General features: G+C 39.5%; 9 protein-coding genes and 1 pseudogene across 16 annotated transcripts in view; 5 read left to right on the top strand and 5 right to left on the bottom strand.

Moving 5' to 3' along the window:
• LOC133663308 (tigger transposable element-derived protein 1-like) overlaps positions 1-7,520 on the bottom strand; it is a 12,364-nt gene extending 4,844 nt beyond the window's left edge. The window contains exon 1 of the mRNA XM_062067689.1: positions 5,634-7,520. Within this exon, the coding sequence (XP_061923673.1) occupies positions 5,634-7,443 (1,810 nt within the window). The 5' untranslated portion in view covers positions 7,444-7,520. The remainder of the gene's footprint in view (positions 1-5,633) is intronic.
• Positions 7,521-30,714: 23,194 nt separating this feature from the next.
• Positions 30,715-43,182, top strand: LOC133663828 (involucrin-like). The gene is made up of 4 exons (XM_062068529.1): positions 30,715-30,851; positions 30,934-30,990; positions 40,151-40,462; positions 41,197-43,182. Exons 3-4 carry the CDS (start codon positions 40,186-40,188, stop codon positions 41,838-41,840), a joined length of 921 nt encoding a protein of 306 aa, XP_061924513.1. The 5' UTR covers positions 30,715-30,851; positions 30,934-30,990; positions 40,151-40,185; the 3' UTR covers positions 41,841-43,182.
• Positions 43,183-48,928: 5,746 nt separating this feature from the next.
• On the top strand, positions 48,929-52,219 carry LOC133663304 (zinc finger protein 771-like). Its single transcript, XM_062067681.1, has 2 exons — positions 48,929-49,561; positions 51,093-52,219. The coding sequence occupies exons 1-2, from the start codon at positions 49,366-49,368 to the stop codon at positions 51,926-51,928; spliced, it is 1,032 nt and encodes a 343-aa protein (XP_061923665.1). The 5' UTR covers positions 48,929-49,365; the 3' UTR covers positions 51,929-52,219.
• An 8,895-nt stretch (positions 52,220-61,114) lies between these two features.
• Positions 61,115-79,981, bottom strand: LOC133663307 (gastrula zinc finger protein XlCGF8.2DB-like). Its single transcript, XM_062067688.1, has 2 exons — positions 79,935-79,981; positions 61,115-63,248 (listed from the first exon to the last, which is right to left on the bottom strand). Exon 2 carries the CDS (start codon positions 62,998-63,000, stop codon positions 62,101-62,103), a length of 900 nt encoding a protein of 299 aa, XP_061923672.1. The 5' UTR covers positions 63,001-63,248; positions 79,935-79,981; the 3' UTR covers positions 61,115-62,100.
• On the top strand, positions 64,352-72,681 carry LOC133662996 (transcriptional activator protein Pur-alpha-like; annotated as a pseudogene).
• Positions 79,199-82,886, top strand: LOC133663303 (gastrula zinc finger protein XlCGF8.2DB-like). Its single transcript, XM_062067680.1, has 2 exons — positions 79,199-79,763; positions 81,799-82,886. Exons 1-2 carry the CDS (start codon positions 79,643-79,645, stop codon positions 82,794-82,796), a joined length of 1,119 nt encoding a protein of 372 aa, XP_061923664.1. The 5' UTR covers positions 79,199-79,642; the 3' UTR covers positions 82,797-82,886.
• Positions 82,887-84,307: 1,421 nt separating this feature from the next.
• LOC133663306 (zinc finger protein 569-like) lies at positions 84,308-93,205 on the bottom strand. 7 transcript variants are annotated; one of them, XM_062067687.1, is made up of 4 exons: positions 92,748-93,202; positions 85,917-86,117; positions 85,038-85,129; positions 84,310-84,955 (listed from the first exon to the last, which is right to left on the bottom strand). In XM_062067687.1, exons 1-3 carry the CDS (start codon positions 92,845-92,847, stop codon positions 85,074-85,076), a joined length of 357 nt encoding a protein of 118 aa, XP_061923671.1. In that variant the 5' UTR covers positions 92,848-93,202; the 3' UTR covers positions 84,310-84,955; positions 85,038-85,073. The 7 variants fall into 7 exon arrangements, 5 of the variants coding, with proteins under 5 accessions (XP_061923670.1, XP_061923671.1, XP_061923668.1 ...); XM_062067683.1 differs by having other exon boundaries at positions 84,312-84,955; positions 85,698-86,117; XM_062067686.1 differs by having other exon boundaries at positions 84,308-85,129.
• LOC133663302 (gastrula zinc finger protein XlCGF8.2DB-like) lies at positions 92,185-103,780 on the top strand. Of its 2 annotated transcripts, none has more exons than XM_062067679.1 (2): positions 92,185-92,224; positions 102,527-103,780. In XM_062067679.1, exons 1-2 carry the CDS (start codon positions 92,191-92,193, stop codon positions 103,543-103,545), a joined length of 1,053 nt encoding a protein of 350 aa, XP_061923663.1. In that variant the 5' UTR covers positions 92,185-92,190; the 3' UTR covers positions 103,546-103,780. The 2 variants fall into 2 exon arrangements, with proteins under 2 accessions (XP_061923663.1, XP_061923662.1); XM_062067678.1 differs by lacking the exon at positions 92,185-92,224 and adding an exon at positions 99,219-99,630.
• A 4,169-nt stretch (positions 103,781-107,949) lies between these two features.
• Positions 107,950-117,252, bottom strand: LOC133663301 (serotransferrin-like). The gene is made up of 17 exons (XM_062067677.1): positions 117,114-117,252; positions 116,878-117,032; positions 114,113-114,212; positions 113,840-114,031; positions 112,910-113,039; positions 112,786-112,838; positions 112,513-112,676; positions 111,056-111,209; positions 110,829-110,992; positions 110,673-110,769; positions 110,350-110,370; positions 109,996-110,157; positions 109,095-109,245; positions 108,739-108,806; positions 108,483-108,664; positions 108,196-108,385; positions 107,950-108,123 (listed from the first exon to the last, which is right to left on the bottom strand). Exons 1-17 carry the CDS (start codon positions 117,157-117,159, stop codon positions 108,080-108,082), a joined length of 2,073 nt encoding a protein of 690 aa, XP_061923661.1. The 5' UTR covers positions 117,160-117,252; the 3' UTR covers positions 107,950-108,079.
• Positions 117,253-123,722: 6,470 nt separating this feature from the next.
• LOC133663300 (serotransferrin-like) lies at positions 123,723-134,052 on the bottom strand. The gene is made up of 17 exons (XM_062067676.1): positions 133,971-134,052; positions 133,735-133,889; positions 130,462-130,564; positions 130,189-130,380; positions 129,277-129,406; positions 129,153-129,205; positions 128,802-128,965; positions 126,824-126,977; positions 126,607-126,770; positions 126,445-126,541; positions 126,112-126,132; positions 125,757-125,918; positions 124,848-124,998; positions 124,513-124,580; positions 124,254-124,435; positions 123,978-124,167; positions 123,723-123,904 (listed from the first exon to the last, which is right to left on the bottom strand). Exons 1-17 carry the CDS (start codon positions 134,035-134,037, stop codon positions 123,855-123,857), a joined length of 2,103 nt encoding a protein of 700 aa, XP_061923660.1. The 5' UTR covers positions 134,038-134,052; the 3' UTR covers positions 123,723-123,854.
• Between the last annotated feature and the right edge of the window lie 10,127 nt (positions 134,053-144,179).

Here is a 144,179-nt window from a genome sequence, read left to right as displayed (position 1 = left end):
GACTCTCAAAATAGTCTTTAGTTGCAGCCCTATTGACAACAGAAACCACTATTTAAAAGGCACACACTCACGCACTCTTCTCTCATGAAATATCTCTCAACTGCACACACCAGATATATGAAAGTTTAAAAAAGTGACGCGCCCTGCGATGAGGTGGCGACTTGTCCAGGGTGTACCCCGCCTTCCGCCGGATTGTAGCTGAGATAGGCTCCAGCGCCCCCCGCAACACCGAAGGGAATAAGTGGTAGAAAATGGATGGATGGAAAAAAAGTGACGCATTAATTTTTTTCCCAAGTAATTAGTTAAATAACTTTGGTCCCAAAAAACACAAGTAAGTAATTACTAACGGTATTTACTTACATTTTGAAGTAATTTTCTTAAAACTGGCGTTGAGTGAAGTGTAAGAAGTTAGGTTAGCCAATGTTCAGGTGGAACAAAACATTTTGTATTTTTCATTGGGGTCTTAGACGTTCTTAATTTGATTCAAGCAACCCTTTTATTGAACTTTCACGGCCTTATTAATTTTATATCAACATTAATAGAGTTGTTAGTGCCATACCCTCACAATGGGATCAAATGTATGTGCTATTTTATTGTTTTTATTTTAAGCACTTCACTTCAGAAGGAATTATTAGGGTTAATTTGTCTAAATGTTCAGACATTAAAGAAGGGGAACGACATTTTTTTTTCCGCTTATCATTCACAATCCCTATCTAAGACAAGAACACGTTTTTTATGCATTCTAAATCGTAAAATACAGCAGCTAATGGGAGTACACTATTCTGCCCATGAAGCAGTCTAAAAAAACTTTAAAAACTGCCAACAGTTTAGCAAACAGCTTCTATAACTTGTAGATCATCCTTCGGATATGCAAGTTAAAAAAAACTTGTTTTGGATTATCATATGTCCTAAAATAATCGTTGTTGGCTTTCATGAAGTCTGCATGATTAGTAGTAGTTGTTGGTGATGCGTCTGTAAAAATATGCCACTGTATGCATAAAATGACCAAAATACGTAAATATTACATATTATGAATGTGCCTGTTTCTACATTACATATATACTTACAGCATGAATATACAACTTTAATGGAGATTGTTGGAGGTTTTTTTTAGAGCGCTTCATAGGCAGAATAGAGCGACTCCAATTGGCTCCATTGTTAGCTGACTTTTGCTAACGTTTATTTACGAGCTAAAATGCATAATAAAAGAAAAACGTGTATTTGTCTCACATAAGGATTGTGAATGATAGGCATAATTTAAAAAAAAGGGCAGTTATACTTTAGACAATTGTATTAAATACATTACTGAAATAGATTAAACATGGAGTTGATATTTTTACAAAGCATTCATGTGTTTGGCTGATTATAATAGTGAATGAAAATGAAAAAAATCCACACTTTTGGTCATCTTAAATATTTCCAAAAAATGTGTATTGGTATCAGTCTTAGTATGGCCAATACTGCCCCTGTAACTACCGGTACATGGATTTGGATTGATAACCAAGTTTTTAGAATGACTCACTACTCGTTCACTTCCCAAACAGTAAAGTGATTTCATGGTCCTTTTTTTATATCATACAGTCAAAAGCTCTCCCTATAAATACATCATTATTTACATTTGATACATGTAATCATATCAGCTGATCCCACTTATGGATGCTTGGAATTGGCAGCATAAATCTAAATACCACTGTAGAAAATGAACCTTTTGAGGTGCTCTGTAAACTGAAAATTAGAAATGACTTTTCACAGTAGCACACTGTTATGGACGAGCACTTAAAAAGGCATCAAAGGTGAGTCTCCAAAATGGCAGAGGAAGTAAAAAGTCTCCTTAATTAACTTTATTTTATATCCCCAACCAACAAAACAAGCATTTAAAGTTTCTACATCAGTGATGTCAAACATGCGGGCCTTATCGGGTTCAATCCGGCCTGCAAGATGGGTTTGCCAAGTGTAAAATTGAGCTGCATTTTTAAATGAAAGAAACTGCTGTTCTAAATGTGTCCACTGGATGTTGCAATAGCAATTTTGTTAGGCAAAAAAATAGTTTATACCGGGGTGAGCAAGTATACCAAGCATGGGGTACACGGTAAAGCGGGGCTGCGACGCCTTCCCCTCGACCCAATGCTAACAAACGAGTAAAATAAACAATTAGTAACCCCACTTAAAATGCTGCATGAGACACTGCACATTGAAATAGTTCCGTTAAAGTTATTGTCTTCTGTGCAAATTTAAAGCAAGTGAACAGTGGAAATGACAAATGAGGTAGTTGATATACAGAAGAGTTTTTTTATTAATGCTTTATTTTGGGAGTTTTTAAATCCCAGATAGGCTGGGACCTAGACTTTAATTGCTTTGCAGATACACTGAAATTGAGTCTAAGTTTAGTGTTCTTCATGGTGTTTTTGAAACTGCACCAATATTTTCCTCAGAATTTTTAACTAAACTAGTGTTCTGTCAAGAGGATATTTTGTGATATGTACATTTTAAAAATGTGCTTGTTCTATTTTGGGCCAAAGTAAAACAAAGACAACAATCGGAAGTTGTCGTAGTTGTATTTTTACGGTATTATGCCATGATTTTACACATCTGGCCCACGTGGGAATAGGCACCTGAGCTAAAAGGAGTTTGAAACCCCTGCTCTACATATAAGAAAAGGGTTATTTGGGGGAGTTAGTGTGGGGGAACTATACTAAAAAACTGTCAGATACAAAAAATTATTAAAGGCCTACTGAAACCCACTACTACCGACCACGCAGTCTGATAGTTTATATATCAATGATGAAATCTTAACATTGCAACACATGCCAATACGGCCGGGTTAACTTATAAAGTGCAATTTTAAATTTCCCGCTAAACTTCCGGTTGAAAACGTCTTTGTATGATGACGTATGCGAGTGACGTCACTAGTTAAACGGAAGTATTGGTACACCTTTGAATCCAATATAAAAAAGCTCTGTTTTCATCTCAAAATTCCACAGTATTCTGGACATCATTAGCATTAACCGTGTATTTACATGTCCAGGGTTTAATAGTATTGTTGAGTTTCTGTCTATCCTTCCAGTCAGGGGTTTATTTCTTTTCTATATATCTGCATTTGAGCCCGATGCTATCACGTTAGCTCAGTAGCTAAAGTGTTTCGCCGATGTATTGTCGTGGAGATAAAAGTCACTGTGAATGTCCATTTCGCGTTCTCGACTCTCATTTTCAAGAGGATATAGTATCCGAGGTGGTTGAAAAAACAAATCCGTGATCCACAATAGAAAAAGGACAAAGTGTGGAATCCAATGAACCCTTGTACCTAAGTTACGGTCAGAGCGAAAAAATATACGTCCTGCACTGCACTATAGTCCTTCACTCTCACTTTCCTCATCCACAAATCTTTCATCCTAGCTCAAATTAATGGGGTAATCTTTGCTTTCTCGGTCCGAATCTCTCTCGCTGCTGGTGTAAACAATAGGGAAATGTGAGCAGCACTCCAGCTTGTGACGTCACGCTACTTCCGGTAGGGGCAAGGCTTTTTTATTATCAGCGACCAAAAGTTGTGAACTTTATCGTCGTTGTTCTCTACTAAATCCTTTCAGCAAAAATATGGCAATATCGCGAAATGATCAAGTATGACACATAGAATGGATCTGCTATCCCCGTTTAAATTAAAAAATGTAATTTCAGTAGGCCTTTAAATCTACAGATTAATTGAAAAAATAACCAATGAATTAATCGATTGAAGACGTAATCTTTTCATGCTGTTGTGGCTGACCACGCCATTGGCCATTTTGAACGCCCCCTGATGGTCGCCAATGTATTAAATTAAATTAAGTTAGAATAATGTTATATATTACTATATATTATGCTATAAACTATATATATATATATGTATATATATATATATATATATATATATATATATATATATATATATATATATATATATATATATATATATATATATATATATATATATATATATATATATATATATGTCTTAATTAGATTATCCAAAAAATAGTGCTCGATACCGTGGTAGAGCGTAATATGTATGTATGGGAAAAAAATCACAAGACTATTTCATCTCTACAGGCCTGTTTCATGAGGGGTTTTCCTCAATCCTCGGGGGATTTATTAAATCTCCTGAGGATTGAGGAAAACCCCTCATGAAACAGGCCTGTAGAGATGAAATAGTCTTGTGATTTTTTTCCCACACATACATATACATATATATACATATACATATACATATACATACATATATATATATATATATATATATATATATATATATATATATATATATATATATATATATATATATATATATATATATGTATATATATATATATATATACATATATATATATATATATATATTATGTCATATAAAAACCTAAATACAATTAAATATTTCCGTAAAAGGTGATTTATGTTTATTCTGAAAAGTGGTTACTTACATGTTTGTAAGTGGAAATGTTGATAGTTCATGTGCATAATAAGTTAATAGTTTGATTCATGTCACTTAAAACGTTTGTGTGGAAAATGTGATGTGTATATTTTCATATAACAAATAGGGCTGTCAAAGTTAACGCGATAACACGTTAACTATACATTTCAATAACAGCACTACTTTTTTAAATTGTCCATTTTGACCCTCAGGCTGTGCAGCAGCGGGAGAACTTGGCTGCAGTTCACTTGTTATTTATGAGCCACCAGCAAGCAGAAATGGACAAAGGAAAGTTTACTTTATGGAACTATCAGGTTTAAATCCAGGGCAAGTTGTTCTTCCGTCAAGAAAGGACTCTTTTTCGCCGTGAGAAGGGCCGACATCCAGCAGCAGCAGCAACAAACACCTGCTGCGCGCGTCGTTCAGATGGGTGGTGCTTTTCTGCCGTGTTCAGATTGGGGTTAATGTGCAGTGATAACATAACATTTAGTTTGTTACTGTGACTGATTTAATAAGTGAGATGACATAAAAGTTCAACAGAAATGAAAGACGGTCGGCAGGAAGTCGAAAGGAGACTTTTGTATTGATAACAGTCAATCCAACATCAAAACATTTCAAGGTATTTTCTCAAACCAATCACACACTTTCCTGGCTTCAAAATAAAAGCGCTACGCTATACATCCGGTGTAACTGCAATTACAAAATAAAAACGTCTTACATTACGATCATGCTTTGTCAATAGGAATTGGCAGTGGATACGGTACTTTTTTGTCACCGACCGAAACCAGTCGGTACTACCGGGCACGGATTCGCGTAAGATCCAGCGGTGCCATGTTTCGGTGTGTGAGTGCAGCCACGTTACATGTACGACTGCAACTCCTGCATTTGGCACCTTTAGCGACTCGGCTGCACGGGGGAAGAAATGGCGTCAACATTTGGTGACGATAACAGCGACATCATCATCCTCTACGTCTGCTCCAGGTTAAATAAATAAATAAAGAATCGTTAAGAGAATTGTTTCAAAAACGTGGTCCAAGGAATTGATAACACTGGGAACTAGTTTTAAACAAGAACCTGTTTTCGATTCCCATTCCTATCCACTACACCGGCAACACATGTGCACACCTTCCCGGGCCAGGAGTTAGACACATGTGCTCTATACATAATTTTAACAACATTTTAATGGGTAACTCACCGGCAAATGATGAAGACCTCTTCTGTGTGATTAACATAGTGATAGGTAGTTGTTGCTGCTGCTTCTTCATCTGAGCAAGGAGGTTTTTATAAACAGTCATGCCACCCTCGATGGTATTTGAAAACTGCAGCGAACGAAGCATGTGGGGGTCCCATTCTTGTGCCATCTGCTGCAGTTCTTTGGCCATTCTGACCATGGCTGCGAGGCGATTTAGTGTCAGACCAACCTCTTCGTCTTCATCAGTGCCTAATTCCTCTTCTTCCTGTTCTTCCCGTTCCTGTTCCTCTTCCTCGCTCGCTGACGTCAATTCCCTCAGGTCTTCATCTGACAAAGGTTGTGAGTGGGCGTCCATCAGCTCATTTACGTCATCAGCAGTCATGTCATTGAAGCCCTCTCCTCCCAGTAGTTTTGCCAGCTTCACAACCTTGTCCACTGCACAGCGATGGACTTCATCAGGAGACAATCCCTTGTCGTGCGCCACTTCCGGCCACATCTTTTTCCAGCACACGTTTAATGTTTCACTCTTGATCTCACTTACAGCTCTCTGTATATTTAGGAGACACGACGCAATAATGTAGTCACGCCAGTACGCCTTTAGTGTGAAGTTCTCGTCAGAGTCCTTTGCATCGACAAGGTTTTGCAGGATACTTTGTGTGTAAAGAGCCCTAAATGCACGAATAACACCTTGATCCATGGGCTGAATTAGCGACGTGGTGTTTGGGGGCAATAACTCAATGTGCACGCCATCAAACGACACATCGACAGTGTGGCCTTCAGCATTATCCAAGAGCAAAAGTACTTTAAATTCGAGTCCTTTCTCTGCTAGATACAATCGGACTTCCGGGATAAAACACTGGTGGAACCAATTTGAGATGAGGGAGTTTGTCATCCTGGCCTTTGGATTATGCATCCAGTACACAGGCAACACATTTTTATTCTTATTTTTCAGGGCCTTTGGGTTTTCGGATTTATAAACAAGCCCTGGCTTTATCATAAAGCCAGCAGCATTCCCACACATAACTAAAGTAAAACGATCTTTTTGAGCCTTAAATCCAGGAGCGTTGGCTTCCTCCTTCATAATAAAAGTGCGAGACGGCATTCGTTTCCAAAATAAACCAGTCTCGGCCATGTTGAAAACGTGTTCAGGTCGGTAGCTTCTTTCCTTGATTAGAGTTTTAAATGTGTTGCGGACAAATTCCTCGGCTCTGGCTTTATCCGCTTCCTCGATAAAAGTTTTAAATGTGTTGTGGACAAACTCTTCAGCCGCGGCTTTATCCGCCGAGGCAGCTTCTCCGCGTAGAGAAACGTTCTTAAAACGTTTCTGGAACTTGTCGAACCAGCCCTTGCTGGCATTAAACGGAATCTTAGACGCACTCGACGTACCTTCCTCGGCGGCGTCGTCCTGGCCTCCGTCGGGAACATAGTCACTTTTAGCAAAATCTTCATAAAGCTTCTTCGCCTTCGTGCGGATGATGTTCGTGTCGAGCCGGATATTTTTCATCTTGCATTCGCTGATCCACACAGCCAGTACGGACTCCATCTTCACAATGGTCTTATTCCGCGGCGTCACCACCCTCTTCGCGTTCTTATTAAGAGTAATGGCTGCCGTCGCCCTTATGTTTTTTTCGTCCTTCTTTATGTAGCGTACAGTTGACTCGTTGATTCCGTAATGGCGGCCTACACTCGTGTAGCTTTTACCTAACTTCAACATGTCGAGGAGTTCCACCTTTTCAACAATAGTGAGCATTTTTCTCCGGCGCTTCGGTTCGGCGGGGGGAGCCTTCGAAGACGCCAAGCGTTTGGATGCCATATTATTTAGAAATTAAAGTCCAAAAATATCACAACACCGCTGAGCACCAGATAAACAAGAAGAAGACCGGAAGTACTTCGTCCGTCTTCCTTTTTTATTATAATTTTTTTTTATGGCGGGCCGTAAATTACGTTAAATACTGCCATCTACTGTACCGGAGTGTGTATCTCAGTGGGAGGCTTTGTACCGTAGCTCCAAGCTCAGGGAAGACACTGACGTTTGTAAAGTGTGAAAAAAAAATCTAACATTTTAATATGTAATTTATTTTAAACAAAATATAGTGTAATGCAGGGGTCACCAACCTTTTTGAAACCAAGGGCTACTTCTTGGGTACTGATTAATGCGAAGGGCTACCAGTTAGATACACACTTAAAGGCCTACTGAAATGAATTTTTTTTATTTAAACGGGGATAGCAGATCTATTCTATGTGTCATACTTGATCATTTCGCGATATTGCCATATTTTTGCTGAAAGGATTTAGTATAGAACAACGACGATAAAGATTGCAACTTTTGGTATCTGATAAAAAAAAGGCTTGCACCTACCGGAAGTAGCGTGACGTAGTCAGTTGAACATATACGCAAAGTTCCCTATTGTTTACAATGATGGCCGCATGAAGTGAGAGAGATTCGGACCGAGAAAGCGACAATTTCCCCATTAATTTGAGCGAGGATGAAAGATTTGTGGATGAGTAAAGTGCAAGTGAAGGACTAGTGGGGAGTTGAAGCTATTCAGATAGGGAAGATGCTGTGAGAGCCGGGGGTGACCTGATATTCAGCTGGGAATGACTACAACAGTAAATAAACACAAGACATATATATACTCTATTAGCCACAACACAACCAGGCTTATATTTAATATGCCACAAATTAATCCTGCATAAAAACACCTGCGTGTTTGTTATGCTAGCTCCTAGCTCCTCTGCTAGCTCCTAGCTCCATAGAACACGCCAATACAATTCAAACACCTGATCAACACACACAATCACTCAGCCCAAAAGACCGTTTACCTAACCCAAGGTTCATAAAGCTTATATATTTTTAAAAAGTTACGTACGTGACGCGCACATACGGTCAAGTTATCGAATGTTTAGCAGCCAAGGCTGCATACTCACGGTACCTGATATTCAGCTGGGAATGACTACAACAGTAAATAAACACAAGACATATATATACTCTATTAGCCACAACACAACCAGGCTTATATTTAATATGCCACAAATTAATCCTGCATAATAACACCTGCGTGTTTGTTATGCTAGCTCCTAGCTCCTCTGCTAGCTCCTAGCTCCATAGAACACGCCAATACAATTCAAACACCCGATCAACACACACAATCACTCAGCCCAAAAGACCGTTCACCTAACCCAAGGTTCATAAAGCTTATATATTTTTAAAAAGTTACGTACGTGACGCGCACTTACGGTACGGTACGTGTTATGCTAGCTCCTAGCTCCTCTGCTAGCTCCTAGCTCCATAGAACACGCCAATACAATTCAAACACATGATCAACACACACAATCACTCAGCCCAAAAGACCGTTCACCTAACCCAAGGTTCATAAAGCTTATATATTTTAAAAAAGTTACGTACATACGCAAAAAAAAGCCAAAGCTGCATACTCACAGTAGCACGTCTGCGTCTTTGTCATCCAAATCAAAGTAATCCTGGTAAGAGTCTGTGTTGTCCCAGTTCTCTACAGGCGTCTGTGTATCCAAATCAAAAGTCCTCCTGGTTAGAGTCTCTGTTATCCGAGTTCTTCCATCTTGACTGCATCTTTCGGGAATGTAAACAAAGAAGCGCCGGCTGTGTACTGTTGTGGCTGACTACGTTCGAAAAATACGTCCATTTCGCACCGACAACTTTCTTCTTTGCTTGCTTGGCTTCCTTCTCCATAATGCAATGAACATGATTGAAACAGATTCACGAACACAGATGTCCAGAATACTGTGGAATTATGAAATGAATACAGAGCTTTTTCGTATCGGCTTCAATGTGGAAGGCATACCCGTGTTCGTCGGGCTACGTCACGCGCATACGTCATCCTCAGAGGCGTTTCGAACCGGAAGTTTAGCGGCAAATTTAAAATGTCACTTTATAAGTTAACCCGGCCGTATTGGCATGTGTTATAATGTTAAGATTTCATCATTGATATATAAACTATCAGACTGCGTGGTCGGTAGTAGTGGGTTTCAGTAGGCCTTTAAATAAATTGCCAGAAGTAGCCAATTTGCTCAATTTACCTTTAACTCTGTTATTATTAATAATTAATGATATTTATCTTTGTGGAAACACTGATCATCTTAATGATTTCTCACAATAAATATATATAGAAACAGATAAATATCAATATGCAACACTTTATTTTTATATTTTCTCTAAGTGCACATTTTTCAAATTGAACATTTTCAAATGATCACTTCTAAGACAGTCTTGTGAAATCACAATATCCCATTTTAACTAGCTAGTTTGTACAAATAAAAACTCATGTAAAATACAAAAGTAAACTCTCAAATTTTTAAATCATGTCACACTTTGAACTGGACACCAAATCTGTTATCTGTTTCTTTGTCAGTTAGTGGGAAGCCTGGCATTGCATGCTGTTAACTAGTGTGTTGTACTCTGGTGTGTAACTTGACACTGCAACTCTGAGTGAGTCTTGCAGATGTGCATCAGTGAGGCGTGTTCTGTGTTTGTTCTTGATGAAGTTCATGTCAGAAAAGGCTGATTCACAAAGATAAGATTTGTCCTCATTGTTTGCGGAACCTTCTTAATCTTTTGGACATATTTTCACAGCAATCTGGCCTTAAGCTTAATTATGATAAATGTAAAATGTTAAGGATCAGAAATCTAAAGGGAACGTCCTTTCGAATGGAATGCAAAGTGCCTGTTTTGTGGACAGATGGACCAGTTAACATACTTGGTGTTGTTGTCCCAGAAAATCTGGAAGATTTAGGCTCAGTAAATTATGATAATTGACTAAGAAAGCTGGACAAAATTATGCAATTATGGAAAGGGAAATCCCTAACCTTGTATTGTAAAATGTCTATTGCCAACTCGTTAATTATTCCTCAATTTATTTATTTGTTTTTGTCATTACCAGCTCCATCACAAAACTTTAAGATTTATGAGCTGAGGGTCTTCGATTTTGTCTGGAACGGCAAACCAGAAAAGATTAAAAGAAAGGTTTTGTACAAAGAGTATGAATATGGGGGCCTGAAACTTCTCAACCTTGAAGCTATGTGTCTGTCTTTAAAAGCATCAATTGTTCCAAAGATGCATTTAAACATTGAGTGGTACATAAATGTCCTGTTGGACAAAAAACATCTACTGTATCAAAAGAAATGGTATCCTTTTTTACAAGTGATCCCCTCCCAGAGAGTCTGCTGGGAAACATGGCGGGGTTCATAAAGGAAACAATCCACTCATAGTGGTGTTTTCAATTTTATGTGCCAGAAAAAAGAGACAATATTTTGCAGCAGTTAATATGGATGAACTCTAATATTGTAATAGATGGAAAGCCTTTCTTTTGGAAAAATATGTTTGAAAGAGGAATCATTTTTGTCAATGATATTATCAATGAGAATGGTAAAATTATGAAGTATGATGAATTTAGAGCTATGTATGGTGATGCTTGCTCAAGCTTTTCATTTGATCAACTAACTGGAGTAATTGGGAAAAGATGGAAACAAATAATTAATTATGGAACTACTAAATTATTAGTTTGTAAACCTCTAATAAGAAATTCTAGTTGGCAAAAAGGAACTAAAATAAATAGAAAAATATATAATTTTTATTTAATAAAGAAATCTTTGAAGGCTGCCTCATACAACACAAATGGAAAATGGGAGGACTTTTTTGACTGCCCGTTGCCATGGGATGCCATATTCAAACTAATCTATAAAACCACTATCGATGTGCAAAATCGTTATTTTCAAATTAAAATTATTTATAACTTCTTACCCACAGGGAAAATGTTAAAATTATGGAATATGACAGAGTCAGATGATTGCCAATTTTGTTGTGAGGAGCCTGAATCCACCCTGCATTTGTTTTGGTATTGTCATATTGTGTCTTTAGTTTTGGGTGGAAGTTGAAAAAATGTGTTTAAGGATTGGTTTGTTTATGAAGCTTAATGTGGCGACTCATCTGGTCCTTACGGGCGACCTGGTGCCCGAGGGCACCGCATTGGTGACCCCTGGTGTAATGTATTGGTTACTCAGGTCACGGGACAATACTGGAACCATTGTAGGGGGAACTTAAGGGCGGGGGACACAGGATATGATGTGTTATGTATTGGACACCGGGAAGTAAAGGAATTAAGAGCGGGAATACCAACAGACCCTACTTTACTGGAAATTGATGTTTAAACACAATTTCTCTCCACACAACACACCTATATGGAATAACCGTTACATTCTAGTAAATAAAAAATCCATATATATAGAAGAATGCAACTATGTAGGTATTTGGGCTGGGGTAAAACAGAATCCATCCTGTTTGGGTTCCACATCAACCTTAAAGGCCTACTGAAATGAAATGTTCTTATTTAAACGGGGATAGCAGGTCCACTCTATGTGTCATACTTGATCATTTCGCGATATTGCCATATTTTTGCTGAAAGGATTTAGTCGAGAACGTCGACGATAAAGTTCGCAACTTTTGGTCGCTGATAAAAAAGCCTTGCCTGTACTGGAAGTAGCGTGACGTCACAGGTTGTGGAGCGCCTCACATCTGCACATTGTTTACAATCATGGCCAGCAGCAGCGAGAGCGATTCGGACCGAGAAAGCAACAATTACCCCATTAATTTGAGCGAGGATGAAAGATTTGTGGATGAGGAAAGTGAGAGTGAAGGACTAGAGGGCAGTGGAAGCGATTCAGATAGGGAAGATGCTGTGAGAGGCGGGTGGGACCTGAGATTCAGCTGGGAATGACTAAAACAGTAAATAAACACAAGACATATATATACTCTATTAGCCACAACACAACCAGGCTTATATTTAATATGCGACAAAAAAATAATCCGCATAACAAACACCTCCCCCCTCCCGTCCATATAACCCACCAATACAAATCAAACACCCGCACAACACACTCAATCCCACAGCCCAAAGTACTGTTCACCTCCGTAAAGTTCATACAGCACATATATTTCCCCAAAGTTACGTACGTGACATGCACATAGCGGCACGCACGTACGGGCAATCAATCAAATGTTTGGAAGCCAAAGCTGTACTCACGGTAGCACGTCTGCTATCCAACTCAAAGTCCTCCTGGTTGTGTTGCTGTAGCCAGCCGCGAATACACCGATCCCATCTACAACTTTCTTCCTTGCTGTCTTCATTGTTCATTAAACAAATTGCAAAAGAGTCACCAACACAGATGTCCAGAATACTGTGGAATTTTGCGATGAAAACAGACGACTTAATAGCTGGCCACAATGGTGTCCCAATATGTCCGCTACAATCTGTGACGTCATGCGCAAACGTCATCATACCGAGACGTTTTCAGCAGAATATTTCGCGGGAAATTTAAAATTGCACTTTACTAATCTAACCCGGCCTTATTGGCATGTGTTGCAATGTTACAATGTTAAGATTTCATCATTGATATATAAACTATCCGACTGCGTGGTCGGTAGTAGTGGGTTCCAGTATGCCTTTAAGAAAGTCAATGACTTCACTATTAAAGTGGGTGAGATTGTTATCACCAGGAAAGATGAGGTCACCTACCTAGGTTCCATTCTAGAGGCTAATCTTTCCTGTGATAAAATTGCAACCAAGGTAATCAAAAAGGTCATCCAACGAATGAGATTTCTCTATAGAATCTCCTCTCTGGTCAACAAAAGCACCATGAAGATTCTAGCGGGAACTCTCATTCAACCCTTTTTCGATTACGCTTGCACCTCCTGGTACCCCAAATCTAGACTCCAAACATCCCAGAACAAGCTAGTCAGGTTACTTTTAGACCTCCACCCCAGATCCCACCTCACTCCTACCCACTTCTCCAAAGTGGGCTGGCTCAGGGTGGAGGACAGAGTAAAACAACTTGCACTGAGCCTAGTCTATAAAATCCGCTACACCTCCCTGATACCGAAGTACATGTCAGACCTACACTGTTTCAATATCCTTTTCTCTGTTCTCAATTGTTAATGACTGATGATAACAACCAAACCTAACCCCCACCCCCCCACCCCCCGGATTGTAAATAATGTAAATAATTCAATGTGTATACCCTGATGATTATCTTGTGTGATGACTGTATTATGATGATAGTATATATCTGATAGTATATATCTGTTTCATGAATCAATTTAAGTGGACCCCGACTTAAACAAGTTGAAAAACTTATTCGGGTGTTACCATTTAGTGGTCAATTGTACGGAATATGTACTTCACTGTGCAACCTACTAATAAAAGTCTCAATCAATCAATCAATCAATCAATCAATTGTAGGGGGAACTTATGGGCGGGGGACACAGGATATGATGACATGTGTTATGTGTTGGACACCGGGAAGTGAAGGAACCAAGAGCGGGAATACCAACAGACCCTACTTTACTGGAAATTGTGTGGTGTTCGGGTCTGTGGGACCCGTTTTCCTTTTTTATATAAAAAAAAAAAGATACAATTAATTAATTTTTCAAACTGAGACTCACTGACTTTGGCTCATATTACTTTTGCGGTTGCTAAAGAGCATGATTTTGGTCTTCTTTAAATTCAGAGACAATTTATTCGTAATAAACCAAGTTTTTAACTTTATCATCTCCTCAGTTACAGAGGCCAGAAGTTGCTTCACGTCGTCACCTGCACATGTAATGGTTGTATCGTCAGCAAAGAGGATGAACTTCAGCAGTGTTGATACTTTACATATTTCGTTGATGTACATCATAAATAGTGTGGGTCCCAGTATCGACCCCTGGGGGACTCCACAGGTTATGTTCATGAGTGTAGATTGATGTTGGTCGATCTGAACAATCTGCTGTCTCTCATTCAGGTAGCTCTCCAGCCATTTCCCTGCCAATCTCCTTATGCCATAGTTTTCCAGTTTTTTTTTAACCAAAATCTGGTGGTCAATGGTATCGAAAGCCTTTTGCAGGTCAATAAAAAATCCAATAACAAATTTGTTCTTCTCGATACCATTAGTAATGTTCTCTATTAAATCAATTAAAGCTAATGAAGTTGACCTATTTTGTCGGAACCCATATTGACAATCAGATAATAATTTGTGCTTTTCAATGAAGCCACGGAGTCTATTATCAAATAATTTCCCCAATATTCTTGACAACTGTGGTAGAAGGGAGACGGGCCGGTAATTTGGGAAGTGGTGTTTGTCTCCAGATTTGAAGATGGGGATGACTTTTGAGAGTTTCATTTGTGAAGGAAATTGTCCGAGTTGAAAAGATAAATTGCAGATGTGTGTGAATGTTTTGATGATTTCTTCCGCTACGTTCCGGACCGTCCTCATGTCGAGGTCATAAATGTCACGTGAGGTTTTGTTCTTGCTTTTCTGAATAACCTCTAAGACTTCCTTTTCGTCAGTCAGAGTAAGGAACATCGAATAAGAATTTTTTTCTATAAGATCCATGGGCTGTTCATTATTAATTGGGATTTTTTCTGCCAGCTCAGGCCCAATATTAACAAAAAACATATTGAAGCCATCATCAATCATCTTCTTGTCACTTATGATTTGGTCGTTCTCAACAAAAAACTCTGGATAACAAGGACTGTTTGAACCATGCCCAATAATTGTATTTAATACCTTCCAAATTCCCTTTATATAATTTTCTTTTGGATTAATAGTTTGGTGGTGTAGTCTTTTCTACTTGCTCTTAATATGCTGGTTAATTTATTTTTATATGTTTTGTACTTTTGTTCTGCTTCTATGGTTTGATGCCTAAAAAAAGTCCTCTATAAATAATTTTCCTTTTTGCAAGCGTTCGCAAGCCTTTTGGTTATCCATGGAGTTTTTGTGGAGTTAGATATAGTGCATTTTTTAATGGGGCAGTGTGTATCATAAAGTAAGAAAAAAATGTCATGGAATAAACTATAAGCTGCATTTATATCCAGTGTTGGGACTAACGCGTTACAAAGTACTGTAACGCCGTTAGTTTCGGCGGTAACTAGTAATCTAACGCGTTATTTTTTATATTCAGTAACTCAGTTACCGTTACTACATGATGCGTTACTGCGTTATTTTACGTTACTTTTTATGTAGTATTGGCTTGAAACAGAAGATCTGAGTGTGTTTTATGGCAGCGCTACGGTGTCGTTCTTCTGAATCTCTTGTGTCACACGGAGGAGCCGCGCTGTGTGTGTGTCTGAGTGTGGAAAGGGAGGGAGGGCGGGGAGGGGTGCGCGCAGCAGCATTCGTGAGGGAGGGGCGGAGACAGAGAGAGCGAGAGAGTTGTTAACGCGCATGCGTCGCCAGGCTCAGCTTTTTATCGATAGATTTATCAGATTTAATTTTTTATTATCTATAGCAGGGGTGTCAAAAGTGTGCCCCGGAGGCCATTTGCAGCCCACAGCTAATGTTTTAAAGGCCCACAGTACTTTCTAAAAATACTATTAAAATAAACAAAAACATAACAAAAGTGAAATAAAAAAGCTTAAAGGTGAAATGTAATTTAGAAAACGTTACAATGTTGACTAATAAAACAAAGCTGTTTTTTTTTCTTTCAAACTGTCATTGCTCAAAACATAATATTGAATCAAAATCAATGTTATTATGAATTATAGATCACACACTCTGTCAATTCTCTTATATACTCTTTATTTCTAGACTTCTAGAGTGTTTGATTATCACATCACTCTAAATGTATAAAAAATAAAGTTCACAAACATAAAGAGGGATCCTATCAATCAATCAATCAATCAATCAATCAATCAATCAATCAATCAATCAATCAATCAATCAATCAATCAATCAATCAATGTTTATTTATATAGCCCTAAATCACAAGTGTCTCAAAGGGCTGTACAAGCCACAACGACATCCTCGGTACAGAGCCCATATTTCCTTATCTCTAAACTAAAACTGGGGAAATGTGTAGAGTGTTCTGGGCTTCAGACATGATTTTATTTCAGAATTCCTTGAGAGAAAAAACGCCTGGTTAGGCTTTGGTATGTAAAAATAAAGTTAAAGTACTTATTTCGTTTACAGCTATGTTGTTATTGTGCTGTTTGTTACTTATGTATGTTATGTTGCAGCTATTTAAAATAGTTTTGTCAATTTGTTCTGGCCTGAAATAAATTGGCCCTTTGAAACATATCTTTGTCTTTGTGTGTTGTATGTAGACCACATTGCTTAGCAGAGTTCAGTGATGCAAATGCATGTCAAGTTGATCAACACATTGTATTATTCTCCAGTGCAATAACAGTACTGAAATGAAGGCTAAAAGGGCATTAATGGGAGCTTTAAAAAAAGAAGTAACTAAATAGTTACTTTTCATAGTAACGCATTACTTTTTGGTGTCAGTAACTGAGTTAGTAACTGAGTTACTTTTGAAATAAAGTAACTAGTAACTGTAACTAGTTACTGGTTTTCAGTAACTAACCCAACACTGTTTATATCTGACGTTTGAAAAACAGAATCCCAGTTTTGTTTCGCCAAATCATTCTTAAGTGCTGTTAATGATCGTTCTGTTGTGGCTCTTCGATAATATTCACTCTTTACATGTTTGGATGTTTTGCAGTTAATATTGTACACCATGAACACTGGTAAATGATCACTGACGTCACTCACTAACAAGCCTCCAGTTACAGTCTGATCTACAATGATACAGAATATGTTGTCAATAAGTGTGGTGCTATGTGTTCTGATTCTTGTGGGTCATGTGATCAGTGGGAATAAGCCCATGGAGAACATGGTGTCAATAAATTCTGCTGTGTGTTTGTGTTTATTAGGATTCAAAAGGTTGATATTAAAGTCACCACATACTATATATTTTTTGTTTCTCTTAAATAATTTTTCCATCCATTCATATTTTCAAGTCGGATCCTGGTGTCCTATAAACGCAGCTTACAATAGTGTGTTTCCTATTTGAAAATGATAATTCCACAGTGACGCATTCGAAGAGTTCCTCAACAGCTAAACACATATCATTTACAATACTACAGTTTATATTTTTGTCCACATACAGAGCCACACATCCTCCTCTCTTATTTATTACTGTTGGTGCAAAACATTTCGTACCCATTTAATTCAAACTCATTACTTGTATTCTCATTCATCCATGTCTCTGAAATACCTATAATATTAAATGGAGATATGAATTGATTCAAATAGTCCTGTATATCATCAAAATGAGAATATAAACTCCTGCTATTAAAATGTACTAGAGATATGTTATTATCTTGCATACATGTTTTATCAAATGTGACATCAGTATAATATAAACAATCATTGTTGGTGTTTTGAGGAGCATTTCTATCTGGATCCATTTCGCTCATAAATGTTTGTGATTTGTAGTTGATGTGGTCTGAGAAACTGATCAATTCCAAATTCTGGGAGTTTATCAAATCTTCATTCTCCTCTATTTCAGAGGAGAATTCACTATCAGAACTATGCATCTAGAGTTATTTTAGAAACATGAAAAAAAGAAGAGGGTGTGTGATCATGGTCAGATAAATCATTCCTTTGTTCATGAAACATGAACAAGAGAAGAGGGCATCTGGTCAAGGACTGTGGGCCACAGACACACAACACAAACATGCACACAGCAACTGGACCATTCAAGCAAACACATAAAAAAATCTCTCATCCACACACACAGAAACATACACTCACAAACTGCAGGCAATGAAATAAACATGGAGAAACAAAAAACAAAAAGCTCCCCCTAAGAACTTCTAAATATCAGATCGCAAAAGTAAAAAACTAAAGAAGTAATATTAACAAAAATATATATATATTATAAATGTATGAGGCGTGGTAAGTATCACATATTTAATACGGAACAACTTCAAAATGCAAAAATCCATCCATCCATCCATTTTCTACCGCTTATTCCCTTTGGGGTTGCGGGGGGCGCTGGAGCCTATCTCAGCTACAATCGGGCGGAAGGCAGGGTACACCCTGGACAAGTCGCCACCTCATCGCAGGGCCAATACAGATAGACAGACAACATTCACACTCACATTCACACAGTAGGGCCAATTTAGTGTTGCCAATCAACCTATCCCTTTCCTAAATAATTCCCATTCATCAAACCATTTTCGTAGTTAGGTTCGGATAACAAACAGAAAAAACAAAACAAAAAAACCCCTCTTATATATCTTCTATATGTACAAAATAATATTGCGGTTTAGTAAAAAAAGAATAACAGAAAAAAGAAAAACAGTCACGTGGCAACATGACGTGTCAACGACTCAGGAAGTTAACAGATCCATGCCTGTCTCCAGCACAAAAGCACAACAACGAAAAAGTGTCACTGAAGAAAAATCTAACGAAAATAGTCATACTTCCAAGTGTCGTATGTCCATGTCTCTGTGTGGGTACCCCAAAGTTCAGCGGAGTTTACGAGGCTACGGAGATGAACTTTTCAGCCTCTGCTGGATTGTCAAAGAAGTTGTTGGGAGTCTTTGGAGAGTTTAATTGTGGCTGGATAGATGAGAAACACTTCAAAGCAAGCTTTTCGAGCGCTGTACATAGTGAAGTGTTATTGTATGTGTATAAATAATACACTGGGTAGTTATGACTGGAACATGTTTTGATTCAGCCCGGTTGTTTACATAGCCGGCATAACAGTAATGGTGTTACATCCTAGAAGGTCCGTCGTACATCCCCCGCGTCATATCCGTTTTCAGCACATATCACTACATCCCCCCTGTTTAGTTCTGACACCTCCCCTTTAAACTTAGTTATGATACATTCTCTGCAAGATACACAAAAACATAACATTCCTCAGATAACCAATATGAGCGATATCACTTTCAAACATTAGTGCAAACATCAGTAAGTAGTACAATGTCCATCAATTCCCTTGTTCATGTTTTTTTTTTTTTCTAAACACCTAGTCTGCAAAAACAATAACGTCAATGATTCAATAAGAACCAACGTAACCTGGACTACACATAGTCCTTGTAATGAGAGGGCCTGTGTATAGCCCTACCACCTCTTGTGTGCCTCTGTCCTGGGCTGTTGGGTGCCTGTGAGCTGGTGTGTCTAGGATCTGGGCTATTGGGAGACTGTGTGTCACAGGGTGGCATTGTGGCCGTGTCCGGTGGCTCACGGTGACCCTCGTGGGTGTCCTCCTCTTGGTGCTGCGGCTCAGCAATGTGGGTCTGGTTTACGCTTCTCTGCATTTGTGGGTTGTATAGCTAACGCAGGTGGCTCCTGCACCGTTTGATCCGGTTGCCATTTGGTGTTTGTACAACATAGCTTCTAGGCTCATTGCACTTTTGCACATCAATAGCTGGATGCCATGTTCCTCTGTCCTTGTTCACCACCGTCACATGCTGTCCGGGGCAGAGTGGGAGCAGTTCTCTGCGGCATCCACGGTCGTGGTGCTCCTTCATGTCCTCTGCTCTTTGTTCCAGGTGTAGCCTATGTTCCTCCTTCCCTGGATCTGCTCTGCTTGGCAGCAGGATTGCAATAGGTCTTCCAAACATCAGCTCTGCAGATGATGGTAGTGTGCTATAAATGGGTGTTGCTCTGACTTGCAGTAATGCCATCTCAAGGTCGCCTCCATGTTCCAGGGTTTTTTGTTACAATCGATTTGATGTGTCTCACATGCCTTTCAATGAACCCGTTGCTCTTTGGGTAGTGGGGCTTGTAATGTGCTTGATCCCCCAGTCTGTTACGCATGTCTTGAAGGCCTGCCCTGTGTACTGAGGCCCGTTGTCCGTTAGGATGTCGTCCACCCGTCCGAACAGCGACATGTACAATCGCAGCTTTTGTGCGACCGCATGGCTAGACGCCGGCACAGGCATCTCATCCACTAATGGGTATTTGGAGTACCTGTCTACAGTTAGAAGGAACTGGTGACCTTTGACCTCAAATAGGTCAGAGGCCAGAGACTGCCATGGTTTTGACGGTAAGTGGTGTGGGTGAAGGGGTTGTTTTGGGATTGCATCCTGATGTTCCACACACACCCTGCGTGACCTGGACACACTCTCAATGTCATCATTTATTTTTATCCAATATACACACTCTCTTGCAAGGCGACGTGTTTTCTCGATGCCTTGGTGGCCAACATGTAGCTGTGTCAGTATGTCATCAGTCATAGAGTCTGGAATGAGTATCTGTCTGCCTTTGAAAATGACTCCTGATTCCATTGCAAGCTCATCTCTGAAGGACCAGTAGGCACGCAGATCTTTCGGCATGTCCTTGATGTTCTCTGGCCAGCCTTGGTGGATCACGTCTTTGAGTGCATTGAGTCTGTGATCCTTGGCAGTCTCAGTGCGGAGAGCGTCCTGCTTCTCAGGGGAAAAGTTTATTATTGCAACAGTGTGTTGCTGTGGGTCCTCGATCTCTGCATCAACACCACCAATGCGTTCATCCAGCTCTATGTCACCGTGGTTTTCAGGGTTTGGCAGCCGGCTCAGGGTGTCTGCCAGAATCATTTGGGGTCCTGGTCGGTATATGACATCATAGTTGTACCCCTGTGTCTTCATCAGCATGCACTGGAGTCGTGGTGGTGCAGCATGCAGTGGCTTCGCACATATGGTGACTAGTGGTTTGTGGTCTGTTACCACGATAAACGATTTCCCATAAAGGTATGTTTGGTATCGCTGCATCCCATACACTATGGCTAGCATCTCTCGCTCTATGTTGCTGTACCTCGACTGGCAGTCAGTCAGTGTCTTAGAGCCAAAAGCGATGGGTCTGTTGTTCTGCACCAGGGCCATGCCCAATCCTTTCTGTGACGCGTCAACCTCGAGGGTTAAAGGAGTGTTTGGGTCGTAGTATTTCAGGTAGACATGCTGGGTGACTGTTGACTTCGGGTCTTCGAAGCACTCCTGGTGGTCAGTGTTCCATATCCATGGTGCTTCGTTTTTTCAGCAGCCCCCTCAAGGTGTGAGCTTTAGCCACAAACTTTGGTATATATGGGGACAGGTAAGTCAGCATCCCTATGAATCTGTGCAGCTCCTCTTTGCTTTGGGGTGTTGGCATTTTCTGTATGTCCTTAATCTTGGCTGGGTCTGGCCTGATGCCTTTTGCTGTATACATGTTGCCAAAGAATGTAATGCTGTTTTGTTTTATTGTGCATTTTTCACTGGTTAACACAACACCTGCCTCAACGGCTCGTTCCATCAGGTTGATTAGGTTCCTGTCATGCTCTTCCTCAGTTTCACCACAGACCGCTATGTTGTTGGCTATGCTGACCACACCCCGGAGCCCCTCCAGGATCTGGTCCATCTTGGCCTGGAAGAGGTCCTGAGAGACACTCAGACCGAATGGCAAGCGCTTCCAGCAGTACCTGCCGAATGGAGTTCGGAATGTTGTCAGGGGTTGTGAGTCTTCATCAAGGCGTATAGACCAATACCCTGCTTTTGCATCAAGTTTGCTGCATATTTTCGCCCTTGCAAACTCTGGGTTTAGTTCCTCCACAGTTGGGATTTTGTGTGGGCACCGCCAAAGGCCGGCATTCAGTTTTTTAGGGTCCAGGCATATCCTAAGTGACCCGTCTTTTTTGGTGCTGTATGTCAGACTGGAGCACCAGTCTGTATGCTCTTCCACCTTCCGTATCACATCTTGCTCTACCATTTTATTCAGCTCTGCTTGCAACTTGTCCTTTATGTGGATACTGCATTTTCGTGGGGGGTCGATGAATGGTTCAGCATCCTTTTTTAAAAAGAGTCTGGCGGTTCCACTGAAATTGCCTATCTTGTCAAACTGGTCTGGATAAGCTGACTTAAGTTTTGCGATGGTTGTTATCCTCTTCAGTGGTCCTGTCCCTCTGTCTCTGGCACTGTCCCTCTCCTTCACTGTGTCAACATTGACAGTTACCGGGTTCAACATTTCGCTCGTCGGCAGTCCAACTACAGCCGGACCTGGTCCATCCACTACGTAGAACTTGGTGTTGACCCATTTGGACTCTTTATATTGACATGGAATGTCAATGGTACCCAGGCAGGGGATCTGATGACCACAGTATGCTGATAGCCTCCTGTAGTTTTTCTTCAGCTTTTTCTGTGCACATGCATCCTTGCCATACATCTGCTTGAAGGTGCGTAGTGGGAGTGTGTTTCCAGAAGCTTCTGTGTCTATTTTTAGGCGGAGTGTGTATCCATAACCCCGTAAGTCAGGTGGCCTCACCTTCAATGTTGTGTATGCCTCCTCTCTGGGTGCTTTGCTCTCTATGCTGTACATACATTTCTCGCTGATGGTGATTGAATGGAATTGGGATTGGTACTCACATTCTTCATCGGCCTCCGAGCCGTCTATGGTGTTGATATGAGACTCACCACGTTGCCTGTTGTGGCCCCTGGAGGCTTGTTGTCTGTCACGTCTCTGTTGTGGTGGGGGAGACTTACTTTTTTGGCCCCGCCCCCGCCCGGAGCGTTGCTGTCTCTGCTGCTTGCTTTTCCTACAGCACTTCGCCCAATGGCCTCTTACACCACAGGCAGAGCATTCGTCATTATACACGGGACATTGACAGGGTTTTTGGCTCCTACTACAATTTGTGCACATCCGCCCTCTGTCCACGGCGTGGATTTTCTCACTGTGTGACATGCCAAGTTGCTGTAACTGTTCATTACCTTCTGATAGGGCTTCGTATTTCCGCCCTTCTGTTAGTACATCCGCTAGAGAGTGGCCTTTGGGTTTGCTATACAGGTCATTTCTCAGAGCATCATGAGGTGTACTAGCAATGATGAGTTCAATTAGACGTTCGTTGAGCTCTTCATCAGTAAAGTGGCATTTTTGAGCTAACGTTCTGGCTCTGGTTACAAAGTCATCAATGCTCTCATTTGGCTTTTGCCTGTACTGCATTAGGTGGAGTCTATGGATCCTAAAATTCACATTCAGTTTCAACTGACCTTCATAGAATTCCCATAGTTTAGCAGGCTTCTTCTTGTCATCCTCACTGAGTACACTTGCATTCAGCTGTTTCAGTCCTTCATCTCCAATGCCACGGCATATTTTCCTTGCTTGCTTAGGAGCATCTGTTATTTCTTCATCCTCTAGGTAAAGAATAATTTTCTGTTTAAACAGTGATATGGCCTCACTCAGGTCTGGATCGGTCCAGTTCATGGTCGGTAGGTGTGTAGCCATGGTGCGCTCTCGTTTGGATTGCTCCCGACGTGCAGACCGCTGCTATCAGTTAGCTCGGCTCCTCACGTGTAGTGCGGGCGACGACAGAATTATCCTCGGACAACTCCCCCTCTCGTTCTGCTCCGTGGGTGATAACTTTAGTCACCGCTGCCACCATGAAGTGTTATTGTATGTGTATAAATAATACACTGGGTATTTATGACTGGAACATGTTTTAATTCAGCCCGGTTGTTTACATAGCCGGCATAACAGTAATGGTGTTACATCCTAGAAGGTCAGTCATGCATCCCCCGCGTCATACCCGTTCTCAGCACATATCACTACACATAGTGGAGTAGAAGGGTCGTCTCAGCTTGGCCGTCGCGTCACTGTAGTCAAAGCGAACGAAGTTCCTGGAGAGCTGAAGAGGAACTTTCCTAGCCTCATTCAGGACGCAGAGAGACACTTCACAATCATCGCCCTGGGACGAGGAGATTGGCGCCGGGGGCCGATGCGATGGGCCCGCATGAGCTCCGGAGGATCTGCAGCCAAGGCAGGGAACCACTTGGGGATGTTGGCGGACAGGTAAGACAGCGCGTTATTTCCTTTTTCGCCTTCTTTGATGTTGATTATTCTAATGTTATCCCTCCTGCTTCTGTCCTCGAGAGCTATAATTTTTTTCTCAATCTGCGTGAGCGTGCTGGTGAAATTGAGCATATAGCGTCTTCATTGCTCTGGACGCGTGTTTCAATAGAAGACACTTCATTGCGGACAGATTCTATATCGGCAGCGTGCTTGGATAAAGTATCTTGGATTGAGCCAAGTTGATCCTCCAATCTCTGGAATCGCTTTTGGGATCTATCCTCAGCCTCATTGAAAAATGTCCTGAGTAAAGTCTCAAGATAGGCCTCAGTGACGACATTGATTGATTGATTGAAACTTTTATTAGTAGATTGTACAGTACAGTACATATTCCGTACAATTGACCACTAAATGGTAACACCCGAACAAGTTTTTCAACTTGATTACTTTCACGTAAATCAATTCATAATACAGTCATCACACAAGTTAATCATCAGAGTATATACAGTACATTGAATTATTTACATTATTTACAATCCGGGGGGGGGGTGGGATGCGGGGGGGGGGGGGGGGTAGTGCAGGGGGATTAGGTTTGATATCAGCACTTCAGTCATCAACAATTGCATCATCTGAGAAATGGACATTGAAACAGTGTAGGTCTGACTTTGTTGGATATGTACATAGATAGTTCAGAAAGCATAAGAACAATTATACACATTTGATTATTTACATTTGATTATTTACAATCCGGGGAGGTGGGATGTGGAGGGGGGAGGGTGTTAGTCTAGGGTTGAAGTTGCCTGGAGATGTTCTTTTACTGCGGTTTTGAAGGAGGATAGAGATGCACTTTCTTTTACACCTGTTGGGAGTGCATTCCATATTGATGTGGCATAGAAAGAGAATGAGTTAAGACCTTTGTTAGATCGGAATCTGGGTTTAACATGGTTTGTGGAACTCCCCCTGGTGTTGTGGTTATGGCGGTCATTTACGTTATGGAAGTAGTTTGACATGTACTTTGGTATCAGGGAGGTGTAGCGGATTTTATTGACTAGGCTCAGTGCAAGTTGTTTTACTCTGTCCTCCACCCTGAGCCAGCCCACTTTGGAGAAGTGGGTAGGAGTGAGGTGTGATCTGGGGTGGAGGTCTAGAAGTAACCTGACTCGCTTGTTCTGGGATGTTTGGAGTCTAGATTTGAGGGTTTTGGAGGTGCTGGGGTACCAGGAGGTGCAAGCGTAATGGAAAAAGGGTTGAATGAGGGTTCTCGCTAGAATCTTCATGGTGCTTTTGTTGACCAGAGAGGAGATTCTGTAGAGAAATCTCGTTCGTTGGTTGACCTTTTTGATTACCTTGGTTGCCATTTTATCACAGGAAAGATTAGCCTCTAGAATGGAACCTAGGTAGGTGACCTCATCTTTCCTGGTGATAACAATGTCACCCACTTTAATAGTGAAGTCACTGACTTTCTTAAGGTTGATGTGGGACCCAAATAGGATGGATTCCGTCTTACCTTAGTGTATGGATATAGTTTATTGTTAGCGAGCCAGGTGCAAATTCTACAGAGTTTCGCACTGAGGATTTTTTCCACCTGTGACTTGTCCTTGCCGGATACCAGCAGGGCCGAGTCATCCGCAAACAGGAACAATTCACAGTCGCATGCTGATGACATGTCGTTTACATATATTAGGAACAGTAAAGGCCCTAATATACTGCTTTGGGGGACTCCACAGCTTACTGAGAGAGGGGGCGGGGGGACACGGTGCTGTTCAACTCTACCACCTGTTTCCTCCCCTCCAAGTAAGATTGCATCCAGCTCGATGAGGTGTTTGAGACAAGGACGATCCTGATTCAGTTGTTGCCTTTTCATTAAACTTTTGTAACAGGTGTGCAACGAATGAGGAAGGTGTTGTTCACAAAAGAAAAAGTTATGGCAGAAATCCAAGTAGCTTAGAGTTTTTTAGAGCATGCGCAGGGGAGCTTCAGTTTTGGACGTGCTCTACTCTGCCATCTTGAAGAAAAAAAAATCTAAAAAAAAAAAAGTAATATTTGGTTGCATGTCCCTTGGCAAGTTTCACTGCAATAAGGCGCTTTTGGTAGCTATCCATAAGCTTCTGGCAAGCTTCTGGTTGAATTTTTGACCACTCCTCTTGACAAAATTGGTGCAGTTCAGCTAAATATGTTGGTTTTCTGACATGGACTTGTTTCTTCAGCATTGTCCACACGTTTAAGTCAGGACTTTGGGAATAATTCTACCCTGATTTAGCCATTCCTTTACCACTTTTGACATGTGTTTGGGGTCATTGTCCTGTTGGAACAGGACAATGTTTCATCTGACATCATATAGACAAAGATACGAACTTCTGGAGGAAAGTTCTTTGGTCAGATGAAACAAAAATTTAGCTGTTTGGCCAAAATACCCAGCAATTTGTTTGTAGGAGAAAAAGTGAGGCCTTTAATCCCAGGAACACTATTCCTACCCTCAAGCATGGTGGTGGTAGTATTATGCTCTGGGCCTGTTTTGCTGCCAATGGAACTGATGCTTTAAATGGGACATTGAAAAAGAAGGATTACCTCCAAATTCTTCAGGACAACCTAAAATGACGAGTAAAACAAAAAAATTATCATAGAAATAACATGTCACTGATGCATTATACTTGTATAGCGCTTTTCTACCTTCAAGTTACTCAAAGCGCTTTGACACTATTTACACATTCACCCATTCACACACACATTCACACACTGATTTGATAAAACCTCATCGAGCTGGATGCAATCCTACTTGGAGGGGAGGAAACAGGTGGTAGAGGTGAACGGCACCGTGTCACCCCCCTCTCAGTAAGCCGTGGAGTCCCCCAAGGCAGTATATTAGGGCCTTTACTGTTCCTAATATACATAAACGACATGTCATCAGCATGCGACTGTGAATTGTTTTTGTCTGCAGATGACTCGGCCCTCCTGGTATCCGGCAAGGACAAGTCACAGGTGGAGAAAATCCTCAGTGCTGAACTCTGTAGAATTTGCACCTGGCTCGCTGACAACAAGCTATCCATACACTTAGGTAAAATGGAATCCATCCTATTTGGGTCCCACATCAACCTTAAAGGCCTACTGAAATGATTTTTTTTTATTTAAACGGGAATAGCAGATCCATTCTATGTGTCATACTTGATCATTTTGCGATATTGCCATATTTTTGCTGAAAGGATTTAGTATAGAACAACGTCGATAAAGTTCGCAACTTTTGGTCTCTGATAAAAAAAAACCTTGCCCCTACCGGAAGTAGCGTGACGTTGTCAGTTGTTCACTCCCTCATATTTTCCTATTGTTTTCAACGCAACTAGAGCTATTCGGACCATTACCCCATTAATTTGAGCGAGGATGAAAGATTCGTGGACGAGGAACGTTAGAGTGACGGACTAGAATGCAGTGAAATACTTTTTTTTTTTCGCTCTGACCGTAACTTAGGTACAAGCTGGCTCATTGGATTCCACACTCTCTCCTTTTTCTATTGTGGATCACGAATTTGTATTTTAAACCACCTCGGATACTATATCCTCTTGAAAATGAGAGTCGAGAACGCGAAATGGACATTCAGTGCCTTTTATCTCCACGACAATACATCGGCGAAACGCTTTAGCTACGAGCTAACGTGATAGCATCGTGCTTTAACTGCATATAGAAACAAAAAAAATAAACCCCTGACTGGAAGGATAGATAGAAAATCAACAATACTATTAAACCGTGGACATGTAACTACACGGTTAATGCTTTCCAGGCTGGCGAAGGTTAACAATGCTGTGCTAACGACGCCATTGAAGCTAACTTAGCAACTGGACCGCACAGAGCTATGCTAAAAAGATTAGCTCTCCACCTACGCCAGCCAGCCTTCATCTGCTCATCAACACCCGTGCTCACCTGCGTTCCAGCGATCGGCGGAAGGACGAAGGACTTCACCCGATGCGTTTGGTGGCCAGGAGACGTAGGAAGTCAAGGTGAGGTCGCCGGCTAGCGCGTCTGCTCTCCAACAAAGTCCTCCTGGTTGTGTTGCTGTAGTCCGCTGCTAATACACTGATCCCACCTAAAACTGTCTTCTTTGCAGCCTTCATTGTTCATTAAACAAATTGCAAAAGATGTCCAGAATACTGTGGAATTATGAAATGAAAACAGAGCTTTTTGTATAGGATTCTACGGGGTACCATAACTTCCGTTGAACTGACTACGTCACGCGCATACGTCATCATACCGCGACGTTTCAGCCGGACATTTCCCGGGAAAATTTAAATTGCATGTATTGGCATGTATTGGCATGTGTTGCAATGTTAAGATTTCATCATTGATATATAAACTATCAGACTGCGTGGTCGGTAGTAGTGGGTTTCAGTAGGCCTTTAAGAAAGTCAATAGCTTCACTATAAAAGTGGGTGACATTGTTATCACCAGGAAAGATGAGGTCACCTACCTAGGTTCCATTCTAGAGGCTAATCTTTCCTGTGATAAAATGGCAACCAAGGTAATCAAAAAGGTCAACCAACGAACGAGATTTCTCTATAGAATCTCCTCTCTGGTCAACAAAAGAACCATGAAGATTCTGGCGGGAACTCTCGTTCAACCCTTTTTCGATTACGCATGCACCTCCTGGTACCCCAGCACCTCCAAAACCCTCACATCTAGACTCCAAACATCCCAGAACAAGCTTGTCAGGTTACTTTTAGACCTCCACCCCAGATCACACCTCACCCCAACCCACTTCTCCAAAGTGGGCTGGCTCAGGGTGGAGGACAGAGTAAAACAACTTGCACTGAGCCGAGTCTATAAAATCCGCTACACCTCCCTGATACCGAAGTACATGTCAAACTACTTCCTTAACGTAAATGACCGCCATAACCACAACACCAGAGGGAGCTCCACTAACCACGTTAAACCCAGATTCTGATCTAACAAAGGTCTTAACTAATTCTCTTTCTATGCCACATCAATATGGAATGCACTCCCAACAGGTGTAAAAGAAAGGGCATCTCTATCCTCCTTCAAAATATAATGATAAATGATAAATGGGTTATACTTGTATAGCGCTTTTCTACCTTCAAGGTACTCAAAGCGCTTTGACAGTATTTCTACATTCACCCATTCACACACACTTTCACACACTGATGGAGGGAGCTGCCATGCAAGGCGCTACCAGCACCCATCAGGAGCAAGGGTGAAGTGTCTTGCCCAAGGATACAACGGACGTGACTACGATGGTAGAAGGTGGGGATTGAACCCCAGTAACCAGCAACCCTCCGATTGCTACCAACTTCGCCACGCCGTCCCCTAAACCGCACTAAAACAACACCTCCAGGCAACTTCAACCCTAAACTAACACCCTCCCTTCCACATCATACCTCTTCGGATTGTAAATAATCAAATGTAAATAATCAAATGTAGACACTTTTTCTTATACTTTCTGATCTCTCTCTCTGTGTCCACTACCTGCTGTACATATCCTACCAAGTCAGTCCTACACTGTTCCAATGTCCATTTCTCTGATATGATGCAATTGTTGATGACTGAAGTGTTGATACCAACCAATCCTAACCCCCCCCCCCCCCCGCGCCCTCCATATCCCACACCCTGGATTGTAAATAATGTAAATAATTCATTGTATATACTCTGATGATTATCTTGTGTGATGACTGTATTATTAAAATAGTATATATCTGTATCATGAATCAATTTAAGTGGACCCTGACTTAAACAAGTGCAAAAACTTATTCGGGTGTTACCATTTAGTGGTCAATTGTACGGAATATGTACTTCACTATGCAATCTACTAATAAAAGTTTCAATCAATCAATCAATCAATCAATGATGGCGGGAGCTGCCAGGCAAGGCCCTGGACATGGCCCAACAGGAGGAAGGGTGAAGTGCCTTGCTCAAGGACACAACGGACGTGACTAGGTTGGTAGAAGGAGGGGGTTGAACCAGGAACCCTCAGGTTGCTGGCACGGCCACTCTCCCAACAGCGCCACGCCGTTACTCTTTGATCGCACAATAGCGAGGGGAAATCTTCTTAAATCTTTAAATTTAACACTCACGCTCCTTCTTTTGCACTTATTGCTTCTTTCAAGTTTAAAAGCGAATTAAAGCAACTCCAAAATACGTCCGTCAGACAACTCGGACTAAAACAATGTGTCCGACGCTCTTGATATAACGTAACACAAACTAACAACGAACAAAATATAATATTTACCCATAAACATTAAAAAGAGAAACATGAATAATTTTGTTGCACTATTAATATTATCTACCTGCCTTCAAACAAAATTAAAAGTCAAAATGTTCCCTTTCCCTCAAAAAAAATTATAAACTTTTCTAAAATGATTAGGGCACATAAGTTGCCAGTGTAGTTTTGACATGTTTATGTTTGAACGTATTATATTTGTTGTTGTTGTGGTTTGTGTCACATTACATTATAAGCCTAGGAACCATTGTTTAGATCCGAGTTGTCCTAGGGACGTATTATAGTGTTGCTTTCATTCGCTGTTGAACTTCAAAGAAGTAAGAAGTGCAAGAAGAAGCTCCAGCTGTGTTTGTTAAACTTAAAGATTTAAAAAGACTATTTTCCCTTGCGATTGTGCTGCCAGTGAGGTATGTTGCTGTATGTTTATTGGATCATTTTGTTTGTTTTAATCTTCATTTATGTCAATGATTTTATTTGTGTTTCGTGTAGTTTGACTGTGGCTTCGATCGTGTCCTTCGTGGATCGGTGACTGTGGAGGAAAATAAGGTAAAACTATTTGTAATAATAATCTGTGACATTTTGGAGTAATAAGATCATGACAAATAATGTTTTACATGTTTTAGCGATCAGGGATGGTTTCTTTGACAACCAAACGGCTTTAAGAAATTCTTTGAAGTTGTCCGGGTTGGTGTAATGTAAAACCATTTGCAATAATAATCTTGATCATTTGGTGTATTATAAGAGCCATGACTAAAGAAAACATTGACCCGTTCTAGCAATTATGGATGTTTAATTCGCAAACTAAATATGTATTATTGAAGATAACGGCCGTGGGGACGGTTGGTCTTTGATGCGCCCCTCCCCCTCCCCCCTTTTCTACTGACTACTGATTAGATTTTACTGTAGAATCAGAATCAGTTTTATTGGCCAAGTATGTTTAACACAGTAATTTGACTTGGTAGACGACGTGCTCTGTTTGCTAAATGCAAGAAACATTTTAATTTTCATGTTTTATTTATCTCCTTCATTGATGTGCATTTTTGATCAATATACAATTAAACTTTAGCAACTACACACATATTTACACACCTATGCTTGAGAAGGAACAGGATGAAAAAAATCTTATATTTCCTGCCCCCTTCAACATAATAAGTAGTCTAACTTAACGGATAGCCAGATTCACAAGCATATAACCAAACAAATACATCCAAATATCATGAAAACAAACAAAAAACACACAAAAAAAGCAACAAGTGCAAAACTTCATGAAGTACAAACCGAACAAAAAAAGTAATATACACCTCACGGGATGATACAAAACAAATACAAAACCAGACTAAAAATAAGTAAAATAATAAATATAAAGCAAAATGTAGACATATGGTTTTATTGTTCTGTCTTTGTATATTTTTTTCAATTGGAATATATTTCTACAATCTTTTATCTCATTGTAAAGAGAATTCCATAGTTTAACCCCCACCACTGATATACACATTTGTTTTAAAGTTGTCCTTGAATACTGATGTTTGAAATGACCTTTTCTCCTATGTTCTTCATTCTCAGAAGTGATGACAAACATTTTTTTTAATTTGCTGGTAATGTTTTACTTTTAGCCTTAAACATAACACATAATGTCTGTAACTTTACTAGCTCCTGTAGTTTCAAAAAACCATAATTAATAAATAACATGTTAGTCCAGCACCCCCCGCGACCCCGAACGGGACAAGCGGTAGAAAATGGATGGATGGATGTTAGTGTGTTCTAGATAAACTGCTTTATGAATAATCCTTATAGCTCTTTTCTGTAGTTGATACAATGTTACTCTTTTATGTGTTCCCCCACACTTCCACACAGCAGCTGATATATGGCAATATAAGTGCACAGTGCAATATACGCATTGCCTTATAATGTAACACATATTTTATCTTATTTTAATATAAAAATACTTTAAGACATCTTTTACCGTACTTGTGCAATATGAGATTTCCATGTCAGACCGTCATCCAGTATCACTCCTAAAAATCTATGTTCAGAAATCCTTTCAATATCAATTCCATCTATTGACAGTTTGATCGTTTCCTCCCTTTTCCAAAAAATCATAAACTTAGTTTCTTTTTACATATAATGATAATTTATTAACATCAAACCATCTCTTAAGTTGAATAATTTCCTGTTCAATAATGTTTGATAATGCTTTTAAGTCGTGTCCCGAACTATAAAAGTTGGTGTTGTCGGCAAATAATACACATTTCAATAACTTTGATACCTCACATATATCATTAATAGATAGATAGATAGTACTTTATTGATTATATAAAATAAACAATTTTGGTCTCAAAACCGAACATGTGGAATTCCACATTCAATCCTCATTTGTTCAGTTGTATTACCCACAAAATCCACAAACTCTTGTCTATTATGTAAATAACTTCTTAGCCAGTCTAAAACTACTCCTCTCACACCAAATGAATGCAACTTCGACAATAATATAGAATGATCTATAGTGTCAAATGCTTTTTTAAGATCGAAAACCACCCGTGTAGTGTATTTCTTATTATCAGTCGCTGTTGCTATATCCTCCATTATATTCATTACAGCTGAAGCAGTGGATCTATTGGTCTGGAATCCACACTGGCTCTCACTCAACAGCATGTTCTTTTCAATAAAACGGTCTAATTTTCTACAAACATTTTTTCAACTATTTCAGAAAATTGTGACAGCAGTGACACTGGTCTTTAATTAGTAAATATATGTTTATCTCCCATTTTAAATAGTGAAACTGCCTTTGCTACCTTCATTTTGTACTTGGAAAGGTCCCTGTTTGAAAAGAAAGATTAAAAACATAACAAAGAGGTTTGATGATACAGTAAATAGTCTTTTTCACAAGTATCAAGTCTATACCATCACTGTCTGTAGATGTCTTATTTTTCAGTTTTGTTACCATCGATACAATTTCATTTTCACTAATATCTCCAAGAAACTTTGCTTCCCCCTCTCCATCCACTCTGTATATCTTTGTTTTTCAATACTCTCTGCCAATTTGGGTCCAACATTCACAAAAAAATAATTTAATCCATTCGCCACTTCACTCATGTTTTTTATCATCTTATTTTCCTCATTGATAAAATGGCTCGGCGGGTTTGTAGGCCCCGATGTTTTTCCTATTACCTTGTTTAGAATATTCCAAGTTCCTTTGATATTGTTTTTATTTTTTATGGTAAATTATTATAATATTATTTCTTAGCTTGTCTCATTATTGTTATCAATTTGTTTTTATAAACCTTATATTTCGTTTCAGCATCTTTTGTTCTTAATTTTATGAAGTGTCTATAAGGTTTGTTTTTCTTTTTACAAGCATTCTGTAGTCCCTTTATATAATCCAAGGCTTTTTATTGTAGCTGTCTCTTTGTTTCCACACATTTGGACAATGCTTTTCATACAATAATAAATATGTATTAAGAAAAGCCTCATATGCAGCATTTTCCTCTCCCACATACACCTCATTCCAGTCTGCTTCAAATAAGTCCTTCCTAAACTTATTTATTGCCTCTTCAGTCCTTTTGCTTTCTCCTCCCTCTTTCTATACATTTGACAGTCATAAGTAAAAAACACGGGTAAGTGGTCACTTATATCATTAATTACTAGTCCACTTTTTATATTATTTTCTACGAGATTTATGAACAGCACCCCCCGCAATCCCAAAAGCAGGTGTCCCCAAACTACGGCCAACGGGCCGGATCCGGCCCCCCAGCATCCAAAATACGGCCCACGGGAACTCCCAAGTAAAAAAAATAAAATGTTTTTATAATTTATTTATTTTTTTAAATTTTTTTTTTTTTTTTATCTTTCCTTTCTAATCCATTTTCTACCGCTTGTTCCTCTCAGTGTCTCCTAGCCGCTCAGGCCAATCATACTGTCTAAAAATGAATTTTCCCATCGATAACGTGACAATGTTAAATGTGGATGAACATCAATGTTAATTGATGTTAAATGACAAAACGGATTATAAAGACAATATATATATGTACATATGAATGAATGAATGAATGATCTTTATTGTCATTGTGCATGTACAGGTCCAACGAAATTTAGGTTGCTTCCCTAAGGTGCTTTGCATTTTTTTTAAAAAGAAGAAACCACACAATATACAAAAACAACACAATATACACAATATGCAATATGGCCTAAGACCACTCTAAGAGGCAATGTAGAAAAAACGAGACAGTAAAAAGTATAAAGTGACCAGTGAACTGACTAGAGGAGTAATGCTGGTTCCCAGTGTGCTGAGGGGGTGGGAGTCAGCATTTCCTACCTCCTATGCTGTGCAGGCATTTTATTTTGGATTAAATATGTAAATAAATATGATAACTATTGTCCAGTTGGCGTGTAATTGCTGATTGCACAGTCCCGGATCGTGATTGACCGGTGGCTTCCTCATGTTGCACGCGAGGGAGTTTTTATTTTGATTTAGATTTTTATTTTATTTTATTTTTTTTACATTCCAGCTGCGTTTAGTGCAGTTATGGCCCGGGGGTAGAAGCTGTTCTTGAGTCTATTTGTGCGGGTTCGCATGGTTCTGAAACGTCTGCCGGAAGGCAGCCGATCGAAGTGGCTGTTGCCGGGGTGGGATGGGTCCTTGAGTATGTTGGCTGCCTTCTTCAGGCAGCGGGAGTTGTACAGTTCTTCCAGGGAGGGGGCACCCGATGATTTTTTGGGCCGAGTTGACGACCCTCTGGAGAGCTTTCCTCTCTGCTGCTGTGCTATATATATATATATATATATATATATATATATATATATATATATATATATATATATATATATATATATATATATACACCCCGTTTCCATATGAGTTGGGAAATTGTGTTAGATGTGAATATAAACGGAATACAATGATTTGCAAATCATTTTCAACCCATATTCAATTGAATGCACTACAAAGACAACATATTTGATGTTCAAACTCATAAACTTTATTTTTTTTTTGCAAATAGTAATTAACTTAGAATTTCATGGCTGCAACATGTGACAAAGAAGTTGGGAAAGGGCATGTTCACCACTGTGTTACATCACCTTTTCTTTTAACAATACTCAATAAACGATTGGGAACTGAGGAAACTAATTGTTGAAGCTTTGAAAGTGGAATTATTTCCCATTCTTGTTTTATGTAGAGCTTCAGTCGTTCAACAGTCCGGGATCTCCGCTGTCTTATTTTACGCTTCATAATGCGCCACACATTTCGATGGGAGACAGGTCTGGACTGCAGGCGGGCCAGGAAAGTACCCGCACTCTTTTTTTTACGAAGCCGCGCTGTTGTAACACGTGCTGAATGTGGCTTGGCATTGTCTTGCTGAAATAAGCAGAGGCGTCCATGAAAAAGACGGCGCTTAGATGGCAGCATATGTTGTTCCAAAAGCTGTATGTACCTTTCGGCATTAATGGTGCCTTCACAGATGTGTAAGTTACCCATGCCTTGGGCACTAATGCACCCCCATACCATCACAGATGCTGGCTTTTCAACTTTGCGTCAATAACAGTCTGGATGGTTTGCTTCCTCTTTGGTCCGGATGACACGATGTCGAATATTTCCAAAAACAATTTGAAATGTGGACTCGTCAGACCACAGAACACTTTTCCACTTTGCATGAGTCCATCTTAGATGATCTCGGTCCCAGAGAAGCCGGCGGCGTTTCTGGATGTTGTTGATAAATGGCTTTTGCTTTGCATAGTAGAGCTTTAACTTGCACTTACAGATGTAGCGACCAACTGTATTTAGTGACAGTGGTTTTCTGAAGTGTTCCTGAGCCCATGTGGTGATATCCTTTAGAGGTTGATGTCGGTTTTTGAAACAGTGCCGTCTGAGGGATCGAAGGTCACGGTCATTCAATGTTGGTTTCCGGCCATGTCGCTTACGTGGAGTGATTTCTCCAGATTCTCTGAACCTTTTGATGATATTATGGACCGTAGATGTTGAAATCCCTAAATTTCTTGCAATTGCACTTTGAGAAACGTTGTTCTTAAACTGTTTGACTATTTGCTCACGCAGTTGTGGACAAAGGGGTGTACCTTTCTTGTGAAAGGTACCATCCTTTCTTGTGAAAGACTGAGCAATTTTTGGGAAGCTGTTTTTATACCCAATCATGGCACCCACCTGTTTCCAATTAGCCTGCACACCAGTGGGATGTTCCAAATAAGTGTTTGATGAGCATTCCTCAACTTTATCAGTATTTATTGCCACCTTTCCCAACTTATTTGTCACGTGTTGCTGGCATCAAATTCTAAAGTTAATGATTATTTGCAAAAAAAAAAATGTTTATCAGTTTGAACATCAAATATGTTGTCTTTGTAGCATATTCAACTGAATATGGGTTGAAAATGATTTGCAAATCATTGTATTCCGTTTATATTTACATCTAACACAATTTCCTTACTCATATGGAAACAGGGTTTGTATATATATATATATATATATATATATATATATATATATATATATATATATATATATATATATATATATATATATATACACAGCCCGGCCCCCGGCCAAATTTTTTTAACCCAATGCGGCCCCCGAGTCAAAAAGTTTGGGGACCCATGCCCAAAAGGGACAAGCGGTAGAAAATGGATGGATGGATGGTTGGATTTATGAAGATGTGATCGATTAAGTTTGCACAATTTGTCGTTATTCTACTGGGTTTGGTGGTCAATGGATAAAGCCCTCTACTATATACCACATCCAAGAAGTTTCTTGTTGATTTATTTCTGGGTGAGCTTAGCAGGTCTATGTTATAGTTGCCACACATGAAGAATGGTTTCTTTTCCTTTACCTTAAACAATAATTCTTCCAGACTATCATTAAATGCTTCTACCATAGACCCAGGTGTCCTATATACTCTTCTTTTCTATGTCTACCTCCACAGTTACACATTCAAATAAATCATCGATTACCACTGTCATACATTCAACTGGTCTGCATTTCAAGTCACAGTCAACAAACAGGGCCACACCCCCTCCCTTCTTGTTTCTTCTACTATTGTGATACAACTCATACCCGTCAATGGAGAAATCGATACCTCTGTGTTTATCGATCCATGTTTGAGAAAGTGCTATTATTTTGAAGTTGCCATTTAGAGTCTTCAAATATTCGTCAATCTTCGAGAAATTCGCATATAAGCTTCTGCAGTTGAAATGTATTAAAGAAAATGTATTATCTAAGCTAACACTATCATGTTATGTGGATCCACTAGGGACTGTACTTAGAGGGGGTGTTACCCACATATGCGGTCCTCTCCAAGGTTTCTCATAGTCATTCACATCGACGTCCCTTGTGTGGGCTCTGTGCCGAGGATGTCGTGGCTTGTGCAGCCCTTTGAGACTTTTGTGATTTAGGGCTATATAAATAAACATTGATTGATTGATTGATTGATTAAATTGTTCCTCGGTATAGTAGTCACAACTTAGCATTGACTGAGTTGAACAGATGGTTTTCTGGGTCAACATCATATTCAAAGTCAGATAATTTATAGTCCGTGTATTCAGCTCTTGAAAATGATTGATTCTCAGTTGTCTCACCTTTTCGCCGCGTAGCCTTCCCCGTCTCCAGTCAAGGATGAGCCATGTCAGTCATAGGCTTAACAGTTCTCATCAATATTGATTCTAGTCACAGAGCTCTCGAATCGTGACAACTTTGGCTTCTTCAGATGTTCCATTTAGCCGAATCATGCTGTCTATCTGTGTTGGCCCTGTGATGAGGTGGCGACTTGTCCAGGGTGTACCCCACCTTTCGCCCGAATGCAGCTGAGATAGGCTCCAGCACCCCCCGCAACCCCAAAAGGGACAAGCGGTAGAAAATGGATGGATGGATGATTCTGCAGTTCCGTGTCCATGTTGCTTGTATCTTGTTTTCTTTTCTGAGGATGCGTGCTTGTCTTGTAATGTCGGCATTCTTCTTTGTAAGATGTTCATTGATGTAAACCCCAGTTCCCTTAAGCTTCCTTCCCTGCCGTACTAACTCCGTTTTATGTTTTCGATTCACAAACCGGATCACAATGGCTGGTTTGGTTCTGCTGTCCTTCCTGGAGAGAGTATGGCACGCCGAAATGCTGCCACTTCTTACTTGTGAAGAAGTTAATTACTTGCCGTTTAAGTGTCTCAAGATCGTCTGCCTTGGCTTCGGCGTCCTTGTCGGCGTCCCCGCCGTGAGCCCCGGCCACTCTTGCATATCTTTGATGTTTGGTTTCCAGTCCACTTATAAGCAAATCGTCCATTCTGGTGTACTGTTCAAATTCGTCAATTCTTGTTTCTAGGTCGACAATTTTCTTGTCTTTCTCCTTGATTCTGTTTTTCAGCATTTTGATTTCGGTCAACAACTCCATGAGTGTGTCTTGCTGTTTGGCCACAGTCTTTACATCCTCCGACAGTGAGTTAAGAGATTTTCTGATCTCCTCCACGTCTTCCTCAAGTTTCTTGTGTTTCGCACACATGTTCTTAAATTCACTTAGTTTTCTTCTTAAATTAGGTTCGGTTTCTTTAGTTTTACTCAGTTTTTCTCAGAGTAGCTTGCTAAAACTCAGAAACTGAATTGCAGAGACGCTGCCGTGCTTGTGCAACAACTAACAACGTAACATTTTGCATGTAATGGGAGTTATTTATTTGGTTTTATTTTAATATTTACATTTTTGTCACAATGTTGCTCTTTGTCCACCCTTTGCAGGTTTATTCCTAAAAAAGTAGAAATACAACAATACAGTTTTCTAAACCGCTCTTTGACGACGCAGAACAGCAGTTTTTCAAATAGCCATGAATCCATTTCTACTGTATATACGTTATGAGTGTGTTTGGGGTGTGCCGAGTCAAAATATTAGGCAGGCACAATAACCAGGAAAAGGAGGTGTAGAAAAAGAGAAACTACCAACCGAACGGACAGAAAAGCAATCCAAAATAAGCTACTACTCGTTCAAAAACAAGCCGAAAAAACCACAACCTACGACTCACTAGATTATTGCAAGTGACTTTTGGAGTGAAAAAAAAGAGCCCGTAGTTTTATTAGGACTTGGCAACACTACATGCATCCTGCATGTGTGTGTGTAACCTAGCAGTCCCGCCTCCGCTCATCAAGACAAAGATTGTGGATGACTGACAAGCAGATTCACTCAATTGATTTAATTCTGCTGTTGAATAAACACAGCAATTTATCTATGACGGCAAATATATTATATAAATAAATTACAAGTTAATTTTCATTTACCATTCGATTAATTGATTTGTTTACTATCGGGAGCTAATAAGGAGCAGAGTCAAAGAACCGGCTCCATTGAGACTCCAACTTTATTATGAAAATATGTGTAAAATGAATTTCTAATAATCATATCAAATGTTTATTATTGATATGCTCAACCTGAGGCAAACATATTGCTACAAAAAACATTGTAATACTCAAAAACAATGTCTCATCTGTATTAGATACTTAATTCTCACACATAAAGTGATTGTGCACAAACACTTAGAAAGCTATATTTGTGAAAGCATTTTAGTGGCTGACATGATGTACAAAACGAATGAAAAATGGACGTAGTGACGACAATACACAGAAATTAAATCAAAACAAAAACTAGCAATTTGTGAATATGTCGAATGAAGTACAATCTTGTCTTACGCTGGCAAACTAAGTCCAACTATTGTATGCTCCTTTCTTCCACAGCTCCCAACTTGAGTCATCTTTAACTCCGGCGCAGGATGGAAGCACGGTGGCGTCATGGAGACTTAGCTGCTCAAGAGCCTCCATCAAAGAAGAAAAAGGTTGAAGTTGGCAGCGCTCCAATCGCGCTTAAACTGAAAATGTTAAAAGAGTTTGTAAAGGAGCGACTACAGATGGCAGCTGATGACATATCCAGACTGTTTGAAAGAACAATATTGTCGTCCGAGGAGGAACTTTCTCCAACAAGAGAGCAGAAGGAGCGACATCGACAACTAGAAGCTGTTGGCAAGATTCCTCTTGTATTCCACTTTGAAGGTATTTTACATGTATACTAGTCTTCTACTTCATCTGTTGACACACGTTCTATATCCTATGTACACACCACAGGAAACAAGAGAAACATGTTTTATTTATTAAATCACAATAACGGAAATATACAATCCACGATGGCGACCAATGTACACTTTTGACATGTAGCAGATAGTGGTACACACACTGCTTTTGTGTTGGATGTTACCTTCCATCCATCCATCCATCCATTTTCTACCGCTTATTCCCTTCGGGGTCGCGGGAGGCGCTGGAGCCTATCTCAGCTACGGTCGGGCGGAAGGCGGGGTACACCCTGCACAAGTCGCCAGCTCATCACAGGGCCAACACAGATAGACAGACAACATTCACACTCACATTCACACACTAGGGCCAATTTTAGTGTTGCCAATCAACATATCCCCAGGTGCATGTATTGGGAAGTGGGAGGAAGCCGGAGTACCCGGAGGGAACCCACGCAGTAACGGGGAGGACATGCAAACTCCACACAGAAAGATCATAAGCAATAAATGTAGTTAAATTGTAGACAATGAAATTCACAATCATTTTAAAAAAACAATCATCATCAACTGCGTTCTCTCCACATATCTTAGAGTATTTCTCTAATAAGTACCAACAATAATTATCAATATTTTGGTCCTTAAACAAAATAACAATGCTAAAACAAAAATAGAGTGGTAAATCAAATTCCATAATAATTACTCACTATTTGTGTCTCGCAGATGTCCAGCAGCCGAGTAGTCATGGAGAAAAATGTCACCCTCAGCTGCAGGGGTGGGGCACCACTTTGAAGCAGAAAAATGTACAGCTTCCTTACATTAAAGAGGAAGAGAAGGAGCCACTGCACCTCAAAGAAAAAGAAGAGGAGACAAAGTCCCCCCACACCATAAAGGAAGAGGAGCCACAGTCCCCCCACACTAAAGTAAAAAAGACCCTGTGTCCCCACATAAAAGAGGAAGAGGAGGAGCCACTGCCCCCTTATATTAAAGAGGAACAGGAGAAGCTATGGCTCACTCGGGAGGAAGAGTGTCTTTTAGGGCTGGAAGAGGCTGATCTCACCAAGTTTTCAACTAGTATGACTAGTTGTAATCACAGGGAGGATATGAGCGGGGCAGAGCCACCACGATACATGACATCAGAAGCTGATGGAGACCACTGTGGACAGCTTTCTTACATTAAAGAGGAAGAGAAGGAGCCACTGCACCTCATAGAAAAAGAAGAGGAGACAAAGTCCCCCCACACCATAAAGAAAGAGGAGCCACAGTCCACCCACACTGAAGTAAAAAAGACACTGTGTCCCCACATAAAAGAGGAAGAGGAGGAGCCACTGCCCCCTTATATTAAAGAGGAACAGGAGAAGCTATGACTCACTCAGGAGGAAGAGTGTCTTTTAGGGCTGGAGGAGGCTGATCTCACCAAGTTTTCAACTAGTATGACTAGTTGTAATCACAGGGAGGATATGAGCAGGGCAGAGCCACCATGACACATGACATCAGAAGCTGATGGAGACCACTGTGGAGGATCAAAAGCCGAAAACATATTAGCTCCACTATCCGATTGTGACGGCCCAACATCACACTCTTTTGAGGATGAAAACGGGGACGGCACCCAAGAAGCTTTGAGCAGCAATACAGACGGTGAAAGTGATAAGAAGACCCACACAGACAAAGAACACTCTGAATGCTCAAAAAAGACTAAAGGAACCCCCTTTAGTTGCTCAGTCTGTGGTAAAATATTTCCTTACAAAGCGCTAGTGAAAAGACACATGAGAACACATACTGGAGAAAAACCCTTTAGTTGCTCAGTTTGTTTTAAAAGTTTCTCACATAAGTTTTATATCCAATCACACATGAGGACACACACTGGAGAAAAACATTTTAGTTCCACAGTCTGCGGTCAAGACTTTACTGATAAAAAGACTGTACAAAGACACATGAAAACGCACACTGGAGAAAAACCCTTTAGGTGCTCAGTTTGTTTTAAAAGTTTCCTTCAAAAATACAATCTCCAATCACACATGAGAACACATACTGGTGAAAAACCCTTTCGTTGCTCAGTCTGCGGTGAAAGGTACTCCGACAAAAGGTTAGTGCAAGGACACATGAAAACGCACACAGGATAAAAACCCTTTTGTTTCTCAGTTTGTTGTAATAGTTTATCTTACATAAATAATATGAAATCACACATGAAAACACACACACGAGGGGAGAAAGTTTTAGTTGCTTGGTTTGTGGTACAAGATTTCCTGTGATCCTTTTTGAAAAGAAGCATGATGGTCTACTTTTTTGTTTTACCTGACTTTCATGCAGGCTGTGTGGATCACACATTAGAAAGTAAATGTTCTACTGGTGTTAAAGATGATATACTGAAGAGATATCTAAGTTATGTTGCCAACTGCTGTATTTAAATGTGGATATTGAAAGCAACACTTGTTTCTCATATGTCTGTCAAGGTGTGAATATTGTTTTCCAAATGTTGTATTTATTCATACAGTGCAAATCAGCATGTTATTATTCTTATTTAGTTTTCTATGAACAATGTAAATCTTGCTGTTAAGATTTTTCTTTATCTTGATACAGAATAAATATTTGTTGAGTGTATGTTTTGTGTTGTCATTACTTATGTAAACCTTGCAGTATTATGGGTGCTATCATGCTGGAGATTATTGTCTAGCCTGGCATAGGCACCGGTCATTTTCTGTGAAGAACATATATCAGAATACATATTTAATGACCACACACCATACACCCCCCTTACACATTTCTATTACATGGGCTAATAGAAGTGTGGAAATTGATGTTCTGTGTACCACACACACACACACACGCACACACACAGAGCAGGCCTAGACAGGAGGAGGACAGAGTGTAGGTACACAGAACATCAGAGGATCAAATGTGCGAGAAAATGAGAGCAGACAGTGTTGACAAACAATGTTGCAACCTTGTGTGGGAACCGCAGGTTCACAAACACAAAAGAAGAATCCCTGTGGGATGCAGAAACTGTACAGATGTTAAGTACAATCTACTACTACTACTACAACAGAAACTGGCAGATAAATTTTCCGTGCAACGTTCATATTGTTGTTACTCAGCCAGCGTTTGTGGGTCTGATGGACCCGTTGCATCTTGTGGCTTTTAATGCCTCACAATCAAACACTTTTATGTTAAAATACTGAACAGATGTTTACCTTATCCCAATAAACATCTGTTCAGTATTTTAACATAAAAGTGTATGATTGTGAGTCATTAAAAGCCACAAAATGAAACGGGTCCATCAGACCCACAAACGCTGGCTGAGTAACAACAATATGAGCATTACACAAGGGTTAAACACAATTTCTCTTTACACAACACACCTAGATGGAAAAACCGTTACATTCTAGTTAATAAAAAAAAATCCATATATATAGAAGAATGCAACTATGTAGGTATTTGGGCTGTCAGACATTTTATGGACAGTTGTGGCAGTTTGTTTACGTATGAAAAAATGTATGAAAAGTATCAATGTTGTTCAAAAAATCTGTTTCAAAAGATCACCAAAGCAATACCTCTATCCTTAAAATCTATGGGGACTCAAGATGTTTTATATTCAAATACTACCCCTTGTCTGAGAAACCTTAATATTGAGGATGTTCATTTCCGTGATGAAAAATGTTCCAACAAACATATGAGGGCAGTTTTAGTGAAAGAATAATTTCCGGGCACAGTTCATAGACAATATATCCTGAAGGAGTTTACAAAAGTTGAGCTAAGGAAAATAAGGACAAGATATATTACATACCCAATTCTTCCCAAAATTAAAGAAATACAATTTAAGATGATTAATGTAATATACCCTTCAAATGATTTTTTTGAAACTTAAATTTAACATGGAGGTTGATAGCTGTTATATCTGTGGAGCTGTAGAGGATGTCAATCATCTGTTTGTGGAATGTGAGAGTGTACATGTGTTTTGGAAGGAGATCGGAAATTGGCTGAGAGACAAGGGTGTGGAGATGTCCCCATTCTCTATAGAAGAGATCAAATTTGGTATTTTTATAAACGACTGTAACATAGAAATGTTTGTCAACATTATTATTCTACATAAATGTCGATTTATGAAAGGAAGGCCTACATTTTCTAATTGGCTTAATGGGTAACAATTATCAATCAAATCTTGGAGAATGATTAAGACTACAAAAGCCCTTTTTGTCTTTTTTTATTTAATTTTTTATTTTCTTATATTTCTTAGTATTATTACTCTCTGTATTTGCTTTTGTTTTCTTTCCTTGATGTTGAAAGTGCCTTGACTTTTGTGGGAATCATAAATGTATGTGTGTTGTTCAATAAAAAAAAAATTAAAAAATAAATAAATAAGAGCGAGAATAAAAGGCAGAAAAGACCATAAACTTTCTTTGTGTATTATTAATCTAAGAGTGCACTAGCTAATAAGTGACAAGTTGGGCACACAACATATAGTAAATATTATTATAAAATGAATGTAGCAGTGGAAGTTAAGTAATAAGGTTGTTGGAAACAAATTAGGAATGTCTAAATCAGGCTAAGCAAATTGAGTTTGTCTATACTTTTCATTACAGTTTTATTAAAGTGCCATTTATTATTGGTAAAAGGGTGCACCATTACATTAAACAATAGAGTTCGAAAAGGCATTGTGGATGCTGGGTGAGCCATATTTGCTGGACGTAGGTTATGTTTACGTGTACTGAACCCGCGGTAATGTGAGAGAGAACAACAAACTGGATTAAAATGTATATTGTATAAAATAAAAATAAATGTCAACGGACCGAACCGAGACAAACTGTACCCTATTCCAGAGGCTCGCTACCTCGAAAAAATACATTAAATTGGTGCAATTGATCCATATGAGCACTTATACACTACCGTTCAAAAGTTTGGGGTCACCCAAACAATTTTGTGGAATAGCCTTCATTTCTAAGAACAAGAATAGACTGTCGAGTTTCAGATGAAAGTTCTCTTTTTCTGGGCATTTTGAGCGTTTAATTGACCCCACAAATGTGATGCTCCAGAAACTCAATCTGCTCAAAGGAAGGTCAGTTTTGTAGCTTCTGTAACGAGCTAAACTGTTTTCAGATGTGTGAACATGATTGCACAAGGGTTTTCTAATCATCAATTAGCCTTCTGAGCCAATGAGCAAACACATTGTACCATTAGAACACTGGAGTGATAGTTGCTGGAAATGGGCCTCTATACACCTATGTAGATATTGCACCAAAAAGCAGACATTTGCAGCTAGAATAGTCATTTACCACATTAGCAATGTATAGAGTGTATTTCTTTAAAGTTAAGACTAGTTTAAAGTTATCTTCATTGAAAAGTACAGTGCTTTTCCTTCAAAAATAAGGACATTTCAATGTGACCCCAAACTTTTGAACGGTAGTGTATAGGGTTCAACTACCAATATTTACCTTTCAGAATAAATAACCTCACAAGTACTTTGGTACGGAGCCCCTAAAACAGACTGGGCAAATTAAGGCCCAGGCGCCACATGCGGTCCGTTAAGCTTTTCAGTCTGGCCCGCTGGACATTTTTTTAGATCTTTAAGATGGAAACTGTAGCTGCCATTATGATGTTCAGTGATGTTTTAGATGACCGTAAGTCTTGAATTATACAAAGTATTTCAATGGTTGGAATCTGCGCTTTTGCATGATATACTAGTTACTATGGTAATCTACAGACGAGGCACCAAGCAGTGTGGGTAGGGAGAGTCTCTACAGAGTCTTTCCAGGGCGGCCAGCCTGAAATGCGGGTGTCAGAGACAGGGGATTTTTACAACAAATTTCTAAAGCTCAGTGATATATCAGATATATCAGATTGTAGGTGTTTTTTTTTATTACCCTTTGCGTTCATATTTCGCTGTGTTTGTTGAGAGGGGGTGTGACGTTCTTATGTTGTCAATATTCAGTGTTTTATCGTTCATAGTTAATATTGTAAATCCCACATTCTTTATTTGCATGTACATTCTGGTTGTCTCATTCAGCAAAAAATGACGTTTTTAGCATTTAATCAGACATTATTGTGAGGTTTTGTACTAGTGTTCCTATAAACAGATATACCGGCCCCAGACCCATTGTTTTCTCTAAATTTGGCCCCCGAGTCAAAATAATTGCCCAGGCCTGCCCTAAAAGGACATGGAGGGAAAACATTTTTTTGCGATATCTCGCAATACTTTTGCGAAATCTCGCAAAAGGTTTTTTTTCCTATGTCAGTGAACCAGAAGTAGAATAGACACAGCAATGGTGAACCAGAAGTGAAACAGACAAAGCGATGGAGGAGCCTACCCATCATCTGTGGGAGAAGTTTATTGATTTCTATTTTAATATTGGCCTAACATATAAATACATCAAATCCGTTCTTGCACGTAGACATGGCTTTGACACAAATGAGAGACATCTGAAAAGAATACTCAGGGCGAGGGGGCTTTCTCGCCGTAATGGGTACTGTGATCTTGCAGTCCTCTTTTTGCGAGATCTCGCAAAAAGTATTGCGAGATCTCGCAAAACATCCATATCCCTTTAGGGGCTGTCACGCCAAATTTCTTCCCTCTACAAAAACCTTCCCTCCCCCATTTACTTCTGTGGTCATGTTTCCTCTTATGTCATTGACAGCGATCGATAGCACTTCGGCTTTGACTGCCCGTCGCTGGAAGGATACTTCGTCTTTGACAGCTGCTGGAATCTGAAGAAATCGATTATTGTTTTTTTTTTGTACAGGCACGAAACAGGACAGTCGCGTGCAGGTTAAGGACCCCCGGCAACTTTGTGATTTTATTGGACGCAGCCCCGGAAGTAAATGGGGGAGGGAAGGTTTTTGTAGAGGGAAGAAATTTGGCGTGACAGCTATGTAGTTTTGTGTCCTGTGCTTGATAACGATTTTGCCGGGCAACACATGAATAACTTTTTAATCCACAAAGATATCTTACAACACAAGCAAAACCGGTATATCCCTTAATTAATTAATACATGTATATTGTTTTAATAAATAAAGGAATAAATAAGACTATAAAAGTCGACAGGAAGTGATGTAATCTACTTGCGCATGCGTAGACTGATGCGAGTGGCCCTGACAATCATAGACAACTTATAAGTAGACGCAGCATTGGCTGCTGTGACGCGAGAAATTCGGCCGCCATCTTGAAGTGGTGACGAGGAGACGGCGAGCAGCCTAAACTGACAGTTGACAGGTAGAAAACAAAGATGCCGGGCTGGTGTTCAGCGTTTTCCTGCTCAAATGAGCGGACTGTTGAAAATAGGAATCGGGGGATTACTTTTCACAAGTAAGATTTAACATTAACGTACTATTGGTTGTATTTTGTGAAAAGAATATTACCACAGATTTGAGAATGAGCAAAGATCTTCAATAGTACTGAAATCGTAGCCGCTAGAAAACAAGAGTATGACCATAATAAAATTGCTTGTCAATGAAATTAATTACATTTAAAAATGTCATACTTGAATAACATCCATCCATCCATATTCTTCCGCTTATCCGAGGACGGGTCGCGGGGGAAGCAGCCTAAGCAGGGAAGCCCAGACTTCCCTCTCCCCAGCCACTTCGTCCAGCTCCTCCCGGGGGATCCCGAGGTGTTCCTAGGCCAGCCGGGAGACATAGTCTTCCCAACGTGTCCTGGGTCTTCCCCGTGGCCTCCTACCGGTCGGACTTGCCCGAAACACCTCCCTAGGGAGGTGTTCGGGTGGCATCCTGACCAGATGCCCGAACCACCTCATCTGGCTCCTTTCGATGTGGAGGAGCAGCGGCTTTACTTTGAGCTCCTCCTGGATGACAGAGCTTCTCACCCTATCTCTAAGGGAGAGCCCCGCCACCCGGCGGAGGAAACTCATTTCGGCCGCTTGTACCCGTTATCTTGTCCAACAGGGGTAAAAATTAGGACCACAGTCCAGATTGTGTAGGGGGGGCTGGGGGCGTAATATATGTTAGCTAACTAGACAATCAGATGGACAGTGGCTATACAGTATCATACAAGTCTAAATTTAGTCTAGCTTTCCAACCCAATTTTTATGTAGGATATACGCGTGTATACATAACCTAATCATATTGTTTCTTGAATTTAAAAATAGCTGACCGTTTTTTCCCCCTTCTCTGGGATTATATTCCCAGTTTTGATCTCGGACGTCTGGTCACTTACAGCTAAAGAATATTATATTACTGTTAAGCAAACTATGAATAATAAAACACATCAAAACATGTGTCCTTTATCATAGCTACACGTATGACAAAAAAAACGCGTGAAAATCAGTGGTATTCAGTGAAGTAAGATTAATTAAATGCGCTGACAGTTCATTGCTCCTGCCAAATGAATTGCACTGAGTGGAGCGGATCACCACTCCAAGATGGCGGCCCCGCGTCTCGTCAGCGCCAGTAGGCCAGTAGCGGTCGATGCTGTGTCTGCTTATACGATGTCTATGGGCCTAACAATAGTGGAGGGACATAAGAACGCCCATGACATGACAAGACATGCAGAGAGAGCCAAGCGGGCCATTACTGTCCTTCACTCATTGGAACGCGACTCTTCTGAATCACAACAACAACACTGACTCTAAGAGCCGGTTATTGTGCGCATGACATAAGACGTCACGAGAGCAGGATTGTCACGTCAAAGTGTGCTAGCTGCCATGAAAGCACATCGATGAAGAACGCAGCTAGCAGGACTGTACATAGCCAGTGCTATCGTGTGTTATTTATTAAGTACATCATATAAAAGACATCTTGAATTATTGATGTCACCATAGAATCGTCATCTCGCGCGATGCTTCTCAGCTTAGCTTAGCTTGTTAGCTGCTAACGAGAGACTCGGAAGTGATCAAAAACATCGTCAACCGGAGTTCCGGTGTGAGTATAAAGTGTGGGGAAATGTGTAAAGTCCATGTGCTGAGAGCGTTGGTGAATCAGCGGCTAACTGCGGTGCTGGAAGAGATTTTTGTAGTGATAGAAAAAACGTTAACAGACTACGAGGAGGAACTTTCTCGAACAAAAGAGGAGAATGAGCGACAACGTCAACTACTGGACGCTTTTTTCAAGAAACACCAAGTTGTGTCACACAGAGCAGGTTTGTGCCATTCTGTACCTTTATTTAAAGTTAAAGTACCAATTGTCACACACACACTAGGTGCGGTGAAATGTGTCCTCTGCATTTGACCCATCCCCCTGTTCACCCCCTGGGAGGTGAGGGGAGCAGTGAGCAGCCGCGGTGGCCACGCTCAGGAATCATTGTTGGTGATTTAACCCCCAATTCCAACCCTCGATGCTGAGTGCCAAGCAGGGAGGTAATGGGTCCCATTTTTATAGTCTTTGGTATGACTCGAGCAGGTTTGTCATTCGTCAGCTTAGACCAATTTCCATGTACAATCAATGTTATTTGCCGAATCCGGGGGTCAGCAACCCGCGGCTCTCGAGCCGCATGCGGCTCTTTAGTGCCGCCCTAGTGGCTCCCTGGAGCATTTTTTTTTAAATGATTGAAAATGGAAAAAGATGGGGGAAATGTTTTTGTTTTGTTTCAGGAAGGTTTTTGTTTGAGAACAAACATTCCCAATTGTTAGAAAGCCCACTGTTTAATATGTTTGTGTGTATGCTTCACTGAAGAGGGTATTTGGTGAACATCGTTTTGTCCTACTGATTTTGGCGGTTCTTGAACTCACCATAGTGTGTTGACTGTGACACAACAGTTTGTTTACATGTAATATCTTCCACTCCTTCTTTGTCTTATTTTGTCCACCAAAAGTTTCATGCTGTGCGTGAATGCACAAAGATGAGCTTTTGTTGATGTTATTGACTTGTTGGAGTGCTAATCAGGCATATTTGGTCACTGGATGACTGCAAGCTAATCAATGCTAACATGCTATTTAGGCTAGCTGTATGTACATATCGCATCATTATGGCTCATTTGTAGCTATATTTGAGCTAATTTAATATCCTCTATTATCCTCTTTGTTTATAATTTAGTTATGCAAGTCTCATGACACATTATCTGTATGCAATATTGGCTGCATTTCAGATAGTTGTTTGTGTGCCATGTTGTTCCAGACCACAGCAAACATTACCTAGCTTGCTAAAGATTGTAATAAATCTATTAAAAGAAGACATTCTGCCGTTTCCTTTAACTTGGAAACACACATCTATACTTTTGGCCATTAAAAGCCAGTAATTTCCAGGAGTTATCGCACCGTCCGAGTAGCCTCTGATTTACTAATGGTTTCTAATGTTGTAAAAATGTGTAGAATAAATATTACATTTCAACATTTCTGTCAACAAAGATTTTCTTCAGCCTGCGACACATAGTCATTTTGATAGTAGGCTAATATAGCTAATATAGACACTTGCGTCATGTGTTGCATTCATTATAAGACTATAAGACAAATTATTTTTTTGTATTTTTGGTCCAATATGGCCTAATCAATAGTCATTTGAACTCCATACTAAACTTAAGCTCTTCTAATGAAACTTTTTTAATTACAGCCCCTGTTATTTCATGTAATGTTCGGCCCAACACTGCCCCTTTCTGGGAGGAAAGAGACACACCAATGACATGGAAGCATTTTTCATTTTGTATTTTCTAATGTGTCATTGTCGTGTATCTGCAGATGAAGGTCTTCCCCCTGAGCAGGAGGAGCCACAGCCCCACCATGTTAAAGAGGAGGAGGAGTATCACAGTGTCAGTCCAGAGGTGGATGGACTAGATGATTTCCCAGTGATTCGTGTCATTGTGAAGAGCGAAGATGAGGAAGACGAAGGTCAAAGTGAGGAGAGAGGGGAGAAGCATCCAAGCGGCAGTTCAAATCAACACATGACAAGAGAAGCTGATGGAGACGACTGTGGAGGATCACATGCAGACAATCTCTCAGCTCCACTATCTGATAGTGACGATACGGATGATGAAGACTCTAAAGCTGATACGACAAGTCACACTGACAACACACACTGGACATGTTCTCAATGTGACAAAACATTTGGCAGCAAGAGAAATCTGAGAAGACACATGAGTATCCACACAGCGGAGAAACCGTTTGCGTGTTCAGTCTGTGGTAAAAGATACCCTACAAAGGAACGTCTGACAGACCACATGAGAATTCACGTGAAACGATTCATATGCACAGTATGTGGCAAAGCCTTTTCTGGAGGTCACCATTTGAAAAGCCACCTAAGAACACACACAGGAGAAAGACCTTTTGTGTGCTCGGTTTGCGGTCAGACATTCTCTCAAAAGTGCAGTTTGGAGAAACACGCCATCATGCACACTGGGGAGAAACCATTCAGTTGTACATTTTGTGGTCAAAAGTTCTGGCAGAAAGGCACTTTGACAAGACACACAAGAATACACACTGGTGTGAAACCATTCGTCTGTTCAGTGTGCGACACAGGTTTTTGTCATCGTTCCGCATTAATCAAACACATGATGAAACACATTGACGAGAAATAGATACGACATTTTGGTAATTTGTGTCCCATCTGTGACTTGTCTTTAGGAAATAGGAAAAAAGTCAAGCAAAATGGATGGGATTGCAGCACATCAGTATTATTGTGTTTGTCCTTCATTTAGTACTAATTTTATTGCTGTCATATAACACTGATAATATGGTAAATAAAGCAACACAAACACTAACTGCCTTGTTATTTGACTCTGAATCAGCTTTGAAAATGGATAAATCAGCGCAAAATATGTCCAACTTTAAATACAAATGACTACTTTCATTCTAGAGCAGTGGTTCTTAACCTGGGTTCGATCGAACCCTAGGGGTTCGGTGAGTCGGCCTCGGGTTCGGCAGAGCCTCCGCCGCAGCGGTCAAGACACACGAGACTCATGAATTGATTAACGTGGACCCCGACTTAATTAAACAAGTTGAAAAACTTAGTCTGGTTTTACCATTTAGTGGTCAATTATACGGAATATGTACTGTACTGTGCAATCTACTAATAAAAGTTTAAATCAATAAATTTTAATTCATTCATTTCATTTTTCCATTTATTTATTTATTTCAGGCAATGACATAAAAAAGTACAAAGTTGACAACACATAATAATATAAATTAATATAGTGCAAAAGGTAATGTATAGTATGTAATGTATGATTGTCCAGTTTTGCCTGAAATCTTGTAAATAAAAACTTCTCTCTATCGGCGTATCTGTACTGTAAAGTTAAAATTTGAATGACAATAAAGAAGTCTTAAGTCTAAGTATTATGGATACCCCCAGACAATGCTCCCTCTAATGTTCCATCTGATTTGCAAGTGTGTAATTTGTTGTGATTTTGATTTGATTTTTATTAAGGATCCCCATTAGGTGGTTACCACAACAACACACTAGTCTTCCTGGGGTCCACAAACTCAATACAATTACAAGTAAAAGTATATAATTATAACACAATACAGAAAAAAAAATAAAAGCATCAATAAGAAAAAAAAACAATTTACAGTTACAGAACAATAATTACCATATAAATATAACTACACAATATAAAACCAAACAAAATCCTCAACAAGCAAACTAATTTAAAGACTCAGATAAAATATTACTTTCTTTTTAAAAACCTGTTTACTTTCAATGCCGGTGAGAATTCGAGGCAGGTTATTCCAGAGCGATACAGATCTATAAATAAAAGATTTCCGCAAAGCATTCTTCCTGGGACGAGGGAGTACAAAATGCTCCTCACTAGACGCTCTGGTATTATGATTATGTATAGTGCTACTGTGAACTATTTGGGCCATGAGAAAAGCAGGAGTTTTACTACCGGTTACTGATTTGAACAATATCAGAGTATTAGCTGACAACCTGTTCTGCACTGTTAGCCAGGAAAGAGAAGCATGCATATGGTTCACATTGGTTCTTAGTGAACAACCCAGAACCAGCGTTGCTGCCCTATTCTGGACAATCTGGAGTTTACTAATCTCACCACTTGCAGCAGACGCCCAGACTGTAGAACAATAGTCAAGATGACACAAGACTAAACTCTTAACAATCTGACAAAGAAGAGGTGGATCAACAAAAGCAGCACATTTCCTGGAAATACCAACAGCCCTTCCCATCTTTGTAACTATTTTACTGATATGATTTGACCAGGATAGAGTGCAGTGCAGCATCACTCCAAGGAGCTTGGCACTTCTGACCTGTTGAACTGTTGAAATACCTAGCCTCAGATCCAACTTAGGGTCACAAGATAACCCTTGCCTAGTCCCCAATACAATACTTTTTGTTTTTGAGATGTTAAGGACAAGTCTGTTACTTACTGTCCAGTCATGCACAGCTTTTAGTTCCTCACTCAATACTACATTAAGTACACTGCATGATGGTGCAGCATGATATAAGGTTGCATCATCAGCATAAAGAACCAATTTGGCACGCCCGGTAAATCAAAGTAAATCATTGGTGAATATAGAAAAAAGTAAAGGTCCCAGGCAACTTCCCTGTGGAACACCACAATCCAAACTTCTGCTATTAAACAAGCTGCCATTAAGATACACCTGTTGTGATCTTGAGGACAAATAACTCTGTATCCACATTAAAGCCGAAGTATTAAAACCATAACATTTAAGTTTCTCAATTAAAAGAAAGTGGTCAATCCCGTCAAATGCAGCACTAAAATCTAACAGCACTGCTCCAACCAACATAGAATTATCTATAGCATTAACCCAATCGTCGGTCATTTGTATAAGAGCAGTGGACGTAGAGTGGCCTGTTCTATATGCATGTTGAGAATCAGTTGCTAGCCCATTTGATTGAAAGTAAGCTTGAATTTGTGCATACACACATTTCTCCAGTATTTTACATAAACCAGGTAGGATGCTTATTGGTCTAGAATTGCCCTCATTGAAAGCCAATTTGGTATCCTTACGTAGAGGAGTAACCTTTGCCACCTTCCATATATTTGGACACAGGTCCACTTGTAAACATCTATTAAAAATATGACAAACAGGCACTGATATGATACCAGCAGTCGTTCTCAGTAACTTACTATCCAGGTTGTCTATACCAGCTAATTTGTTGTCCGGAAGAGAGTGCAGTAACCTCTCAACCTCACTGACTTCAACCTGATGAAAATTGAATTCACACCCCTTATTATCCATTATAATATTCCTAATGAGGTCAGCTGATTTTTTGTTGTTGGATATCAATCAATCCACTTTATTTATATAGCACATTTAAACAACAAAATGTTTCCAAAGTGCTGCACAACAATATTAAAAACAATATTCAAATATTATCCTTAGCTCCACCAATGACTGAATAAAATCAAAAAATAAATACATATAAAACCAATATAAAAACAATATAAAATAAATATGATTAAAAACGATTTTAAAGGGTAAAACCAATTAAAACAGTGAATAGAAATCAACATTTTAAAAACACAGAGGACAACAGAGGACCACACAACTCACGTAGTGTTAAAAGCCAGAGAATAAAAGTGGGTCTTAGGACGAGACTTAAAACACTCCACTGTGGGAGCAGTTCGAACATGGAGGGGCAGAGTGTTCCAGAGCTTAGGGCCAACCACAGAGAAGGCCCTGTCTCCCCTGGTTTTAAGTCTGGTCTTGGGCACCACGAGCTGGAGCTGGCTCTCGGACCTCAGAGCGCGCGGAGGATTGTAAATTTGGATGAGGTCCGAGATATACTGAGGTGCAAGTCCATGCAAAGCTTTAAAAAGAAACAGCAAGGTTTTAAAATCAATTCTAAAATGAGCAGGGAGCCAGTGCAAAGTCTCAAGAATTGGGGTTATATGCTGGCGTTTCCTGGCCCATGATAAAAGTCGTGCTGCCGCGTTCTGGACTAACTGCAACTGGGAGAGAGCTTTTTGGTTAATGCCAGCATAAAGTGCATTAGTCCAGGCGACTTGAAATAAAGGCATGCACGACTTGTTCAAAAAGGTTAAAAGATAAAAACTGTTTTACCTTTGCTAAAAGACGAAGATGATAAAAACAGGATTTTAAAACGTCATTGACTTGTTTGTCAGGTTTAAAATCGCTGTCTATAGTGACGCCAAGGCTGGTGACTTTGGGACGCACATAATTTTGCAATGGTCCCAAGTCAGTAAGGGCTGGACCAAAAACTAAAATTTCCGTTTTTCCCTCATTCATTATTAAAAAATTCTGGGCTAACCAAGCCTTGACGTCGCATAGACAGTTGAGAAGATATATGCATACCATGCCTTAATTGAGATACCTTGTCAACATAATAGTTATTCAAATGATTGACAATGTCACATGGCTTAGTGAGTACATGAGTTCATGCACTGTGTTGGTTTTGTTCTTTGAACAAGGTGATGTTCATGCACGGTTCATTTTGTGCACTAGTAATAAAAAACATATAACTTTAAATGATAAATGATAAATGGGTTATACTTGTATAGCGCTTTTCTACCTTCAAGGTACTCAAAGCGCTTTGACAGTATTTCCACATTCACACACACATTCACACACTGATGGCGGGAGCTGCCATGCAAGGCGCTAACCAGCAGCCATCAGGAGCAAGGGTGAAGTGTCTTGCCCAAGGACACAACGGACGTGACTAGGATGGTAGAAGGTGGGGATTGAACCCCAGTAACCAGCAACCCTCCGATTGCTGGCACAGCCACTCTACCAACTTCGCCACGCTGTCCCTTTCAAGACTTTGTCTTGAATTTGAAAAAAAAAAAAAAATTTTTTTTTTTTTTCACACTAAAGAAGGGTTCGGTGAATGTGCATATGAAACTGGTGGGGTTCGGTACCTCCAACAAGGTTAAGAACCAATGTTCTAGAGCGGGGGTCGGCAACCCGCGGCTCTAGAGCCGCATGCGGCTCTTTAGCGCCGCCCTAGTTGCTCTCTGGAGCTTTTTCCAAAATGTATGAAAAATGGAAAAAGATGAGGGGGAAAAAATATATATATATTTTTTTAGTATGGTTTCTGTAGGAGGACAAACATGACACAAACCTCCCTAATTGTTATAAAGCACACTGTTTATATTAAACACGCTTCACTGATTCGATAATTTGGTGAGCGCCGTTTTGTCCTACTAATTTTGGCGGTCCTTGAACTCACCTTAGTTTGTTTACATGTATAACTTTCTCAGACTTTCTAGGACGTGTTTTATGCCACTTCTTTTTCTGTCTCATTTTGTCCACCAAACTTTTAACGTTGTGCATGAATGCACAAAGGTGAGTTTTGTTGATGTTATTGACTTGTGTGGAGTGCTAATCAGACATATTTGGTCACTGCATGACTGCAAGCTAATCGATGCTAAGATGCTATTTAGGCTAGCGATATGTACATATTGCATCATTATGCCTCATTTGTAGCTGTATTTTAGGTCATTTGGTTTCCTTTAAGTCCTCTTAATTCATTTTATATCTCATGACACACTATCTGTATGTAATATGGCTTTTAATTTTTTGCGGCTCCAGACACATTTTGTTTTTGTATTTTTGGTCCAATATGGCGCTTTCAACATTTTGGGTTGCCGACCCCTGTTCTAGAGGGACCACATTGCACCACACTCCAATCCGGTAGATGGCGCTACAGCACGTATGAAGTCGGCACAAAGAAGGGCCACAGTTTTCTCCTGTCAACAAACTGACTATGTGAAAGGGATTAATTCAAAGCAGAAACATAAGCATCATTACATTGTCTGCCAAAACACAAGGATATCACGCTATTAATGTGTAATAAAGAGCTAATAACGATACATTAAGATCTGCATATATATTTTAGACTTACGCTTTTTACATTTATATACAAATTGAACAATGGGTGAGGGCCGACATCCGGGCAACTGAGCTACATACGGGTTCTTCGAGCCATAGCAACCAGACTGGCGTTGAAAACAAACCGTTGCCATTACTCTTTAACCTGTCGACCTACGCTGGTTAAACCCGTCATTCTGCCTCCAAAATGCCGAAAAACTGTGTTGTTTTTGGTTGTGCTAACCACAACTGGAAACAGGGAAAACAAAGGTTGTATTTTGTTCTGCCAAAGCGTGATAAAAGCCCACAGAGACGAGACAAATGGCTCGCAGCTTTACACTGGGAAAACGAGGACGGTTCTCACTGGAGTCCCCCAAAGTCCCGGGTCGTGTGTTCGGATCACTTAGTTTCTGGTAAATATAAGGAACAAAAATCCACCTTCTTAACCACAACTTGGCTATACGTCCGTGCTAATGTTGTACTTGTTGAATTTGTACCTTATAACGTTCGACACCTGAAGTTGTTGTTGTACAAAAATAACATGCGGTATATACTATATAGTCTATAGCCTAGCTAGCTATTTTCGAAAACCGGACAACGAGAGGATACCAAAGGCAGCGTTAAGATGGACACCACCGGGAAAACGTAAGCCAGGGCGGCCAAAGAACACCTGGCGAAGAACAGTTGAAGGGGAGCTGAAAGAGATGAAGCTTACATGGGGCGAGGCACAGAGACGAGCACAGCAGCGAGATGAATGGCGTCGAGTCGTCGAAGCCTTATTTCCCATCCGGGAAGAAGAGGATTAAGTTAAGTAAGTAATATACTATATAGTCTATAGCCTAGCTAGCTATTTTCGAAAACCGGTTTCGTGTAAATTTGCACTTAACAGTTGGGTTTTTAAAAACCAATAAACCCTATAATTTTCATGTTGCCATTCAATACATGCAGCCCTCAAATCTCCCAATATTTTATACACTAACACTTGATCTTGTTGTTGATAACTTCCGCGTCTCTTTCTTAGTAGCGCTAACTAGCAAGCTAAGCTAAGCCTGAGAAGCTTTAAAGTTTACTGAGACGAGTCTGACGCAAATAATACATTTTCGTTTTTTCACACGATATGCGAATAAGTAAAAATGCGTAAATGAAGGATTTAACGCCGACTTCCAAGCCACAACGCTCGTTAAATGCTTTTTCTGTCAATGCTGTGTTCGCTGTGAGCTGGTTTGTTTTCAACGAATTCCCGGTTGCTAGGGGATTGGTAGGCGGAAGTGACGTAGGTCCGCCCTCACCCATACCTCAAGCTGTTTACAGTTTCTCGCTTTTGGCTGCTGCTATAATCATTTTAACTTGGAAATTATGTGCATTACAATTGAAGTTCATCTTTCTTACTTGACGTATTCGTTCTTTCAATTTTGACAGGAAACATGTATTGCATTCATTAGCATGTCTTTTAAACTTGGGAACAATCTGACCATGCAAAACATAAAGTCGGCCTGCAGGTCTAGTTTTGTTGGCCCGTCGCATATTGTTGGAGAAAAAAAATAACAGTAAAAATGTATCAAAAAAGTGATGTAATGCGAAAATAAGCTAAAAATGTGATACTAGTAACTCAGGCGTGTTCAAATTTCTTACACCAAGGGTCTCATACTGAAAAGTCAAAGTATGCGGGGGCCATTTTGATGGGTTTTTTTTACATTTCGTAAAAAAAGATAATAAAAGACATTATACATCCAGTATTTAAAGACAAAACTTAGGGTCAGCTTTGTCTTATAAGTGACCGTGTATTATTATTAGTTATTACTATCAACATTTTAGCTTTTTTTCATTACATTACTTTTTTTGCTCTTTTTTTATTTTTATTGTAGTTTTTTACTTGTGTTATAATTAATAATAGTACACTTTGTTACCTATGACACAAATCTGACACTAAGTTTTGTCTTTAAACATATGTAATGTATGTTGTTAGCCCCAAAACCAGTGAAGTTGGCATGTTGTGTAATTCGTAAATAAAAACAGAATACAATGATTTGCAAATCCTTTTCAACTTATATTCAATTGAATAGACTGCAAAGACTAATAAACTAATAAGACTAATAATTTAATGTTTGAACTGGGAAAGTTTTTTTTTTTTTTTTCAAATAATCATTTACTTAGAATTTAATGGCAGCGACACATTGCAAAAAAATTGGCACAGGGGCATTTTTACCACTGTGTTACATGGCCTTTCCTTTTAACAACACTCAGTAAACGTTTCGGAACTGAGGAGACCAATTTTTTAAGCTTTTCAGGTGGAATTCTTTCCCATTCTTGCTTGATGTACAGCTTAAGTTGTTCAAAAGTCTGAGGTCTCCGTTGTCGTATTTCACGGTTCATATTGCGCCACACATTTTCAATGGGAGACAGATCTGGACTACAGGCAGGCCAGTCTAGTACACGCACTCTTTTACTACGAAGCCACGCTGTTGTAACATGTGCAGAATGTGGCTTGGCATTGTCTTGCTGAAATAAGCAGGGTCGTCAATGAAAAAGACGTTGCTTGGATGGCAACATATGTTGCTCTCAAACCTGTATGTACCTTTCAGCATTGATGGCGCCTTCACAGATGTGTAAGTTACCCATGTCTTGGGCACTAATACACCCCCATACCATCACACATGCTGGCTTTTCAACTTTGCGCCTATAACAATCCGGATGGTTCTTTTCCTCTTTGGTCCGGAGGACACGACGTCCACAGTTTCCAAAAACAATTTGAGATGTGGACTCATCAGAACACTTTTCCACTTTACATCAGTCCATCTTAGATTAGCTCGGGCCCAGCGAAGCCGGCGGCGTTTCTGGGTGGTTGATAAATGGCTTTCGCTTTGCATAGGAGAGTTTTAACTTGCACTAACAGATGTAGCGATGAACTGTAGTCACTGACAGTGGTTTTCTGAAGTGTGCCTGAGCCCATGTGGTGATGTCCTTTACACACTGATGTCGGTTTTTGATGCAGTACCTCCTGAGGGATCGAAGGTCACAGGCTCCCAATGTTGGTTTTCGGCATTGCCGCATACATGCAGTGATTTCCACAGATTCTCTGAACCTTTTGATATTGCGGATCGTAGATGGGGAAATCCTTAAATTCCTTGCAATAGCTCGTTGAGAAATGTTGTTCTTAAACTGTTTGACAATTTGCTCACGCATTTGTTCACAAAGTGGTGACCCTCGCCCCATCCTTGTTTGTGACTGACTGAGCAATTCATGGAAGCTGCTTTTATACCCAATCATGGCACCCACCTGTTCCCAATTAGCCTGTTCACCTGTGGGATGTTCCAAATAAGTGTTTGATGAGCATTCCTCAACTTTCTCAGTCTGTTTTACCACTTGTGCCAGCTTTTTCGAAACATGTTGCAGGCATCAAATTCCAAATGAGATAATATTTGCAAAAAATAAAGTTTACCAGTTCGAATGTTAAGTATCTTGTCTTTGCAGTGTATTTAAGTGAATATTGGTTAAAAAGGATTTGCAAATCATTGTATTTTGTTTTTATTTACGTTTTATACAACATGCCAACTTCACAGGTTTTGTATATATATATATATATATATATATATATGTATATATATATATATATATATATATATATATATATATATATATATATATATATATATATATATATATATATATATATATATATATATATATATATATATATATATATATATAGTCGTGGTCAAAAGTTTACATACACTTGTAAAGAATATAATGTCATGGCTGTCTTGAGTTTCCAATCATTTCTACAACTCTTATTTTTTTGTGATAGAGTGATTGGAGCACATAGTTGTTTGTCACAAAAAAACCTTCATGACGTTTAGTTATTTTATGAATTCATTATGGGTCTACTGAAAATGTGACCAAATCTGCTGGGTCAAAAGTATACATACAGCAACATACATTATCAATTTTGGCGATGTCGAAAATTTACAATCAAATCAAATTAGCTTCATGGCATGGCCTCTAAACTTTATGTGAGTGATTATGATTGACGACACCTGTTGACTTGTCTGAGTCCAATTTAATAGGTCTCATGTGATGCAGTCATTAGACTCGGTTACAAACGCGACAATGGGAAAGTCAAAGGAACTCAGCACAGATCTGAAAAAACTAATAATTGACTTGTACATGTCAGGAAAGTCACTTGGAGCCATTTCAAAGCAGCTTAAGGCCCCAAGAGCAACTGTGAAGACAATTTTTTGTAAGTATAAAGTGCATGGCACAGTTTTGTCACTGCCACGATCAGGAAGAAAACGCAAGCTATCACCTGCTGCTGAGAGAAAATACAATACTGCTGTACAATACATTTTTATCAAGGCAATTATCAACAACGTCCTGCTTCACAAGACCAATAAAGATAACTTATTTATAACTATTGTTCTAAACTTTTAGGTTCAATTGTAGTTTGTGCACACCTTTATTTGCAGCTGGTGTCTGGGGCAGCTTGTTAAGCAGTGCAAGCGTCTTCTTAGGCATCGTAGCGAAGCTGGTGTTTCAGGTGGCGGATTTTTGCCCAACATGTGCTACAAATAGCACGCAAAATACCCTCATCTGGAACAGTGACACAGTCAAATGCAATCAACTACACGTTTCTTTACAGTGCACTCAGGTGAACTCAAAGCAGTAGTAGACAGAAAGCAAAGCGGACGAGAGCAGTAAAACACACCAACTGAGTAAAAAGATGCAAAATACTCACAGACTGGCTTCCTAACCAGACTAAAGGAAAAGAACTAAGTAGCTTTTTAGTCGCTCACTTAGTTCAAGTGTGTAATTTAATGAAATATAACTGAGTATTGTATTGTTTTGCATTTAAATGGTAGAAGCATATCAACAAAGTCACAAGTTATATTTGGTGATTGTGTGAGACAGTCACTTATCAAAATCAGTTTAATGTCCTGCTAGCTCATTTAGTGCTGCTGTTCTCACCAGCACACTTGTGACAGTCAAGCTGGTATTTATAAGAGAATCTTTCATCACACACAATGCAACTCAACTTTTTCTCATAAGTGTGTGTTCTCATGTGTCTTACAAGTGTTGTTCGGCTACAAAAGCTTCTGTTGCAGGATGAACACGAATAAGTTTTATCGCCAGTGTGTCTTCTCATGTGTCTGTTCAAATCATGATTTCGCTTAAAGTCTTTACTACACACCGAACACATAAAAGGTTTCTCTCCAGTGTGTATTCTTGTGTGTGTTTTTAACTCGTCATTTCTTACAAAACCTATACCACACACTGAACAGGAAAAAGGTTTCTCTCCAGTGTGTACTCGTGTGTGTATTATCAAATGCGCTTTTCGAGAGTACCTTTTACTGCATATTGTGCACACGAATGGTTTCTCTCCAGTGTGCGTTCGCATATGTATTTTCAAATATTGATTTCGGACAAAACCTAAACCACACTCTGCACAGGAAAACGGTTTCTCTCCAGTGTGTCTTCTTGTGTGTGTTGTCAAATGTGTCTTCTCATAGAATCTTTTACTGCAAACTAGGCAGCTGAACGGCTTCTCGCCTGTATGTATCCTCATGTGTCTTTTCAGTGTTGAATTGTCAGCAAACATATTCCCACATTTAGAGCATTTAAAGTCCTTGACGCCCGCATGACTTTTCATATGTCTATTCAGATTCCCCTTGTTAACAAAAGTTTGCTCACAGTGAGAGCATTTCCAGTGTGTGTTGTCAGCTTTAGAGACTTCATCATTAGTGTCAGCAGAGTGTGACGTTGTCTCGTCATTATTCGATAGTGGAGCTAAGATGTTGTCTGCTTGTGATGGTCCACAAAGATCTCCATCAGCTTCTGTTGTCATGTGTTGAGTTGAACTGCTGGTTGGAGTCTCCACCTCGCTCTTCTCCTCACTTTCACATTTGTCCTCATCATCTTCACTCTTCACAATGACACCAATCACTGGGAGCTCCAATCCTTCAAGATGCTCTCCTTCCTGGCTAATGATGTGTTCCTCCTCCTCCTCCTTAATGTGGGGGTCCTGTGGCTCCTCTAGCGCCACCCTGTAGCTCCACTTGTGCTGCTCAAGGGTAAGATGTTCTTCACTGAAGGCTGCAAGACACAAGATGGCAAAACATGCTTTAGAAAAGTCCAGCTTTTTAACAGTCACACTCACATGAGACATCATGCACCAGAAAGAATATGTTCTGACGTCGCTGAGGATCTCATCAGTCACCACAGTGACATTCAAGACATCATAATAAATACAGTAGAATAATAGAACCAATTAAATGGGTCATGAAAACACTAAAAAGAGAACATTTAGACTGCAAATTGTGTAAAAAAATATATACATATATATGGGGTAGAAACAGAATCAAAATGAACATGTACTTAAAAACAAAAAGAGGGCCAACCTACAATGTCAATGTTTCAGACTTACAGATGTATGTGTTTAAGATCTTGCACTCTTGTTTTACATAATATGGTTATATCATGAAGTTGGCGTTAGGCCAGTGGTTCTTAACCTTGTTGGAGGTACCGAACCCCACCAGTTTCATATGCGCATTCACCAAACCCTTCTTTAGTGAAAAATAAAATGTTTTTTTTTTCAAATTCAAGAAAAAGTTATGTTTTTTTACTGGTGCACAAAATGAACCGTGCATGAACATCACCTTGTTCAAAGAACACAACCAACACAGTGCATGAACTCACAACAAATTACACACCTTACACACATTACCATGAATTGATTAATGTGGACCCCGACTTAAACACGTTGAAAAACTTATCCGGGTGTTACCATTTAGTGGTCAATTGTACAGAATATGTAATGTACTGTGTAAACTGTACTGTTTCATATAATGTATTATCTTCCTTGGCAATCTCCTAGTAAAAGTTTAAATCGATCAATCAAACAACCTGCAAATCAGATGGAAAAATAGAGGGAACATTGTTTGGGGGTATCCATAATACGCCGATAGGGAGAAGTTTTTATTTACACAATAAGTCAGATGTGTCTTTACCTCCGTAGCGGAGTCTCCACCGAACCCCTGAGGCCGACTCACCGAACCCCTAGGGTTCGATCAAACCCAGGTTAAGAACCACTGTGTTAGGCAATAAATGATTTTGATTCGTTTGAGTTTGTTCTGCTCTTGCAGGAGCTTTCATAGCTTCCCCTACAATCAACCCTGCTTCCCTAACACAGCAACAACATGGCTACCGCTTTCGCTAACGAGAGCGAGAAGTACAAGATCTATAGCATCATCAGTGGTTTGGCTTTGCAGCGACACATGTGGAACAGTGTATTTGTCTAAGTTATTCCATAGAAGTTTTATTTTTAAGCCATATCACTCAGCCCGAGTTGGTGTGTTTTTAAGATTATCCCAGCTTTCATTTTCATATCACTCCTAAATGTCCTAAATGCTGGGGTACAAGAACACAAGATTTCCACCACTGTAGTCACACGGCTGACAAGCGGCTATCAGCTGTGTGCCTCATACAAAAAAGGGTGATTATGGGTGTGTCAGCTTGTTTAGCTATGCGGGAATGTAAATACGGTCAAAGAAGAGAACAGTACAGTTTAATAAGATAGAACTACTAGCTGTCAAGCTCCAGATCAAACCAAAAACTACAACTTTCTGCTATTTAGTGTTGTTGGTAAAGTTTCAATGTGTTAAAATGACCACTGTAATGATGGTTATTATGATCATCAGAGATAAAGAAAAAGATTGCTTTTGTGGTAAATTGATTTTACTATATACTGTAAATACAAACTATGCAGTGAATTAATTTGAATTGCTGGTTTATATGTAAAAGACAATGTATAAATTGTGGTATATGGACGTTGAATTCTTAGATCACAAAATACAGTATGAATAGCAATGTTGCTTATGTATTAATGAATTAACGAGGTTGAGGCAGAAATACTTTGTGATCTACCGCTATTTATTATTGATGTGTACATTGTACAGTAAACTATCGTTTTATTATGTTCATAGTTTGTATTTCTCGTTTAGCACTTAGCAATACTGCAACCCGATGCTTAGTGTTTCACTAAAGCTGGATCTGTTAAACAGAGCTTCTAAAACGTGTAGCTCATCCTCCTTATATTTAGGATCAACAATATAAGTTTATGGATCACAATTTTCCCCAAAGTAATGATTGTTGGCTCTCACAAATTCTGCTTGATTTGCATTGATGTTGGTGATGAAAGGATGTGTGGTTCCTACCTCTATGTCACGCAATGACGTGTCTGGCTAGCTCATTATCTCTCAAAATGCCTCAAGAATCTCCATGAGATTTATACTATTTTGATCATATCTATTTACTCGTAAACCTTGTTAGTCTTTTGGTGTCATACATCAGATATACTATACTGTATATAATAGCTTCAAAATAGAACTAAATTGTGTGTTAATTTAAACAGTCAAACACAATCTAAAAGTGTTTACATGCCTTTTACATAAATGTTTTTCAAATTAATGTAAATATACATTTTTTTAGAGCATTCACTGACTGACTTATTTTTTGCAGTCATTGCAATGTGACTTACAAGTTGAGTCCGACCAACAATGTTAACTCAAATTTTACATCACTTCCAACGTTAATTTCATGTATTTAAACAAACATAAACCATAACTGTTAAACCTCCTTTATCTGTTTAGCAATCATTCTAATGTTACCAACCTTTTAAAATGGGGTAAATATTAAGAAAGCAAAATAAGTATTAAGAAAGTTATGACATTTTGAAAGTCGGATTTAACAAAAAGGTCACACCTAAAATCTTGACCCCTATTATCTTAGTATTAAGAAGTTGACCAGAAATGATTGCATTAACTGGTTTTATTAATCTACAACTTTCTTAATATTCATCACAAGAAAATGACACTTGTATCACTGGAATCGTCTTTTCAAGAACTGTCTGGTGATTCTGGGTTGATGTACAGTACAGTGAATGAATGAATGAATGAATGAATGAATGAATGAATGAATGAATGAAATAAGTTTAATTCGGTCATATAATGAATCATCAGTCATTTTGTGTGACCAGTTTAACAGTACAGATTATACATATTTAACAATCATACACATTTACACACAAAAATAAAAGAAAAAGAATGACCGAAAAAGGAATAGGCTGAAGCCAAAGCTTATATTTGCCTATCCTATATATTGACTGAAAATTAGATTGCCTGGAACATCGTTAAATAAATCAAGGGATGAAAGTAATCATTGCTATATTTTATAATTTTCAATTATTTCACCTTTCAAGGTTTTCTTCAACCTTAACAAAGAACTACATGTCTTCAACTCATCACTGAGCTTGTTCCACCATTTAACTACTAAAACTGAAATACATTTGTATTTTATATTCGTTCTTACTTTACCTATTTCAAAAATCAATATCCCCGTAAATGATAGTTTTCTCCTCTCAATTTAAATAACCTAAGAATATATGCTGGAAGGCTGTTGTTCTTTACTCGAAACATAATTTCCATTGTTTTTAAAAACACAATATCTGAACATTTTAACACATTAGAACTTATAAATAATGGATTGGTATGTTCATAGTAGCACGCTTTGTGCATTATTCTAATGACCCTTTTTTTTAAGTTTAATTATTGGGTCTATGTTTGTTTTATAAACATTTCCCCAAACTTCAACACAATATGTTGAATATGGAAAATGTCCAAAAGTTTCGACACACATTCTCATTTCAATGCGTTTTCTTTATTTTCAAGACTATTTACCTTGTAGATTGTCACTGAAAGCATCAAAACTATAACACCTGTGAAGTGAAAACCATTTCAGGTGACTACCTCTTGAAGCTCTTCGAGATAATGACAAGAGTGTGCAAAGCAGTGATCGGAGCAAAGGGTGGCTATTTTGAAGAAACTAGAATACAAAACATGTTTTCAGTTATTTCACCTTTTTTTGTTAAGTACATAACTCCACATGTGTTCATTCATAGTGTTGATGCCTTCAGTGACAATCTACAATGTAAATATTCAGGAAAAGAAAAAAAATGCATTTAATGAGAAGGTGTGTCCAAACTTTTGGCCTGTACTGTGAATCAATTAATACTTGACTTTTTGCGGATCGTGCGGGACAGGAAGTAATGTACAAAATAAAACACCGGGTTAATTTTCAAAATAAAATGCACTGTGTTTACGGCGGATCACATTTCTCTCACAATAGAGTTTTAGATATAAGGTTATTGTGACTTTGCTATTACTGTGTGGGTTAACAAAATAATAATAATAATAATGATAATAACAATAATAATAATAATTATTATTATTATTATTAATAATAATAATAATAATAATTTCAGCATTCTGGGGATATAAGATGTAGGTTATCTGTTAGGAATATTGCCATCTGTATTTAAACTTGATTCATGTTGATTATGCCTGCAGCCCAATGCCAAAAAAAGAAAGGATACAGCCCTCTACTGGCCCCTGGTCCATATTTTTGGCCCTGTATTACGTTTCAGTTGTTTAGTCTGAGCATTAAGTGAGATAGACCATAAGTTACAACTTGATGGTGTTTTCATCAAGTTAAAGGCCTACTGAAACCCACTACTACCGACCACGCAGTCTGATAGTTTATATATCAATGATGAAATCTTAACATTGCAACTCATGCCAATACGGCCGGGTTAACTTATAAAGTCACATTTAAAACTTCCCGGGAAATATCCGGCTGAAACGTCGCGGTATGATGACGTATGCGCGTGACGAAGTCAGTTTAACGGAAGTTATGGTACCCCGTAGAATCCTATACAAAAATCTCTGTTTTCATTTCATAATTCCACAGTATTCTGGACATATTTTGCAATTTGTTTAATGAACAATGAAGGCTGCAAAGAAGACAGTTGTAGGTGGGATCAGTGTATTAGCAGCGGACTACAGCAACACAACCAGGAGGACTTTGTTGGAGCGCTAGCCGCGCTAGCCGCGCTAGCCGCCGACCTCACCTTGACTTCCTACGTCTCCGGGCCGCCAAACGCATCGGGTGAAGTCCTTCGTCCTTCTGCCGATCGCTGGAACGCAGGTGAGCACGGGTGTTGATGAACAAATGAGGGCTGGCTGGCGTAGGTGGAGCGCTAATGTTTTTAGCATAGCTCTGTGCAGTCCGGTTGCTAAGTTAGCTTCAATGGCGTCGTTAGCACAGCATTGTTAACCTTCGCCAGCCTGGAAAGCATTAACCGTGTATTTACAGGTCCACGGTTTAATAGTATTGTTGATTTTCTATCTATCCTTCCAGTCAGGGGTTTATTTTTTTGTTTCTATATGCAGTTAAAGCACGATGCTATCACGTTAGCTCGTAGCTAAAGCATTTCGCCGATGTATTGTCGTGGAGATAAAAGGCACTGAATGTCCATTTCGCGTTCTCGACTCTCATTTTCAAGAGGATATAGTATCCGAGGTGGTTTAAAATACAAATCTGTGATCCATAATAAAAAAAGGAGAGTGTGGAATCCAATGAGCCAGCTTGTACCTAAGTTACGGTCAGAGCGAAAAAAGATACGTCCATCACTGTCTCTCAAGTCCTTCACTGTAACGTTCCTCATCTACGAATCTTTCATCCTAGCTCAAATTAATGGGGTAATCGTCACTTTCTCGGTCCGAATCTCTCTCGCTCCATTGTAAACAATGGGGAATTGTGAGGAATACTAGCTCCCGTGACGTCACGCTACTTCCGGTACAGGCAAGGCTTTTTTTTTATCAGCGAGCAAAAGTTGCAAACTTTATCGTCGATTTTCTCTACTAAATCCTTCCAGCAAAAATATGGCAATATCGCGAAATGATCAAGTATGACACATAGAATGGATTTGCTATTCCCATCCATCCTTTTTCTACCGCTTATTCCCTTTGGGGTCACGGGGGGTGCTGGAGCCTATCTCAGCTACAATCGGGCGGAAGGCGGGGTACACCCTGGACAAGTCGCCACCTCATCACAGGGCCAACACAGATAGACAGACAACATTCACACTCACATTCACACACTAGGCCAATTTAGTGTTGCCAATCAACCTATCCCCAGGTGCATGTCTTTGGAGGTGGGAGGAAGCCGGAGTACCCGGAGGGAACCCATGCAGTCACGGGGAGAACATACAAACTCCACACAGAAAGATCCCGAGGCCGGGATTGAACTCACGACTACTCAGGACCTTCGTATTGTGAGGCAGACGCACTAACCCCTCTGCCACCGTGCTGCCCACAAGCTATAGACACTAAATAAATATAGCAAATGTAAACCAATAACACAACATCATAGGCTTGGAAGACATGAAAAGCAACAAAACACTGGTTTATTATTAGGCTATTTTTTGTTAAAGATAAGCACTTTAATATTGAACATTGAACAGTGCAACATGAACTTTGAAAAAAAATACAAAAATAAATACCCAAATGGAAAAAACTTCAATGTGAAAATCTGTCCTTCTTCCCTTAAAGGCCTAGTGAAATGATTTGTTCTTCTTCTTATTATTGTTATTATTATCATTATTATTATTATTATTATTTTGTTAACCCACACAGTAATAGCAAAGTCACAATAACCTTATATCTAAAACTCTATTGGGAGAGAAATGTGATCCGCCGTAAACACAGTGCATTTTATTTTGAAAATTAACCCGGTGTTTTATTTTGTACATTACTTCCTGTCCCGCACGATCCGCTCTGCTCTGTGCGGACTTGATGTGCCGTGCTCAATTGATGCGCCGTGGCTGGGGAGAGGGAAGTCTGGGCTTCCCTGCTTAGGCTGCTGCCCCCGCGACCCGACCTCGGATAAGCGGAAGAAGATGAATGAATGAATGAATGCTCCGACGTCCGGCAAAAACAGAAGCTGACACATTGACTAATAGAATAATACAGCGTTTTTCTGAAATATTACCCATATTAGATGCTGAATAAGTGGACGGCGACTAGACCATAACTCACAGGTTCAAGTTGCTCCACTGTCACGTCTGAGTAACCCCTGGCTGCAGCCCGCAGATCGAGGAGGGGCTAAACGTTTAAAGGAAGCGGCAGACTCAAACAACCCGGTATTACAAGAAAACGTGGAGTTTTTGTACCGCTGTTTTTTTTGTTTGTTTTTTTTACATCCCTGACAGGAATTTATTAATGTTGTTTACAGAAAAAAAAACCACACACACACAGGCAGAGGGCACTTTTTAAGACGAGGCTAAAAAGGGCAGGGGCTCAGGCACCCATAGGGCCCTATGCGTGCACGTGCCTGTTGTCTGGGATATAATATGGTTGCCCCGGGATATTTTCGGGAGGGGCACTGAAATTCGGGAGTCTCCCGGGAAAATCGGGAGGGTTGGCAAGTATGACTGGGAGACGCAACTGCTCTGTACTTCTCCCTACGTCTGTGTACCACTCCGTACAGCGGCGTTTTAAAAAGTCATAATTTTTACTTTTTGAAACCGATACCGATCATTTCCATTATTACATTTTTAAAGCATTTATCGGCAGTCCAATATTATCGGACATCTCTATTACTTACCTCTTACTTTATTGACAACGTTCCTCCAGTCCAGGGGTGGGCAATTAATTTTTACCGGGGGCCGCATGAGCTACCCGAGCACTGCTGGAGGGCCACATCGACAATATTTCAATTAAATTTTGCTCAATATTATTTTTGATATATACCGTAAGATAAATAATAATAATAATAATAATAGTAATACTTCAACATAGTGTGTGTAACAGCATTCCATGACTAATATATATAAATTAACATTAATAATAAATGACAGTAAAATAAGCACACGTATGACTGAGGAGTCATAGTGTAACTTTGTGTGGTGTTTGAGTTGTCCGACTTTTTGTGTGGCCTTAAACGCACCAGTGGTTTAGTGCTATGCGTGTTGGTGACAGATGACAAGTTGGTTTTGGCCTGGTTTGTACGGCAGAAAATGACTAGTTTTTCGAGATAGAATTGTTTTACTCATGTTTTTGGTGTGGTTATGTCCGAATATAAACAGTTTTGTTCAATAAAGTGATCGATATAATTCCTGTCCTCGAAGCATCTCGATAGACGTTACAATAATTGAACGGTGTTCAATTGAACGGTGTTGACGAACACCATTAGGGCCGCTTGTTGTCACTGTCACTCAAAGCTGCATTGCAAAATTCCATAGAATAAATATGTTTATTTTGTTTATAATTCAGATGGGATTTGATTTGGTGCGCGGCATATACTTGCTGCGCGCAGCGGACGCTTGAGCAGTGCGCAATTGCGCAGGCACGCACCTTAGGTGAGGGGACGTTGCTTTGCAGTTCATGTGTTGTTGAAAACACGGCATTCCTCATCAACTTTTCTCTTTTTGGCGTCTCGGGTGTAAACCGTGCATCACTTGTCGCTGCATGTGCACCTTCACTCGCAGGTTACACACGGACACACGCCCATAAATAATACTTTTCAAAATAAAAGCAGCACAGTTGTATTGCGCGCAGGACATAGATGTTTTTTCAACTTTATTTTGTAATTGCAGTTGTTCACATTCACTCACAATCACGCATACGTCCACACGGAAGTAATACAAATAACGATTATCAAAACAAAAGCAGCACCGTTGTATTGCACACTCGACATAGATACTTTTTAAAATGTATTTTGTAATTTATAATTGGCCTCACGTGGGCCGGACAGGGACGCACAAAGGGCCGGATGCGGCCCACGGGCCGCAGAATGCCCAGGTCTGCTCCAGTCAGTAGTTCTTACATGTGGGGAGTTTTCATGTTATGGGTGAGGGCCGACATCCGGGCAACTGGGCTACATACGGGTTCTTCGAGCCACAGCAACCAGACTGGCGTTGAAAACAAACCGTTGCCATTACTCTTTAACCTGTCGACCTACGCTGGTTAAACCCGTCATTCTGCCTCCAAAATGCCGAAAAACTGTGTTGTTTTTGGTTGTGCTAACCACAACTGGAAACAGGGAAAACAAAGGTTGTATTTTGTTCTGCCAAAGCGTGATACAAGCCCACAGAGACGAGACAAATGGCTCGCAGCTTTACACCGGGAAAACGAACGCTTCTACTTGGACGTCAAGCAGAACGCCAAAGGCCGCTTCTTGAAGATAGCCGAAGTAGGGGCCGGTGGCAACAAGAGCCGCCTCACGCTGTCTATGTCGGTGGCGGTCGAGTTCCGCGACTACTTGGGGGACTTCATCGAACACTACGCCCAGTTGGGTCCCAGCAACCCGGGCATGGTGCAGGATGAGCCGCGGCGGGCCCTGAAAAGCGAGTTCCTAGTGCGGGAGAATCGGAAGTACTACATGGACCTGAAAGAGAACCAGCGGGGACGGTTCTTGAGGATCCGGCAGACCGTGAACAGGGGGCCCGGCTTGGGGTCAGACCATCGCACTCCCGGCGCAGGGACTTATCGAGTTCCGCGACGCTTTGGCCAAACTTATTGACGATTACGGCGTGGACGAGGAGCCCGTGGAGCTGCCGGAGGGCTCGTCGATGACTGTGGACAACAAGCGCTTCTTCTTCGACGTGGGCTCCAACAAGTACGGCGTGTTCACACAAAGTTGTTGATAACTTCCGCGTCTCTTTCTTAGTAGCGCGCAGGCTAAGCTAACTAGCAAGCTAAGCTAAGCCTGAGAAGCTTTAAAGGTCACTGAGACGAGTCTGACGCAAATAATACATTTTCATTTTTTCACACGATATGCGAATAAGTAAAATGCGTAAATGAAGGATTTAACGCCGACTTCCAAGCCACAACGCTCGTTAAATGCTTTTTCTGTCAATGCAGTGTTCGCTGTGAGCTGGTTTGTTTTCAACGAATTCACGGTTGCTAGGGGATCGGTAGGCGGAAGTGACGTAGGTCCGCCCTCACCCATTGAATAAATATACAGTTAGTCAACATGTTGGAGTCAGAAGTAAACAAACCTGCTCTGCGTGGCTTTCCTGGATGTTTCTTGAAAAAAGCGTCCAGTAATTGACGTTGTCGCTCGTTCTCTTCTTTTATTCGGGAAAATTCCTCCTCGTACTCTGCTATCGTTCTTTCTACCACTACAAATATTTCTTCCATCGCTGCAGTTAGTCGCTGATTCACCAACGCTCTCAGCATTTGTACTTTATACATTTTCACACACTTTACACTCGCACTTGACCTCTGCTTGGCGAACTTTCGCGTCTTTGTTTGCAGCTAACAAGCTAAGCTAGCCTGAGAGCTTCTCGTGCACAGAGACTTGCTTAATTAAAGATGTCTTTCATATGACATAAATATGCACATAATATATATCAAACAATAGCACTGACTAATTAGCGTCTTGCTATCTTCTTTCTGCAATGTGCTTTCATGGCCGCTCACTCACTGATGCTATCTCGTAATGTGTCATGCGCAGAAGAGCGTCGTGTCCATTTTCTTCTTCTGCCTTGTTTAACTGCGGATGCGAACTGAATTAGTGCGTTACCGCCACCCTCCGGATGTGAATGATAGTGTCAGTGTCAGATCAATGATAACTTGATTGTGATCGATATTTTTCAGTTCTTAAATGTTTGTTTTTTTCCACAAATACGTACACTTTTGTTGTGTTGAGATTGAAATTGACATTTGTGATGACTTTAAAGTTTTTTTTTAATGATAGCCAATATAGTTGTTACTTGCCTTGCTCATTTTGCTTAGACAATTGTATGTAATAAATGGGAATAATTGTAACATATTGATATTGCAACATTGTTGCATTTATCTCTTGTTAAATTGTTCACTTTTTATGTTTGCCAAAGATCTTTGTCCTGTGTATTTATGTGATTCTCATGCTCAATAATTAAAATAAAGTTAAAGTACCAATGATTGTCACACACACACTAGGTGTGGCGAAATTATTCTCTGCATTTGACCCATCACCCTTGATCACCCCCTGGGAGGTGAGGGGAGCAGTGAGCAGCAGCTGTGGCCGCGCCCAGGAATCATTTTTGGTGATTTAACCCCCAATTCCAACCCTTGATGCTGAGTGCCAAGCAGGGAGGTAATGGGTCCCATTTTTAAAGGTGAAATCACAAAATCATTATTTTATCTTGACATTTTTAAAGTAAAAATAGGTTGTTTGGCAACACTAAATTGGCCCTAGTGTATGAATGTGAGTGTGAATGTTGTCTGTCTATCTGTGTTGGCCCTGCGATGAGGTGGCGACTTGTCCAGGGTGTACCCCGCCTTCCGCCCGATTGTAGCTGAGATAGGCTCCAGTGCCCCCCGCAACCCTGAAGGGAATAAGCGGTAGAAAATGGATGGATGGAAGTATTGGTGTATCCTGTATTTACAAAACCCAAAACCAGGGAACTTAGAACATTGTGTAAATTGTAAATAAAAAAAGAATACAATCATTTGCAAATCATTTTCAACTTATATTCAATTGAATACACTGCACATACAATTTAGAATTTAATGGCAGCAACACATTGCAAAAAAGTTGGCGCAAGGGCATTTTTACCACTCTGTTACATGGCCTTTCCTTTTAACAACACTCAGTAAACGTTTGAGAACTGAGGAGACCAATTTTTGAAGCTTTTCAGGTAGAAATATTTCTCATTTTTGCTTGATGTACAGCTTATGTTGTTCATCAGTCTGCGTTGTTGTATTTTACGCTTCATAATGTGCCACACATTTTCAAGATCTGGACTACAGGCAGGCCAGTCTAGTACCTGCACTCTTTTACTAAGAAGCCATGCTGTTGTAACACATGCAAAATGTGACTTGGCATTGTCTTGCTGAAATAAGCAGGAGCGTCCATGAAAAAGACGTTGCTTGGATGGCAACATATATTGCTCCAAAACCTGTATGTACCTATTAGCATTAATGGTGCCTTCACAGATTTGTAAGTTACCCATGCCTTGGGCACTAACACACCACCATACCATCACAGATGCTGGCTTTTGAACTTCGCGCCAAGAACAGTCCGGATGGTTATTTTTCTCTATGGTCCCGAGAACAAGACGTCCACAGTTTCCCAAAAATGTTTTAAATGTGGACTCGTCAGACCACAGAACACTTTTCCACTTTGCATCAGTCCATCTTAGATGAGCTCGGGCCCAGCGAAGCCAGCGGCGTTTCTGGGTGTTGTTGATAAATGGCTTTCGCTTTGCATAGTAGAGTTTTAACTTGCACTTACAGATGTAGCGATGAACTGTAGTTACTGACAGTGGTTTTCTGAAGTGTTCCTGAGCCCATGTGGTGATATCCTTTACACACTGATGTCGTTTTTTGATGCAGTACCGCCTGAGGGATCGAAGGTCACGGGCATTGCCGCTTACGTGCAGTGATTTCTCCAGATTCTCTGAACCTGTAAATATTACGGACTGTAGATGGTGAAATCCCTAAATTCCTTGCAATAGCTCGTTGCGAAATGTTGTTCTTAAACTGTTCCACAAGTTGCTCACGCATTTGGTCACAAAGTGGTGACCCTCGCCCCATCCTTATTTGTGACTGACTGAGCAATTCATGGAAGTTGCTTTTGTACCCAATCATGGCACCCACCTGTTCACAATTAGCCTGTTCACCTGTGGGATGTCCCAAATAAGTGTTTAGTGAGCATTCCTCAACTTTCTCAGTCTTTTTTGCCACTTGCGCCAGTTTATTGAAACATGTTGCAGGCATCAAATTCCAAATGAGCTAATATTTGCAAAAAATAACAAAGTTTACCAGTTTGAACGTTAAGTATCTTGTCTTTGCAGTGTATTCAATTGAATATAGGTTGAAAAGGATTTGCAAATTATTGTATTCTGTTTTTATTTACGATTTACACAACGTGCCAACTTCATTGGTTTTCGGTTTTGTACTTGGTATCAAGTGGTATCAACAAACATAACAGGCACACTAACCTGTTGTGTGTTTGCATACACTTTAAAAAGTGAGTAATTGTGCCACTGTGTGAAAGTAGATAGTAGAAGATGTAAAAAAAACAGAAACAAACTCATGCTTTTCTCATGCACTAAATACTAATTGTGCTTTTACTGACTTTAGTCCTGTTTTTGGGTATGTGGAATTTGTTTCTCATGTATATAATGTAACCCAGGTGGTTTCGGACCCTCGCCTTTATCCTATTCGACTGCATGAGAGACGAGTGTGCTGACCAGCACACTCTTGAAGTAGACAAGAAGGGAGGTTTACCAACGTACACATGGCCCAGCCAAACTGGCTCTCCTCCGTTACACTAACACAATTAAGGATTAAATATTCAACAAAAAAAAAGTAAAAGAATAAATGCACAAAATGTCGCCATTTCAGCATTTTTTGTTAAATACTGGATTTTGTTTTATTGCGTTCCAGGGTGCTCCAGGAAGTGACGCTCATAGTGCCATTTTTTGTGCCAAATTTAAGGAAGCCTAGCATGGATGTGTAATTTGTAATAATATGAAATGGGTTATCATAGCACAAACCAGCCTTTTTGTGGCCCAAATCAAGATTTTGTTTGTAGCCAAATATCAGTCTTTAATTCTATTATTTATTATTACATTCCTGAAAGCCTAAAGCTAATGTCACTACCCCATAAACAGGCGTGTTATGTTTACATGCAGTAAAAAAAACTAATTGTTGGTTGAAACTATCTTTTTAAAACACACATAGAAACCTTGTTTAGAGGCCTACTGAAACCCACTACTACTGACCACGCAGTCTGATAGTTTATATATCAATGATGAAATCTTAACATTGCAACACATGCCAATACGGCCGGGTTAACTTATAAAGTGCAATTTTAAATTTCCCGTGAAACTTCCGGTTGAAAACATCTATGTGTGATGACGTTTGCGCGTGACGTCGATAGTTGAAACGGAAGTATTCGGACACATTGTATCCCAATACAAATAGCTGTTTTCATCGCAAAATTCCACAGTATTCTGGACATCTGTGTTGGTGAATCTTTTGCAATTTGTTTAATGAACAATGGAGACTGCAAAGAAGAAAACTGTAGGTGGGATCGGTGTATTAGCGGCTGGCTGCAGCAACACAACCAGGAGGACTTTGACTTGGATAGCAGACGCGCTATCTGACGCTAGCCGCCGACCGCATCGATGATCGGGTGAAGTCCTTCGTCGCGTCGTCGATCGCTGGAACGCAGGTGAGCACGGGTGTTGATGAGCAGATGAGGGCTGGCGTAGGTGGAGCGCTAATGTTTTTATCATAGCTCTGACGAGGTCCCGTAGCTAAGTTAGCTTCAATGGCGTCGTTAGCAACAGCATTGCTAGGCTTCGACAGGCGGCACAGCATTAACCATGTAGTTACAGGTCCAGTGTTTGGTTCGGTGTCTCCTGATAGTAGTATTGTTGAATTTCTGTCTATCCTTCCAGTCAGGGGCTTATTTCTTTTGTTTCTATCTGCATTTAAGCACGATGCTATCACGTCAGCTCCGTAGCTAAAGTGCTTCACCGATGTATTGTCGTGGAGATAAAAGTCACTGTGAATGTCCATTTTGCGTTCTCAACTGTCATTTTCAAGAGGATATAGTATCCGAGGTGGTTTAAAATACAAATCCGTGATCCACAATAGAAAAAGGAGAAAGTGTGGAATCCAATGAGCCCTTTTACCTAAGTTACGGTCAGAGCGAAAAAAGATACGTCCTGCACTGCAGTTTAGTCCTTCACTCTCACGTTCCTCATCCATGAATCTTTCATCCTCGCTCAAATTAATGGGGTAATCTTCGCTTTCTCGGTCAGAATCGCTCTCGCTGCTGGTGTAAACAATGGAGAAATGTGAGGTGCTCTTCAACCTGTGGCGTCACGCTACTTCCGGTACAGGCAAGGCTTTTTTTTAATCAGCGACCAAAAGTTGCGAACTTTATCGTCGATGTTCTCTACTAAATGCTTTCAGCAAAAATATGGCAATATCGCGAAATTATCAAGTATGACACATAGAATGGATCTGCTATCCCCGTTTGAATAAAAAAAAATCATTCCAGTAAGCCTTTAAGTTTTCGACTTTTAAATATGGGATTAAAATATTTAGATGGTGTCATTGTAAACCAGTTCTCTCTCATGTATGCACTCTGCATGTGCCAGTCTTCCCAATGTGATAACACAGTAGATTAATTACATGCTTAGGTCTTTGTTTCATCAATAATGTTTTTCAAGTATTCAAACCAGTGGCGGCATCTGACCTTTTTAGGAGGCTAAAGGCTCATTAACATAGTAATAACCCCTCTAAATTATTTGGTAGTGTTTTTTAATTTTTTTACAAAAAAATATGACAAATAGCCAGAATGACATTATTCACTCAAATATGATTATAAATAAGTACAATTTCTCTTTATTTCATAGAGTAAGGTACGCATCAGTTGATACTTGTAGGATTATCATCAGTGAATGATAATAATTATTAATAACTATTATTATTAGTGTATCTACTGGGGGTAGCTTTAAAAAGTGACACCTTTGTTTCAAACTTTAATCGGGAGTCTTTCTTTGAATGCACCACAATTATGTGCTATTTGGTTTTATTTTACATTTCATGATGTCATCTTTAATCACTGACTGATTTGAATTAAATAAAAACAATATTCAAAACTTTCTAATAGCCCAGGACATGAACATGTGGGCCTTCTAGCAGTGTTTATGCCACCGCCTGCCTTGGCGTAAACCATTTGGATTTGCAAAGGTAGGCTCTATATGGTACTACAAATTAAGCAGGAGCCGGCGGGTGCCAAAAGAGCTGTCTCTCAAAAAAGAGCCGTCTCTCAAAAAAGAGCCGAATTTCAGTTGTTTAGTGTTATCTTCTTGCTGAGACTGAAGAAGCTACGACAGCCAGACTACATATTAATGCATCGTGTGGTAGCCAAAGGTCACCAGTAGATGGCAGCCTTGTACAGTCACGCAGCTCCACTGAACAAAACAGGACGTGAGGATCTGCGGTGCCAGACGTATGATAATTTTAGCATTTGTACGAGAATTTCACCCTCTGTACTATCGATCATTAACAATTTGACCCTTTAATACATTTTCTGTATCGTCTCGTGTACCTCTTATATATTAGGCTGGTGTTGGTCTACCTGTTATATATTAGGCTGGTGTTGGTCTACCTGTGGAAGCTTTATTCCGAAGTGCCGTTGGTCTATCTAAATGTATAACTACACTTTAAGCTATACTGTACACGGTCTATAGTATTTTTTTTGCTGTAACAGATGGTCCCGAGCAACGTCAAGTCGAATAATTTTTCTTAATATAGCAGAATGTAAGGTCTGGTACGATAACTTGTCATTTTGCACCTGGCAACACTGGTGAGGCACGTCAGAGAAAAAAATGTAAAAGCAAGATGGCGTTTGACGGAAAATACATTGTTGTGGTCATTATTGCTCTGTGTTCTTAACCCGTGCGTGGACTTTCACAAATAGGCTGTTTAATAGAGTCAATTGTTGTAATTGTTTGTATCGTGATACATTAATCTGAGCGATTGACGCTCCCCAGGCTAGTTTAGCTTGTTAGCTGCTAACAAGACGCGGAAGTGATCAACATATAGCTCAGCAAAGAAGTGTTGTGATTGTGTGGAAAAATGTGCGAAAAAACGATAGCCGAGCACAAGGAACAACTTTCTCGAACAAAAGAGGAGAACGAGCGACAACGTCAATTCCTGGACGCCTTTTTAAAGAAACATCCAAAATTACACGGGGCAGGTTAGTGGAAGTCTTATTTTCACATGTTTACTTCATATTTCATCATTTTGCTACGCTGTATGTTCTATCATACGTACAAATCCTGGATCTCAGCGTCTCTTAAGCGTCATCAACACGTACATTGCAATCAATGTCATTTGTACGGTAGCACAACACATAACACACACTCACCATTGTGTGAACACTGTTAAAAATATACAGGGGACCAAGATAAATATATAGGACTGGTTATTGTCAGGTGGAATGATGACGTCATCACGATATAGCTGGTAACATTAACAATAGGCCTGATAACTGATTTAAAAACGATCCACCATGAGGCCACACTGTGGTGTAAGGGGGGCTAGGATGAACAAATCAAGCGCTCCTTTTCTCCTGCGCATGCTGTAAATTTCCCCTAAGCTCACTGTCATGCCCCCCAACGTAGGGACAGAATGTTTTTCACGCCCCCCCTCTCCGAAGTTAATGTTTATTTTGTATCTGTATGTGTCAAGATAGTTATACTAAGACTAAAGATGCTATATCGCAATTGCGATATACTGTTTGATTGATTGATTGAAACTAGTAGATTGCACAGTACAGTACATATTCAGTACAATTGACCACTAAATGGTAACACCCGAATAAATTTTTCTACTAGTTTAAGTCGGGGTCCACGTTAATCAATTCATGGTACAAATATATACTATCAGCATAATACAGTCATCACACAAGTTAATCATCAGAGTATATACATTGAAATATTTACATTATTTACAATCCAGGGGGTGGGATGTGGAGAGGGTTGGGGCGGGGGGGGGGGGGGGGGTTAAGTTTGGTTTGGTTGCTATCAGCACTTCAGTTATCAATTATACAATTATATAATCTGAGAAATGGACATTGTAACAGTGTAGGTCTGACTTTGTAGGCTATGTACAGCGAGCAGTGAACATAGTGAGCTCAGAAAGCATAAGAACAAGTATATACATTTGATTATTTACATTTGATTATTTACAATCCGGGGAGGTGGGATGTGGTGGGGGGAGGGTGTTAGTCTAGGGTTGTACCAGGGAAGGGGGTGGGTGGGTGTAAGGATCGGTGTAACTCGCGTGAAGAAGCGTACAACTTTTGGTTGTGTTTTCCGCTCCATTTGCTGAATGGCGATATACGATATATATCTCGATATTAAGGTGGCCACCTTAACAACAAAGCGCTACGGGAAACCTGTATATATTTATATCTCACTGGAAGATGAGGCTGAACATATTACATACGGAGAAAGAAAATAAGGAATTACTGTAAATATTGTGTTGATATTATTCAACTGTCAATAGCACTCATGCACCAATAATATTTTAAAAAGTATAGTTAATACATGTGATTGGCATCAGTCGATGTCACTCATGGATGATCGGTGTCGGAATCGGCATCATAAAGCCATGTTCGAAACATCCTGACTGGATTAGCATTAGGGATGTTACAAACATACATACTTACAGTAAGGGCTCGACAAAAGACAAGAATGGCACATTCAACTAAATGGCAAAGACTATTTCCTGACTATGGCTAAATAGGACAAATAAAATGAATGCATACTTGCAAAATAGTCTAATAAAACATGATATAACAATTAGGGAACAAAGTTATCATTATCGTCTTAGTGTTAAATATTAAACAAATAAAATACATTGTAATATTTTACAAATCAACATTTATTACCACATCAACACACACAAAAGTACTGAAAATTGGTTCTTTTGAGTATCAATATTGATTGGCAGGGACCAGACATTGGAACTGTATGTGAAGGGGACCCATTCCTAGCTACGTTGGCATTTAAAAAGCCAGCCTAAAAAAATGTGTACACAAACCAACTCTAAATTTAAAAAATAGTAGATATTAATAAGATATCCGTCTCTAAAAGCAGAATGTTATCTGTATTGTATCGGCTTCAAAACATATATTGTGCATCCCTAAAATACTTACATTGTCTCTTAACAGTTTTAGTTACATACTGTTTTTCTAAAGCATGTGCTTGTCTTCTTGTGTCCTGCAGACGTCCGTAAAGAACATCAGAAGGAGTGTAGCTCCACGGTGGAGCAGGATGAGCCAAAGCCCGGCCACATTAAAGAGGAAGAGGAGGAGCGCAGCATCAGTCAGGAGGGAGAGCAACTCGAAGGACTGGAAGAGTTTCCAGTGATTGGTGTCATTGTGAAGAGTGAAGACAAAGAAGCTGAGGGAGACCAGTGTGGTGCATCACAAGCAGACAACCGCTTAGCTCCACTATCAGATAGTGATGACACAACGTCACACTCTGCTGACACTGATGATGAAGACTCTACAGATGATATGACTTGTCACACTGACAACACACATTGGGAATGTTCTCAGTGTGACAAAACTTTTAGTGCCAATGCTTTTTTGATAAGACACATGAGAAGGCACACTGGAGAAAAACCTTTTTCTTGCTTAGTCTGCAACAAAAGATTCTCTCGACAGGATTACCTGACAAGACACATAAGAACGCACACTGGGGAAAAACCATACTCCTGCTCAGTCTGCAACAAAGGTTTTCATGATGTCTCAGCGCTGGTTAACCACACACGAATACACACTGGTGAAAAACCTTTTATCTGCTCGGTTTGTGGGAAAAGTTTCACCTATAAGACACAGTTAACAAGTCACATGAAAACACACACTGGGCAGAAACCATTTTCCTGCTCAATCTGCAACAAAGATTTCCGTCAAAGCTCAGCGTTGGTTCGACACATGAGAGGACACACCGGAGAAAAACCCTTTAGTTGCTCGGTGTGTGGTCAAAGATTTTCTCAAAGTCAAAGTTTGAAAACACACATCCGAGCGCACACGGGTGAGAAGCCTTTTCCCTGTTCGGTCTGCGGGAAAAGATTTACTCGGAATACAAATTTGATGGCACACACAAGAAGACACACTGGGGAGAAAGTGTTAAGTTGCAGTGTGTGTGATGAGAGCTTCTCTTATAAGTATCAGGTTAACAAACACAAGTGTGCTGGTGAGAACAGCAGCAGGACTTGAAATGAACTCAAGACTTTGATTGATTTTCCAACAACATCAAACATAACGTCATGTAACATTGTAGTGTGTGTGCATTCAAAATGCAATAAAATAAGTTGTTGGTTCATGTGAAAGTATTGTGTGTTGTTCTAAACTATCCATCCATCCATTTTCTACCGCTTATTCCCTTCGGGGTCGCAGGGGGGCGCTGGAGTCTATCTCAGCTACAATCGGGCGGAAGGCGGGGTACACCCTGGACAAGTCGCCACCTCATCACATTGTGTGTTATTCTAAACTAGTTTCTGGAAAGTTAAGACTTACTAGTGGTTGTGGCGTGACAGTATCCCAATTCTTAAGAATTCATCATGTAAATGTGTGAGAATGTTGTACGTGTGTGTACATATACTTTTTACTATTCTATCAAAATGTTTAGCTCTTAATCACAAGTGTCTTAAATGGCTTTACAAAATCACAAAGACATCCCCTTAACCAAACCCACATCTGGTCAAGGAAACACTCTAAAGACCTCAGCTGGGTAAAAGAAGAAACCTTGAGAAGGGACCGCAGTTGTGGGAACCCCCTTCCAGAGTGATCGGCTGTATGGATGTGGAGTGGATCTAATTATTGAAATGTTACATTAATAGATAATGTAGGAGTCCAGTCCATCGGGAAGCCAACTTATTCATAGAGGGATTTATTTCCGGGCTCAGCCAGGACAGCTACACAGGGACGTTCACAGCTGTGCATGGAAGAGTTGTCCATCGCAGGTCAAAACTTGGGTCAGGTGGGATCGCATTAAGACTGGTACATCTCCAAAAATGATCCATGGCCACCTGTTATTCTCTCCCGGAGAAAAACGGCACAACAACAGCTGGTCTAAAAAAGGGGTCCATCTAACAGCTAGAGTTTATAAATTAGTTTTAAGGAGGGACTTAAACTCTTCTACAGAGGTAGTATCTCTAAATATTGCCGTTAGGGCATTCCAAAGTACTGGAGCCTGAAAAGAAAACGTTCCAGAGCCTGAAGACTTTTTAGGGCTTTGGGGGTCACTAATAAGCTAGCGTTTTTGGAACGCAGATTATGAACGGGACATATGAACATGTGTGAGCAGATGCGTTTGGCTTTTCTTAGCTTTTTTGTGACATAACCGCAGAATATTACAGTCACGGCAAAGAGCGTTAAGTGTGATAACCAAATATATACACAACTATTTAATTACTGTTACATGAAAGGATTTCTGCTCTCCATCTTAAAAGTGTTGGGAGCCTGGAGGTGGTCTCACTTATGATGGTACAGCGAGGAGATCGGCCTGGTTTCTCATTGCCTTTGTCCAGTGGTCCACTTTACATCAGCAAGGTGCTACAATCTGGTGGGATTGTGAACAGCTGCCATGTAGGCCATTGGCCCTTACCTGGAATTTAGTTCAAAGGTTTGGAACACAGGAATGAACCACAGGTTAGTTGTACACCCAGGAATGAATGTACGATTTTGCAGTCATTAAGAACTCGACGAAACATGAATTTTGCAGAAAGAAGTTTATTGCAGAAGTTACTTACTGTAAAAACTACATTTGGAAGCTTAAAATCTTTAAGTTCACCTTGAAGAACACTGTTGTTTTTTATAGAGTAATACTGTCTTGTCTACTTGTAGTTCCCTTATTGTGCAGAAAGTGTCCTAAAAAAGTTTCACCCTGGATTTTCACTGGATGCGGTATGGCAGCGGAACTGCGCCGACATGACGGCAGACTCTTCCCTATTTGATTCAAGTCAATGTGTCAAAGCTTCTATATTTGCCGGTCGCCGCAACACGACGGTTCAATTTGGCTAAAATCTGCTTGTGTTGGTCAGGAAGTCATGCAAAAACACAAAATATATGATCCAGTTTACTTTCAAAATAAAATACACCATTTTCAAGGCGGATCGTATTTTACACTTCAACATGTTGGGACAGACATAAAGTCAACTTGTCAAAGGTTTTCAGGCATAATTTCACCTTGTTGACACCAATGGATGAGGATATGCTGATTCTGGAGGTCCAAAATTAAAAATATTTATCGCAGGCATCTATATAGGAGCCTGTGTCAAATATAAGCTGATACAGGGGGCCAGGGAAGAGGGGAGTGGTTAGCGAGCGTTGATTGGGATCTGGGATGAATGATGTTACTGTTGTGTTGTTGTTTGCTAAAAAAAAAAGAAAAAAAGTTGTCATTCTGGTCATCTTTTCTACGGGTCAAGTTAAGTCAATGCCGTCACAGACGCCCACCTGTGGGTATTGACGGACGATCCGTGGTGTTGCCATTCAGCAGCCGTTACGTATCTCAAAAAGCAGGACTGAGTTTATTTGCTTTTGCTCCTCTGGAAAGACAGGATAAATTGTTTGTGGTCCGCTTTAGAACAACTTCCCTTATCACGTGATTAGGTGCGGATTTGCGAGATCTCGTAAAAAGTCCACGCTATTTCACGGCAGGGCGGAGCTGCAACAAAACGGCGGTAAGGGATTGGTAGACCGCGTTTTGTTGCCGTCACGCATTCAGTGGATATTCTCCAGTGTGTGTTCTTATGTGTCCAATCAAAGTTATCTTCTGAGAAAACCTTTGACCACAAACTAAGCAGGAAAAAGGCTCCTCTCCAGTGTGTGTTCGTGTGTGTCTCGTTAAACCATCTTTTTTAGTAAATCTTTTGCCACACACCGAGCAAGGAAAAGGTTTTTCTCCAGTGTGTGTTCTTGTATGTCTCTTTAAACCGTGTTTTTTAGTAAATCTTTTACCACAAACAGAGCAAGGAAAAGGTTTTTCTCCTGTGTGTATTCTTGTGTGTTCTTTTAAATGGGATTTATGAAAAAAACTTTTACCACAGACTGAGCAAGGAAAATGTTTCTCTCCAGTGTGACATATCATATGTCTTTTCAGATTACCCTTTTTACCATAGGTTTTGTCACAGTGAGAGCATTCGAAATGCGTGTTGCTAGTGTGACATGTCTTATCTGCTGAGTCGTCGTCATCATCAGTGTCAGCAGAGTGTGACGTTGTGTCGTCACTATCTGATAGTGGAGCTAAGAGGTTGTCTGCTTGTGATGCTCCAAAGTGGTCGCCATCTGCCTCGGATGCCATGTGTTGAGTTGAGCTGCTGCTTGGGTCTTTACTTTGATCTTTGTCTTCGTCAATTTCACTTTTTACAAGGTCATGAATCACTGGGAACTCCTCCAGTCCTTTCAAATGCTCCCCTTCCTGAGTGATGCTGTGATCCTCCTCTTCTTCTTTAATGTGAGGGGGCTCCGGCCACTCTTGCTCCATCCTGAAACTCCACTTCTGCTGCTCAGGGGGAACATTATCTTCGCTGGCGTCTGCAGGACACAAGAAGACAAACAATTGCTTTGGAAAACGGTAAGTAACTAAGATTGTTAAATGGGGCTGAAGTTAGCTTTGACTTCGCAACCTCCAATACTGATCATAGATACCAGACTGATCATTGAACAGTCACTAGTGCAAAATGATGACAAAGAACAACATAACATTATAAATGTTTTGTAAAGATTCATTACAACAAAGTGTATTGTTTGTGAAATATTTGAGCTACAGTATTAGAGACCACAGCAGGTCCAGAATAAAAAAACACTGTACCTGGACCTCTCAAATCTGGACTCTATTATCCCGCAGACCCTGAAGATTCAAAAAAATATTGTGTTTGTAATTTGTGAAACCTTTATTGTATTATTGTATATATATATATATATATATATATATATATTTTTTTTTACATTTAAAGGCCTACTGAAACCCACTACTACCGACCACGCAGTCTGATAGTTTATATATCAATGATGAAATCTTAACATTGCAACACATGCCAATACGGCCGGGTTAACTTATAAAGTGCAATTTTAAATTTCCCGCTAAACTTCCGGTTGAAAAACTCCTTTGGATATGACGTATGCGTGTGACGTCACGAGGGCAAGGAAAGTATTCGGAGCTATACAAAAAGCTCTGTTTTCATTTCATAATTCCACAGTATTCTGGACATCTGTGTTGGTGAATCTTTTGCAATTTGTTTAATGAACAATGGAGGCTGCAAAGAAGAACATTGTAGGTGGGATCGGTGTATTAGCGGCTGGCTGTAGCAACACAACAAGGACTACTTACTTGGATAGCAGACGCCTAGCCGATGCTAGCCGCCCACCCCACGGATGATCGGGTGAAGTCCTTCGTCGCGCCGTCGATCGCTGGAACGCAGGTGGGCACGGGTGTTGATGAGCAGATGAGGGCTGGCTGGCGTAGGTGGAGTGCTAATGTTTTTATCATAGCTCTGTGAGGTCCGGTTGCTAAGTTAGCTTCAGCGTCGTTAGCAAAAGCATTGTTAAGCTTTGCCAGGCTGAGAATTATTAACCGTGTAGATACATGTCCATGGTTTAATAGTATTGTTGATCTTCTGTCTATCCTTCCAGTCAGGGATTTATGTATTTTGTTTCTATCTGCATTTGAGAACGATGCTATCACGTTAGCTCAGCAGCTAAGTGTGTCACCGATGTATTGTCGTGGAGATAAAATTCACTGTGAATGTCCATTTCGTGTGCTCGACTCTCATTTTCAAGAGGATATAGTATCCGAGGTGGTTTAAAATACAAATCCGTGATCCACAATAGAAAAAGGAGAGAGTGTGGAATCCAATGAGTTACGGTCAGAGCGTTCTTCACTCTAACGTTCCTCATCCACTAATCTTTCATCCTCGCTCAAATTAATGGGGTAATCGTCGCTTTGTCGCTCAGAATCTCTCTCGCTCCATTGTAAACAAAGGGGAATTGTGAGGAATATTACCTCCTGTGACGTCACGCTACTTCCGGTACAGGCAAGGCTTTTTTTTAATCAGCGAGCAAAAGTTGCAAACTTTATCGTCGATTTTCTCTACTAAATCCTTTCAGCAAAAATATGGCAATATCGCGAAATGATCAAGTTTGACACATAGAATGGATCTGCTATTCCCGTTTAAATTTAAAAAATTCATTTCAGTAGGCCTTTAACTTTTTTTTCAGCATTTAGACCACATTACCCCAGGTCCAAATCCAAAACCACTATACCTGGACTTCTCAAATCTGGACTGTGTTTTTATAAATCTTAAGTGTTTATAGCACGGCTATTCTACTGGAGGACGGGGGGCCATATTTTTACATGTTCACATGTCCCAAAATTTCCGGTCCAAAATTGCTGGCTTAATAGTGACCTCCAGAGTAGGTTTTTTTCCGGGCTCTAGTACAGAATGCCCTGCTGGCAATATTTAGAGATACTACCTCAGTAGAAGCATTTAAGTTCCTCCCTAAAACTAATTTATAAACTATAGCTTTTACAGTGCATCCGGAAAGTATTCACAGGGTTTCACTTTATCCACATTGTTTTATGTTACAGCCCTTTACCAAAATGGAATGTATTTTTGTCCTCAAAATTCTACACACACTACCCCATGATGACAATAAGACAAAAGGTTTTTTTGATTTTTGCAAATGTATAAACAATTAAAAACTCAGTAATCACATGTACTTAAGTAGTCACAGCTTTTGCCATGAAGCCCAAAAGAGAGCTCAGATGCATCCTGTTTCAACAAATCATCCCTGAGATGTTCCCACGGCTTAATTGGAGTCAGCCTGTGGTCAATTTAGTTGATTGGACGTGATCCGGAAAGGCACACACATGTCCCTATGTAAGGTCCCACACTTGACAGTGGATGGCAGAGTTTGGATGGCCAAATCAAGCAGGAAATCAAAGGAATTTTCTGTAAGCCTAGGATTGTCTTGAGGCACACATCTGGGGAAGAGTACAGAAAAGCTGCCTTGAAGGTTCCAATGAGCACAGTGGCCTCCATCATTTGTAAATGAAAGAAGTTTGGAACCACCAGGACTCTTTCTAGAGCTGGCCGATCGTCGAAACTGACCGATCAGCGGAAAAGGGCCCTAGTCAGGGAGGTGACCAAAAACCTGATGGTCAGAGCTACAGCATTTTTCCGTGGAAAGAGGAGAACCTTCCAGAAGGACAACCATCTCTGCAGCAATCCACCAATAGGGCCTGAATGACAGAGTGGCCAGAAGAAAGCCATTCCTTAGTAAAAAGCACATAGCAGCCCACCTGGAGTTTGCCAAAATGCACCTAAAAGACTCTCAGACCATGAGAAACAATGTTCTCTGGAATTATGAAATAAAGATAGAACTTTTTGGCGTGAATGCCAGGTGTCATTTTAAGAGGAAACCAGGCACCGCTCATCACCAGACCAGCACCATCTTTAGCAGCAAGAACTAGGAGACTATTCAAGATAAAGGGAAAGATGAATGAAGCAATGTACAGAGACATCCTGGATGAAAACCTGCTCAAAAGCGCTCTTCAACTCTGACTGAGAATACGGTTCATCTTTAAACAGGACAACGACCCTAACCACACAGCCTATATATCAAATAAATGGCTTCAGGACAACTCTGTACATGTCCTTGAGGTATCCAGTATTTAATCCGATTGAACATATTTGGAGAGATATGAAAAGTCTCCCAGTTTCTCTCTGGCTCTCATCGAAGGCGTACACTTTCCCTTATCTTTCCTGCTTGCTTCTTTGTTTTATCTTGTCTTAACTTTCGGGTAGCCTCTTTTTGCAAGGCTCTCCAATATCTAAACAACGGAATTGATGAACTTGCCTCTCAACAAAATTGACAAGATCTTGGGTTCGGGGGAACCTGTCTGTCCTGACGGAACGGTTGTGGCTGGACACATGACGGACACTTGGGAGAAGCGGAGAGCCGCCTGCCTGGCGACACTTTCAGTCAAGGACGTTGAAGATATATTCCTATTCGAAATCATGATAACAGGACATCTGCTGATTGGAGTAAGCATTAGCCTGGTGCATCGACCAATTGGAAGATGCTAGCAGACGTTCAAAGTACCACAAATGAATGGATGATGTGGGCAGAACTCTGCTCTGTCTCCCTGTAATGTTTGTCTGCTCTTGAATGGGATTGTGCTGAAAATCCTAATTTCCCCTCGGGGATTAATAAAGTACTTCTGATTCTGATATGGAACATGCTTGTAATGTGTGTCATAACTGAACTTACTGAATCATCAATCATCTTCAATGTGCAGCCGTAGCCGAGAGACCTTGCACAACCCTTCGCCAGCAGTCGGGGTCACCCATTGCAGAGCCCAGTTCCGAAACAAGGATCCCAGTGTCCTGTACTATTACTTCGGGGTAGGTGAGGCAACCCCTGGTAGATTGTTTACAAAGGAGTAAGGCTGAAACGACGCGTCGACATAGTCGACGTCATCGGTTACGTAAATACGTCAACGCCGTTTTTGTGCGTCGACGCGTCACATATTTACGTCACACTACCGTCATGGCGAAGCGCAAAGCAGACGATCAAAGAAGACGATGCGAGCGGTGCCACCCACACAACCATCTGATTGGTACACACAAAGCATTGTCAGCCAATCAGCAGTGCGTATTCAGAGCGCATGTAGTCAGCGCTTCAGCGTGGAGCAGATAGGTGTTTAGCAGGTGAGCATCAGGCAGCGGACTCTCCCCAAATGATAATAAACACCTCCCAGTCAACTACTAGTAACATCACTATGAGCCCGTTGACCTTCTAGAAACTTAAACTGCAGCTCAGCTCACTCGCAGTCCTGGCTTGAGGTGAAGGCTACCGGTAATTAGCTCTCAGTTCCAGCCATCGACCCCTTCTGAGCGCCTATTTTCAGCTGCTGGGAATATTGTAAACGAGAAAAGAACCAAAGCATGTAGACATGCTAACCTTTCTTCATTACAACTGTTAGACACTCACTGGAATGAGTAGAATTTATTATTGTGTACTGTATTGGACTGGATGTTTATTTTGCACATTTTAAAAGCAATACTTAATGTTTACAGTGCTCCAGAATATTTAGATTGGCACTTTTTTGTATTGGATGTTTATCTTTATTTTTGCACATTTGAGCAAATAAGCAATACTTTCACTTTTGTTGAAATGTTTACAGTGTTGTTACAGAATATTTCGTTTTGCACTTTTTTGTATTGGATGTTTATCTTTATTTTTGCACATTTTAAAGCAAAATAAGCAATACTTTTACTTTTGAAATGCTTATACTATTGCAGAATATTAAGATTTGCACTGGATGTTGACTTTTATATTTGCACATTAAAAAGCAAATAAGCTACTTTTAATTTTGTTAAATGTTAAAAGTTTTAAATGTTTACATTGTTACAGAATATTTAGTCATGTTGTTGTCAATGTTGACTGAGTGGCCATACTTCTTTTTTTTGTAAATAAAAGCCATGCCTTTTGAAAAAACGGGCCTACATTTATTTTTTCATCTTCATTTTGAATAAAAAAAATAATCGATAAAAGGAAAAATAATCTATAGATTAATCGAAAAAATAATCTATAGATTAACCGATTAATCGAAAAAATAATCTATAGATTAATCGATAGAAAAATAATCGTTAGCTGCAGCCTTACAAAGGAGTAGCTGTTATATCAGTTACATCTTGGCACCGAAGCAGTGACCAGCAAACTGTGCGTGACGTTGGCTCAGACGGGTGCTTGCTCTAGGTAGGTTGCCGTATATTTGGTCAAAGGTGAGATGGGACTGCCACGACAAGCCTTGAACCCTTCGAAGCAGGTTGGTAAAGCAACCGTCAAGGCCTTTGTGAAGGCGCGCATTGAGGGTCCAGGTCTCGGAGCAGTACATGAGGATGGGTTCGATGGTAGACTTGAAGAGGTCTAGCTTAAGTGAATTGGACAGGTTGGAGTGCAATATGCTGTCCATTTTATTACATGCTTTCCAGGCTTGGGCTTTCCTTGTACAGAAGTCATTACCGGAATCCATGATCCTGGAACCGAGGTACTTAAAATCGTCAACTTGCTTAAGTGGGGATCCAGATTTGAAGGACAGTTTCGGTTGAGACAAATTCTGTCTTCAAGGAGTTGCAGTGGAGACCAACGCAGTTAGCGGCAACCTCTAGAGCAGTGTTTTTCAACCTTTTTTGAGCAAAGGCACATTTTTTTCATTGAAAAAATCCGAAGGCACACCACCAGCAGAAATCATTAAAAAATTAGAACTTGATATTGACAATAAAAAGTCGTTTGTCGCAATTGTTGAATATGAATTTAAACCATAACCAACCATGCATCACTATACTTGTCTCTAAGTACTGTCACATCACGCCGTGACTTATTTGGAGTTTTTTTGTGTCTTCCTGTGTGTGGTGTCTTATTTCTTGTCTTGCGCTCCTATTTTGGTGGCTTTTCATGTTTTCTTGGTATTTTCCTGTAGCAGTTTCATGTCTTCCTTGAGCACTATTCCCTGCACCTGTTTTGTTTTAGCAATCAAGGCTATTTAAGTTGTCGCTATCCTTCTTTGCGGGGATATTGTTGATTGTCATGTCATGTTTGGATGTACTTTGTGGACCCCGTCTGCTCCACACACTGTAAGTCTTTACTGTCGTCCAGCATTCTGTTTTTGTTTACTTTGCAACCAGTTCAGTTTTAGTTTCGTTTTGCATAGCCATCCCTAAACTTCAATGCTTTTTCTTAGCGGCACTCGCCTTTTGTTTATTTTTGGTTTAAGCATTAGATACATTTTGACCTGCAGTCTGTCGTCTGCATATTGTGATCACGACAAACCATGTTCCCGACATCTACAAAGCAATTAGCTACTTGCTGCCACCTACTGATATGGAAGAGTACTACACGGTTACTCTGCCTAGCTCTAAACAGCACCGACACATTTGCAGATTATTATTACTGGTTTGAAAAAAATATTTTAACCCAAATAGGTAAAATTACATATTCTCCCACGGCACACCAGACTGTATATCACGGCACACTAGTGTGCCGCGGCACAGTGGTTGAAAAACACTGCCCTAGAGTACACAAATAAATGGACTTCAACGAGGAAAACATACAAATGAGTAGTGTTGATGAACAAATGGAAAGCATTAAAGGACTAACCTGATCTGTTTGACTCTATTCGAGTCTTGAAAACAGCGTCCAGTAGTCGCTCGTTCTCCTCTTTTATTCGAGAAATCTCCTCCTCGTACTCTGCTATCATTCTTTCTAACACTACAAATATGTCTTCTACAGCGAAGTCAGTCGCTGGTTGACCAACGCTCTCAGCATTTGTACTTTACACATGTTCACACAACCACAACACTCGATCTCTGCATAGAGGATGTGTTGATAACTTCCGCGTCTCTATTGTTAGCAGCTAACAAGCTAAGCTCGCCCGAAGCTTCTGAGTAAACTGAGGCAGGTTTGTCTTAACAACAATTTGCAAAAAAATCGCAACATATGAGGCGACAATTTACAAACGATGCAATAATCACGTCGTCAGCTAACTTGATTTATTTTCGTGTCAACTGTACTGTAAGATAGTTGTCTAAAATGGCGACCAACGCATGCGCTGTATGTGTTCTTCTTCTTCTTCTTTTTTTTGTTTAATGGCGGTTGGCAAATGACCTTATGGGGTGCATTACCGCCACCTTCTGAAATGGAGTGTGGACCAAAGTGGAACCCTTCTCTATATATTTTTTATTTAACCCAGTCTTTTTTAAATATGTATATGCCATTATTTTTCTGCGGTAAGTAGTAGTCTAACGCATAATTTTTTGTATTCATTAACTCAGTTACCGTTACTACATGATGCGTTACTGCGTTATTTTACGTTATTTTGTATGTACTATCAGCTATCAACTGAGAAGATCTGAGTGTGTTTTACTGGAGAGCTACAGAAGAGGCGCGGGAGAAGAGGCACGCTGTATATGTGTGTGTGTGTGTGTGGGGGGGGGGGGGGGGGGGGGGGTCTGTGTTTACTAACAAGCAGAGGTGGGACAAAGTCATTGCTTTGCAAGTCACAAGTAAGTCTCAAGTCTTTGCCCTCAAGTCTCGAGTCAAGTCCCAAGTCAAGACAGGCAAGTCCCGAGTCAAGTCCAAAGTCAAGACTGGAAAGTCTCAAGTCAAGTCACAAGTCTTGCATTTTGAGTTTCGAGTCCTTTCAAGTCCTTTTGACCACAGACTAATATTTTTACAAACATTGTGTATGCTTTTAAACCGCTGTATTTATTTATTAAAACAAGTGCATTTGAAATAGCAGGAAAGAAAATAGTACTGACATTGCAATTCATAATAGCACCATTAACCAGTCATTTTAATAGTTTAAACAATTTTAAACATTTAACTCATTCCTTTACAGAATAAACACATTTGCAAAAACAAGTGCAACTGTACTTATTTGTACAAAAGTGTTAACATTGTATTTCCATGGCATATTGCATTGTAACTAGTTCCACAGCAGTTTCTATTCTGTTCTTACCTTATCTCATTGATCTCATCTCATACTGTATGTGTGTTGATGTGTGCATACACATAAAAAACATAACAAATACATGAACATAAGAATGAACAGAGTTGTACTTTTTAGATGTCAGGGCCCTATGCAATATGTACACATATTCTTGATATAGTATACATTTTAACTGACCTTTATTTGACAATGTTTGTCTTTTTGTAGGTGGCTAAAATACGCGGTGCTGCTGACCGCCGTCTAACGTTACGTTACTGTGTGTGATACATTGACTACCGTAGCATTATGTGTAGGTACCTCATGCAACCCTGCTTAAAAAATCACTTGACAAAAAGTATGAATAAGGTAGCAAAGTGCAGTGGACGCAACATATTGCCGTGTTTGAAATTACGTTATAACCATAAACATCTTATAAGTAGACGCAATATTGGTTGCTGTGACGCGAGCAATTTGCATCTTGAAGTGGTGATGAGAGCCGGCGAGCAGCCTAAACTGACAGTTGACAGGTAGAAAACAAAGATGCCGGGCTGGTGTTCAGCGTTTTCCTGCTCAAATGAGCGGACTGTTGAAAATAGGAATCGGGGGATTACTTTTCACAAGTAAGATTTAACATTAATGTACTATTGGTTGTATTTTATGAAAATAACATTACCACAGAGTTGAGAAGGAGCAAAGATCTTCAATATTTGTATGTGAAAATCACAAATAAATCTTCTGGGGGAGGATGACGCCCCTACAGGGGTTTGGTTTACAAACTTTCTGCCCCACCTAAAACAAAATTCACCAGCCGCCATTGATTATGATGCATTCTCATTTTAGGCAAAATATAAGACAATACTTTCTTAACAGTATAATTGTAACCAGGAATAAGTCTTCAAGGAACAATATTCAAATACTAACATTGTTGGGTAAAACAGAATTTGGTTTTATTCTGAATCCAGTGAAACAGATTGGTGGTTTTAGCTGATATAAAGACTTTCAGGTGTTTATATATGTTTAAGTATTTGGCAGACGCTTTTATCCAAAGCGACATTCATAAAAAATACATACAAAACAATCACTGTAAACATGATCATTTAAGGGAAGAATGTAATACAAAATATCAATACAAAGTGTCACGACAGAATAAACTCTCTGCTGCTGCAGCAACAGAGATACGGTCTATAAGATATATAGATATCTAATGTATTTATACATTGTTTATGTAGCATGTATATATAACGTGATCATATTGTTTCTTCAATTTAAAAATAGCTGACCGTTTTTTCCCCCCTTCTCTGGTATTATATTCCCAGTTTTAATCTCGGATGTCTGGTCATTTATAGCGTATAAGAATATTCTATTAATGTTAAGCAAACTATGAATAATAAAACATGTGTCCGTTACCATAGCTACACGTATGACAAAAAAGCGCGTGAAAATGAGTGGTATTCAGTGAGGTAAAATGAATTAAATGCGTTGACAGTTCATTGCTCCTGCCAAATGAATTGCACTGAATGGAGCGGATCACCACTCCAAGATGGCGGCCCCGCGTCTCGTCTGCGCCAGTAGGCAGTAGCGCTCGATGCTGTGTACCCTTATAAGATGTCTATGGTTATGACGTTAGCAGTGAGTTTACAGCCTCACTGATTTAACTACACAGCAAATAAAAGTCACGTTACTTAGCCAATAAACGGTATCTTACATTCAAAACTTACCCTTCTTTGTGCAACTTCAAATGTCGAACAAAGTTGGAAGTTGTTGCGTCTCCGTCTGTAATATTCCAACTGCGTGATTTGCATACGGCAATTCGTTGACCAAGTCGTAGTTTTTATACCCGAACGAAACCAACTTTGGTATAAATCTTTCTCACAGGCGCGTTGTTTGACAACTCTTGTTCATTGGTTGTCCTGCAATTTGATTGGAGCAATGCTGTGTGATGAAAACAATGTATATATATACATATATGTATATATATACATATATATATATTATATATATATATATATATATATATATATATGTATATATATACATATATATATATATATATATATATATATATATATATATATATATATATACATATATATATATATATATATATATATATATATATATATATATATATATATATATATATATATATATGAAATACTCGAGTTGGTGAATTCTAGCTGTAAATAACCACGTCCCCAACCACGCCCCCGACCACTCCCCACTCCCGACCAAGACCCCCCCCCCCCCTCACCCCCGACCCCCCATCTCCCGATATTGGAGGTCTCAAGGTTGGCAAGTATGACATCAGCCAAAGTGGAGTTTCTTAACATGGAGATATTCTCACTACTTTTCTTTTGTCGAGCACAAAGAAAATAACATTTTAGTTAAATGTAAGTTGTGTCTCGGATCAACGATCCCATCTGCTGCCCAAAACAACAATTCAAATCTGCTGAAACAGCTACAAAAGCAACATGCTTCGATGAAGCTAGTAAAGAGAGACACACTTCACCTCCACACCATCTAAGCAACAGTGGATGGATTTTAACGGAGGGACTGCTAGCCAGGACAACATTGATAGAGCCATTGCAGCGTATGTGCTAGAAGACATGCAGCCTATTTCTACAGTGGATCAGTCACCTGCTTTCAGGCAGCTAATTAGCATGATATCGGGCATCAAACAGCAAATGGCACGGAAAACATTTTCAACGTACCTGGACACAGTGGACAGTGAGCACATAAAAATGGAAAGTGATCTAAAGAAAACACTCCAAACTCTGCCTCTGCTCATCATTCAGCACTGAAGGTACACACACTCTGTCAATTCTCTTATATAATCTGTCATTCTAGACTTCTAGAGTGTTTGATTATCACATCACTTTAAACTCTCTTAACTTTAACTTTAAATGTAGAGACTATAAAGTTCACAAACATAAAGAGGGATCCTAGTGGGCCAGGTCAATCTTTCTTATCTCTAAACTAGAACTGGGGAAATGCGTGGAGTGTTCTGTGCTTCAGACATGATTTTATTTCAGAATTCCTTGAGAGAAAAAACACCTGGTTGGGCTTTGTGTATGTAGTGTGTGCCTTCCTTGGTTTACAGCTATGTTGTTATTATGCTGTTTGTTACTTATGTATGTTATGTTGCAGCTATTTAAAATAGTTTTGTCAATTTGGTCTGGTCTGAAAAAAATTGGCCCTTTGAAACATATCTTTGTCTTTGTGTTGTATGTAGACCACATTGCTTAGCAGAGTTCAGAGATGCAAATGCATGTCATGTTGATCAACAGATTGTATTATTCTCCAGTGCAATAACAGCACTGAAATGAAGGCTAAAAGGGCATTAAAGGGGGCTTTAAAAAAATAAAAAAAAATAAAAAAATAGAAGTAACTAAATAGTTACTTTCCAAAGTAACGCATTACTTTTTGGTGTAAGTAACTGAGTTAGTAACTGAGTTACTTTTGAAATAAAGTAACTAGTAACTGTAACTAGTTACTGGTTTTCAGTAACTAACCCAACACTGTATATTACTGACAATTGCAAAGTCTAGTTTTTAGCCTGCAGATATAGATTTAAGTGAATTGACTCGTTAAAAAAAATAACATTTAGATAAAAATGGACTTGCTGGATTTCAGTTATGCCTTTGATCGTCATTCAGTGCAACTCCCAGTGTAACCTATTTTTTATGGACTTGCCTCTTTGTGATGTTAAGTTCCTGTTCTAAGCTGTCATACAGTGTGTGCCTTGAGCTCTTATTTTGAAGGCGCTAAGAGCGGAAGTGGTGTGACACGTGTGGTGGAGCGGAGTTTTGGAAGCAAACGAAATAAAGTGGTAAACTGGAGCCTCCGTGTTTGTTATTTTGTAGTTTTATACCGTATGGGTGAGGGCGGACCTACGTCACTTCTGCCTACCAATCCCCTAGCAACCGGGAATTCGTTGAAAACAAACCAGCTCACAGCGAACACAGCATTGACAGAAAAAGCATTTAACGAGCGTTGTGGCTTGGAAGTCGGCGTTAAATCTTTCATTTACGCATTTTTACTTATTCGCATATCGTGTGAAAAAACGAAAATGTATTATTTGCGTCAGACTCGTCTCAGTTAACTTTAAAGCTTCTCAGGCTTAGCTTAGCTTGCTAGTTAGCTTAGCCTGCGCGCTACTAAGAAAGAGACGCGGAAGTTATCAACAACAAGATCAAGTGTTAGTGTATAAAATATTGAAAGATTTGAGGGCTACATGTATTGAATGGCAACATGAATTTGCCGGGTGGGAAATAAGGCTTCGACGACTCGACGCCATTCATCTCGCTGCTGTGCTCGTCTCTGTGCCTCGCCCCATGTAAGCTTCATCTCTTCAGCTCCCCTTCAACTGTTCTTCGCCAGGTGTTCTTTGGCCGCCCTGGCTTACGTTTTCCCGGTGGTGTCCATCTTAACGCTGCCTTTGGTATCCTCTCGTTGTCCGGTTTTCGAAAATAGCTAGCTAGGCTATAGACTATATAGTATATACCGCATGTTATTTTTGTCCAACAACAACTTCAGCTGTCGAACGTTATAAGGTACAAATTCAACAAGTACAACATTAGCACGGGCGTATAGCCAAGTTGTGGTTAAGAAGGTGGATTTGTGTTCCTTATATTTACCAGAAACGAAGTGATCCGAACACACGACCCAGGATTTTGGGGGACTCCAGTGAGAACCGTCCTCGTTTTCCCAGGTGCAAAGCTGCGAGCCATTTGTCTCGTCTCTGTAGGCTTTTATCACGCTTTGGCAGAACAAAATACAACCTTTGTTTTCCCTGTTTCCAGTTGTGGTTAGCACAACCAAAAACAACACAGTTTTTCGGCATTTTGGAGGCAGAATGACGGGTTTAACCAGCGTAGGTCGACAGGTTAAAGAGTAATGGCAACGGTTTGTTTTCAACGCCAGTCTGGTTGCTATGGCTCGAAGACCCGTATGTAGCTCAGTTGCCCGGATGTCGGCCCTCACCCATATGAACTCTCGGTTACACCAGTATAGTGAAAGTGATTAAAATGGTTCCGTTAATAATGCTTATTTGTATATACCCCTTATCAATTTTTATATTATAGTTTTTTTCCTACAATTGTTTTTTCTTTTCTACAAAACATTAGTAAAAACAAATGCGAGAGGAAGGAAGTGACGTTCATTTGCGCATGCGTGGACTGATTGTGTCGTAGTGACAGGCGTTGTTGTTGTTGTCACTTATGATTATGGATGTTTTTAAACTGTGCGTAGGCATTCATGTCGTGTGTTAGAGTAAATCATCCCTAATGATTTTTTGTATCCGGATACATTTGGACTAAGCACGCGTTGACTTAGCTTGCTAGCTGCTAACAAAGAAAGCCAGAAGTGATCAAAAAGACATCGCTACGCAGAGATCAAAGTGTGAGTGTAAAGTGTTGTGATTGTGTCAAAAAATGTGCGAAAGAACGATTGTGGAGTACGAGGGGGAACATTCTCGAACAAAAGAAGAGAACAAGCAACAACATGAATTGAACGCTGTTTTCAAGACAAATCAAGTTGTGTCACACACAGAAGGTTTGTTTCATTCTTACCCTTGCATTTTTCTTAACTTAATGTTTTATTATTACCAACATTCCTAAATATATTGTCTATAGGTATATGTAATGTGTCTTGTGAGAATATTTTCTCAATCAATACATTAATCAAAGTGTACCTATATAGCCCGTAATCAAAAATGTCTCAAAGGGCTGCACAAGCCACTACAACATCTTCAGCAAAGATCCCACATTTTCTGTTTTTTTTAAAAATATGAGACGAGCTTGTAATTTATGTTTATCGCAGCTCACACATTCACCAAATCTATTTGACATATTGTAGTCAATGTAATTTGTGGTTGATTGTGGTGGTTGATCAATCTGTATTAGCTATACCAGGTGTCTCCAATCACAAAGAGAGCTACTCATTTTTGCAACGTTTATATTAATAGCCTATTTACGTTTCATACTTTATTTGATTAAGTGAAAAAGCTTGTTTTGCAATATGTATTAATACATCAACAACGAAAAATGTTATTCAGTATTCCTTTTTTTTCTAGTTCCATTTTTTTGTATCACTATTGACAGCTACATTGACAATAGGTAAGGCTTTTGTGTTTTGTTCATATGATTTGCAAAATTTAAATTGTATTTTCACTATAGGGAAGCAGATCTCCTCTCAAACAGTGCGGCCATTGTCTATACAACTATTGTCTATTCTGTGGTCATTTCTCGTTAAATTGAGGCATATTGTCTGAATTGAAAGGGGAACTGCACTTTTTTGGAATTGTGTCTGTCTTTCACAATGCTTTTGTAAGGCAAAAACACATTTTTCTTTTTATGCATTCTAAATCATAAAAAAAACGCTAGCAAAAGTCAGCTAACAATGGAACATGGAGTTGCTCTATTTCGCCTAAAGCGCTCTAAAAAAAACATCCAAACATTTCCATTATCAAATTATATACACACTGTAATTATATATGTAATGTAGTAACACGCACATGTATAATAACTTGTAATATTACGTATTTTGGTCATTCTAAGCACAAAGCGGCGTATACATTTCTCAGGCTCATTACAATGTTCACTTTCCCCTTAAACAACAACAAACCTACTACTCGAGGCTGACTTCGAGAGAAAACAACAACTACTTTAGGACACATGGTGATTCAGAACCTTATATTTTTTAGCCTGAATATATAGGATGATCTACACATTTTAGAAGCTATGTGTTAAACAGATCAGGCATAAGTGACACACTAAGCATCATGTAGCAGTATTGCTAAGTGCTAAACAAGAAATACAAACTAAAGACAAAAAATAATCACTTAGTGTACAATGTTTGCTGTCACTTGGATGCCGACTGATGGAATGTTCATATCTTCGGGTTTGGATGAAGAATTAATCATAATTTTTGAATTTTTAACAATTTTCCTTGTGGATCATTAAAGGTTGTCTAAGTCTATAATCCTCACGGAAGGTTAAAGTACAGCAAACTAGCGTCTTTTTGTGTCTATCTCGCCATCTGCGTGTATTAGTTGAATGTCAAAGTTGACAAACTTCTCGGTTTATAGCCACATTCTTCTACTATCCTGGGGAGGGGCATGATTTATAGTCTAGAATTAGCTTTCACCAGCTCAGAGGCGATGCAGCAGCTCACTTGCTCAATATCTACGATCTGAATAAAACTGGACTCACTGGTGACGGTGGCAGAGAAGAGGACTGTGGAAAAACTAGTGAGCATCCTGGATGATGCCAGTCACCCTATGCATACTGTTATCAGTAGCCAGAGGAGCCTGTTCAGTGCTATACTGCTTCATCCCAAGTGCAGGACTAATAGACTAAAAAACTCCTTTGTCCCACACGCCATTAGACTGTACAACACCTCTCTGGGTGGGAGGGGGGGTACTAGGATGATAGGGGATGCAAAACAATAACAGTGCAATAGTTTTTCATAACATGGTCACTCCTGCCTAATTTCTCTTATTATATTCTTATTGTTCTGTTCTGTTTTTATTCTCATTGTTGCTTTTGATTTTTTAGTCTTATTGTAATATTTTTCTATTTTGTTTCCATTTATACCCCCATCATTTACTTTTTACTTTTTAAATTCGATCTCAATTCTGTACATTGCTGCTGGAATTTTAATTTTCCTGAGGTAACTCTCCTGAAGGAATCAATAAAGTACTATCTATCTATCTATCTATCTATCTATCTATCTATCTATCTATCTATCTATCTATATGTCAATATAGCAGCATAGGCTAGTTAGCTCCCTGTGATCACGGCACCACTGGAAATAGTTTGTCGCATTAGCGCTTATAATAACAATATCGCAAATACTTGGTCAATATTCAGGCCGCGAGATGTAAATAGTGTTGTTTGCGGTTTTTTGGGTGTTTTTGTAGAGGGCTTTATGTCCGGAATAGTGTATTCCCATTAGCTGAATTGTTAGCCACCTTCTACATGCCAAGTTTAAAGACATAGAATGCATTAAAAAATAGATACTCAGAGCTCATTGTCACGTTACTGTTTTAATTAATTATTGATTATAATTCCAGAAAGATACACCACTGAATGTTTTCTTATTGTTTATTGTCGTCCACAAGTTGCAAGCATTCTCTGTGTATATTTTACGCTTGAAAAATGATTGTCATTCTTAAACAATAATTTATGTTCCAACACATTTACCTGCACCTATTAAGAGCATTCATGAACTGTTGAGAGTGATCTACATAAATGCTGCCTCTTTACTAGATCAGCATTGCAAATTAAAATCTGTTCCTAATTGTTTTACCCTGTATAAATAATGAATATATAAATACATGTAAACTATGAAGTGAGGACATCGATGTGTTGCTAAATGTTTATATCCTAAATTACCCAGAAGGCTTAGTACCAAAGACATAATGTGTTTGTCTTCTTGCGCCCTGCAGACATTGGTGAAGAACATCACCCCCCTGAGCAGCAAGAACGTAGCTTCAGAGTGGAGCAGAAGGAGCCACAGCCCCCCCACATTAAAGAGGAAGTTGAGGAACTCCCTCACGTCAAAGAGGAAGAGGAGGAACACAGCATCAGTCAGGAGGGAAAGCCTCCTAAAGGACTGGAGGACGTTGATGTCACCAAGTTTTCAGTGATTGGTGTCATTGTGAAGAGTGAAGGCGATGGTGTAAATGAAGAGACGAGACAGGAGCTTCTGTTTGCAGGCTCCACTACTCAACACATGACAACAGAAGCTGATGGAGACAACATCGAAGCATCACAAGCAGCCATCGTAGCTCCACTATCAGATAATGTTGACACAATGTCACACTCTTCTGACACTGATGATGAAGACTCTAAAGCCGAAATGTTATATCACACTGACAACATGTCTTGGAAATGTTTTCAGTGTGACAAAACCTTTAGCAACAAGGGAAATCTCAACATGCACATGAAGATCCACTCAGGAGAGAAAACCTTTTCATGCTCATTTTGTGGTAAAACATTCTTTCAGAAGGCAAATTTGACAGCACACACTAGAACACACACGGGAGAGAAACTTTTTTCTTGCTCCGTGTGTGGTAAAAGATTTTCTAAAAATGATGGATTAAAAAGACACTCAGGAACACACGCTAGAGAGAAACATTTTCTCTGCTCGGTGTGTGGTAAAAAATTCTCTAAAAAAGATGGTTTAAAAAGACACACCAGAATACACAATGTTGAGCAACCTTTTTTCTGTTCAGTGTGTAACGCACATTTTGATCACAGTTCTGTTCTGGCTCAACACATGAGAGGGCACACTGGAGAGAAACCTTTCACCTGCTCAGTTTGCGGTAAAGGATTCTATCATAAGTCACATTTTAAGGAACATACCAGAATACACACCGGAGAGAAACCGTTTCCTTGTTCGTTGTGTGGTAAAAGTTTCTCTAAAAGACATGGTTTAAACAGACATACAAAAACACACACTTGAGGAAAAAAACACATTTTTTTTATTTTATGATCAGCGGTTCTCAAATAAGATTGTGTATTTTTTACATATCCGACACTAGTGTCGAATCAAACTCTACTTTAAAAAAGGTAACCATAACACAAGTTATGTTTAAAATTAAATGTATATTTTTTTTTTTTTACAAAATGTGTGAAATTCAAGTTGCCATGATTGTCATTTAAATGTTTATTTAATAAAATTTAATAATTGAATAATACATTCACAAAAAGGGTATTTTGATATGAATTTCTAATGATCTCAATTTACCCCAAAACATCTGAACTTAGCATACGATGCACCAAACGTGCACAAGTAGCAAGGCACGACATTCAGTTCATATGCTGTATGTATATGACAAAACTTACATTTAGTCGTCAACGCACTCAAGCCTGGCTGCCAAAATTGATCGTAAACGCGCTATTCTGACAAAGACATGCTTGAAGGGAAAAATGACGTCACCGTATGAATTACCAAATTAAAGGCACAGGAACATTACAGAACTAGTTAACTGCACACAATGGACTTTTGTACAGTAACCTAAATTAAACAAAACACCCAAATTAAGGAGAAAATACCTAAACTAAACTCAACAAATACCAAATATAATCCTAATGAAACAAAATTAATTCAGAATAATTAAACCTAAACACTACATACACAAATAAATAAATAGCTCCAGGAGATGCTAAAAGTTCAACTTCAACTGTTAAAGTGCCAATGATTGTAACACACGCTAGGTGCGGTGAAATTATCCTCTGCATTTGACCCATCCCCACAGGAGAGCAGTGAGCAGCAGTGGTGGCCGCGCCCGGGAATCAATTGGTGATTTAACCCCCAATTCCAACCCTTGATGCTGAGTGCCAAGCAGGGAGGTAATGGGTCCCATTTTTATAGTCTTTGGTATGACTCCACTGGGGTTCGAACTCACGACCTACCGATCTCAGGGCGGACACTCTAACCACAAGCCCACTGAGCAGGTATATTTTCTGTTCCCATTTGCAATAAAAACTAGCATATAGTTCTAACCTATGATATACTTTTAAGTATTAAGTCACAATTACGAACAAATCTCAAAAAGTTCTATTCCCTTAGACCAGAGTTCTCAAACTCAATTTACCTGGGGGCCGCTGGAGGCAGATTTGGGTGGGGCTAAACCGCATCAGGTGTTTCACAAGAAAAGCTTTGTTGAAAAAAATACCAAAGTACCAATGATTGTCACACACACACTAGGTGTGGCGAAATTATTCTCTGCATTTGAACCATCACCCTCTGTCTTTATATTTATTTTTTAACACTAAAGATGAATTTTTTTTTTTTTTATAATATATTAAAAGTAAAATACGAGTAAATACATGTTTGGGGATGTGGAATATATTGTAATTCCATTTTGTGCCACTATCGTGTTTAGCCAACGCATGGAGAACGTCATTTTGGCAATGTGCGTCATTTCTGCTTTTTCCTGTTCAGCAGCACGGCGGAGGATAATAGCCTGTTAGCAGTCTCCTTTGTTTTTGTTGATGTCTTTAATGACATGAACACCATAGCACTTTAACTTAACTATGGGACGGCGTGACTCGGGTGGTAGAGCGGCCGTGCCTGCAACTGGAGGGTTCCTGGTTCAATCCCAGTTTCCGCCATCCTAGTCACTGATTTTGTGCCTAAGCCTTTTGTTGCAGTGCCTTTTTGTTCTATTGGCACCGTAGTTTTTGTTTTTTGAATCATTAACAGTGTGGACAATAAAAGACTTGTGGCTCGCACCGCTCCTCTGCGCTTTTTGGAATCCACCACAGTAAACCACGACATATAAGTATAATGTCCCGCTGTGTAGGACATTTTAAAACGTTTTTTTGGAAATGCTGTGAACGCAGCACGCTGGGACGAATGTCCGCATGTGCCCAATAGAAACGAGGCAGCCAGCCACATCAGCAGAATCCTTGTGGAGCGGCGGCATCTGTGATAACAATTTCCCCAGGAATTAGACTTCTCCTTGGTCTTGCCTTTCTCTGTCTGTCTTGCATCATTGGTAGGTATTCAGAAATCCTTTTTTTCCAAAAGAGTTCTACCATGTATTGTATTGGCTACCCCCGTTTCCTGATGTACAGATCATTGTGATCAAACAGTCCTGACGGCATGATCAGCTTGTTCTTTAACATCAGAATATAATTATCAATGAAAGTTCACTTATATAGCCCTTAATAACAAATGTCTCAAAGGGCTGCACAAGCCACAATGACATCCTAAGCTCAGATCCCACATCAGGGTAAGAAAAACAACTCAACCCAGAGGGAACGACGAGAAACCTTGGATGACTGGTGCAATGGATACTGAGTGAATACAGTTAACGTGAGAGTCCAGGTTATAGTGAGGCCAGCAGTGGATCCTCTTGTATGTAGACACGTCAGCAACGCAGAGACGTCACCAACTGATGCATGGAGCCGTGGTCCATCCCTGGTCCCGATTTGGAACAGCTAGTGCATCCTCGGGGGAAACTGATCTGTGGGCACCTGATAACATCTCCACGGAGGAGAGGGAAACAGAGCAAAAAAGAGAGACGGCGGATCAACTGGTCTAAATAGGGGCCTATTTAAAGTCTAAGTTGTATAAATGAGTTTTAAGATGGGACTTAAATGCTTCTACTGAGGTAGCATCTCTAACTGTTACTGGCAGGGCATTCCAGAGTACTGGAGCCTGAAGAGAAAACGCTCTTAGCCTGCAGACTTTTTTGGGGCTCTGGGAATCACTAATAACATTTGACCATTCCCAAGAAAAATGTAACCTGTCATCAATTTGGAGCCTCAAATGCACCACTGCTCCATATCCAAATTGACTGGCGGCGGAGAAGTGGTGAAGTTGTGCTGTGAGGGTCTCCAAAATGTCTGGGTTTAGAACAGTGCTCTACATTGAACCACCTTAGAAAAAGGGAATGAGGTATAGTCATCCCACCCCAAGCTTCTCCTTCAAAGCTCCTGTAGCAACCGCTAGGCAGGAATGGTGAATGGAGCCATCAATCTTAAAGGGCCACAGTGAGCTGACCACTGACAAAACACTGCATCCTTCTAATTAACATTTCAAATATTGAACAAAAAGGAGCAGAAAGAAGTAAAACTTATATCTGCCCCCCTAAGGAGAGCATGTACTACCCGCTCAAATCCAAATGGGTGATGCGTATTCCATAAAAGGTTTTTGTAGGCCTTATAAATGGTAACCCTGGCCTTCAGGGCGAGATGGTCCCTTGACAGACTTAAGATTTGAATGTTTTATTTTTTGGGGGGCGGGACAAGACTTGTAACATGGCATTAAAGTGTGTTGGTAATGACTGCACACAGGGGCGCCGCTAGGGATTTTGGGCCCCATGAAAAGAATCTTTACAGGGCCCCCTGTATTATAATTTCATCATTAGGGGCCTCTCTGGGCCCCCCTCCATCATGGGCCCCTAGAATCCGTCTCCTCTACCCCCCCTTTTCGGCACCCCTGACTGCACAATTTGAGTAGGTGGGTTTTAGCTGGTTATGCATGAAAGGGTGTAACTTATCGTTTCCTGCTGTGCTTGCGTGTAAAGTAATGCACCAGTCAGATGCCCGTCCTGTTGCAAATCATTGGTAGAAATTGCATGGTGAGATGAATTGTCAAGGTGGGAGGCAGATCAATGAACATAAGAAAAAGAGCCTGTGGACACTGCCCTGTGGCATAACTGCAGATAATGGTTAGGTGTGTAAAAACTCCAGCTAAAAAAAACTTGCTGTGTAGATCTTCAGATTTAAAAAAAAAAAAAAAAAGTGGTGAGCAGTCAGTCCACAATGCCTTCTTACTAAATTCAATTGTGATTACCCTCACTTTGAGGTCAATACATTAATTCCACCCCTGCATGTAGTAGGAAAGCATGTCAATAGACTTCTCACAGAACATGTTCAGAGTGTGTAAGAGTGGTTGCTAATGCTGTCAACCTTTGATTTGCAGGAAATAAAAAAATTGAGTTAATTCTTAGTATCTTAATGAGCATCATTGAAATTTAAGTATATCAATTTAAAGTAAAAAAAAAAAAAAGCAATGTATCAGTGCCTCACTGTGTGGACTTCAGTTTAGAATTCTCTACATGCTGGGATTTAAAAAAAAAAAATACTAAAAAAAAGTTTAGTTGTGCACATCTTTACAACTCTTGCACTGATTTTCCTCCACTAGCTTTAAGATTGTTTTAATTTTTTGAATGTCTTAGTTGGCAAACTCCACCTTATTCATCCAAATTACTATTTTGCACACTGCAGTCAGAACTTTATAGTCATTTGACCAGTTTTACAGTGCTCAGTGGCCAAATTAAAGACCGAAAATTAGTAATAGACCATCATATTCAATGTGACCTTTTAGTAACTTCAAAACCAGGACTCCACAAGTCATTGAAAAGCTTTATTTGAGCAATAAAGCACATGTTAGGAAAACAATCCAGGAACAAGGAAATATGTTTTACATAGTTACGAGATAATCCAGAGTTTGAGCCAGTGAGGGACACCTGAACAAACATCTAGTTTGACTGGCAGCTATGGGAAGTGCACAGTTTCTCCAGATCTGTACAACAAATGTAAATAATAAGTCAAATACAGTTTACCATAATTCCACTTTGTGAGGAACAGTACAAACCTGAAGTGATGTCACTGCACTGCCTCAGCACGTTCATGGTGTTCATGTACCCCATTCCTAAAAACTTCTCGTAACTGGACCCAGCAGGAACTTCTTGGAGACACTTTGTGGAGTCCTCAAAGAGCAGATTCTTTCCAGACTCTGACTCAAACAATTTGAAATTGGCAGTGCTGCCCCTTCCAAACTTTGCCTGCAGGGAAAAAAAAAAGTCAAAGGATTAAAATAGATAAAATGATGTGAAGTAGAGCAACATTTGATGGAACACTAAAACTTCTTTGCATTCTGACCTGCTCATCCTGGAGAACACGAACAAGGTCATTGCGGGTCTCTGGTCGTGTCACCACAGCGTGTGCTGGGGTGGCTGCCAGGTAGCAATCTTTAAACTGTGTGACTGGAACCGAAGGCTTCCTGGGGCAGATTAGTTCATAGTCGCTGCTGGAGAGATTGCGAGCCCATGCTGGACCATTTCCTGCAAGAATGGAAGAGGCACATTTTTAAATGTTACAAAGATGGCTGAGGATAAAAGACGCATCAAGTCTTTACCATCGCTGTTTTCTTGTACAGTTGTGTGTTTAATGAAGGCAACGTCACCAGAGCCATCAACAAGGCATCTAAAATTGAGGAGCAAAATGTATTTCATGAAATGTGAAGATCTTGATATTCAAGGGGAGCCAAATTCAAATTTAAGGCAAGGGACCACATTTATAAATAACATGAATTAAAGATGCTAAAAACAATGTACAGTAGGTTATTATCACTGAACAAAATCTTGGCTTTGTGTCATTGGTGACAAATACTGAATTACATTTAAATTTTGTCAATGCAGAGGGCTAATTAAAAAAATTAAAAAACTACCAGAAAGGTCAATGTATTTGCCATAATCACTGCTACCATCCTACCTAAAGGCGCCAGCGTAGCCGTAGTATTTTTCCTCAGCACTGGCCTTGCACTTGAACTCGTCAGCCACAGTTTTGCCACTGCCGGCGCACTGAGAACAGAATGGGGAGTCGGCAGGCGCGCCGGGAGCACAACCGCTCCTGAAGAACTTGGCTGAGGAAGGTGGGGGAGATATTCTTTAACAATGTACAAAGAAGGCAGTTTTATTAGCAAAGAGATCAGGTTATGCACTGGGGAATAGTAATGTAATGGGGCAGTGCCCTCTGTTCTATATTCAGAGCAATTTGAATGTGTCAAAATAGAAAACATTGGATTATTTTTTTAGTGAGCAACTAGTGAACAATTTTGAGAACAAATTTAAACTCATTTTATGTTGGGTTAATAATTTTATTTTTTTTAAGAATGTGGCTTGAACTCAGAAAGTGTCCTTGTGGCGTATGAAGAGTCTTTTCAAATGTCAGTATTTTGTTTGAAAAGAGTAATTAAAGTGAAAAATAATTTTCCGAAGCACCACTAGAATAAGTCTGAACTACCACTGGTAATTGAAGTTATAATCTTGCCCTTGTGAAGGGGATTTTACTGTATGCAGCAGGGTGTTATTGATACTCCTTAAGGTGGTGACAACACTGGTCTTCTGACAGCAGAAGACGGCTCCTACATCACCTGTTTAAGTATCTGTTATGTGAAATAATCACAGTGAAAGGCTGATATCAATAGCATATAGGATTTATAATTTAATTAGCACTTTTGTATCTTTCTAATTGACACCATTTCTGCGTGTTTTACAGTGCTTCGAAGTATAAGCGCTGAAATGGAACAGACTCTGGAAAACCTGCCGAGCGAGCAGACCAGAAATGCTTGAAATAAATTTGATTTCCCCCCACATAAGAAAAAAGTACTTACTGAAGTCACAGTCATTAGTTTGCTTATAGATTTCCCCCATGGGAATGTTCCAACCAGCCGTTCTGCCAAAGCCTGTGTGGCAGGACCTCATCCCCCTCAGGTTGTCCCAGGTCACCCCTGAGCCCCTCTTGACCACAGCCACGGCAAAGTAAGAGGCCGATTCTACATGAAAATATCAAGAGCCGTGCTTGCCAGATATTCCAAAATAAGTGAATGATCAAATTCATGCATATGCAGGAGGTGGATATCAATGAAGGTGGTCCAATTGGTTGCCGTCTAGTCCAGCTGTCAATGTTTGTCACCCTTCTGGTCTATCTGCCTGTGATCAAGCTAAGAGAACAGACAGTTGCTTACCTTCAGGTATGCTGCACATTACTGTGGAGGGAAAACAAAGTCATAGAATTCAGTTGCTTTTACAATGTCATGTATTTGTGTAAGACAACTCTTCTACTGCACATTTGTCAACACATGCACCCCCTACTGTGTCACCGATGCAAGACAGACTTGACAGTCTTATGCTGCTCCACAAGATACCAACTATAAGCCAAATAGTTGCTCTCATCTAGACTACCACAAATACATTGTAGTCTTGTGGGGAAACACATGGCTGGCATATCTTACAAAGCATTTCTAAGAGCACCTATAGGGGGTGCTCCAAATTGCATTTCCTTATGTACCTTTGTTGTACTGCTCCACCATGGCTGGAACCAGACCACACTTCCCAGCTGAGAACACCTCTCCGCCATCAACTGCCATTGCATCCGCTTCTTTGCGCTAGAGGAAAGAATCCAAAATGTAATCTAATTAAAAAAACGAAAAAAGCAGGACTTTACCAGGATCATTTTCAAGCAAGCTTCAACTGTGGGGCCTTCCTGGCAAATAATTTTGCAGTCTCCATCCACCATAGAGTTAAAGCTCCATTTGTTACACTTGCTGGTCTCAGCAGCACCCACTGCACACCATGTGATGGCACCGCTTTTGTTAGCTGTAGTGACCTCTGGAAAAAATAAAATAAAAATAAAATGACTGCTTGCCTTATAAGTTCGTATGTCATTAATACCTTTTGTCAGGGAGCGCACAATGCCCGTGTATGTGGCACCCAAATACATGAAGGAGTTTGTGTTGTCAGGCAGCTTGACAAGTGACACAGTAGAATCTTTAAACATCAGGTTCTTGGCAGGAGCGTACGACTTCGAGCAGAACAGGTTGAAGTCCTGGTTTAAGGGGGAAAAGTTAAATCACAACTACAATACCAAGGATTGCTGAATTGTACATTTTCAAAAAGAGCATACAGCAGAAACATGTAAAGTTCAGTAATCAGGCAACATTTAGATGTTTCTTCATTAGCAAGTCTTAATCAGTTCACCCGATCTGAATTACCCAGTTATTACTTCACCTAAAAACCTACTTTTTAAAAGTAACTCAGGTGTAAAACTTATTTTGCTCAGAGGGCACATGGAGGGAAAATCTTGGCACAACTAAACTTCCGATGGTTCTTTGGCTAAAATAGAAAATGTACATTCCAAATAACCCTTTAGACAACACTTCAAGTTAGTTGAAAAAGCTGACAAATTGGTGCAAAAAAAAAAAAACCCTCAATCTACAAAGCCATTAAACTGCAAGTCACAGCCTTTGGGATTGAAAAAAAAATAGACCTTGTATCAGATGCTGTTCCCTTGCATTAATCCTGCGCTAACTCACCCATACAAACTGAGGTAGAAACTATTCAAGTGGACCAAGTCACTCCCTGCCTTGTAGGCATCACTGTATTGATGGAAATAGCTGTTCAAACAATTTCAAAAGAACAAGAGACTGACAGTATTGTAGTAAATCGCTGTTCACTTGGTTTACATTTTCACAGAACTATTAAAACGCTACATGACACTGCACATTAGTGTTACCAATTGTTTTCCCTCCTGATACAGAATCTTTGAGCTTCCACAAGTGCAATCAATATCAGGTGTCACATTTTGAGGGGAATACAATTTCAGGAGGTTATTCAAGTTCTTGTGTGTAACTTTGTTTTATTGATGCCAACCAAACTTGCAAAGATGTGGTTTCCCATTCACTTCTGTGATTAAGATATTCTCAGAACACTCTGCATTCACTTTTTTCAAAGAGACATTTTGTGGAAATAAGGGTGCCAAAGCATGATTTGTTCAGAGCAAATGACTTGATGTTTCATATAAGTGGAGGGAGGAGCCATAGCCCTGTTTTGCTAGTACTTCTTGCTCAGCCCAGTATGAACCATTTACTTGCCTAACAGAATTGCTATTGTGACATCCAGTGGACACGTTTAGAACAGCAGCTTCATTTTTACACCTGCCAGACTCATCTGTTGGGCACCATGTTTGACATCCCTGTTCAACATTAAGTCATAATTGAGATTGTAAATAGATTTAACATTTGGTAAATATATTATAAAAAATCCTAAACAAAACAATACTAAAAAAAGGTAGTCCTGGTACCAATAGATTGACACTGATTCACAAACTGCATTAGAGTCATGCATCTTACCCGCACTGTGGTGAGGCTTCTCCAGATCAATTCTGCCAGCTGTGGATCCTTGCAAGTGACGACAGCATGAGCTGGTACTCTGGCCAGGTGGCATTTTTTGTAATTGTCAATGGGCGCTCTGGTGTTGTCAAGGCACAGCAGTTCGTAGTTGGCCTTGTCGCCATCTGCAGGTGGGAAACAGCATGTTTACAAAATGCAGCATTTTCCTGCAATGCTCAGTTTTGACAATGTTTGCATTGTAATGTTTGCTCAGTAACACTCTTAGGAACTTACCAGGCACAGTCAGATGATTCACAAAAGCCACATCCCCATTTTCCACCAGGCACCTACAGGAACAGTTCTCATCAATTACCATATATCCAGACATTATACTTGGAAAAGATGGATGCAAACTGACTGGAAAGCGCCGCTGTAATCGTAGTAGGGCTCATTGTGGGACCGTGAGCAGTCTCCCTTGCAGCCATCACACAGTTTGGTCTCGTTGGCCGCTCCGGGGGCACAGCTTTTAGAGAAGAAGCTCGCCACCGCTAGGGAGAAAAAAAAAAGAATAGTCTGTCATGAGACATGCTTAGATGTCAAACAAACTTCTAAAGTATAGTATTTAAGTGCTTACACATTTTCAGTTATTTCTGTATGCTTTTTGTAACATTTAATGTAAGTGGACTGACCATCTGCCAGTAGGTGCACCCCATACTACTTAAACATTAATTCACCCAAAAAGCGACATGTTTAATAAAACTAGTCACATGGGTTGGTCTAACAGGGGTGTTTAAACTACAGCCCACAGGCCTGCTAGAAGTCACAAGTATGAAGCCTGGCCCTCAGGGTGTTTCCAGCTGAACCTTGATAAGTCAGTCCCCTTGCTGCGAAATTGTCACCATATTGTAGTTTATTTTTGGGATTCAGATCTATGATCATGAAATTCACCAAGTATTTGAGCACAGCATTGGTTTATAAGAGCCTTACTACTCAGAACGTTAACACATGTTACATAACCTGCTTGCTGAACCTTAGATACAACCACAATACATAATTTAAATTAAACCCATGTAAATCCACTACAATGCAAAACACTCCACACTTATTCTGTTTGGTGCAATTTAGCTGCGTGACATTTGATTTACAAAACTTTAAGGGAGGTCGTCACAGAAGTCAATAGGGTAGGAGTCAAACACAGTCAGGGTCTCATGTAGGGGTTAATAAGTTGTCTATCAGTTACTTTACATGCAGTCAGCTTTTGGCCCTTGGCCTAATGCGGCCCCCAAGCCAAAAAGTTTGGACATCCCTGGTCTTTAACATGCCAGATGGCTTGACAGCTGTCACTCACCCTCCTCAATTGGTTTGTCGTCAGTGCTTTTCCACTTCAGTATATCCATAGACACCAGAGTTCCAATTGGAATGTTCCAGCCAGCAGATTTCCCCAAACCGGTGTGGCAGGATTTCTTCCCCTCCAGCTCTTGAATGCCAAATCCGGTGCCCTTTTTAGCCACGGCCACCGCATAGTAACAGCTCTTGGATGCTAAGGTGAAAAATAGGTTTAAGAGTTCCATTTGAAACATTTTGATAGTCAAATGGACTTAAAATTAAATAGTTATCTTACAGGAGCCATAGCTCTCAGCAATAATGGGATGGAGTTTGTAGTTCAGTCCAGCAGTGTAAATATCTCCTCCATCCAAAGTGATTGCATCTGCCAAACCACCCTGTCAGACAACTGATATTTAGTTCAAGTTTTCAGGGACTGTTTCTGCATAAGATTTCTAAACTGAATTATGAATTCATTCAATGAGAAATGTATTAAGGTGAGGCTCCTAGGCTCAATTGGAAGTCTCACTTTTTCTCATTTTGACATCCTGCCTTTTGGGATCATTAGGCTACACATCAGTTTCCACAGATACACATTGCCAAACAGATAACTCCTCCATCCAAAGCAATAGCATCTGCCAAACCACCCAGTCAGACTACTATTTAGCTAAACTTCAGATTGTTTCTGCATCAGATTTCTAAAAAACAGGATTTATATCAGACCAGGGGTTGCTAACCTTTTTGGCCTCAGGGCCCAACGTATCCAATACAAATGGGCCCCAGGCCCATTCAAATCTGAACATTTAATTAGTAATTTTACTCTGATTTTAATCATATTCAAAATGTATATTTCAAACAATATGAAACCATGTGTTGATCAAAGATAACCCTTAGGTCAAGCTGATTAGAAAACTAAGTACCAAATATACTGCACAAGGGACTTTAAACAAAGATCCACTTGCATACAATGTTGCGATAAAATAAATTCATAATGAATATTTTAAACCAAACTGTCTAAATTAGATTGCAAACGAAAATAGTTACCACTTTGGTCTAAGGTTGTACGGTAAACCGGTACTTTTAAAGTACCGCGATAATTGAAATCAGTACTAATCTGCCTTTGAAAAACACTGGTACCCATCTTTCATCTGAATGCCGCTGTGACTACAGAGCCGAGGTGCATGATGTGTGTCAAAACAGTGCAAGGAAGCAACAACATCTTGAGTGGAAGAAGGGCAAAAATCACATAATTTTTACTGGTTAAGAGGGTGCGTGAAGCGCAACATGGAAGTATTTGGGCTTCAAAACTAACAATAAAAGGTGATGCCGTGCTGCTTTAAAACATGCCTCGCTAAACGTGGCAATTAGTACAACCACCTTTGCTTCAGACCTAGTTAAACATTTAAATAAGCATTTAGATCTGCACAATGAGTTATAGTGACTGGTAATGTAGTTACACCTGTCCTGTTCAGCTCTGGTGCAGACATAGTCGAGGAGCACAGGGCAGGTGTTCCCTTCTGGGTGGTTTTCCTTGAGGGGAACACCCTTCGCTTTACAATGGCAATGGGTCTGCTCAGCTCCGCTTACGGGTCAGAATGACAAGGCCGCCGATTCGTGACAATCTTGTTGTTGCATTTTTAGTTTTGCAGGACACAACCAGACCCGTTCATCACCTCTGCACACTCTCTTTACTCACCCACTCACTGTCATCACTCTGCCAACACGTTGACATTCTTGCAAACACAAAGATGACTCGAGTTAAACAGCTCCCCTGTTGTACACATGTAGATACGTAGACACACACACAGCTGCTTGGCTAGATGCCAAATATTAGCATCAACTAATGCAAGTGAAATGACTGCATTGTGTAACAAATAGCTACAATGTGTTTTACCTGCCACATGCCTTATTTGTGTTAGTTTTGTTTTTGTACATTATTGTATTTTTCTTAACTCAAACCTAGAGTAGCAACCATAAACCATGAAGCATTTAATAAGCCAATAAAGTTTGTTTATCCTTGATTATAGCAGACTGTCATATGGAAAATTGTAAATTGTTCATTGAGTGAAACAAGAAATGCCCAGTGTGTGTAATGCCTTTTAATTTATATTTTAACCTTGTAAAATTATTTGAGTGCAATAGGAAACGTGTATTGCATTGTAGGATTTTCTGTTAAATAATGCCAATACTGAAAAGTATCAATATACATTTTGGTACCGGTACCAAATTAATGGTATAAGGACAACCCTACTTTGGTCATCATTTTTGCACCTTTACTTTTATGCCTGTAACTCCAGACTTTGGTTTGATTTGTCATTACTGCCACAAGTGGTAACAACTGCGGCACACAACTGAAAAACATTTGGCGGGCCCCTAGCGTTCCAACAATGGCAGAGTCGTGTATAGAGAGTATGACCAACTCTGAGTTGGTCCCCAGCATGGCGCCCTGTAGTCACATGAGGCTTTTGACCAGACGATCTAAATGATTGGTTTAAAGCCCCTCATGTGACTACAGGGGACCATGTTGGAAGAAACTCTGAAAAAGAGTTGACTCTGAACAATGGTTAAGAAACACAGTCATAATCCTTTTTTGACTAGCATTAACACTGCTATGTTTGAAGCAGCATCTGTTGATTTTGCTGTTTTCGGGAAACACGTGACATTCAAATTGGTATACAGATTCAAATAACTATTATAGAAAAATAAATTAAAACAGAAACTGAATCCTTAGTGTCATTATGCAGCAGAAGTTGCATTACATAACAGTGTGCTCACAAAAGGACTCGCTTGTGTTGTGGGTCACAATTCTGGGGTTCTTGAATGTACCTCACTTGCCGTGACAGTAATTGGTGCATAATGACAAAGTGCTGTATTGTGGCTTGGGGCTGCTGTTGACAAGTTTTCAAAAATCCCCCCCAAAAAGCTCAGAGGCTTTGTACTAGCTTTCTTGCAAAATATTTTTCCATCTGCGTAATATTGTTTACTTCAGCAACAGTTCTATTGGTTTATTTGAAAAATAAAAGTGTGGTAATGTTTGAGTGTAAAACAAAGACAACAACTCACATGAATGGCAATGATACAATCCATTGAGTTGGTCCTCTTCACACAGGTGAACACAGGCGCTTTGGCTGCGAGGTCCATACATTTCTGGTACTCTTTGTCCGACTTGACACACCACCTCACCTTTTCCGTGTCAGCAGGGGCCGACCAGACAGCGGCTGCCAGTGGAGACACACATAGAAGAAAAACCCATCACATATGACCAACAAAGTGTGTGTTTGCAAGCAAATAGTTTTTACCCAGGCAGGCAAGAAGGAGGTGGACCAGGATGAGAAAGTGCTTCATGGTGGAAGGTCTCCAGGTCAGCAGGCTAAAAGGTGGCCTGTGTGGCCTTTTATAGCAAAACTCTGAAGTCAAAAACCAAAAAAAGGTGAAAGACACAGCTGGCCCACATTTCCTAATTGAGCATGTGTGCGCTCAGTACACAAAATGTCCTCATGGGGTGCAATCACGCTTTTCCAGCTGATATATGTTAAATATTTATCTCGCTTATCCCACACTTATATTCATTTTCTCACGTTTAGCTCATTTATAAATGTTGACTAAGAATGCTAAATCCAAATGCTGAATAAAAATGCTAAATCTAAATTTTGAATCCAATTGCTATATCTAAACCTAAATGTTAAATGTTAAACATGAATGTTGATTCTAAATCTAAATGTTAAATATAAATATTGGATTTCAAATAAATTGTTAAATCTAAATATAAATGTTGAATTGAAATGTAAAATCTAAATGTTAATTAAAAATGTTAAATGTAAATATACATGTTAAATTTAAATTGTATACATACATGTTTAAACTAAATAGTCAATGTGAATATAAAAGTTAAACATAAATGTAGGTGTAAATGTTGAATATAAATATAAAGGTTAAATCGAAATGTTGAATCGAAATGTTAAACTTACATATAAATATTAAGTATAAATGTTAAATATAAATATAAACATTAAATCTAAATCTAAAAATTGAATTTAAATGTTGAATACACATGTTAAATACAAATTTCAAATCTAAATGTTAAACCTAAATGGTAAAATGTAAATGTTAAATATGAATGTTACATATAAAGGTAAATACAAATGTTAAATCTAAATGGTAAATATACATGTTTAATCTAAATAGTACAACTGTTAAATCTAAATGTTAAATATAATTGCTAAATGTAAATGTATATGTGAAATATAGATGTTAAATATAAATGCTTAGTCCAAATAGTAAAGCTGAGTATAAATGTTATCTCTAAATGGTAAATCCAAACGTTAAATATAAATATTAAATATACACGTAAAATGTAAAAGTTAAATATAAATAGTAAAATGTAAATGTTAAATATAGATGTTGCATATAAACATATATGTTAAATATAAATGTTTAATCTACATAGTAAATTTGAATCTAAATGTGGAATCTAAATGTTAAATTTAATTGTGAATTATAAATCTTATATGTAAATATTAAATATAAATATATATTTTCAATAAAATATACATGGTAAATATAAATGTTAAATATGAATGATTAATCTAAATAGTAAATCTGAATATGAACATTAAATGTAAATGTGAAATCTAAATGTTAAAACTAAATATAAATGTTAACTATAAAGTTACATATAAACTATAAATATAAATGTTGAATCTAAATGTTAAAAATAAATTTTAATGTAAGTGTTAAATGTAAATGTCAAATACAAATGTTTTATTTAAATAGTACATCTTAGTATAAGTATTACATTTTAATGTAAAATCGAAATGTTACATATAAATCTCAAATCTTAATAATAAATATGAATGCTAAATATAAATTTAAATGTTAAATATAAATGTTTAATCTAAATAGTGAATCTAAATATAAATGTTAAATCTGAATGCTACATTTAATTGTACAGAATATGTTACATATAATGTCAAATGAAAAAATATTTATTCCAAATCGTAAATCTAAATGAAAATGTTAAATGTAAATGTTAATTAATATGCCATATACTACATTGAAATCAGTTTGAATCTAGAATTGGGTTGAATCCAGAATCGATTCTGAATTGAATCGTCACCCCGAGAATCATGATTTGCCTAAATATTCCTAAAATGTACATTATATATATATATATATATATATATATATATATATATATATATATATATATATATATATATATATATATATATATATATATATATATATATATATATATATATATATATAAACATACATAATAATTTTGAAACGATGTATAATAGCATACAATTTTAAATTGTAAATTATTTGTAAAAAGAAAAAGCAAGAGAGTGAGAAAGAGCAAACTGGCGCTGAACTACTGAGCTAAATTGCAGAGTTGGGGGTCTTTAATCCACACTGAAAGGGTGATGGGAGAGCACTGGCAACTCCAAGGGACTAGCAGTAGAGGGAGGAAAAAACATTTCATGCACTCAGTAAGGAACAGAGCAGTGGAGATAGGATTATGTGATTTGCAGTTGGGCCCTGTGGTGTGTTGGTCACCTGTTCCTCCTTGGATCCTGTCAGAGCCAGATGTGGATCTCTCAATATTAGAGTTAGTGAAAATAATTGATGCAGGTAATCCTGTAGAAGTAACAACAAAACATTTAAAGAACAAATGGTCAGATTACATGCAAATATACACAGACCGTTCCAAAAATGTGACTTAATTAAAAGGCAGCACTAAGGGTGAGCATCCCACAGTTGCAAATACAGCATGGCAAATAAATAAACTATCAGTGTTTAAAATGCACATGTGGAGAGGAAGAAAGCGTCACCCATATCCTCAAAGACTGCAAAAAGTACAATGAAGAGCGAGCCATAATGCACGCAAAACTGCCAGAAACTAGAAACGAGGACACTTCACTGAAAAGTATATTAAGCTGGGAACATCAAGCAGTGGCAAAAGCTGTTTTGGAATTCCTGCAAAAGACTGGACTACACAAAAGGATCTGAGGTGATGAAGGAATTCAAATAAGGACCAGTGGAGGGCAGCAATACGCCTAAGATACGTCCAGTCTGTCGGAAATTAAAAAGAAGAAGAAAAAGATTGTGTCTTCCGGAACCTGTCGTGTACTGCAGACCTGGGCATTCTGCGGCCCGCGGGCCGCATCCGGCCCTTTGTGCGTCCCTGTCCGGCCCGCGTGAGGCCAATTATAAATTACAAAATAAATTTTAAAAAGTATCTATGTCGAGTGTGCAATACAACAGTGCTGCTTTTGTTTTGAAAATCGTTATTTGTATTACTTCCGTGTGGACGTATGCGTGTGCGTGATTGTGAGTGAATGTGAACAGCTGCAATCATTAATTACAAAATAAAGTTGAAAAAACATCTATGTCGTGCGCGCAATACAACTGTGCTGCTTTTATTTTGAAAAGTATTATTTATGGGCGTGTGTCCGTGTGTAACCTGCGAGTGAAGGTGCACATGCAGCGACAAGTGATGCACGGTTTACACCCGAGACGCTAAAAAGAGAAAAGTTGATGAAGAATGGCGTGTTTCCAACAAGACATGGACTGCCATGCAACGTTCCTTCTAAGGTGCGTGCCTGCGCAATTGCGCACTGCTCAAGCGTCTGCTGCGCGCAGCAAATATATGCCCCGCACCAAATCAAATCCCATCTGAATTCTAAACAAAATAAACATATTTATTCTATGTAATTTTGCAATGCAACTTTGAGTGACAGTGACAACAAGCGGCCCTAACGGTGTTCGTCAACACCGTTCAATTGAACACCGTTCAATTATTGTAACGTCTATCCAGATGCTTCGAGGCCAGGAATTATATCGATCACTTTATTGAGCAAAACTGTTTATATTCGGACATAACCACACCAAAAACATAAGTAAAACACTTCTATCTCGAAAAACTAGTCATTTTCTGCCGTACAAACCAGGCCAAAACCAACTTGTCATCTGTCACCAACACGCATAGCACTAAACCACTGGTGCGTTTATGGCCAACAAAAAGTCGGACAACTCAAACACCACACAAAGTTACACTATGACTCCTCAGTCATACGTGTGCTTATTTTACTGTCATTTATTATTAATGTTAATTTATTTATATTAGTCATGGAATGCTGTTACACACACTATGTTGAAGTATTACTATTATTATTAGTTATTATTATTATAATTATTATGTATCTTACGGTATACATCAAAAATAATATTGAGCAAAATTTAATTGAAATATTGTCGATGTGGCCCTCCAGCAGTGCTCGGGTTGCTCATGCGGCCCCCGGTAAAAATTAATTGCCCACCCCTGGTGTACTGGCTGGCGATGTTGTTGTCACTTATGGTTATGGATGTTTGAATCTGTGTGTAGACATTCATGTTGTGTGTTAGAGTAAAACACCCTTAATGATTGTTTGTATCAGGATACATTACACTAAAAATCAAGTTGTGTCACACAAATGTTACATTTTTACTCTCGCATTTTTTTAAAGTTTATGTTTTATTATTACCAACATTCCCAATTGTCTATAGGTAGACCTCTCTTGTGAGAATTTTTTTTAGAGGAGACGAGTTTGTAATCCATGTTCATCACAGCGCACACATTCACCAAATATATTTGACAATGCAGTCAATATAATTTGTAGTTTCATGGTTGATCACTCTGTATTAGCTATACCAGGTGTCTCCAATCACACAGGGCGCTACCCATTTTTGCAATGTTTATTTTATTAGCTTATTTGCATTTCATACTTTATATGATGAAGTGAATAAGCTTGTTTTGCCATATGCGTTCCAAATAATCAACAAAAAATGTTCATTTGCATTTTTAATATCAGTATGCATTTCTTTCTAGTTCTGTTTTTGTATCACCATTGACAGCTACTTTGACAAAGGGTAAGGATTTTGTGTTTTATTTATATGATTTGCAAAATTTAAATTGTACTTTTACAAGAGGGAAGCAGATCTCTACTCAACTATTGTCTATGTTTTGGTCATTTCTCAATAAATAGAGGAATATTGTCTGAATTGATAGAGGAACTGCACTTTTTTGCAATTGTGTTTGTCATTCACAATCCTTATGAAAGATCATAAGGATTGTAAGCTGAGCATTCTAAATCATTAAACGCACAGCTAAGAGTCACTGTATTCAGCCTAAAGTGCTCTAAAAAAACTTTCAAAAGGCTCCATCATCGAATTATATACACACTGTAATGATATATGTAATGTAACATGCACAATAACATGTAATGTTTTGGTCATCAAGATTAGCAGCCAATTTAGGCCAAACCGCTTTTGCTTCACAGAGAAACTTTGGCCGATTTCTCCATCATTTCTGCCCTCGTTCCTCCTGATGCATCATCTGCCGGGTTCTCCTTTGAGCCAAAATATCTCCACTGATGAGTATCTGTTGCTTCTCTGATGATGGAGACTGTTTGCCAGAGACGTATGGAATCGACATGTTTAATTACAAATGTATTTCAGAACAGTTGTGCTATCAGTCTAAAAAAATTGGCTTGTCCAACTCAAGTTGTAGCTCCTTCTGCAACATTTGATCAACTCGAACTGTAAGAACTGCTGCTGTGGTTTCCAGTCGAAGAATTGCTGTCTGCATGAATGTAGCAACTCTGGCCTTTCCCAAGAAAAATGTAACCTAAACTGTCTCATCCTTTTGGAGCCTCAAATACACCACTGCTCCATATCCTTATCGACTGGCAGCGGAGAAGAAGTGAAGTTGTGCTGTGAGGGTCTCCAAAAGGTCTGGGTTTAGAACAGTGCTCTATGTTGAACCCTTCAACCACCTTTTAGAGAGGGAATGAGGAATAGCTTCATCCAACCACAAGCTTCTCCTTCAAAGCTCCTGTAGCATCAGCTAGGCAGGAATGGTGAATGGAGCCATCAATCTTGAGGGTCATAGTGAGCTGACCATTGACAAAACGGCTTCCTTCCTATAAACATAACATTTCAAATAAATATTTAACAAAAAGGAGCAGAAAGAAGTCAAACTTATATCTGCTCCCCCTTAGGAGAGCATGTACTACCCGCTCAAATCCAAATGGGTGATGCACATTTCATAAAGGTTTTTGTAGGCCTTGTAAGTGGTAACCCTGGCCTTGAGGGCTAGTCACTTGAAAGACTTAAGATTTTTTTTTTGGGGGGGGGGGGGCGGGGGAAAGACTCGTAACATGGCATTAAAGTGTGTTGGTAATGACTGCAAAATTTGAGTAGGTGGGTTTTAACTGGTTGTGCATGAAGGAACTTATAGTTTCCTGCTGATTTGCTTCGTTGAAAGTAATGCAAGAAAATATATAAAAGTTAAATCTCCTGGTATCTAAATTACACCATTGAAATGTATTGAAGTTTACAGATTGAAAGTAAAAAAAAACTAAAAAAAACACTGGCATCAGCGCCTCACTTGGTGTGAACTTCAAAGTTTGATTTTGGTTCTATAATTCTCTACATGCTGCTGGGATCAAAAACAAAATCAATTTCCTTGCAGTTGTGAACATTTTTTAAAACTCACTGATTTTGCGCCACTAGCTTTAAGAGTTTTATTTTGCATCGTCTTAGTTGGCAGACTCACCCTTATTTATCCAAATTTCTTATTCTGCAGACAGAACTTTAGTCATGTGACCAGTTTTAGAGTGCTTAGTGTCCAAATTAAAGACCAAAGTTTAGTAACAGACCTTAAAGCCCAGCCTTGCGCCAAAAGTCAGAGCTGCTCCATCTCTCCGCAGTTTGAAAACTTCAATACAGGCAGTCTTTGGTTGGTTTATCCACAAAGATGTATAGATTAATGTTGCATTACTTGATTTAAAAAGTCAGAATGATAATGGAAAATGCCCTATTTTTTACCATTTAGTAACACTTCAAAACCAGGACTCCACAAATCATTGAAAGGCTTTATTTGAACAATAAAGTAGGTGTTAGGAAAACATAATCCAGGAACAAGGAAATATGTTGTACATAGTTACTAGGGACAATCCAGAGTTTGAGCCAGTGAAGGACACCTGAACCACCATCTACCGGTAGTTTGACTGGCAGCTATAGGAAGTGCACAGTTTCTCCAGATCTGTAAAACAGTTGAAAGGAATAAGTCAAATAGTTATCTACCATAATTCCACTTTGTGAGGAACAGTACAAACCTGAAGTGATGTCACTGCACTGCCTCAGCACATTCATGGTGTTAATGTACCCCATTCCTAAAAACTTCTCATAACTGGACCCAGCAGGAACTTCTTGGAGACACTTTGTGGAGTCTTCGAAGAGCAGATTCTTTCCAGACTCTGACTCAAACAATTTGAAATTGGTAGTGCTGCCCCTTCCAAACTTGGCCTGTGAAGGAAAAAAAATAAGTCAAATGGATTAAATGTGAAGTACAGCAAAATAGTATTAAATGCTAAAAATGTTTGTATTCTGACCTGCTCAATCTGGAGAATACGAACAAGGTCATTGCGGGTCTCTGGTCGTGTCACCACAGCGTGTGCTGGGGTGGCTGCCAGGTAGCAATCTTTAAACTGTGTGACTGGAACCGAAGGCTTCCTGGGGCAGATTAGTTCATAGTCACTGCTGGAGAGATTGCGAGCCCATGCTGGACCATTTCCTGCAAGAAAGGAAGAGGCACATTTTTAAATGTTACAAAGATGGCTGAAGAGGATAAAAGACGCATCAAGTCTTTACCATTGCTGTTTTCTTGTACAGTTGTGTGTTTAATGAAGGCAACGTCACCAAAGCCATCAACAAGGCATCTAAAATTGAGGAGCAAAATGTATTTCATGAAATGTGAAGATCCTGAAATTCAGGGGCAGCCACATTCAAATTGAAGTCAAGGGACCACATTTTAAACATGAATTAAAGATGCTAAACACAACCACTAGGTTATTATAACTGAACAAAATCTTGGCCTTGTGTCATTGTGACAAATACTGAATTAAATCTCAAAATTTAGTCAATGCAGAGGGCCAATAAAAGCTACCAGAAAGGTCAATTTGCCACAATCACTGCTACCATCCTACCTAAAGGCGCCAGCGTAGCCGTAGTATTTTTCCTCAGCACTGGCCTTGCACTTGAACTCGTCAGCCACAGTTTTGCCACTGCCGGCGCACTGAGAACAGAATGGGGAGTCGGCCGGCGCGCCGGGAGCACAACCGCTACTGAAGAACTTGGCTGAGGAAGGTGGGGGAAATATTCTTTAACAATGTACAAAGAATGCAGTTCTATTAGCAAAAACAGATCAGGTTATGCACTGGGGAATAGTAATGCAATGGGGCATTGCCCCTCTGTTCTATATTCAGAGCAAAGTGAAAACATTCATTTTTTAGTGAGCAACTTGACAATTTACCTATATAGTGAGCAATTTTGAGAACCAATTGAATTTCCTTACGTTGGGTTAATAAAACTTTAACGTGGCTTGAACTCAGAAAATGTCCTTGTGGTGTTTGAAGAGTCATTTCATATATTATTTAGTTTAAAAAAGTAATTCTAGTGCAAAATAATGTTCCAAAGTACCACTGGTAATAGAAGTTATAATCTTGCACTTGTGAAGGGGATTTGACTGTATGCAACAGGGTGTTAGATACTCTTTAAGGTGGTGACAACACAATGGTCTTCTGACAGCAGGCTTCAAATAAAACTACAATGTTTCACTCTGCCATTAGGATTATGCACCATTTGACCCTAGAAAGTAGTTATTATACATCAACTGTTTAAGTATCTTTGTTATGTGAAATAATCAGTGAAAGGCTGATATCACTAGCATATAGGATTTATAATTTACATTAGCACTTTTGTATCTTTCTAATTGACACCATTTCTGCATGTTTTACAGTGCTTCAAAGTATAAGTTCTGAAATGGAACGGAGTCTGGAAAACCTGCAGAGCGAGCAGCCCAGAAATTTTTGAAATAAGATTTAAAAAGTACTTACTGAAGTCACAGTCATTAGTTTGCTTATAGATTTCCCCCATGGGAATGTTCCAACCAGCCGTTCTGCCAAAGCCCGTGTGGCAGGACCTCATCCCCCTCAGGTTATCCCAGGTCACCCCTGAGCCCCTCTTGACCACAGCCACGGCAAAGTAGGAGGCAGATTCTACATGAAAATATCAAGAGCAGTGCTTGCCAGATATTCAGAAATAAGTGAATGATCAAAATTCATGCATATGCAGGAGGTGGACATCAATGAAGGTGGACCAATTTGTTGCCATTTAGTCCAGCTGTCAATGTTTGTCACCCTTCTGGTCTAGCTGCCTGTGATCAAGCTAAGAGAACAGACAGTTCCTTACCTTCAGGTATGCTGCACATTACTGTAGAGGGGAAAAAAAGTCATAGAATTCAGTTGCTTTTACAATGTCATGTATTTGTGTAAGACAACTCTTCTACTGCACATTTGTCAACACATGCACCCCCTACTGTGTCACCGATGCAAGACAGACTTGACAGTCTTATGCTGCTCCACAAGATACCAACTGTAACTATAAGCCAAATAGTTGCTCTCATCTAGACTACCACAAATACATTGTAGTCTTGTGGGGAAACACATGGCTGGCATATCGTACAAAGCATTTCTAAGAGAACCTATAGGGGGCGCTACTATTAGCATTTCCTTATTAATGCACCTTCGTTGTACTGCTCCACCATGGCTGGAACCAGACCACACTTCCCAGCTGAGAACACCTCTCCTCCATCAACTGCCATCGCGTCCGCTTCTTTGCGCTAGAGGAAAGAACCCAAAATTGTATAAATAAAAATTTTTTTTTTTTTAAAAAGCAGGACTTTACCAGGATCATTTTCAAGCAGGCTTCAACTGTGGGGCCTTCCTGGCAAATAATTTTGCAGTCTCCATCCACCATAGAGTTAAAGCTCCATTTGTTACACTTGCTGGTCTCAGCAGCACCCACTGCACACCATGTGATGGCACCGCTTTTGTTAGCTGTAGTGACCTCTGGAAAAAAAATAAAATGACTGTGCTTGCCTTATAGGTTCGTATGTCAATACCTTTTGTCAGGGAGCGCACAATGCCCGTGTATGTGGCACCCAAATACATGAAGGAGTTTGTGTTGTTGGGCAGCTTGACAAGTGACACAGTAGAATCTTTAAACATCAGGTTCTTGGCAGGAGCGTACGACTTTGAGCAGAACAGATTGAAGTCCTGGTTTGAGGGGAAAAGTTAAATCACAACTTCAATACCAAGGATTGCTGAATAGTACATTCTCAGAAAGAGCATACAGCAGAAACATGTAAAGTTCAGTAATCAGGCAACATTTAGATCAGGGGTGTCAAACTCATTTTAGATCAGGGGCCACCTGGAGAAAAATCTACTCCCAAGTGGGCCGGACTGGTAAAATCACGGCACGATAACTTAAAAATAAAGACAACTTCAGATTGATTTCTTTGTTTAAAAATAGAACAAGCACATTCTGAAATTGTATAAATCATAATGTTGTTGGGTTGTTTTTTACACTTACATGTTGCGGTTAGTAGTATTCTATCTTTGTCATTATTTATATTTTCTGTCAACTCATTGGTGTTAATTTTCAATCTATCAAGATAAAAAATAATATCAAAATCAAATTACAGGATGTTATTTATGTAGTTTGCTCATATTCCTCGACTGATGCACTAACATCATGTGGTTTATTTTGAACATATGTAGCATCATCTACAAAGATACAAATAACTGCTATTGCGACATCTAGTGGACACATTTAAAAATTCCGGCTCATTTTTATACTTAGCAAACTCACCCCGCGGGCCGGATAAAACCTGTTCGCGGGCCTGATCCGGCCCCCGGGCCGTATGTTTGACACCACTGATGTAGATGTTTCTTCATTAGAAAGTCTTAATCAGTTCACCGATCTGAATTACCCTCAGAATAAATCAGTTATTGCTTCACCTAAAAACCTGCTTTTTAAAAGTAACTCAGGTGTAAAACGTATTTTGCTCAGAGGGCACATGGAGGGAAAATCTTGGCACAACTAAACTTCAGATGGTTCTTTGGCTAAAATAGAAAATGTACATTCCAAATAACCCTTTAGACAACACTTCAAGTTGGTTGAAAAAGCTGATGAAATGGTGCAAAAACCCTCAATCTACAAGTCAGCCTATGGGATTGAAAAAACTAGACCCTTGTATCAAATGCTGTTCCCTTGCATTAATCCTGCACCAACTCACCCATACAAACTGAGGTAGAAGCTATTAAAGTGGACCAAGTCACTCCCTGCCTTGTAGGCATCACTGTATTGATGGAAAAATAGCTGTTCAAACAAATTCAAATGAACAAGAGTGACGGTATTGTAGTAAATCGCTGTTCACTTAGTTTACATTTTCACAGAACTATACAACGCTACATGACACTGCACATTAGTGTTACCAATTGTTTTTCCTCCTGATACAGAATCTTTGAGCTTCCACAAGTGCAATCAATATCAGGTGTCACATTTTGAGAGAATACAATTTCAGGAGGTTATTCAAGTTCTTGTGTGTAACTTTGTTTTATTGATGCCAACCAAACTTGCAAAGATGTGGTTTCCGAATTCACTTCTGTGAATAAGATATTCTCAGAACACTCTGCATTCACTTCTTTTTCAAAGAGACATTTTGTGGAAATAAGGGTGCCAAAGTATGATTTGTTCAAAGCAAATGACTTGATGTTTCATATAAGTGGAGGGAGGAGACATAGCCCTGTTTTGCTAGTATTTCTTGCTCAGGCAAGTAAATGATTCATACTGGGCTAACAGAATTGCTATTGTGACATCCAGTGGACACATTTAGAACAGCAGTTTAATTTTTACACCTGCCAAACTCATCTGTTGGGCACCATGTTTGACAGCCCTGTTAAACATTAAGTCATAATTCAGATTGTAAATAGATTTAACATTTGGTAAATTATAAAAATTCCTAAACAAAAAAATGTGGTCCTGGTACCAATAGATTGACGCTGATTCTCAAACTGCATTAGAGTCATGCATCTTACCCGCACTGTGGTGAGGCTTCTCCAGATTAATTCAGCCAGCTGTGGGTCCTTGCAGGTGACAACAGCATGAGCTGGTACTCTGGCTAGGTGGCATTTTTTGTAATCGTCCATGGGTGCCCTGGTGTTGTCAAGGCACAGCAGTTCGTAGTTGGCCTTGTCGTCATCTGCAGGTGGGAAACAGCATGTTTACAAAATGCAGCATTTTCCTGCAATGCTCAGTTTTGACAATGTTTGCAGATGGCACAAACTTTCCATTTAAGTTGACAATTCAACCTACAGTTTAAAGCAGAAAGGAAAACTGCGAAAATGTACTTCATGTAATAAGGCTCAGTAACACTCTTGGGAACTTACCAGGCACAGTCAGATGATTAACAAAAGCTACATCCCCATTTTCCACCAGGCACCTACAGGAACAGTTCTCATCAATTACCATATATCCAGACATTATGCTTGGAAAAGATGGATGCAAACTGACTGGAATGCGCCGCTGTAATCGTAGTAGGGCTCATTGTGGGACCGTGAGCAGTCTCCCTTGCAGCCATCACACAGTTTGGTCTCGTTGGCCGCTCCGGGGGCACAGCTTTTAGAGAAGAAGCTTGCCACCGCTAGGGAGAAAAAAATAATCTGTCATGAGACTTGCTTAGATGTCAAACTTCTAAAGTATAGTATTTAAGTGGTTACACATTTTCAGTTATTTCTGTATGCTTTTTGTAACATTTAATGTAAGTGGACTGACCATCTGCCAGTAGGTGCACCCCATACTACTTAAACATTAATTCACCCAAAAAGCGACATGTTTAATAAAACTAGTCACATGGGTTGGTCTAACAGGGGTGTTTAAACTACAGCCCACAGGCCTGCTAGAAGTCACAAGTATGAAGCCTGGCCCTCAGGGTGTTTCCAGCTGAACCTTGATAAGTCAGTCCCCTTGCTGCGAAATTGTCACCATATTGTAGTTTATTTTTGGGATTCAGATCTATGATCATGAAATTCACACAAGTATTTGAGCACAGCATTGATTTATAAGAGCCTTACTACTCAGAACGTTAACACATGTTACATAACCTGCTCGCTGAACCTTAGATACAACCACAATACATAATTTAAATTAAACCCATGTAAATCCACTACAATGCAAAACACTCCACTTATTCTGTTTGGTGCAATTTAGCTGCGTGACATTTGATTTACAAAACTTTAAGGGAGGTCTTCACAGAAGTAAATAGGGTAGGAGTCAAACACAGTCAGGGTCTCATGTAGGGGTTAATAAGTTGTCTATCAGTTACTTTACATGCAGTCAGCTTTTGGCCCAATGTGGCCCCCAAGCCAAAACGTTTGGACATCCCTGGTCTTTAACATGCCAGATGGCTTGACAGCTGTCACTCACCCTCCTCAATTGGTTTGTTGTCAGTGCTTTTCCACTTCAGTATATCCATAGACACCAGAGTTCCAATTGGAATGTTCCAGCCAGCAGATTTCCCCAAACCGGTGTGGCAGGATTTCTTCCCCTCCAGCTCTTGAATGCCAAATCCGGTGCCCTTTTTAGCCACAGCCACCGCATAGTAACAGCTCTCGGACGCTAAGGTGAAAAATAGGTTTAAGAGTTCCATTTGAAACATTTTGATAGTCGAATGGACTTAAAATTAAATAGTTATCTTACAGGAGCCATAGTTCTCAGCAATAATGGGATGGAGTTTGTAGTTCTTCAGTCCAGCAGTGTAAATATCTCCTCCATCCAAAGTGATTGCATCTGCCAAACCACCCTGTCAGACAACTGATATTTAGTTCAACTTTTCAGGGGCTGTTTCTGCATAAGATTTCTAAACTGAATTATGAATTCATTCAATGAGAAATGTATTAAGGTGAGGCTCCTAGGCTCAATTGGAGGTCTCACTTTTTCCTCATTTTGACATCCTGCCTTTTGGGATCATTAGGCTACACAACATCAGTTTCCACAGATACACATTGCCAAACAGATAACTCCTCCATCCAAAGCAATAGCATCTGCCAAATCACCCAGACTACTATTTAGCTAAACTTCAGATTGTTTCTGCATCAGATTTCTAAAAAACAGGATTTATATCAGACCAGGGGTTCCTAACCTTTTTGGCCTCAGGGCCCAACTTATCCAATACAAATGGGCCTCAGGCCCAATCAAATCTGAACATTTAATTAGTAATCTTACTCTTGATTTTAATCATATGCAATATGTATATTTCAAACAATATGAAACCATGTGTTGATCAAAGATAACCCTTAGGTCAGGGGTCGGCAACCCGCGGCTCCGGAGCCGCATGCGGCTCCTTGACCACTCTGATGCGGCTCAGCTACATGCACGCCGACCCCCTCGATTTTCCCAGGAGACTTATGGATGTCAGTGTCTCTCATAGACTACTCCCAGGGAAAAATAATCCTATTAACACTCTTATTACTATATAAAGGGCGTGCCCTAATTGCACTGCAATAATTGTCCTCTATAGCATTTACTTACAGCATACCAAGGCCAGCCACATGTTGCATGTTGTTATTACTTGCTCACACAGGAGACAGCAAAGCATACTTACTCATCAGCCACACAGCTTACACTGACGGTAGCCGTATCAAACAACTTCAACATTGTTACGTTACAAATATGCGCCACACTGTGAACCCACACCAAAAAAGAATGAAAAACACATTTCTGGAGAACATCCCACTGTAACACAACATAAACACAACACAACCATTACCCAGAATCCCATGCAGTCCTAACTCTTCCGGTCTACATTATACACCCCGCTACCACCAAATCCCCCCACACATCAACCCCCCCCCCCCTCTTCGTGGTTGGTTGAGCGGAAGAGTTAGGGCTGCATGGGATTCTGGGTATTGGTACCGTCAGTGTAAGATGTGTGGCTGCTGAGTTAGTAGCCTTGCTGTCTCTTAAGTGAGCAAGCTAAAGCTGCATTCCACTTGTGGCCGAACATGTACACTGATTGGGCAGACTGTAGAGGGCGCCAAATGGAGTGTCATCACACTCTGATATTCGGGAGTCTCCCGGGAAAAATGAGAGGGTTGGCAAGTGTGACGCAAGCAACATTCATCCAAAACTCGCGGGCTGCACTAACATCAAATTCCCACATTAAAGTGCGTGCCGGCGCGTGTGTCTGAGACCCCTGGTTAACATAGCACAAAGCATGCAAGCTTTGTATGCGGTGTTTTTCATTTTAAATTTTAAAAACATTTTTGTGGCTCCCATTACTTTCTTTAATGTGTGAAACTTGCCAAAATGGCTCTTTGAGTGGTAAAGGTTGCCGACCCCTGCCTTAGGTCAAGCTGATTAGAGAACTTAGTACTAAATATACTGCACTAGGGACTTTAAACAAAGATCCACTTGCACACAATGTTGAGATAAAATAAAAATTCATAATGAATATTTAACCAAACTGCCAAAATTAGAGTGCAAATGAAGATAGTTACCACTTTGGTCTAGGGTTGTATGGTAAAGCGGTACTTTTAAAGTACCGCGATAATTGAAATCAGTACTAATTTGCCTTTGAAAAACACTGGTACCCATCTTTCATCTGAATACCGCTGTGACTACAGAGCTGAGGTGCACGATGTGTCAAAACAGTGCATGGGAGAAATAACATCTTGGAGTGGAAGAATGCCAAAAAAAAAAAATCACATCATTTCTACCGGTTAATAAAGAGGGTGCGTAAGGCACAATATGGAAGTATTTGGGCTTCAAAACTAACAATAAAAGGTGACGCCGTGCTGCAAGTGTTGCTTTAAAACATGCCTCGCTAAACGTGGCGATTAGTATTACCACCTTTGCTTCAAACTTAGGTAACCCAACATTTATATAAGCATTTAGATCTGCACAATGAGTTATAGTGACCGTTAATGTAGTTACACCTGTCCTGTTCAGCTCTGGTGCAGACCGTAGTCGAGGAGCACAGGGCAGATGTTCCCTTCTGGGTTGTTTTCCTTGAGGGGAACACCCTTCACTTTACAATGGCAATGGGTCTGCTCAGCTCCGCTTACGGGTCAGAATGACAAGGCCGCCGATTCGTGACAACGTTGTTGCATTTTTAGTTTTGCAGGACACAACCAGACCTGTTCATCACTTCTGCACAGTGCACACTCTTTACTCACCCACTCACTGTGACATCACTCAGCCAACACGTTGACATTCTTGCAAACACAAAGATGACTCGAGTTAAACCGCTCCCCTGTTGTACACATGTAGATACGTAGACGCACTCACAGCTGCTTGGCTAGATGCCAAATATTAGCATCAACTATTAGAGTGAAATGACTGAATTGTGTAACAAACAGCTACAATGTGTTTTACCTGCTACATTGTTTGTGTACATTTAGCCATAGTTTCGTTTTTGTACTTTTCTTAACACAAACCAGGATTGGCTACCATAAATCATGAAGCATTTAATAAGCCAATAAAGTTGTTTGTTTATCCTTGATTATAACAGACTGTCATATGGAAAATTGTTCTGAGTGAAACAAGAAATGCCCAATGTGTTTAATGCCTTTTAATTCATATTTTAACCGTGTGAAATTGTTATTTGAGTGCAATAGGAAACATGTGTATTGTATTATAGGATTTTCTGTTAAAATAATGCCAATATTGAAAAGTATCAATACACATTTTGCTCGCTTGTGTTGTGGGTCACAATTCTAGGGTTCTTGAATGTACCTCACTTGCCGTGACAGTAATTGGTGCATAATGACAAAGTGCTGTATTGTGGCTTGGGGCTGCTGTTGACAAGTTGTCAAAAATCCCCCCCAAAAAGCTCAGAGGCTTTGTACTAGCTTTCTTGCAAAATATTTTTCCATCTGCGTAATATTGTTTACTTCAGCAACAGTTCTATTGGTTTATTTGAAAAATAAAAGTGTGGTAATGTTTGAGTGTAAAACAAAGACAACAACTCACATGAATGGCAATGATACAATCCATTGAGTTGGTCCTCTTCACACAGGTGAACACAGGCGCTTTGGCTGCGAGGTCCATACATTTCTGGTACTCTTTGTCCGACTTGACACACCACCTCACCTTTTCCGTGTCAGCAGGGGCGGACCAGACAGCGGCTGCCAGTGGAGACACACATAGAAGAAAAACCCATCACATATGACCAACAAAGTGTGTGTTTGCAAGCAAATAGTTTTTACCCAGGCAGGCAAAAAGGAGGTGGACCAGGACGAGAAGGTGCTTCATGGTGGAAGGTCTCCAGGTCATCAGACTGAAAGGTAGCCTGTGTGGCCTTTTATAGCAAAACTCTGAAGTCAAAAACCAAAAAAAGGTGAAAGACACAGCTGGCCCACATTTCCTAATTGAGCATGTGTGCGCTCAGTACACAAAATGTCCTCATGGGGTGCAATCACGCTTTTCCAGCTGATATGTTAAATATTGATCTCGCTTATCTCACACTTATATTCATTTTCTCACATTTAACTCATTTATAAATGTTAAATATGAATGCTAAATCCAAATGTTGAATAAAAATGCTAAATCTAAATTTTGAATCTAATTGCTAAATCTAAACCTAAATGTTAAATGTTAAACATGAATGTTAAATCTAAATCTAAATGTTATATCTAAATATTATATTTCAAATATATTGTTAAATGTAAATATAAATGTTGAATTGAAATGTAAAATCTAAATGTTAAAAAAAAAAAAGTTAAATGTAAATATACATGTTAAATTTAAATTGTATACAAATGTTTGAACTAAATAGTCAATCTGAATATAAAAGTTAAACATAAATGTAGGTGTAAATGTTAAATATAAATATAAACCTTAAATCGAAATGTTGAATCGAAATGTTAAACTTAAATATAAATATTAAGTATAAATGTTCAATATAAATACAAACATTAAATCTAAATCTAAAAATGTAATTTAAATGTTGAATACAAATGTTAAATACAAATGTCGATTCTAAATGTTAAACCTAAATGGTAAAATGTAAATGTTAAATATGAATGCTACATATAAAGGTAAATACAAATGTTAAATCTAAATGGTAAATATAGATGTTTAATCTAAATAGTACAACTGTTAAATCTAAATGTTAAATATAATTGCTAAATGTAAATGTGTATGTGAAATATAGATGTTAAATATAAATGCTTAATCCAAATAGTAAAGCTGAGTATAAATGTTATCTCTAAATGGTAAATCCAAACGTTAAATATAAATATTAATTATACATGTAAAATGTAAAAGTTAAATATAAATGGTAAAATGTAAATGTTAAATATAGATGTTACATAAAAACATGTATGTTAAATATAAATGTTTAATCTACATAGTAAATCTGATAAACTATGAATATAAATGTTGTATCTAAATGTTAAATAGAAATGTTAATGTCAATCTTAAATGTAAATGTCAAATACAAATGTTTTATCTAAATAGTACATCTTAGTATAAGTATTACATTTTAATGTTAAATCGATCCATCTAAATATAAATGCTGAATATAAATTTAAATGTTTAATCTAAATAGTACATCTGAATATAAATGTTAAATCTGAATGCTAAATTTAAATGTATATGTTACATATAATGTCAAATGAAAAAATGTGTATTCCAAATCGTAAATCTCAATGAAAATGTTAAATGTAAATGTAGACTCTGAATATAAATGTTGAATATAAATATGAAAAATAAATGCTAAATATATATAACTTTTTTTTTTTTTTTTTGAGAACCATTTATAAAAAATACTATTTTAGGCCTTCTCCATGCTTACTTGTTGCGCCTACATGTCATACGTCAGCATTTAAAAGGAGGTTTTGTAACCTGTAACGGTTTTTTTTGGTTTTGTTATTATTAATATGCCATATACTACATTGAAATCAGTTTGAATCTAGAATCGTGTTGAATCGATTCTGAATTGGATCGTCACCCCGAGAATCGTGATTTGCCTAAAGATTCCTAAAATGTACATATATATATATATATATATATATATATATATATATATATATATATATATATATATATATATATATATATATATATATACATAATAATTTTGAAACGATGTATAATAGCATACAAGTTTAGATTGTAAATTATTTGTAAAAAGAAAAAGCAAGAGAGTGAGAAAGAGCAAACTGGCGCTGAACTATTGAGCTAAATTGCAGAGTTGGGGGTCTATAATCCACACTAAGAGGGTGATGGGAGAGCACTGGCAACTCCAAGGGACTATAGCGGTAGAGGGAGGAGGAAACATTTCATGCACTCAGTAAGGAACAGAGCAGTGGAGATAGGATTATGTGATTTGGAGTTGGGCCCTGTGGTGTGTTGGTCACCTGTTCCTCCTTGGATCCTGTCAGAGCCAGATGTGGATCTCTCAATATTAGAGTTAGTGAAAATAATTGATGCAGGTAATCCTGTAGAACAACAAAACATTTAAAGAACAAATGGTCAGATTACATGCAAATATACACAGACAGTTCCAAAAATATGACTTCATTAAAGGGCAGCAATAGGGGTGAGCATCCCACAGTTGCAAATACAGCATGGCAAATAAATAAACTATCAGTGTTTAAAATGCACATGTGGAGAGGAAGAAAGTGTCACCCATATCCTCAAAGACTGCAATAAGTACAATGAAGAGAGAGCCATAATGCACGCAAAACTGCCAGAAACTAGAAACGAGGACACTTCACTGAAAAGCATATTAAGCTGGGAACATCAAGCAGTGGCAAAAGCTGTTTTGGAATTCCTGCAAAAGACTGGACTACACAAAAGGATCTGAGGTGATGAAGGAATTCAAATAAGGACCAGTGGAGGGCAGCAATACGCCTAAAATGCATCCAGTCTGTCGGAAATTAAAAAGAAGAAAAAAAAGATTGTGTCTTCCGGTACCTGTCGTGTACTGGCAGGTGTTGTTGTTGTTGTTGTCACTTATGGTCCAATGGTTATGGATGTTTGAATCTGTGCGTAGACATTCATGTTGTGTGTTAGAGTAAAACACCTTTAATGTATGTTTTAGGATACATTACACTAAAAATCAAGTTGTGTCACACAAATGTTACATTTTTACTTTCGCATGTTTCTTAACTTTATGTTTTATTATTACCAACATTCCCAAATATATTGTTTATAGGTAGACCTCTCTTGTGAGAATTTTTTTTTAAAGGAGACGAGCTTGTAATCCATGTTCATCACAGCGCACACATTCACCAAATATATTTGACAATGCAGTCAATATAATTTGTAGTTTCATGGTTGATCACTTTGTATTAGCTATACCAGGTGTCTCCAATCACACAGAGCGCTACCCATTTTTGCAACGTTTATTTTATTAGCTTATTTGCGTTTCATACTTTATATGATAAAGTGAATAAGCTTGTTTTGCCATATGTTGAAAAAAATCAACAAAAAATGTTCATTTGCATTTTTAATATCAGTATGCATTTTTTTCTAGTTCTGTTTTTTGTATCACTATTGACAGCTATTTTGACAAAAAGTAAGGATTTTGTGTTTTGTTAATATGATTTGCAAAACTTAAATTGTACTTTTACAAGAGGGAAGCAGATCTCCACTCAACTTTGGTCGTTTCTCATTAAATAGAGGAATATTGTCTGAATTGAAAGGGGAACTGCACTTTTTTGCAATTGTGTTTGTCATTCACAATCCTTATGAAAGATCAGAAGAGGTTTTTCTTTTTTTATGCATTCTAAAGCTGAGTGTTTAATGATTTAGAATGCTTAAAAAAAGAAAAACCTGTTCTGATCTTTCATAAGGATTGTGAATGACAAACACAATTGCAAAAAAGTGCAGTTCCCCTTTCAATTCAGACAGTATTTCTCTATTTAATGAGAAATAACCAAAACACAGACAATAGTTGAGTGGAGATCTGCTTCCCTCTTCTAAAAGTATAATTTAAGTTTTGCAAATCATATGAACAAAACACAAAATCCTTACTTTTTGTCAAAGTAGCTGTCAATAGTGATACAAAAAACAGAACTAGAAAGAAATGCATACTGATATTAAAAATGCAAATTAACATTTTTTTGTTGATTTTTTTGAACATATGGCAAAACAAGCTTATGCACTTTATCATATAAAGTATGAAACGCAAATAAGCTAATAAAATAAACGTTGCAAACATGGGTAGCGCTCTGTGTGATTGGAGACACCTGGTATAGCTAATACAGAGTGATCAACCATGAAACTACAAATTATATTGAATCCATTGTCAAATATACAAACCCCGTTTCCATATGAGTTGGGAAATTGTGTTAGAAGTAAATATAGACAGAATACAATGATTTGCAAATCCTTTTCAACCCATATTCAGTTGACAACATATTTGATGTTCAAACTGATAAACATTTTTTTTTTTTGCAAATAATCATTAACTTTAGAATTTGATGCCAGCAACACGTGACAAAGAAGTTGGGAAAGGAGGCAATAAATACCGATAAAGTTGAGGAATGCTCATTAAACACTTATTTGGAACATCCCACAGGTTCAGCTTGGCTGAAGAAGGAGTCCTAGCGGGTTCTTTTGGCTCATAGGACTAGTGAGGCAGCGGACAGGTACCGACAGGCCAAGCGGTGTGCGGCTTCAGCGGTCGCGGAGGCAAAAACTCGGACATGGGAGGAGTTCGGGGAAGCCATGGAAAACGACTTCCGGACGGCTTCGAAGCGATTCTGGACCACCATCCGCCGCCTCAGGAAGGGGAAGCAGTGCACTATCAACACCGTGTATGGTGAGGATGGTGTTCTGCTGACCTCGACTGCGGATGTTGTGGATCGGTGGAGGGAATACTTCGAAGACCTCCTCAATCCCACCAACACGTCTTCCTATGAGGAAGCAGTGCCTGGGGAATCTGTGGTGGGCTCTCTTATTTCTGGGGCTGAGGTTGCTGAGGTAGTTAAAAAGCTTCTCGGTGGCAAGGCCCCGGGGGTGGATGAGATCCGTCCGGAGTTCCTTAAGGCTCTGGATGCTGTGGGGCTGTCTTGGTTGACCAGACTCTGCAGCATCGCGTGGACATCGGGGGCGGTACCTCTGGATTGGCAGACCGGGGTGGTGGTTCCTCTCTTTAAAAAGGGGAACCGGAGGGTGTGTTCTAACTATCGGGGGATCACACTCCTCAGCCTTCCCGGTAAGGTCTATTCAGGTGTACTGGAGAGGAGGCTACGCCGGATAGTCGAACCTCGGATTCAGGAGGAACAGTGTGGTTTTCGTCCTGGTCGTGGAACTGTGGACCAGCTCTATACTCTCGGCAGGGTCCTTCAGGGTGCATGGGAGTTTGCCCAACCAGTCTACATGTGCTTTGTGGACTTGGAAAAGGCATTCGACCGTGTCCCTCGGGAAGTCCTGTGGGGAGTGCTCAGAGAGTATGGGGTATCGGACTGTCTGATTGTGGCGGTCCGCTCCCTGTACGATCAGTGTCAGAGCTTGGTCCGCATTGCCGGCAGTAAGTCGGACACGTTTCCAGTGAGGGTTGGACTCCGCCAAGGCTGCCCTTTGTCACCGATTCTGTTGATAACTTTTATGGACAGAATTTCTAGGCGCAGTCAAGGCGTTGAGGGGATCCGGTTTGGTGGCTGCGGGATTAGGTCTCTGCTTTTTGCAGATGATGTGGTCCTGATGGCTTCATCTGGCCAGGATCTTCAGCTCTCACTGGATCGGTTCGCAGCTGAGTGTGAAGCGACTGGGATGAGAATCAGCACCTCCAAGTCCGAGTCCATGGTTCTCGCCCGGAAAAGGGTGGAGTGCCATCTCCGGGTTGGGGAGGAGATCTTGCCCCAAGTGGAGGAGTTCAAGTACCTCGGAGTCTTGTTCACGAGTGAGGGAAGAGTGGTTCGTGAGATCGACAGGCGGATCGGTGCGGCGTCTTCAGTAATGCGGGCGCTGTATCGGTCCGTTGTGGTGAAGAAGGAGCTGAGCCGGAAGGGAAAGCTCTCAATTTACCGGTCGATCTACGTTCCCATCCTCACCTATGGTCATGAGCTTTGGGTTATGACCGAAAGGACAAGATCACGGGTACAAGCGGCCGAAATGAGTTTCCTCCGCCGGGTGGCGGGTCTCTCCCTTAGAGATAGGGTGAGAAGCTCTGTCATCCGGGAGGAGCTCAAAGTAAAGCCACTGCTCCTCCACATCGAGAGGAGCCAGATGAGGTGGTTCGGGCATCTGGTCAGGATGCCACCCGAACGCCTCCCTAGGGAGGTGTTTAGGGCACGTCCGACCGGTAGGAGGCCACGGGGAAGACCCAGGACACGTTGGGAAGACTATGTCTCCCGGCTGGCCTGGGAACGCCTCGGGATCCCCCGGGAAGAGCTAGACGAAGTGGCTGGGGAGAGGGAAGTCTGGGCTTCCCTGCTTAGGCTGCTGCCCCCGCGACCCGACCTCGGATAAGCGGAAGAAGATGGATGGATGGATGGAGGTGTGCAGGCTAATTGGGAACAGGTGGGTGCCATGATTGGGTATAAAAACAGTTTCCCAAAAAATGCTCAGTCTTTCACAAGAAAGGATGGGGCGAGGTACACCCCTTTGTCCACAACTGCGTGAGAAAATAGTCAAACAGTTTAAGAACAACGTTTCTCAAAGTGCTATTGCAAGAAATTTAGGGATTTCAACATCTACGGTCCATAATATCATCAAAAGGTTCAGAGAATCTGGAGAAATCACTCCACGTAAGCGGGCAAGGCCGGAAACCAACATTGAATGACCGTGACCTTCGATCCCTCAGACGGCACTGTATCAAAAACCGACATCAATCTCTAAAGGATATCACCACAAGCGCTCAGGAACACTTCAGAAAACCACTGTCACTAAATACAGTTGGTCGCTACATCTGTAAGTGCAAGTTAAAGCTCTACTATGCAAAGCGAAAGCCATTTTTTTAACAACATACAGAAACGCTGCCAGTTTCTCTGAGCCCGAGATCATCTAAGATGGACTCATGCAAAGTGGAAAAGTGTTCTGTGGTCTGACGAGTCCACATTTCAAATTGTTTTTGGAAATATTCAACATTGTGTCATCCGGACCACAGGGGAAGCGCACCATCCAGACTGTTATCGACGCAAAGTTGAAAAGCCAGCATCTGTGATGGTATGGGGGTGCATTAGTGCCCAAGGCATGGGTAACTTACACATCTGAGAAGGCACCATTAATGCTGAAAGGTACATACAGGTTTTGGAACAACATATGCTGCCATCCAAGCGCCGTCTTTTTCATGGACGCCCCTGCTTATTTCAGCAAGACAATGCCAAACCACATTCAGTAAAAAAAAGAGTGCGGGTACTTTCCTGGCCCGCCTGCAGTCCAGACCTGTCTCCCATCGAAAATGTGTGGCGCAATATGAAGCGTAAAATACGACAGCGGAGACCCCGGGCTGTTGAACGACTGAAGCTCTACATAAAACAAGAATGGGAAAGAATTCCACTTTCAAAGCTTCAACAATTAGTTTCCTCAGTTCCCAATCGTTTATTGAGTGTTGTTAAAAGAAAAGTTGATGTAACACAGTGGTGAACATGCCCTTTCCCAACTACTTTGGCACGTGTTGCAGCCATGAAATTCTAAGTTCATTATTATTTGCAAAAAAAATTAAGTTTATGAGTTTGAACATCAAATATCTTGTCTTTGTAGTGCATTCAATTGAATATGGGTTGAAAAGGATTTGAAAATCATTGTATTCAGTTCATATTTACATCTAACCCAATTTCCCAACTCATATGGAAACGGGGTTTGTATTTGGTGAATGTGTGCGCTGTGATGAACATGGATTACAAGCTCATCGCCTCTAAAAAAAAATTCTCACAAGAGAGGTCTACCTATAGACCAGTGGTTCTCAAATGAGGGTACGCGTACCCCTAGGGGTACTTGAAGGTATGCCAAGGGGTACGTGAGATTTTTTTTAAATGTCTGTCAAAAAGAACTGTGAACAGAAATGCAACAATGAAATATTCAGTGTTGACAGCTAGATTTTTTGTGGACATGTTCCATAAATATTGATGTTAAAGATTTATTTTTTTGTGAAGAAATGTTTAGAATTAAGTTCATGAATCCAGATGGATCTCTATTACAATCCCCAAAGAGGGCACTTTAAGTTGATGATTACTTCTATGTGTAGAAACCTTTATTTATAATTGAATCACTTGTTTATTTTTCAACAAGTTTTTAGTTATTTTTATATTTTTTTTTCCAAATAGTTCAAGAAAGACCACAACAAATGAGCAATATTTTGCACTGTTATACAATTTAATAAATCAGAAACTGATGACATAGTGCTGCATTTTACTTCTTTATCTCTTTTTTTCAACCAAAAATGCTTTGCTCTGATTAGGGGGTACTTGAATTAAAAAAAATGTTCACAGGGGGTACATCACTGAAAAAAGGTTGAGAACTACTGCTATAGACAATATATTTGGGAATGTTGGTAATAATAAAAAAAAGTTAAGAAACATGCGAGAGTAAAAATGTAACATTTGTGTGACACAACTTGATTTTTAGTGTAATGTATCTTGATACAAACAATCATTAAGGGTGTTTTACTCTAACACACAACATGAATGTCTACGCACAGATTCAAACATCCATAACCATTGGACCATAAGTGACAACAACAACAACAACACCGCCTGCCAGTACACAACAGGTACCGGAAGACACAATCTTTTTTTTCTTATTATTAATTTCCGGCAGACTGGACGCATTTTAGGTGTATTGCTGCCCACCACTGGTCCTTATTTGAATTCTTTCATCACCTCAGATCCTTTTGTGTAGTCCAGTCTTTTGCAGGAATTCCAAAACAGCTTTTGCCACTGCTTGATGTTCCCAGCTTAATATGCTTTTCAGTGAAGTGTCCTTGTTCCTAGTTTCTGGCAGTTTTGCGTGCATCATAGCTCTCTCTTCATTGTACTTATTGCAGTCTTTGAGGATATGGGTGACACTTTCTTCCTCTCCACATGTGCATTTTAAACATTGATAGTTTATTTATTTGCCATGCTGTATTTGCAACTGTGGGATGCTCACCCCTATTGCTGCCCTTTAATGAAGTCATATTTTTGGAACTGTCTGTGTATATTTGCATGTAATCTGACCATTTGTTCTTTAAATGTTTTGTTGTTACTTCTACAGGATTACCTGCATCAATTATTTTCACTAACTCTAATATTGAGAGATCCACATCTGGCTCTGACAGGATCCAAGGAGGAACAGGTGACCAACACGCCACAGGGCCCAACTGCAAATCACATAATCCTATCTCCACTGGAGATAGGATTACATTTCATGTACTTACTGAGTACATGAAATGTTCCCTCCTCCCTCTACCGCTAGTCCCTTGGAGTTGCCAGTGCTCTCCCATCACCCTCTTAGTGTGGATTAAAGACCTCCAGCTCTGCAATTTAGCCCAGTAGTTCAGCTCCAGTTTGTACATTTTAGGAATCTTTAGGCACCTCACATTTCTTGGGGTGACGATTCAATTCAGAATTGATTCTCGATTCAACACGATTCTAGATTCAAACTGATTTCAATGTAGTATATGGCATACTTATAATAACAAAACCAAAAAAAAAGGGTTACAGGTTACAAAACCTCCTTTTGGTAGCTGACGTATGGCTTGTATACGCACACCAAGTAAGCATAGAGATGGCCTAAAATAGTTTTTTTTTTAAATGGTTCTCAAAAAAAAAAAAAAAACGTTATATATATTTAGCATTTATATTTCATATTTATATTCAAAATTTATATTTAGATTCAACATTTACATTGAGATTTACCATTTGGATTAAATGTTTTTTAATTTGATATTTACATGTAACATATACATTTAAATTTAGCATTAAGATGTATTATTTATATTCCGATTTATTATTTAGATTAAATATTTAAATTTAACATTTACGTTTATATTTAGCATTTATATTTACCATTAAGATTTAAGATTTATATGTAACATTTTGATGTAACATTAAAATGTAACACTTATACTAAGATTTACTATTTAGATAAAACATTTGTATTTGACATTTACATTTATAGTTTACATTAACATTTCTATTTAACATTTAGATTCACAATTTCAATTTAACATTTATCGTTATAGTTTATATGAAACATTATATCTAACATTTATATTTAGTTTTAACATTTATATGTAAATGTTATATTTAGATTCAACCTTTAGATTCCACATTCATATTTAATGCTCACATTGGGATTTAGTATTTAGATTAATCATTCATATTTAACATTTATATTTACCATGTATATGTTATTGAACATTTATATTTATATTTAATATTTAAATTGAAGATTTATATTTCACAATTCATTTTAACATTTAGATTCCACATTTAAATTCAGATTTACTATGTAGATTAAACATTTATATTTAACTTGTG

Source organism: Entelurus aequoreus, linkage group LG13, assembly GCF_033978785.1.
Source record: "Entelurus aequoreus isolate RoL-2023_Sb linkage group LG13, RoL_Eaeq_v1.1, whole genome shotgun sequence".
NCBI classification, from domain to species: Eukaryota; Metazoa; Chordata; class Actinopteri; order Syngnathiformes; family Syngnathidae; genus Entelurus; species Entelurus aequoreus.
Note: the sequence above shows the minus strand (reverse complement) of the source record. Positions and strands in the feature narration are given on the sequence as shown.

What these genes read in the sequence shown, in the direction of transcription:
- LOC133663828 (XM_062068529.1), top strand. Translation starts at nt 40,186, where the DNA reads ATGGAAGCACGGTGGCGTCATGGAGACTTAGCTGCTCAAGAGCCTCCA. An exon ending in TCTTGTATTCCACTTTGAAG is followed by an intron (nt 40,463 to 41,196) that starts GTATTTTACATG and finishes TGTGTCTCGCAG; the next exon opens with ATGTCCAGCAGCCGAGTAGT.
- LOC133663304 (XM_062067681.1), top strand. Translation starts at nt 49,366, where the DNA reads ATGTGTAAAGTCCATGTGCTGAGAGCGTTGGTGAATCAGCGGCTAACT. An exon ending in AGTTGTGTCACACAGAGCAG is followed by an intron (nt 49,562 to 51,092) that starts GTTTGTGCCATT and finishes GTGTATCTGCAG; the next exon opens with ATGAAGGTCTTCCCCCTGAG.
- LOC133663307 (XM_062067688.1), bottom strand. Translation starts at nt 63,000, where the DNA reads ATGACAACAGAAGCTGATGGAGATCTTTGTGGACCATCACAAGCAGAC.
- LOC133663303 (XM_062067680.1), top strand. Translation starts at nt 79,643, where the DNA reads ATGTGCGAAAAAACGATAGCCGAGCACAAGGAACAACTTTCTCGAACA. An exon ending in TCCAAAATTACACGGGGCAG is followed by an intron (nt 79,764 to 81,798) that starts GTTAGTGGAAGT and finishes TGTGTCCTGCAG; the next exon opens with ACGTCCGTAAAGAACATCAG.
- LOC133663306 (XM_062067682.1), bottom strand. Translation starts at nt 92,847, where the DNA reads ATGATAGCAGAGTACGAGGAGGAGATTTCTCGAATAAAAGAGGAGAAC. An exon ending in AATAGAGTCAAACAGATCAG is followed by an intron (nt 86,118 to 92,747) that starts GTTAGTCCTTTA and finishes TGTGTCCTGCAG; the next exon opens with ACGCCAGCGAAGATAATGTT.
- LOC133663302 (XM_062067678.1), top strand. Translation starts at nt 99,510, where the DNA reads ATGTGCGAAAGAACGATTGTGGAGTACGAGGGGGAACATTCTCGAACA. An exon ending in AGTTGTGTCACACACAGAAG is followed by an intron (nt 99,631 to 102,526) that starts GTTTGTTTCATT and finishes TGCGCCCTGCAG; the next exon opens with ACATTGGTGAAGAACATCAC.
- LOC133663301 (XM_062067677.1), bottom strand. Translation starts at nt 117,159, where the DNA reads ATGAAGCACTTTCTCATCCTGGTCCACCTCCTTCTTGCCTGCCTGG. An exon ending in CCTCCTTCTTGCCTGCCTGG is followed by an intron (nt 117,033 to 117,113) that starts GTAAAAACTATT and finishes CTCCACTGGCAG; the next exon opens with CCGCTGTCTGGTCGGCCCCT. An exon ending in ATTGTATCATTGCCATTCAT is followed by an intron (nt 114,213 to 116,877) that starts GTGAGTTGTTGT and finishes GTTGTCTGACAG; the next exon opens with GGTGGTTTGGCAGATGCAAT.
- LOC133663300 (XM_062067676.1), bottom strand. Translation starts at nt 134,037, where the DNA reads ATGACCTGGAGACCTTCCACCATGAAGCACCTTCTCGTCCTGGTCCAC. An exon ending in GAAGCCTCACCACAGTGCGG is followed by an intron (nt 126,978 to 128,801) that starts GTAAGATGCATG and finishes CCCTCAAACCAG; the next exon opens with GACTTCAATCTGTTCTGCTC. An exon ending in GTGCAGTGACATCACTTCAG is followed by an intron (nt 123,905 to 123,977) that starts GTTTGTACTGTT and finishes ACTGTTTTACAG; the next exon opens with ATCTGGAGAAACTGTGCACT.